Source organism: Mustelus asterias, chromosome 8, assembly GCF_964213995.1.
Source record: "Mustelus asterias chromosome 8, sMusAst1.hap1.1, whole genome shotgun sequence".
NCBI classification, from domain to species: domain Eukaryota; kingdom Metazoa; phylum Chordata; class Chondrichthyes; order Carcharhiniformes; family Triakidae; genus Mustelus; species Mustelus asterias.
The window spans coordinates 88,540,636-88,684,814 of NC_135808.1; the positions used below are offsets into that span (position 1 = coordinate 88,540,636).

Sequence of the window (144,179 nt, forward strand, 5' to 3'; positions counted from 1 at the left end):
CTCAAAACACCCGTAGAAACTCTGGGGGTAAATGTATGTTTGATGAACAGAGGTGCCTCCTATTACCCGCTATCTTCAAATCTGGGCCATTATGACTTGATTCATTAAGCTTCTTTTCTTTTGTCTAATTTTGGTGTTTATTGTCTGTTTTAAAAGTTGAGACTTTTGTGAGTTTTTTTTCGTACTGATGACTGCGTGTTGTTCCATTTGGCCAATAAGAAAGGTGGAAAATTTGCGGTAGTTCGCGGCATTGAAAAGGTTAAGAGCGGCTGTATATTAACTGAGTCTGCTGGGGGTGGGGGAAAGAAGACTCTTGTTCAGCGTCTTTTGAGCGCGGTGTGGTGGGAATTGGTTGCATGTTTATTTCCAGTCAAGCTTATTGTACCTGAAAAAAAGCAGCAATGCCTGTTGGAGACAAGCTATCAAGCGGATTTCAGCCTCCTTTTGAGCATTTTTCCACCCAGGCACTTCATGCGGGACAGGATCCCGAACAGTGGAAGTCTATGGCAGTAGTGCCACCAATATCTCTGTCTACCACGTTTAAACAAAGTGCTCCGGGACAACATGCCGTAAGTATTTAGTGACCCGAAAGCTTTAGGTTTCTGGTATTACTCGACTAGTGCAAAGAAGCAAAAGGCTGGTCCGCGCCTTTGATGACAGCAAAACGGCTTGGTGGGGCGAGGGATGGAAGGGGGCATTATTAATACACTAATCATTTGTCTTGTGTATCGTTTACATTTACCGGCAAAAGAAATTGAACGTGCTTTTAAAATCTAATATTTAGTATTTCGGATAGGGTTGCCAACCCTCCAGGATTGGCCTGGAGTTTCCAGGAATTAAAGGTCAGTCTCCAGGACAGTACTGTGGGCAATCCTGGAGAAAAATCATCTGGGTGTTTTAAAAATAGAACTTTAAAATATTTCTTTGAACATCTTTATTTTCCAGATATTAAAAAATATAAGATAGAGGTGGAAAAAGGCTGTTTGACAGACAGTCAAGCATCATTGAGTCGTTTTGCTTTCCAATTGAAGGAATTGAACAATCCAGTTGAAGTAGCCACAGGATGGATGTGCTGTCTCACGAAGGCTGGGGCATGTGACGAAATAGCTAGGAATACATTTAATCACAATTGGCAACCCTAATTTTGGTGTGGATTGCTTGTTATATTTTGAGCACAAACTTGCTTTATTCTTTCATATCAAATCCAACGGCCACAATATTTTGTTATGTGAAATAAATCACAAGAGTTACAGGAAATGCTTAGTAGGTCTGGCAGCATCTATGAAAAGGGAAACAAGTTTTTGAGTCAGAAATGAAGGCAATTGGAAGGGGTGGCACAGTGGTTAGCACTGCTGCCTCACAGTGCCAGGAACTTGGGTTTGATTCCTGGCTTGGGTCACAGTGTGGAGTTTGTGCTTCCTCCAGTTTCCCCTCTCAGTCCAAAGATGTGCGGGTTAGGTGGTTTGGCCATGCTAAATTTCCCCTCTGTGTCAGGGGGACTAGCTAGGGTTATGGGGATAGGGCCTGGGTGGGATTGTGATTGGTGCAGACTTGTTGGGCCAAACGGCCTCCTGCACTGTAAGATTGTATGATTCTAATAGAGAAGGTCTTGGATAGATTGGGGGCAGAGGAGGGATTAAGTAGAATCATAGAGGTTGACAGCATGGAAACAGGCCATTCGGTCCAACTTGTCCATACTGCCCTTTTTTATGAAACCCCTAAGCTAATCCCAATTGCCTGCATTTAGCCCATATCCCTCTATACCCATCTTACCCATGTAACTGTCCAAATGCTTTTTAAAAGACAAAATTGTACCCGCCTCTACTCCTACCTCTGGCAGCTTGTCCCAGACCCTCTGTGAAAAAATTGCCCCTCTGGACACTCTTGTATTTCTCACCTCTCATTTAAACCTATGCCCTCTAGTTTTAGACTCCCTTACCTTTGGGAATAGATATTGACTATCGAGCTGAACTATGCCCCTCATTATTTTATGGACCTCTATAAGATCATCCCTCAGCCTTCTACGCTCCAGAGAAAAAAGTCCCAGTCTATCCAGCCTCCCCTTATAACTCAATCCATCAAGTCCCGGTAGCATCCTAGTAAATCTTTTCTGCACTCTTTCTAGTTTAATAATATCCTTTCTATAATAGGGTGACCAGAACTGTATACAATATTCCAAGTGTGGCCTTACCAATGTCTTGTACAGCTTCAACAAGACATCCCAACTCCTGTATACAATGTTCTGACCGATGAAACCAAGCATGCCGAATGCCTTCTTCACCACTCTGTCCACCTATGACTTCACTTTCAAGGAGCTATGAACATGTACCCCTCGATCCCTTTGTTCTGTAACTCTCCCCAATGCCCTACCATTAACTGAGTAAGTCCTGTCCTGATTCAATCTACCAAAATGCATCACCTCGCATTTGTCTAAATTAAACTCCATCTGTCATTCGTCAGCCCACTGGTCCAATTGATCAAGATCCCGTTGCAATTGGAGATAACTTTCTTCACTGTCCACTATGCCACCAATCTTGGTGTCATCTGCAAACTTACTAACCAAGCCTCCTATATTCTCATCCAAATCATTAATATAAATGACAAATAACAGCGGACCCAGCACTGATCTCTGAGGCACACCCCGCTGGTCACAGGCCTCCAGTTTGAAAAACAACCCTCTACAACCGCTCCCTGGCTTCTGTCAAGAAGCAAATTTTGTATCCATTTAGATACCTCACCCTGGATCCCGTGAGATTTAACCCTATGCAACAACCTACCATGCGGTACCATGTCAAAGGCCTTGCTGAAGTCCATGTAGACAACATCAACTGCACTGCTCTCATCTACCTTCTTGGTTACCCATTCAAAATACTCAATCAAATTTGTGAGACATGATTTTCTACTCACAAAGCTATGCTGTCTGTCCCTAATCAGTCCTTGCATCTCTAAATGCCTGTAGATCCTGTCTCTCAAAATACCTTCCAACAACTTACCCACCACAGATGTGAGGCTCACTGGTCTGTAGTTCCCAGGCTTTTCTCTGCAGTCTTTTTTAAACAAAGGCACAACATTTGCCTCTCTCCAATCTTCAGGGACCTCACCCTTGACTATCGATGATTCAAATATCACTGCTGGGGGACCTGCAATTTCCTCCCTAGCCTCCCACAATGTCCTGAGATATACTTCATCAGGTCCCGGGGATTTATCTACCTTGATGCACTTTAAGACTTCCAGCAAATGACAAAGGCCTTGAATCTAAAGGCATAGGAAGTGCTAATGGTAGTAAGGAAACAGCATATGTCTAGTTTGAGTGCAAATGGTGGAATAATGATAGCTCCATCCAAGATTCACACTGGCAAAATAAAAAAAACTCCAAATGGGCAACAGAGTTCAATGTTTGAAATTGTTGAACTCTAATATTAAAGTCCAGAAGGCTGTGAAAGTGCCTTAAAATTAGCTTTTTAACATCATTAGATGATTTGCTGAACAAGTATGCTTGCATACATCAATAATTGGACATTTTATTTACAGTTATTTTCTAACTATGCAGCATTTTGTTTTTGGGAGGGGGGGAAGAGTTATTTTGGCTGTGATAGCAATGTTCCCTCTGGAGGTTGCCCTCCAAGTCACTCACCATCCAAGTCACTCATCATCCTGACTTGGCAATGTATTGTCATTCCTTCACTGTCGCTGGGTCAAAATCTTTGCATTCCCTACCGAACAGCACTGTGGATGTACCTACACCTGATGGACTGCAGTGGTTCAAGATGGCAGCTCATCACCATCGTCTGAAGGGCAACTAATGATGGACAATAAATGCGGCCAGCCAGTGATGCCAATGTCCCACGAATGAATAAAAGGCTTGGAATGAGGATGGGAGTGGGTTGTCCAGACCCCTCCAGTTTTTCACTTGTAACATTAAAGATGGTTGGAAAGCCACTAGGGAATTTTATACGCACCTGCCTACCAACCTGTTGCCAAGGGCCTGTAAAATTCTGCCTTACTGGAAGCCCACCTGCACTGCTGTCAATGATTTGGTAGCTTGGGCAGTGTATAACTACCAAACCATTGACAGCAGTGCAGTTGGACTTCCTCTGAGTGTAATGGACTGGATTTCAAAGGATAATTTTTAAAAATTCTACCTGTTTATTGCATTAGACCCTATACAATTCATGTTTCTTTAGTGTCAAATTTGTTAATATTTACTTATACAGTGAGCCTGATCTGTGAAAACAAGTGTAGCACTTGGAGATCTTTGTACTTTAGATGATAATTAAAATCATTGGTGCTTTAAAGCACTAGCCAGATGTTGTAGTCACAAAACCGGTGTAACATTTATGGATGTGGGGTTGAAAATGATGACTTTAGTTTTCCTATTCAGTTGGAGGAATGAGTCAAAGACTGCCTCTCTGTGTTTGAGGGAGTTGGTAGAAGGATGGAGCTTGAGAACTTTCCTGGGGAAGCTAACTTGATGCCTGCCTGATGCTTGCTGGCTGTGTCACTGGGAATAGCATGTAGATGGATAGAACCATGAGTCCCTGGAGATGCGCAAAGATATGAGACGAGAGAAGCTATTTCTGGAGATGTGGTTGTTGCATTGGGAAAAATGGAAAGCAACGATGTGAAGGCAGTCCCTTGGAGCCTGATTGGAAGAGACAATGGACCATACCAAATGCTGCAAAAGTTGAGGAAGGTAAGAAGCTCACAAGGTTTTCATGTATGATTTTGGCGAGGGCAGTTTTGGGTTTGAGTATGTATGCTAAAGGGATTCTAACATGAATTTTGAGATTTATACAGGCATGGAGACAGCAACACATTCAAACCTTTGCAAGTTAGTTACTTGAGGGCAGTAGCTGGAGATGGCTCCGAAGTAACTTTCTTTTTGAGATGGGAATGATGATTGCAGCTGAGAGCAGTCTCTGAGTTATCTGGAACTGTGTGATCAATTAAGCTTGGAAGAAGGGCAGTGTAAGATGGAAGGGAAAACTGCAGATTGGCATGAGTGAGGGTTGTATGAAAAATGGAGTGGGATTTGGTGGGTATTTTCAGCTGCACAAATAGCTTCTAATTTGGAGTTTTGGAGGGTATTTTGCACGTGGTGAATCCTACCATTCAAAGTGGATGACACCTGATAGGGGGAAGAGAGAGAAGGCTTGATGAGGAATTGTAGGTTATTGTTCCCTTCTAAGACCATCCTAATAATGGAATGTGTAGTCAGATGGTTTTGGTGAGGAGAGAAGGTGCTCAATTTTTCATCTATCTCATGACCACAGGAGCTTTGTTAGAGCAAATATCCCAGAGAGTAAGGTGGTGATTATTGACTTTTTTGTAGGGAGGACGAATTGAGATGAAGAGGAGAAATTAACACTGCAAAGCAAATTTGGTCAGATAGTTTTGAGGATGACACAGTTGGGATTGCTGCTCTGTGATAGTGCATGGCTGAATGATCATATTGAGGGGAATTGTGATTTTGTGTTTTAAGACCTGTCAATCTGTAAAACAATTTTGATTGATACTGTTATGTTGATACATCTTTTGACGGTAATTGACAGCAACCATTTTGACAGATAACATCTTTATATATACGAGTGTCAAATGTTGAGCTCCGTGGATGTGCCCGAACTATCATTGCATACACAGTAGAGTGTCACAGGCAAAATGCTAATATGCAGCAAACTAGAAATTACAACTCCAGAAGCAAAACATTTTCTTCTGGGGGAATTGGGAAGTAGGTTCTGCAGGTGTTAATATTTCTACCCCCTCCTAAGGTGGCATGGACAGCTTATGGTAAGTCACCTTTCACATCCAGAGTTGGTTGATGCAAGTGGAAGTGAGAAAGAAATTGCTTCGCCGGGGGGGCGGGGGGGGGGGGGGGGGGGGGGGGGGGGGGGCGAAGGGGGAAGGGGTCTCCAGCTGTCTAGGGATAGTAGTTAACAGTGCTGGTGTATGCTGCATGAGACTGAAATTGTAACCGATTGAGAAACTTGTAATGTTTTTGTTCCTTTTTAACTGCACATGCCAGATGATTATGTTATTTCATCTGCAAAGGCTTTTTTGTGTATCTATTGTACTGCTAAAGTGTCTGTTTCTGGGTTTTTCTACAGGGCTTTGAATACAGCCGCAGTGGAAATCCTACACGGAATTGTTTGGAGAAAGCTGTTGCAGCAGTTGATGGAGCAAAATACAGTATGTTACAGTACCTGGCGTTTTTAGACATGTGTTTTGTCAGGGTGGTGGGGAGGTTTATTGATAAGAGGGGACTATTTTGTCTCAAAACAGTTACATATACCAGTTTTTGAAGTAGAAATTTGAGGTGTGGGTGAAATTGGGCAAGGTAGTACCCATTTTTATTTTTGAATGGTGAAATCCCTCTTTCCGAGTTTTAAAATTGCATTGATAATGAGCATGCAGAATTCCGACATGCAGGGCACCAGATGTTATCTTGGGAATTGGGATATGCACTTAATGTCAACTGGAAGGACGCAGACCAGGAAGATCATGACATTACCACTAGTGCTGCCAGTTTGGTGTTCCACACTCCATCTTTTAACCTCATAGAGTTGAACACCCGTTTAACCACATGAAGGCCACTACCCTATCAGTGCTCTTTAAAGGATCATTTTACAGGTTATTCAGTGGTTTAATTCTTTTTTTATTCATTGGTGGGACATGGGCATCGTTGGCTTGCCAGCATTTATTGCCCATCCCTAGTTGCCTGAGGATAGTTGAGAGTCAACCACATTGCTATGGGTTTGAAGTTACATGTAGACCAGACCAGGTGAGGCTGGCAGATTTCCTTCCCTAGAGGGCACTAGTGGGTTTTTCCGACAATGGTTTCATGGTCATCACTAGATTCTTAATTCCAGATTTTCTTTTGAGTTCAAATTCCACCATCTGCTCTGGCAGGGCATAAGCTGAGTTTCTGGATTAATAGTCAAATGATAATACCAGTAGGCCATCACCTCTTCTGGCTGGTAAAGATAGATACTGAGAGGTGGTTTCACCTGATTACCAGATATCAATATCTCCAGATAAGGGATTGGTCATTTATGACTGCGAAACTTCTTCATTCAAAGTTGGAAATTTTTTGAAATCTGTATCCAGAAGGACTGTGAATGCTCAGCCTTTGAGAATCTAGAAGACTGTGATCGATGGTTGTTTTGTTTGGATACTTGGGGAATCAGTAGGCAGGAAAGCGGAATAGAGTTAAAATTCGGGCATTATCTTATTGAACCATGGAGCAGGCTCAAGGGGCTGTGTGGTCGATCTGTGCTCTTATTTCATAAATTCAGTATCTGAGGTGAACTTAACTGATTTGATAAGAGTGGAGTTTGAATGAGTAATTGCATAGAATGTCCAAATATCTTCATAATGCGACACTTGATTGCATACCATTTGATTCTTTTTGTAGCTTTTTGCTGCTGTAACTCAATACTTTGGTTGCTAAATAATGCTGATGGATCATGTATGGTCCTGAAACTATTGTACTAGATTATCAATGTGGGAGACCATTTAAGGTTTTCAGTAGACTTTAATCAAATGTCAGATTTGTATTCATGCTCTCTAACTAATTTAGAGTGGGCAAAATAATCACCTTTCTAAAGAGCTGTAGGGGTTCTCTCCCTTTAGCTAACTAAGATTTGCAAAACATGAATATTTCATAGCCTCCTTCACTGCAGGGATTCTATTTGGCCCATCAAGTCTGCACCAACTCTCTAAAGAACATCTTACCCAGGCCTACCTATGCATTTAGCATAGCTAATCCACCTAACCTACATATCTTTTGATTTGATTTATTGTCACATGTATTGGTGTACAGTGAAAAATATTGTTTATGCACTACGCAGACAAAGCATACCATTGATAGAGTACATAGGGGAGAAGGAAAGGAGAGGGTGCAGAATATAGTGTTATAGCTGGGGTGTAGAGAAAGATCAGTTTTAATATAAGGTGGGTCAATTCAAAGATCTGATGGCAGCAGGGAAGAAGCTGTTCTTGAGTCGGTTGGTACATGATCTCTGACTTCTGTATCTTTCTCGATGGAAGAAGGTGGAAGAGTGTGTGTGTGTGTGCGGGGTGCATCTTTGGACTGTCAGGGGGAACCAGAGCACTCAAACGAAAGCCATGTAGACACGGGGATAATGTGCAAACTGCACACAAAGTCACCCAAGCTGGAGTCAAACTCTGGTCGCTGCTGCTGTGAAACAGCAGTGCTAATCGCTGTGCTACCGTGCCACCCTTCAAAAGTAAATTCTGTATCTTTGAGAGATTCATTTAAAGTAACAATTCACTTTTTTCCCCAAATTGAAGGAACAGCCATGGCTGCAAAGTATTATTTTACCTGTAGATTACTACTGGATTGATACTGCAGAAGGTGGAGAAAAAGGTGTCCCAGAGGGTCAGTGCTGGCACCACTGTTGCTCATAATTTATGATTGCGATTTTTTGTGTGCCACCAGATTTGGCATGAAGTGGTTGGGGTGGGTGGCATGAAGTGGTGGGAGAGACAGTCAATACTGAGAAGGACTGCCACAAATTACATTAATAGACTTGCAGAAGGGGTAAATGATGTATATTCCAGACTGATCTGAGAGCATTTTGGTTGTAAGAATAAGGAGGTCACTTATTATTTGGAAAGTGCAAATCTCGTTAGGAGAGAGAAACCCAGGGATTTTGGAGTACAAATGCACTTGAGCACTAAAGTTGTGCCACGGATTAGCAATAACCACAAAAAAAGATACTTCATCTCTAGAAGATAGAATTGCAAAGTAGGGAAGTTACGCGAAACCTATAATGAACCCTGGTTAGACCATACTTAGAATAATGTGAGGAGTTCTGATATTAGAAAAAAAGGATATAGAGGCACTAGACAATGTGCAGAGAAAATTTACAAAAATGAAATCAGAAATGCATAGTTTTGTGTAACAGGAAAGGATCGACCCGCTGGTCTCTTCTCTTGAAAAAAACAAGGTTTGAGTGGTGACCTGTCGTGGTCTTTAAAATTATGCAAGGTTTTGATAGTGGACGGAGCGAGAATATTTTCTGATGTGGAAGAGCATTACGAGAGGCCATCGAAATATTAAAGTATATTGGGTGGCACAGTGGTTAGCACTGCTGCCTCAGCACCAGGGACCCAAGTTCAATTCTGGCTTTGGGTGATTTTGTGTGTGGAGTTTGCACGTTCTCCCCGTGTCTGCGTGGGTTTCCTCCGGGTGCACCGGTTTCCTCTCACAGTCCGGAGATGTGCAGGTTAGGTGGATTGGCCAAAGCTCGATCAGTGTATAAAGGAGAAAGGAATAGATAGTTACGCTGATAGATTTAGATGAAGAAAGATCACAGGAACTTTGACATGAGCATATATGCATGTGTGGACTGGTTGGGTCAAATGGTCTATTTAGAGTCAAAGAGGTTTACAGCATGGAAACGGTCCCTTTGGCCCAACTTGTCCATGCCGCCCTTGTTTTTAAAAAAACCCCTAAACTAATCCCAATTGCCCACATTTGGCCCATATCCCTCTATACCCATCGTACCCATGTAACTATCTAAATGCTTTATAAAAGACAAAATTGTACCCACCTGTACTACTACCTCTGGCAGCTTGTTCCAGACACTCACCACTCTCTGTGTAAAAAACAAATTGCCCCTCTGGACACTTTTGTGTATCTCCCCTCTCGCCTTAAACCTATGCCCTCTAGTTTTAGACTCCCCCTACCTTTGGGAATAGATATTGACTATCCAGCTGATCTGTGCCCCTCATTATTTTATAGACCTCTATAAGATCATCCCTCAGCCTCCTACACTCCAGAGAAAAAAGTTCCAGTCTATCCAGACTCTCCTTGTAACTCAATCCATCAGGTCCTGGTAGCATCCCGGTAAATCTTTTCTGCACTCTTTCTAGTTTAATAATATCCTTTCTATAATAGGGTGACCAGAATTGCACACAATATTCCAAGTGTGGCCTTACCAATGTCTTGTACAACTTCAACAAGACATTCCAACTTCTGTATTCAATGTTCTGACCGATGAAACCAAGCATGCCGAATGCCATCTTCACCACTCTGTCTACCTGTGACTCCACTTTCAAGGAGCTATGAACATATATACCCCTAGATGTCTTTGTTCTGTAACTCTCCCCAACGCCCTACCATTTAACTGAGTAAGTCCTGCCCTGGTTCAATCTACCAAAATGCATCACCTCACATTTATCTAAATTAAACTCCATTTACCATTCGTCAGCCCAGTGGCCCAATTGATCAAGATTCTGTTGCTATATTTCTGTGCTATATCCAATGTATAAATATTAAAATGTCCTTCTCTTGCATTACATTTCATTTGATAATTTTTTCTTTTTTTTTCTTTGCAGGTTTAGCATTTGCATCTGGTTTGGCAACTACGATGACAATTGCACACCTATTGAAGGCTGGTGATAGCATCATTTGCATGAATGATGTATTTGGAGGTATGGGATTGAATCTTTTAAGGAATGGCTATCATTTTTTTTCCTAGCAAAGTGGAGCACTGCATTTCTAGCTCTGACTTTTTCAGAAATGCTGAGCATGCCTGGAGAATGTATTCTTAGTGCAGGATAGTTGGGGAAGCCAAACCACACCTTTCCTTCACAGCACGAGCAGCCATATTTTGGTAAATCTCCATTCGCTAACACACTGAAAAGCTTCAGGATATTGAAATAACTTTGCAGTGTGTTGGTGAATGAAGTAAATGGGTAGGGTGTTGAGAGTGAGTTGGTAGGGTGTGAGGTTTATATAGTTACCCAGGAGTTGGATGTGGTTTTTCTCTAACATTTCCTTGGTGATTGTCCAGGTTAGTAAGTAAGAACCCTCTATGACAATACTTTGCCTTTAAGAAATGTATTTGTCATGTTTATTTTAGCAGTCACTTTGATGTATCGATGCTGCTTTGTCTATAACCGGTAGCCTGCATGTTGATGCTGTGGAAGCATAATTGATCTTAATTGCTGGAAAATTTGTTTTAATCTAAGCTGGGTTTTTTCAGAGTGGGTTTTTTCAGAGTGGGGCTTGATTGGGTTGATTGACAGAAAAGACATATGACTGGGCAGGGCTAGGCTCACAGAGAGAAAACAAACTCAGTTGCTGCCTGGAAGCTGTAGAGAAAAGAAACAGCTCTCTTTCTCTCTTGGGATTTGCTAGCTGTTTGAAGTTGGCTCTTTCTCTGGAGACTGCTGTGTGGGAGTTAGAAGACGGGTGTCTTTCTGGATCTCTGACCAGAAGTGTTAAAAAGGCTGGAAACCTAGCTTCCACATGAGCTAAATGTTTTTATACTAACTGGTTCTGAAGAAGGATGTATGTCAGTGGAGATATTGCTTAAATTCAAACTATAAAGAATTATAGCTTGTCATGTGTAAGCGGTACTCAGGCAGGAGTATTGTGGGGAAGGCAGATGAGCTGAAGGCATGGATAGACACATGGAAATATGACATTATAGCTATGAGTGAAACTTGGCTACAGGTGGGGCAGGACTGGCAGCTCAATGTTCCAGGGTTCCAATGTTTCAGGCGGGATAGAAGCAGAGGGATAAATGGTGGGGGGTGGCATTGTTGGTCAGGGAAAATGTTACAGCGGTACTCAGGCAGGATAGATTAGGGAGCTTGTCTACAGAGACCCTATGGGTGGAGCTGAGAAACAGGAAAGGTATGACCACATGAATGGGGTTGTATTATAGACCACCCAATAGTCAGCGAGAATTGGAGGAGTAAATCAGCAGAGAGATAGCCGACAACTGCAAGAAACACAAAGTTGTGATAGTAGGGGATTTTAATTTTCCACATATAGATTGGGACTCGCATCCTGTTAAAGGTTTAGACGGGGTAGAGTTTGTAAAATGTGTTCAGGAGAATTTTCTACATCAGTATATAGAGGTGCCAACTAGAGAGGATGCAATATTGGATCTCCTATTGGGAAATGAGTTAGGGCAGGTGATGGATGTGGGTGTGAGGGAACACTTTGGATCCAGTGATCATAATGCCATTAGTTTCAACCTGATCATGGATAAGGATAGATCTGGTCCTCGGGTTGAAGTTCTGAACTGGAAAAAGGCCAAATTTGATGAAATGAGAAGGGATCTGGGAAGTGTGGATTGGCACAGGCTGTTCTCTGGTAAGGATGTAAATGGAAAGTGGGAGGCCTTCAAAGGAGAAATTTTGAGAGTGCAGAGTTTGTATGTTCCTGTCTGGATTAAAGGCAAAGTAAATAGGAATAAGGAACCTTGGTTCTCGAGGGAGATTGTAACACTGATTAAGAGGAAGAGAGAGTTGTATGAAATGTACAGGCAGCAAGGAACAGATCAGATGCTCAAGGAGTATAAAAAGCGCATGAAGCTACTTAAGAGGGAAATCAGGAGGGCTAAGAGAAGACATGAGGTTGCTTTGGCAGACAGAGTGAAGGAAAATCCAAAGAGCTTCTATAGGTATGTTAGGAGCAAAAGGATAGTGAGGGATAAAATTGGTCCTCTTGAAGACCAGAGTGGTAGACTGTGTATGGAACCAAAAGAGATGGGGGTGATACGAAATGGTTTTTTTGCATCTGTATTTACTGAGGAAACGGGCATGGAGTCTACGGAAATAGGGCAAACAGGTAGGGAGGTCATGGAACCTTTACAGATTAAAGGGGAGGAGGTGTTTGCTGTCTTGAGGCAAATCAGAGTGGATAAATCCCCGGGACCGGACAGGATATTCCCACGGACCTTGAGGGAAGCTAGTGTTGAGCTTGCAGGGGCCCTGGCGGACATATTTAAAATGTCAGTATTCACGGGGGAGGTGCCGGATGATTGGAGGGTGGCTCACGTTGTTCCGTTGTTTAAAAAAGGTTCCAAAAGAAATCCTGGAAATTATAGGCCAGTACGTTTGACGTCAGTGGTGGGCAAGTTATTGGAAGGTGTGATAAGGGATAGGATCTACAAATATTTGGATAGACAGGGACTTATTAGGGAGAGTCAGCATGGCTTTGTGCGTGGTAGGTCATGTTTGACCAATCTATTAGAGTTTTTCGAGGAGGTTACCAGGAAAGTGGATGAAGGGAAGGCGGTGGATGTTGTCTACCTGGATTTCAGCAAGGCCTTTGACAAGGTCCCTCATGGGAGGTTAGTTAGGAAGGTTCAGTCGCTGGGTATACATGGGGAGGTAGTAAATTGGATTAGACACTGGCTCAATGGAAGAAGCCAGAGAGTGGTTGTGGAGGATTGCTTCTCTGAGTGGAGGCCTGTGACTAGTGGTGTGCCGCAGGGATCGGTGTTGGGTCCATTGTTGTTTGTCATCTATATCAATCATCTGGATGATAATGTGGTAAATTGGATCAGCAAATTTGCTGATGATACAAAGATTGGAGGTGTAGTGGACAGTGAGGAAGGCTTTCAAAGCTTGCAGAGGGATTTGGACCAACTAGAAAAATGGGCTGAAAAATGGCAAATGGAATTTAACGCAGACAAGTGTGAGATATTGCACATTGGAAGGACAAACCAAAGTAGAACGTACAGGGTAAATGGTAGGACTCCGAAGAGTGCAGTTGAACAGAGAGATCTGGGAATACAGGTACAGAATTCCCTAAAAGTGACATCACAGGTGGATAGGGTTGTAAAGAGTGCCTTTGGTACATTGGCCTTTATAAATCGGAGAATCGAGTATAAAAGTTGGAGTGTTATGGTAAGGTTATATAACGCATTGGTGAGGCCGAATTTAAAGTATTGTGTACAGTTTTGGTCACCTAGTTACAGGAAGGATGTAAATAAGGTTGAAAGAGTGCAGAGAAGGTTCACAAGGATGTTGCCGGGACTTGAGAAGCTGAGTTACAGAGAGAGATTGAATAGGGGTTGGGACTTTATTCCATGGAGCGTAGAAGAACGAGGGGAGATTTGATAGAGGTATATAAGATTTTGATGGGTAAAGATAGAGTGAATGCAAGCAGGCTTTTCCCACTAAGGCTAGGGGAGAAAAAAACCAGAGAGATGGGTTAAGGGTGAAAGGAGAAAAGTTTAAAGGGAATATTAGGGGGGGCTTCTTCACGCAGAGAGTGGTGGGAGTGTGGAATGAGCTGCCGGATAAAGTGGTAAATGCGGGGTCACTTTTAACATTTAAGAAAAACTTGGACGGGTTCATGGATGAGAGGGGTGTGGAGGGATATGGTCCAAGTGCAGGTCAGTGGGACTAGGCAAAAAATGGTTCGGCACAGACAAGAAGGGCCTAAAGGCCTGTTTCTGAGCTATAATTTTCGATGGTTTCTATGGATTGATAAGTTATGCTAATTTTTGTTATTTTAACTGTGTTGTGAAATAAAGTTTGTTTTAATAAAAGCTTCCAAGTGGTCAACAGAATCATACCTGGAGTGAAACATCTTATGCTCGCACTAATGTCGAAATCAAAAAGGTGGGGTCAAGGCTAACTTAATATACTTTCTGATCTAATCCTTAACACCTCTTAACTCTCTGACTTTGACTAGGAGTTGGAGACCTTTGCAGAGGGTCCTGGGAACCTGGGTTATTGCCCACCGTAAAGTTTATTTATTAGTGTCACAAGTAGGCTTGCGTTAACACTGCAGTGAAGTTACTGTGAAAATCCCTTTGTCACCACACTCTGGCACCTGTTCGGGTACGCCGGGGGAGAATTTAGCATGGCCACTGCACGTAACCAGCATGTCTTTCGGACTGTGGGAGGAAATCCGAGCACCTGGAAGAAACCCATACAGACATGGGGAGAGCGTGCAGACTCTGCCCAGACAGTGACCCAAGCCGGGAATTGAACCGGGTACCTGGCACTGAGACAGCAGTGCTACCCACTGTGCCAAAGTTGAAAATTCTGTGGACTCCTTGCATTGGGACTTCCAAGGGATCCTGTAAGTATGTGCTGTCTCCGACTATCCCGAGACCAGAGGATTTGGGCTTTGGTTTGCATTGCCTTGGTTATAATTTATGCCAAATATTCATCTGTTAGAGACTTGGTTTGCAGACAGTTAAACTGTCTTTGGTCTCCCTTTACTAATCTTTGTAACCAAGGCAACAAAGACACTAGCTGGAAACTGGTTTGGTTGTTTCTGAAAGGTACAAATTGTATCCTGATGACACTCTGGTCTGAATTGCCATTTTAATTTTTACCCGAGTGGGAGAGCAGCTGGCAGTTTTCTGCCAGTCTGAAGCAGCCCCTCAGTATGGATTTCTTTTGGGGTGGGGATTTCTGGAGGAACAGGTGATGAGTTACACTCCACAAGGGAAATGTAGACCTTGTGCTTTGCTGCACTCCCTCCACTGCTTTCTTCCCCAAACTTGCCTTAGAACCCCAGTGACTGATAGAAACTAGAAGCAGGAGTAAATCCTTCGAGCCTGCCCCGTCATTCATTTTGATCATGGCTGATCATCGAATTCAATATCCTGATTTACCCCTTATCCTTAAACTATGACCCCTAGTTCTGGATTCCCCCCTGCCTTCGGGAACATTCTTTCTGAATCTACCCTGTCTAACTCTGTTAGAATATTATAAGTTTCTATGAGATTCCCCCCTCACTCTTCTAAACTCCAGTGACTATAATCCTAAGTGACATAGGTTTGTCATATGAGGAGAGACTGTCTTCTCAGGAATGAGTCTGGTAAACCCTCGCTGTGCTCCCTCTATAGCAAGGACATCCTTCTTCAGATAAGGACACCAAAGCTGCACACAATATTCCAGGTGTGGCCTCACCACTGCCCCATACAACTGCAGTAAAACACCCCTATCCCTCTATTCAAATCCTTTCGCTATGAAGGCCAACATAGACTGCAAAGAGACATAGATAGGATGCAAAGCTGGGCTGAAAAATGGCAAATGGAGTTTAATCCTGATAAATGTGAGGTGATTCATTTTGGTAGGACAAATTTAAATGTGGATTACAGGGTCAAAGGTAGGGTTCTGAAGACTGTGGAGGAACAGAGAGATCTTGGGGTCCATATCCACAGATCTCTAAAGGTTGCCAGTCAAGTGGATAGAGCTGTGAAGAAGGCCTATAGTGTGTTAGCTTTTATTAACAGGGGGTTGGAGTTTAAGAGCCGTGGGGTTATGCTGCAACTGTACAGGACCTTGGTGAGACCACATTTGGAATATTGTGTGCAGTTCTGGTCACCTCACTATAAGAAGGATGTGGAAGCGCTGGAAAGAGAGCAGAGGAGATTTACCAGGATGCTGCCTGGTTTGGAGGGTAGGTCTTACGAGGAAAGGTTGAGGGAGCTAGGGCTGTTCTCTCTGGAGCGGAGGAGGCTGAGGGGAGACTTAATAGAGGTTTATAAAATGATGAAGGGGATAGATAGAGTGAACGTTCAAAGACTATTTCCTCGGGTGGATGGAGCTATTACAAGGGGGCATAACTATAGGGTTCGTGGTGGGAGATACAGGAAGGATATCAGAGGTAGGTTCTTTACGCAGAGAGTGGTTGGGGTGTGGAATGGACTACCTGCAGTGATAGTGGAGTCAGACACTTTAGGAACATTTAAGCGGTTATTGGATAGGCACATGGAGCACACCAGGATGATAGGGAGTGTGATAGCTTGATCTTGGTTTCAGATAAAGCTCGGCACAACATCGTGGGCCGAAGGGCCTGTTCTGTGCTGTACTGTTCTATGTTCTATACCATTTGCCTTCTTTACTGCCTGCTGTACCTGCACACTTACTTTCAGCGACTGATGCACGAGGACACCAAGATCTTGCTGAGTATCCACCTCTCCCAATTTATACCCATTCAAGTAATAATCAGTCTTCCTATTATTGTTCCCAAAGTGGAAAACCTCACATTTATCCACATTATACTGCATCTGCCATGCAGATGCCCACACACTCAGCCTACCAAATCACGCTGAAGCATCTCTGCATCCTCCTCACAGCTCACACTCCCACTCAACTTTGTACCATCTGCAAATTGAGATAATACATTCAGTTCCCTCTTCCAAATCATTAATATATAATGTCAACAGTTGGGGAACTCCACTTATTACTGACAGCCAATCAGAAAAACACCCATTTATGCCAACTCTTTGCTTCCTATCTGCCAAGCAGCTTTCCATCCATCTCAAAACATTACCTGCAATCCCATAGTAGTCTGTTATGTGAGAACTTGTCGAAACCCTTCTGAAAGTCGAAATAAACCATATCCACTGGTTTTCCTTGGTCAACTAGTTACATCCTCAAAGAATTCCAGTAGATTCATCAGGCATGATTTCCCTTTTTGTAAGTGATGCACCATTGATTACGCAAAGACTTGTTGTTGCGAAATAATAGGTTTTTATTAACAAAGAACTGGAGCACTCCCGAACCGATAGCTAATCCGAACTGAGGCAAAAGGGGGGGAGAGCAGCCACCTTTATACCCCGAGAAGGGCGGAACCCCGGATTGAGGCAGCAGGGGCGTGTCCAGGCAGTGGTCAGTTCGGCGTTGGGGCGTGGGGTAGGTTTGTGGCCCTCCCGGGTACAGAGATGGCTGCGGTCGCGGTGTCCATGGTGCACCACCGTGGTCGGGGGTGTAGGCCTCGAGGTTCCGGAACGATACCTCCAGTGAGTCGGCAAACTCCACAGTTTTCTTCAGGTCCAGCCCACCTTGTTCCAGCAGGTGCTGCCAGATATAGGTCGACCTGATGCCCGCGACAGAGGCATCACTGATCAGGTCGTCGGCGTTTTGGGCGGCAGAAACGGCCTTGCAGTTGCAGGCTCTGCCGAGTGCACGCAGTTCGCACAGGAATTGTTCAGTCGATTCCCCGGGCTGCTGTCTGCGAGTGGCCAGCAGGTGTCTGGCGTCGACTTCGTTCGGCTGCAGGTTGTACTGGCTCTTGAGGAGATCGATTGCCTCCTGGTAAGTTTCCGCGTCTCGGATCATCGCGAAGACGTGAGCGCTGATGCGGGCGTGGAGCACGTGTAGTTTGTCGATGTCGGTTATTGACGGCGGAGGAGGAGGCGATGAAGGTCTCAAAACAGCGCAGCCAGTGATCAAAAGAGTTTGAGCCACAACAGCCTGCGGATCCAAGTCCAATCTGTCAGGTTTCAGGAGTTGCTCCATCCCAAAATCTTTGTTAATAAAATTGATGCACCATTGATTACGCAAAGACTCGTTGTTGCGAAATAACAGGCTTTTATTAACAAAGAACTGGAACATTCCCGAACTGATGGCTAATCCGAACTGAGGCAAAAGGGGCGGAGAACAGCCACCTTTATACCCCGAGAAGGGCGGAGCCCCGGATTGAGGCAGCAGGGGCGTGTCGAGGCATATCACACAAACTATCACATAAACAGACAACTACAGTGGTTCACCACTGTAAGTCCATGCTGACTTTGTCTGATTATACCACTCAGCATATTTCAACTGCTGAGTTATGAAATTCTTGATAATAGACTCTAACAACTTCCCAAGTCCGACGTTAGGCTCACTGGTCTATAGTTCCCGGTTTTCTCTGTACCCCTCTTTTTGAATAGCAGGTTTATTAGCTACCCTCCAATCTGTAGGAACTATTGCAGAGTCCACAGAATTTTTGAAAATAACCACCAATCAACCTACTGTTTCCAGAGCCACCTCCTGAGGTACTCTGGCATGAAGATTATCAGGACCTGGAGACTTATCCACTTTCAATCCTATCAATTTCCCCAAAACCATTTCTCTACTAATACTGATTTCCTTCAAGTCCTCACTAAAACTTGTTTGTCTCAGCACTCCTGGTACATTATTCATGTCTTCCTTTGTGAAGACTGAAGCAAAGTACAAATTTAATTCCTCGGCCGTTTCTTCATAAGAACTAGGAGCAGGAGGAGGCCATCTGGCCCCTCGAGCCTGCTCTGCCATTCAATAAGATCATGGCTAATCTTTTTGTGGACTCAGCTCCACTTACCCGCCCGCTCACCATAACCCTTAATTCCTTTACTGTTCAAAAATTTATCTATCTTTGCCTTAAAAACATTCAATGAGGTAGCCTCAACTGTTTCACTGGGCAGGGAATTCCACAGGTTCACAACCCTTTGTGTGAAGAAGTTCCTCCTCAACTCAGTCCTAAATCTGCTTCCCCTTATTTTGAGGCTATGCCCCCTAGTTCTAGTTTCACCCGCCAGTGGAAATGACTTCCCTGCTTCTATCTTATCTATTCCCTTCATAATCTTATGTTTCTATAAGATCTCCTCTCATTCTTCTGAATTCCAAAGAGTATGGCCCCAGTCTCCTCATTAGTCATCCCTCTCAACTCTGGAATCAGCCTAGTGAGCCTCCTCTGCACCCCCTCCAGTGCCAGTTTTCCTGTTATCAATTCTCCCATTTCTGACTGTAAGGGACCTACATTCGTTTTTGTCAATCTTTTTCTCTTTGCGTACCTATAGAAACTTTTACAGTCAGTTTTTATGTTCTGTGTTAGCTTGCTTTCACACTCAATTTTTCCCTTCTTAATCAATCCCTTTGTCCTACTTTACTGAATTTTAAACTGCTCCCAATCCTCCGGCCGATTGATTTTTCTTGCCAATTTGTACGCTTCTTCCTTGAATCTGATGTTGTCTCTAATTTCCCTTGTAAGCCATGGTTTGACCACAATTCCCTTACCACTCTTGTGCCAAACAGGAATAAATAACTTCTGGAATTCACCTATTCGTTCTTTAAATACCTGTCCACTGCCTTTCCTTTCAGTAATGTTTCCCAGTCCATCATGGCCAATTTGTCTCATATCATCATAGTTACCTTTACTGAGATTCAGAATCAACTATATCACTTTCCACCTTGACAAAGAATTCCACCATATTATGATCACTCATCCCCAAGGGTTCTCTCACAACTAATCCTTTCTCATTGCACAACACCCTGTCCAAGATGGCCTGTTCCCTTGTTGGTTCCTCAATGTATTGCTCCAGAAAACCATCCCATATGCACCCCAGAAATTCTTCCTCTATTTTACTGTGACTAATCTGACTCTCCCAATCGATATGCAGATTAAATTCACCCATAATCACAGATGTTCCTTTAACACATGCATCTCTGATTTCCTGTCTAATGCTTTCCCCAACATTACCACTACAGTTTGGCCTGGATACCACCACCCCCACCAATGTTTTTTGCCCCTTGCTGTTTCTTAACTTGACCTGTACAGATTCCACATCATCTATGCTAATATCTTTCCTCAATATTGTATTAGTATCCCCTTTAATCAACAATGCAACTCCCCCACCTTTTCCTTTCTTCCTGTCCTTCCTTGTTGACTTTGGTCTGTTGCAAACTTTCCATTCTTCTGATTGATTTCATCTCCTTTGCTGACTACTTGTGAGCTGAACCATATAATTCATTATCTCTCAGCCCTATATGATCTTGACTTGAATATCCAATACAATTTCTGCTTCATCACAAAGACTTTATTTCCACCTCCTTCCCTGCTTTTGTCACCATTAGATGTGACCATTCCTGTCTTTCATTCTCTAATCTTCAGTTCATCTAAAACATTCCTACTCCTATATTTTCCAAATCCTGCTCATCTCTGCCCTTGCTGACGTACTTGGCTTCTGGTCCGTGGTGCTTCAGTTTTAAAATTCTCATAATTATCTTTAAATCCATGCTTGTATCACCTTCAGTCCCCAACTCTGTTTTCTCTTCGGCATACAGATCTTTTTGTTCTTCTGGCACTGTTCTCTTGTGCTTTCTCCCCTGTGTTTGTCAATCATTGGCAGTTGTGCCTTCAGCTGCCTCTGATGCACGCCATGGAATTCTCCCTAAACTCTGCCTCATTTTTAAAACTCCCCTTTAATACATACTTTCAGTGAAATGTTTGATTGCTTTTCTAATAACCTGTTCTTTGATTGGTGTGTCTTTTTGATTACAATTTCTTCCCATACGGCTCACTGGTCATCCTATTTTCTCTGCACAAGAAATGTTCCCCTTTGTTTCACGACCCCTCCTCCACAAAAAAGCTCCCCCTTGACCCTAGTCTTTTCAGTTAGTGCTTTATATCTAACCCAACTTTACCTCTTCATAAGTACCTTTCGTTGTTAACCTGGCTGTTTAACATTGTTGTGGATGAATCAGTATTTTGGCCTGTTAAGGTGGCTTTGGGTTTTTCCAATATTTATTTAGTTCCCACAGTAACTCCAAATATTTCCCTGACAGTTCATTGGGTTGAACTCCAGATGATGTGCAATCTCAGTATGCTGTTTTATCCTGCGTCATATTTGAGCCATATTCTGTCTGGCACCAGCACTGCTTGCTTTTATCTCTACAGTGTTGTCCTTATCTCAAAAGTATTAGGTTGAGTTGTATTCATAACTTGCCTGCAGCTGTATTGAGTAAATGAGTGTTGGTTTTAACAAGCATTTGAGTTTGTACTTGATAGTACAGATTACCTATTAATTCAGGTGTCATGATTTGTCTCTAACTGGTGACATTGAATAAGGGATGGACAAAATTCTCCCATCTCCTTCATTCCTAATAGCTGTGTAGAAAAGTGCTGCTTCGTTTATTTTTTTAAAATCCGCCAAGTTGCAAAGAGGAAGGGAAATCTAAGATAGCATTGATCTAGGTTGTTTTCAGTTGCCTAGCTGACTTGAATATCCTAAGTAACCACTTGAAACTTGAGCAGAGGATACCCAAGGAAAGGGAAAATGTAGCTGTGCGTTTTTTCTTTCTTGAGGTAGTTTGGAAACTGCAGCTTGCTTTCCTTATTGCCACAATGAAAAGAAGGCTCAGATGTTTTAGTATGTACAAAGCACTGTATTATTGAAAACATTCTGTATTTCAGGCACAAACCGATACTTCTGTAAAATTGCATCTGAAATGGGTTTGGAAATCTCTTTTATTGACTGCTCATCAATGAAATGTCTAGATGCAGCTATTAAATCAAACACAAAGGTAAGAATGTGTTAGTTAAGCTCAGCTCCCTTCCACCAGTCTTGCAGCAAAAATCATCATCTCATTTGATACAACTTAAGAAAATGCACAAAAGTTTAAATAAGAGTGTATGCAATTCTTAAAACAATTAATTGTGGCACAGGAGGGATTTTGGGTTAATTTAATTACAGCTACCACACTGGCATCTACTCAACAATATAGAAGCCCACTATATTTAAAGGTTGGTACTGATCTGTTAGTGGTTGGTTAATTACGTTAAAGATGTATAGGTGCTGGCCATTAAGAACTGAGAGCATGAATAAAGAGAAATCCTGGTGCAGAGGAGGACCTCGTAAGCCAGCTGCTGGGCCTGGCCAAGGTGGCCATTTCTGGGTCAAGCAGTCAAGGTTGTTGTCCAACCCGACTGTCTGTGCCCCTCCACTGCGGCAACGTTCACAGCTGCACAGCCTTGGAAAGAGGAGCGCATGGTGTCCACCAGCATGCTTCACACCTTGTGTGACCGGTGGGCATCGTAGGGTGATTCATCACCCCCCCCCCCCCACAATTACTTTTTAATTTATTAAGTTTCCTTTTGATCTGTTACAGTTCATCACCAGGGCCTGTCAACCCCTCTCGTTTGTGTTTAATTTATTAACTTTCATTTTGTTCAAAAGTATAATTTCATTTGATCTTTTAATTTGTTCCCCTCTTTGTTAATTTGATGTACTCGGTATAAACATGGGGCGAGGCTTGCAATTAGTTGCTCATTTTTATCAGTGCACAAGAGGGTATAAAGAAACATTCCAGTGCAGTGGGAGATGAGGAGAGAGGAATATCTCTTCGTAAGCCTGCTGCTGGGCCTGGCCAAGGTGGCCATTAGCGGCCCAAGCAGCGGGCAGTCAAGGTGGTCATCTGACTTGACTGTCAGCCACTAATGCAGCTACAGTCACAGCTTGGTGGCCTTCATGTGAGAGCGTGTGGTGTCCACCAGCACACTTCGGGCCTTTTGCAACAGTGTGGGTGGGGGTGCCTCATCTCCCCGGAATGATATTTTTATTTAATTAGTCAAGTTTCCTTTTGACATTTTGGCTGCAGTTCTTCACCCGGGGCTGTCGCTTCTGTCATTTTTGTTTAACTTATTGATTTTTGTTTTTCATAAACAGGGGTTACTGGAGTGCATCATCACCCCAGTTTTAATTTAAGTGGTTATGTTTTCTTTGACATTTTGCTTTAGTTACCGTGCCCCATCAGGGATGGTCATTTTGGTCATTTTTTTCAATTTTAAAAAGTATAAAGAGACTCCCAGTGAGGGATGACCTCCTCGTGAACCTGCTCCTGGGCCAGACCACGTCATCCATCATCAAGTTGAGGCAGTGGGGGGTCAAGGGGGCTGTCTGACCCGACTGCTGCTGTTCTCAGCTGGGTGTCCTTGGAGAGGGAGCATGCAATATCTGTCGATACGATTGAGGCCTTCCACTCCGTGGGGACTGGGGTGTTTTTATGGACCCCCTTTTTGTCACATGTTGATTTGATATTTTAAGTTTTCTTTGTAGATTGTTTTTGTTTGTCACAGTGCGTCTTTTAAAGGGCTGCTCTTTTGATTTGTCCCTCGGTTTGTCAATTTGGTTTAATTGTTTTACTCGCTATATAGAGATGTAGCTGGGAGGCAGAGATCTGTAAGGCAGACTGAGCTGGATGTGGTAGATAATCACGGTGCCTAATCAATTAGGCAACATCTCTCTCCTCTTCCTGGACGTTCAAGGCTCGAGACTGATGGGAAGATCCACTAAATGGTGTCAGGTTTATTTATGATTTAGTTCATGACCTTTGAGAAGTCAACGGCCTGCTCCACTTTATTATCACTTCCATCATTATTCTCCTTTGCAAAACCCCTATGTCTAATCTGTTTGTTTCCTTTCACAGCTTGTCTGGATTGAGACTCCTACCAACCCTATGATGAATGTGACAGACATCAAAGTTTGTGCAGAAACCGTACACAAGCATGGAGACATCATTCTGGTCGTGGACAATACTTTCATGTCGGCCTATTTCCAGGTAATGGTGGAGGTCCACAAATATCCCGAGTGCTAAAAGGAATAAAAATATCTGATGTATTTCAAATATCTGACATGAGTAAATTTCTTTTAATTGGAATATTGTTTTCTTTGCTCATGCTGCTTTTTGTATTTAATTGTACTTGGCTCAGTAAAATTTCCATTGCTGTGTCTTGTATTTGGATTGAAGGGTGTGTAATTTGTGCAATCTGACACACAACAGTAACATTGCATCGTTCTCCCACTGGTGCAGAAATTGTTGCACCATTATGCTAATTGTACACCTCACAAAACATTGTGTAGTGTAAGGTTTTACATATTTCAAACCTTACCGCTTCTATTCATTTAAAATGTAATGAGTTCTATAAATAATTCCAGATCCAGCCCTGCTTGAGAAGCTTTTTGTGGACCACCAGCAGGAGAAGACCATCTTGTTCTTCAACCCTGCCCAGCCATTCAATATAATCGTAGCTGATCTCATGCTTCAACCTCACTCCTCTGCTTGCTCTGGATAGTCCTTGATATTTTTAAAGAAATATTTTGGCAATAAACTCGATGTAATTTTCTAAATGTAATAAAATGAGTGAGTATCAGCCATCTTGGAGAGAAGAGAGGAGTATGACGAGGCTATATACTGTCACCAAAATTATTCACTGCAAAAATATTCTGGGGATTAGATGTATTTCCAGGGGTAAAAGTTGGAGACAAGAACATATCAATCTTGTAGTTCTCTGTGAACACAGCGCTACTTTCAGTATCAGTAAAGATCCTACAAAGTACCGTAGATCAAAGTAAAATTTTGAAGTTTAGAAACTGATTTAGTATGATCGGCAAAAAGGCACCGTGGTAATTGGAAGGATTACATTAGAAGAAACCAGTGAAGATTGAAGTGGATGGGGCAGTCACACTGGAACAAGTTTTTGTCTATTTGGGACAAATGATAATAGAAGATAGTAGATGTGATGCCAAAATCAGAAGGTTATAGATGGCCAGAAATAACTTGAAGATGAAAGTGTTAACAAGAAAACTCAAGCTTGTAATGAGGGAAGACAAACTCCTGTTGTTGCAATCTATCCACTTTCCTGTGTGCCTCTGAAACCTGGACAATAAGTAAAGATCTGTGGAAGAAATAGACCCCTTTGAAACGTAGGTGCCAATATATACACTTAAAATTCCATACTTGGACCATAAGACAGATGAAGAGATGCTTGAAATTACAAGACCAAAAATAACTCTTTTTAAAAAGTATTATTCAGAACACAAAATCTTAAAGCATGTGATCAGAACTGAAAAGCTACAGAGATCTCTTGGACAAAGTGAGGGCAACAGAAAGAAGGCTTGACCTAGAAGTAGTTACATGATGGACATCTGAGAGCAGTTGCAGACCAGCTACAATGGACATGTGAGAATGGGCAAGACAGACGAGTATGATGTAACACAACAGATCTGGTAGGGGTAGCAGTAAAGTTTGTTTATCATTTTGGTCTTTGGATGAGTTTTGACATTACGTCCATTTCTGAAAGAGTTAAGGGCAGGAAAAAGACTCATTTTGGCACATCTACCTCGACTGTTGGGGGGGAAACAGAAGACATAGTTCACTACCTGAGTCTTTCAACTTTCTCATCAAATGTCTGATCATCTTTTTACAATTATCAACTGAGTTACATCCCTGGAAGCCCAATTCCAGATATCCATTATCCTGTAATGAAAGAGTTATTTTTATCTGTATGTTCATCTTCACTCCTTTTGAATATCATCTTATGTCCTACCCACTGTATTTTGTTGAAGGCCTTATTTTAAAATGTAATGTTTAAGACTCTTCCAGTAACTTGAGAACCCCCAACACCAATTTTTTTTTACCGTAATCTAGCCATTTCTGTAGTATCCTTATAGTTAATCTGTCCCCAAATCCTTTTCCTGTGGTATATTGTGTAGATAACATTTTATCCATTTGTTGACTTTCCCTCATCTAATCACTTGATAACAATGCACTCTTTTACCATAAGAAGTAAACCTATGTGGGCTGGTGTCATGGTTTGTTTTATAATGCCTCTGAAGTGCTTTGGGACATGAGGCGAAATTTGATTTATCTTTTTTGGTGCCACGCTTCTATTTCGTGCGACTCCAACACATCACCATGTATGGCCAGCCACTGTCTCCACTTTACTATGATGAACGATCTCTTCTCTCTCTTGCCAAGCTTTTAGTAGAACTCTTGACTGTAACAACTCCCAAAACAATTTGTCCATTATTTTCTAAAGAATCATTGTATTTAGACCAAATTTATTTTTAGCGAATCGTCACACTGACACTGTTTTTCCCTTGCGGAATAGTGAGGGAAGTGGTGGAGCGATTTCTGAACTAATTATCAGCCTGTTGAACCGCATTATGGACAGAGCCAACGAGTCCTGGCATAGGACTTGAACCCAGAGTTTCTGGTCCAGAGGTAGATGTCCTACCACTGTGCCATAAGACCTCCTTCAGGCCAACGGACTTTGGAACATTACCATTTTATAGTGTGTCCAATGGATGTCACTTTGTAAATTTCTATTGCTACTTGTATTTACTCTTAAGCTCTGGAAAAAAAAAATCAATCCTCATTTGCAAGTGAGTTGGGGTAATGAGATACTTGCAAGGGCCAGAAATTCCATTCCCCGAAATTAAAACTTTAGATGGGCAATTACCCTGCACCTGGAACCATCTAATATTCCAATTTAAATCAAACACTTTGGATGGTTCTGATTCTCTTAGTAGAGTAGTTACTCAGGAAAGGTTAGAATTAAAGGGTTGGAGCAGCAATCCAGCGGTGATTGCCATTCCATGGAAATTCTTGGGATGCTTTCAAAGCAGTGCATCGTCCGAATGATCAACATAGTTGAGTAACAGCTGTTTTTAGTTTGCAGTGTTATTGCAAGCCTACTTGTGACATAACCCATGAAGTTGCTGTGAAATTCCCTTGTTGCCACAATCCGGCACCTGTTTGGATACATTGGCCGTGCTGAATTCTCCCTCCATCTACCTAACCAGCACATCTTTGGACTGTGGGAGGAAACCGGAGCACCCGGAGGAAACCCACGCAGACACGGGTAGAATGTGCAGACTCCGCACTGGCAGCGACCTAAGACCGGAATTGAACCTGGGTCCCTGGTGACGTGAGGCAGCAGTGTTAACCACTGTGTCACCATGCTGCCCTTGTGCCACCCTAAGTAAACTGGGCTTATTTGCTGATTTTATTTGTCCTATGTAATTTACCAATTTCAGATGAAATGTTAACATTTCTTATTAACGTGCAACTCTGGTGACTTTGATTCTAAGATGTTTTTCCTGATTCAAGCCCAGAATGAGTGATTGATCTTCATGTTTTGAAGTCGCTTGCAAAGTAGATTCCACTTTAACAGTTTACTATTTAATAAGTTTTAACCCAATCTTTGGAATTGACCCTTTCATTACAGCTAAGGTCCCACTCTCATTTAATCCTCTGCAGTCAGCTATATTTCAATAGATTCTCTTGTCAATGAGGTCAATTGCCCCTTGAGTAAAGACTCTGATCTGAAAGATTGAACCAACACTGGTCATTTGTTTTGGGAGGTTGGAGATGGGGTGGGGGATGCAGCAAGGAAGATAGTAGTGCACCTGATGATTATATTGATGGTGTAGTGGGGTGATAAAGATCGATGATTCTTGCTCTTTGCTGAGTTAGCAGCTGGTAATAGATGTGCAATAATAGATTTGGTGCTTTTTGATGCTGGAAGTGCATGTGTGGATTCGCCTGAAGGTAGAATGCAGCTCCTCTTTGCTGCTGCTGGAGTCCAGTAGCCTGTCAGCTGTTTCAATTACAGATATGGAGTACCCATCATGTGAAGTATTTTTACTCAAGAAAGCAGGCAAATTATTCATAATTTAGAGTGAGCAATTTGGGTAGTGGAAGAGAAAGGAAAGCAATTTTAATGTTTTTATTTCAGAGTTTTTTTTGGTCAGCTGCTCTCATTAGACTGGAGTTGACTATAAATGTTGTGAAGAATCACTAACTTGGTGAAATTTGCAAGGTTGGAAGTTTAATGTGTTTTCAGTTGTGCTTTGTGCAACCTTAACACTTCAGCATAAATACGGTTTCACCTTCCTTCTAATAATTTGGAGTATCATGCTTTGAATAGGGTATGAGTGAATAATCTCATTTAGAATTATATTGAAGTTGATGATTCATAGTATAGACTGCCGGATGTTGTATTTGTGTTGCCATGGGAATAATTATTCTCTCTTTTTAGCGACCTTTGGCCCTTGGTGCTGACATCTGTATGTATTCTGCGACAAAATACATGAATGGTGAGAGCATTTGGGATTTAAATTAACACTCACAGCATAGTTCATGTATGATGTCTGAAAAATCAAGGAGTGAAATTCTAATGTAATGTGTTTATAATGATTTGAATTGCTGTGATATCCATGAAAATTGCTTCATCTCTCTCCCAAGTTCCAGTTGTGAATGGATACATGAATAAGTATCATTTCACAAAATGTCACCTTCACACCAGAGCATCTTTTGCAACTATTTCATTTAAAATAAAAATGCTACACTTGCGCCAAAAGTTTTTGAATTCCTTTCTTTTAACGTTCATGATCCAGTGCCATATCTTAAACTTTATGGCTGTCAGTTCTGCTTTGTGACTCTGTAAATGTCTGCTGGAATCTATAATAGATAGAACATAGAACATAGAACAGTACAGCACAGAACAGGCCCTTCGGCCCACGATGTTGTGCCGAGCTTTATCTGAAACCAGGATCAAGCTATCCCACTCCCTATCATACTGGTGTGCTCCATGTGCCTATCCAATAACCGCTTGAATGTTCCTAAAGTGTCTGACTCCAGTATCACTGCAGGCAGTCCATTCCACACCCCAACCACTCTCTGCGTAAAGAACCTACCTCTGGTATCCTTCCTGTATCTCCCACCACGAACCCTATAGTTATGCCCCCTTGTAATAGTTCCATCCACCCGAGGAAATAGTCTTTGAACGTTCACTCTATCTATCCCCTTCATCATTTTATAAACCTCTATTAAGTCTCCCCTCAGCCTCCTCCGCTCCAGAGAGAACAGCCCTAGCTCCCTCAACCTTTCCTCATAAGACCTACCCTCCAAACCAGGCAGCATCCTGGTAAATCTCCTCTGCACTCTTTCCAGCGCTTCCACATCCTTCTTATAGTGAGGTGACCAGAACTGCACACAATATTCCAAATGTGATCTCACCAAGGTCGGTCCTGTACAGTTGCAGCATAACCCCATGGCTCTTAAACTCCAACCCCCTGTTAATAAAAGCAAACACACTATAGGCCTTCTTCACAGCTCTATCCACTTGAGTGGCAACCTTTAGAGATCTGTGGATATGGACCCCAAGATCTCTCTGTTCCTCCACAGTCTTCAGAACCCTACCTTTGACCCTGTAATCCACATTTAAATTAGTTCTACCAAAATGAATCACCTCACATTTATCAGGGTTAAACTCCATTTGCCATTTTTCAGCCCAGCTTTGCATCCTATCTATGTCTCTTTGCAGCCTACAACAGCCCTCCACCTCATCCACTACTCCACCAATCTTGGTGTCATCAGCAAATTTACTGATCCACCCTTCAGCCCCCTCCTCTAAGTCATTAATAAAAATCACAAAGAGCAGAGGACCTAGCACTGATCCCTGTGGCACTCCGCTAGCAACCTGCCTCCAGTCCGAAAATCTTCCATCCTCCACCACCTTCTGTCTTCGATCAGATAGCCAGTTACCTATCCAATCGGCCAAGTTTCCCTCTATCCCACACCTCCTTACTTTCATCATAAGCAGACCATGGGGGACCTTATCAAACGCCTTACTAAAATCCATGTATATGACATCAACTGCCCTACCTTCATCAACACACTTAGTTACCTCCTCAAAAAATTCAATCAAATTTGTGAGGCATGACTTGCCCTTCACGAATCCGTGCTGACTATCCCGGATTAATCCGCATCTTTCTAAATGGTCGTAAATCCCATCTCTAAGGACCTTTTCCATCAATTTACCAACCACCGAAGTAAGACTAACCGGTCTATAATACCAGGGTCATTTCTCTTCCCTTTCTTAAACAGAGGAACAACATTCGCCACTCTCCAGTCCTCTGGCACCATCCCCGTGGACAGTGAGGACCCAAAGATCAAAGCCAAGTCCTCAACCATTCCTCATACAAGAAGCTCTTCATTCCAGGGATCATTTTTGTGAACCTCCTCTGGACCTTTTCCATGGCCAGCACATCCATCTTTCGATACGGGGCCCAAAACTGCTCACAATACTCCAAATGGGGTCTGACCAGACCTCCCCTTGATGAAGCCATGCTGACTCAGTCCTATTTTATCATGCACTTCCGAGTAATCCGCGACCACATCCTTAATAATGGATTCTAAAATCTTGCCAATGACCAAAGTCAGGCTAACCGGCCTATAATTTCCTATCTGCTGCCTCCCTCCCTTCTTAAACAATGGTATTACATTAGCTACTTCCCAGTCCTCTGGTACCCTCCCTGCCATGATGTGGAGATGCCGGCGTTGGACTGGGGTAAACACAGTAAGAGTTTTAACAACACCAGGTTAAAGTCCAACAGGTTTATTTGGTAGCAAATGCCATTAGCTTTCGGAGCGCTGCTCCTTTGTCAGATGGAGTGGAAATCTGCTCTCAAACAGGGCACAGAGACACAAAATCAAGTTACAGAATACTGATTAGAATGCGAATCTCTACAACCAACCAGGTCTTAAAGATACAGACAATGTGAGTGGAGGGAGCATTAAGCACAGGTTAAAGAGATGTGTATTGTCTCCAGACAGGACAGCCAGTGACAGCTGTCTCACTGACTGTCCTGTCTGGAGACAATACACATCTCTTTAACCTGTGCTTAATGCTCCCTCCACTCACATTGTCTGTATCTTTAAGACCTGGTTGGTTGTAGAGATTGGCATTCTAAATCAGTATTCTGTAACTTGACTTTGTGTCTCTGTGCCCTGTTTGAGAGCAGATTTCCACTCCATCTGACGAAGGAGCAGCGCTCCGAAAGCTAATGGCATTTGCTACCAAATAAACCTGTTGGACTTTAACCTGGTGTTGTTAAAACTCTTACTGTGTTGACCCTCCCTGCCTCCAGTGATTCCTGAAAGATCACCACCAATGCCTCCACAATTTCCTCAGCTATCTCTTTTAGAACCCTGGGGTGTAGTCCATCCGGTCCAGGTGATTTATCCACCTTCAGACCTTTCAGTTTCCCCAGAACCTTCTCCTTAGTGATGGCCACTATACTCACCAGTGCCCCTGATTCTCCTGGAACTCTGGCATCCCACTGGTGTCTTCCACCATGAAGACTGATGCAAAATAACAATTCAGTTCCTCTTGCCATTTCTTTGTTTCCTATTATTACTTAACCAGCCTCATTTTCCAGTGGTCCAATGACTATTTTTGCCTCTTACCTTTTTATATATTGAAAAAAAACTCTTTCTATCTTCTTTTATATTACTAGCTAGTTTACACTCATTTCATCTTCTCTTTCTAACCCCCCCCGCCCCCCGAGCCCGCATTGCTTTTTTGTTGTCCTCTGCTCGCATTTAAAGACTTCCCACTAATCCTCGCCACTTTGTATGCTTTTTCTTTTGCTTTTGTGCTGTCCTTGACTTCCCTCATCAGCCATGGAGATGCCTCGTCCTCCCCTTGACATGTTTCCACCTCCTTGGGGCAAATTTCTGTTGTGCCTCCTGAATAACCCACAAAAACTCCTGTTCCACTGTCTTCCCTGCTCGGCTCCCTTTCCAATCAATTCTGGTCAGCTCCTCCCTCACGTCTTTGTAGTTACCTTTACTTAATTGTAATACCATTACATCTGATTCCAGCTTCTCCCCCTCAAATTGCAGGGTAAATTCTGTCATATTGTGGTCACTGCTCCCTCAGGATTCCTTCACCTTAAGTTCCCTAATCAAGTCTGCCTCATTACACATCACCAAATCCAGAACTCCCTGTTCCCTAGTAGGTTTGCTCCAAAAAACATCTTAGACATTCCATAAATTCCTTTTCTTGGGATCCACTATCTATCTGATTTTTCCCAGTCCACCTGCATATTGAAGTCCCCCATGATTCTTGTAATTTTGCCTTTTTTATATACCTTTTCTATCTCCTGATTTATTTTCTGCCCCACATCCTGACTACTGCTCGGGGGCCTGTACATAACTCCCATCAGGGTCTTTACCTTTGCGATTCCTCAACTCTACCCACAGACATTCTAAGCCTTCTGATCCTATATCGCTTCTTGCTATCGATTTAACTTCATTCTTTAGTAACAATGCAACCCTGCCCCCTTTTCCCAATCTGCCTGTCCTTTCGATAGGACACGTATCCTTGGATATTTAGATCCCAACCCTGATCCCTTTGCAGCCATGTCTTTGTGATGCCCACAAGATCGTACCGGCCAATTTCAACGTGCACAACGAGCTCATTTACCTTTTCCGTATACTGTATGCATTTAGATGCAACACCGTCAGTCCTGCATTGATCACCTCCCTTCTCATACTTATCACCTTTTTTGCTCTGCCTGAGGTTAGATTCCTGCCACCTTCTATGCTCTCCGTTCTATTACGTGGTCTTGAAACTTTACTAACCTCTCCTGAGCCCTTGGCTTCTTTAACACTTCTACCCTCTCCTTTAAACTAAATAGTGGGGGGTTAAAGACCTATCTACAACCCTAGTTATACGATTCACCAGGATTCTGGTCCCAGCATGATTCAAATGAAGACCGTCCCATCAGAACAGGTCCCCTCTTCCCCAATACTGGTGCCAGTGTCCCACAAATTCAAATCTATTCCTCCCACACCAATCTTTGAGCCACGCATTTACCTCCTTAATCTTATTGACCTTGTGTTAATGAGCTCGTGGCTCGGGTAGTAATCCAGAGATTATAACCTTTTTGGTTCTGCTTTTTAATTTAGCTCCTAGCTGTTCATACTCCCTTAGCAGAACCTTTGTTCCTGTTCTACTTGTGCATCAGGCAGGCTAGGTAAAGCCAGCAGTTTCCTTCCCTAAAGAACATTTAGTGAACCATTCAACGCTCTTGTAGCAGTCCCAACAGCTTTTTGTTTCCAATCTTTTAAAGTTTTGAAACTGAATTCAAATTGCCATGGTGAGATTTAAGAATTATCTGGATTAATTCTCCAGTCCACCTGAATTAATCAGAATATCTCTTCTCAGATTCTTTTGGCATTAAAATTTTGCAGTTGACCTTTTATTCACAAGATGTGGGCAGCATTTGTTATCCATCCCTAATTGCCCTTGGGAAGGTGTTGGAGCTGTCTTCTTGAGCTGCTGCTGCCCATGTGATATAAGCACACCATAGTGCTTTTAGAGAGGGAATTTCAGGATTTTGACCGAGTGATATAGTTCCAAATCAGGATGGGTTGTGGCCTGGAGGAAAACTTGCAGGTGGTAATGTTCCCATATCTTCTAATAAGTGGCTTTAACCTTGCTAAATCTTTAGATCAAAGCAGATTGTACTAAGTTTTTGAAAAATCTTTCAGTGAAATCTCTAATGAAATCATTCAGTTGAATAGCTTCATAACCAGAAACTAAAATCAGCCCCCTTTCTTTATATTTCCAGGTCACAGTGATGTAGTCATGGGCTTGGCTTCTATGAATCGAGATGATCTCTATGAAAAATTGAAATTCTTGCAAAATGGTAATCATTTACAACTCTGAACATTATGTTGTATGATAAGCATGTCCACAGTTCTGTGGCACTGCTTATGGTAACTGCTGTTCTTATCATGGGGTAGAATTGTTCTGTTGTGAAATACACAAATGTCTCATTCTGGCAAGGCGGAGTTAAAACCACAAGTCATTCAGAGATTGACTTGGTGGTTTGGTATCTTGCTTTCAACGTCATAGTTCTTAACATTTTAAGATTACTTGGCATCTGTACAAGAATATATCTCCATATGTGTAGGTATATAATTTTGCAATTTTACTGTGCAAACATCTACCATTTAACAGACATCCTTTGGATTTATCCAGCTAATGTTATGGTGCGAAATCCTGCCATAAATCTTAAATTAATGGCATGGGATAAAAGGTGCAAGGACTAAGATTATATATAGTCTGCCAACTGAGTCTTAAGGAAATATGTTCTTTATGCCTGATCTCTATTTTTGATTGTGAGCTTTGATCCTTTTTGTGTTGGACTGTTGCCTAGAATTCAGATGAGTACATAAAATGTAAACACTGGGATTATTATAGTTGTAAGTGTCAGGCAGTGACCATCTCAACAAGAGAATCTAATCATCTTCCCTTGACATTCAATGGTAATAGTCACTATCAACTCCTTGCGGGTTAGTGTTGACCAGAAACTGAACTGGACCAGCCAGCCATATAAATATAGTGGCTACAAAAGCAGGTCAGAGGCTAGCAATATTGTGGCAAGTAACTCGCCTCCTGACTCTCCAAAGCCTGTCCACCATCTACAAGGCAGGTATGGAATATATATTTAAAATTCAATGATTAAAGACAAAACTAGCCAAGAAAGAGATGCAGTAACAAATTGACAAAATAAAGTCTGCAGAAAAAGGCACATGCCAAGTATAAAAACAGCGCAGGAGAGGATGGCAAATGGAACATGATATTAAGAAGAAAAAACAATTAGGACAGATGATCTGAAATGAAAATATCAGACCATGAAGATTCATTCTATGAGTACGTATGTACCTAAATTAGAATTAGAATGAGCAAAGATGGGCCTCAGGAAGTTGAACAAAATAAACTTGCAGCAATTATATGGAAATGCTGGCGATATTGGGTGGATATTTTGCCTGTTTTCATTTAAAAGACAGGGTGAGGAAATGTTAAAAGTCATGGCTTGGACTTTGTTCACCATGTCCCAAATTCATACATTGATGCATTTTTCGAACTATAATAAAATTTGATCATGATATTAAATGGAGGGTGAGGTAGAGCGGACAGGGAGAATGACTGACCAGCAAAATACAGGAAGACACACAAAAATGATTGCAGAGTGGGCAGATAAGTGGCAAATGAAATTCTGTGCAGCAAAGTGTTCATTTTGGTATAGGGAATTGGGTAACTATTCCTTCTTTGGAATTAAATATCTTGTGGGAGGAAACCGGAGCACTCGGAGGAAGCCCTGACACGGGGAGAACGTGCAGACTCTGCACAGACCGTGACCCAAGCTGGGAATCAAATCCAGGTCCCTGGCGCTGTGAGGCAGCATAGCTAACCACACTGCTGCCATGCCGCCCAGAAAGTAGGGAGTCACTTACTACTTAGAAGGAGTGAATCCAGGTGGAGTAATGGAACAAATTGATCTTGGAACGTACCAGTCACTCAAAGCTGCACCACAGGTGAGCAGGGCCTTCCAAAAAAAAATAAACTAAGCACTTGGCTTTACTTCCAGAGGGATCGAATAAATAAGTAGGGAAGTTATGCTTAATCTGTATTCAACCTGAGACAACTTGTTCAAGGCAGCGAAGCCCTGCTTGAGAGGACAAGTTCACATGTGAGTGAGGCCCGAGGCTTAGTAATGAACTTGTTGCAGCAGATTACTGGGGTTCATTTTGGAGAGAAATGGAAAACGAAATCATAGAGATTATGTTTATATAGAGTCTCAGTACTTCAAGTGAGTTTGAACAATGTGCAGTTCTGATCTCTCTGGGACAGGGGGGATTGGAAAATATAGTGTATTTGGCATGCTTTTTTTATACTTCACGTCAGGGCCATACCTAATGTTCAAATAAACAACTTGATCCAAAATATGACTTATAGACCTACATTTAATGGAAATGTTACTGTGTTGTAGCTATTGGTGCAGTTCCATCACCATTTGACTGCTATATGTGTAATCGTGGCTTGAAGACATTAGCTCTTCGAATGGAACAACACTTCAAGAATGCGCTGGTTGTAGCCCAGTTTTTGGAGGCAGATCCCCGGGTAGAGAAGGTCATTTTTCCAGGTCAGTGGTTTAGATGTAATTTGTTACTAATGTGGAGTTTTATTTGATAGTGGAACCCATCGTGAATGTGGCACAAGTTCCATACAATTGATAAGGAGGTATGTCTTGACTTGTGTAAAACTTACTTTGTAGCACCATTATTAATTAAGTTTTAAAGTATGTTTTCATGTAAACCTTTTGTCCTTGACCACGTTTGTCAGGCAGATAAGTAACTTGCTCCCTCTGTCTTTTTCGTCTCTGACATTTTACATGCCCCGACAGCACCTATCCTTTAATAACGCTTAACCATTGCATGTTCGTCTGCTAGTTTTCAGTATGAGAACTATGGAAACAGCTCAAGCCAATCTTCAGTGACATTTACTTGCATGTCAGTCTCAGCAGAAATTGCAAGGTAGCCATAGGTGCAGCTGAGACATTTTTGCTGACATAGTAAACTGTACATAGATCAGAGGTTGAAGCTGAGGTTGCTCACCTGTACAGCTTTGTTCTCTGCTTTATTAGAATCCCTGCAATGAAGAAGGTGGCCATTCAGTCCATCGAGTCTGCACTGACTCTCCGAAAGAGCATTTTACCCAGACGGTGCACTTGTCAACTGGACCTTTTTGCAAGCTATTATTGTTTGAAGCAATATCCAATTAGATCTATTTTCCCATTTGGCTGTGTTAATGAAGCCTGGCTCCATCCTACTCCAACTCGGGTTCAAGACCAACTGTAGCATTATTAGTAATGCATCAGCTAAAACTGACTAACTTCAAAAATTGTGATTCACATCTCAAGCCTTCCGAGTCAGTTGGGTTCAGTACCAAATTGGACAATGTATTTGCCCATTAAGATGATAGGAAACACGCAAATTTTTGTCTTGCCTTTGTCGGAAGCTGAATCACATTTGTTTGGTTTAGTTTAGTTTAAGTTTATTTAAACTTAAACTAAATCAAACTTATGAAAATCAAACATTTTAAAACTTAAACTAAACTAAATCAAACACGAACAAATGTGATTCAGCTTCCTACAAAGGCAAGACAAAAAAATAGCATCTACTTTGTTTGCCACATTTACACAGTTTGACATGGTTAAACAAGTTTATAAACTGCGAATCAAGTTCACCTAATCAAATATATTTGCCAAGTCGTATTGTATCTGGGATTAAATTTGCGATTCCAGTATTTTGATAACCTGCCCATTGCTATAGTTTCTTTTGTAACAAAAGATTACAATGTGGTTCTGCTTTCAAATGTGTTGTTGGGCCTACTCTACATACTAATGATATCAGAGTATATTTATACAAAAATATCATTGCTTGTTCCCTTCTCCCTTCTTAAAGAGTTGACTTTGTCTTCTAACTGTTGAAATTATAGCGCTGCAAAATAGGGGATCATTTAACATTTCATCTATCGAGAAAGAAAATTGAACTGATTTTGGACAATTTCCTGTCCATTCATTGGTTTAAAAATATTAGATTGACAAATTCTAATTAGTTAGCTATTGAATTTGCCACTTGACGTTGAAAATAATCCCAGTTTGAAAGAGATGGGTGGATGCGGATGGAGTTGAAACTTAGAGAATTAATCGTTTGGCTGTTTCGTGCACTGGTATATGGCGAGGGTACAGAATACTTTTTCTGATCTGCATGAAGAGCTCGTTACATTGACAGTTCATCAAGTTGTAGAAGTAAATATTCAAACTTCACGAGTTATGGTGATACTTGAGTTATAAAACAGCAGTGGCAAGAATTGTCTGTCCGAGGGTTTACTCATTTGTTCTTGATGAATTTAAAGCATTCCTGAATCATTACATTTTGGAAAGTTTACCAACACTTGCTACTTCTAATTTGAGATTAGATTGATATTTCATTTTAAAGCTCATCTGAGGTCTGGGAGAAGGTTTGTTTACCAGCCCCGTTATCACTTCAACACACATCTGCATGTGCGTGCTGAAGTATTCAAAATCAATTTGCCTATTCCTCTCCAGCCTCCTAAACTCTCAAGGTTTTAGTCGTGCTGGCATTGGTATGGTTTAACACAAGGGAGGCAGAGAATCCGGGGGGGGGGGGGGGGGGGGGGTGGCGGGGGGTTCAAAACAGCGGAAGGCATGGCTACTAATGGGGGAAGAGTTTAATTTGAAGGAGTGTTTTCTCATCCAGGACTGAATGTTGGATAAGTGATGTGATTCCATGGCAGTAGGGGAGTCATGAGAGATGGTGTTTTAGATAGACCTGGATGTCATAAGAGATAGGAACTAGAGTAGACTATATGGCCTGTTAAGCCTGCTCCTCCATTAAATATGATCATGGTTGATATTCTGTCTCACTGCCACTTTCCTGCTTGCTCCCCATTTGTTGTGCTTTCTTAAGCTCTGATAGTTAGTTCTATGCACAAAGCACTGACCACTCAATGGAATCAGTAACTCAATAACATGGATTCTTTATTCCAGGATGGTTCTGCCTGTTCACTTGGGTCTTCACTGGACAGGTATCTTCAGTTTGCTAACGTTCAGAAGTCGTGTGATGTGTTCCATTGCATCCCTTATGCCACTTGCTTCAGAAACATAACCAGCTTTTAAAAGGTGTACCACAACACTAATATCCCTTGATTCTTGAGACCAAAAATCTTTCTCTGATTTAATATATTCCATGATAGAGCATCCATTAGCCCTGTGGGGTGGAGAATTCCAATTGCACATTACCTTTGAATGACGAAATCTCTCCATATCAGCCCTAAATAGCTGAACGCTTATCAAAAGACAGTCCCAAGTTGTAAATTCACCAGTGAGGGGAAACAACCTGTCTATCTACAGTATCCTGCCAGGCCTCCTCCGAATCCTTATCTTTCAATGAGATCACCTCTCATTCTTCCAAACTCCAGAGAATTATAAACCCAATTTACTTGGCCTCTCATTATGAACCCTCACTGTGCCGCCTCCAATGCAAGTGCATCCTTCCTTAACTATGGAGACCAAAACTGCACATGGGTGTGATCTTACCAAAGACCTGTCATTAGCATATGTGTAAATCAGCATGTAGATGAGAAATGGGAGGTGGCCAAGGATAGATCCATAGAATCCCTACAGTGCAAAGGCCATCAGGTCTGTACCGACTGTCCAAAAGAGAGCACCCCACCCAGGCCCTACTCTCCACTCTATCCCTGTAACCCTGCGCCATGTCTAATCCACCTAACCTACACATCTTTTGGATGCTGGCAGTAAAAGACGCATTGAAAGTGACATTCTGGTTACAGTTGGATGAGAAATGAACCAGGCAAGCGTACTCCACTTAGCTGGACAATGGTGGAGTCAACCATATAAAGGGCTGCAGACAGGTCAGGAAGGACAAAGAGGGATAGTTTACATTTGTCACCACCTTGTAGAATGTCTTTTGTAATCTCAATGAGAACTGTTTCGGTGTTGTGACAGGCAGATTGGAAATGTGGAGATTTGGGGAAGTTAACCATGGATTGTGAAGTGACAAATTCAGGGAGGAGTGGTTGCTGCAGGAAGGGTGTGTCAAGGTTGTTTTTTGGGATGAGATGTGACGATAGATTTAAAAAGCAAAGGTATGGCGCTTGAGGACAGAACCGTTAACAGCCAATGTGGGAACGAGAAGGGGAAGTTGTGCAATCAGCAGTTTCGTGTGACTCGGGCCAAATGATCAGTAAGAGGGTTTCAAGGTCAAGATGAGATTGCAGAGGGGAGGTAGGAGAGTTTAACTTTTTTTATTAATGTCACAAGTCGGTATACATTAACACTACTATGAAGATACTGTGAAAACCTCCCAGTCGCTATACTCCTGCATCTGTTTGATTTGATTTATTATTGTCACATGTATCAACATACAGTGAAAAGTATTGTTTCTTGCACGCTATACAGACAAAATATACTGTTCAAAACATGGGTACACCGAGGGAGAATTTAGCATGGCCAATGCACCTAACCAGCATGTATTTTGGACTGTGGGAGGAAACACTCCGCACAAATAGTGACCCAAGCTATGTCCCTGGCGCTGTGAAGCAGCAGTGCTAACTACTGTGCCACTATGCTGCGGAGTCGCTGATAGCCAAGTTCCGCACACATGAGGATGGCCTCAACCGGGATATTGGGTCCATGTCACACTATCAGTAATCCCCACAGCTTGCCTGGACCTGCAGAGTCCCACTGGCTGTCCTGTCTGGAGACAATACACATCTCTTTAGCCTGTCTTGATGCTCTCTCCACTCACATTGTTTGTATCTAAAGACTTGATTAGCTGTAAGTATTTGCATTCCAACCATTATTCTGTAAATTGAGTTTGTGTCTTTATATGCCCTGTTTGTGAACAGAATTCCCACTCACCTGAAGAAGGGGCTTAAGGCTCCGAAAGCTTGTGTGGCTTTTGCTACCAAATAAACCTGTTGGACTCTAACGTGGTGTTGTTAAACTTCCCACTATGCTGCTGCAGAGAGTTCAGGGCTCAGGCAAGAGATACCTTTGCCTAATGGGCTAGTGGAGGGTGGATATATCCACGGGCAGTTGAATGGGTGGGCTTTAGAGTAGTGACCAATCAGTCCATGAGCTCCTTGCACTTATTGTTGGAAGTGAAGGTCAAACACTGGGGAGGGCTGTCATTTGACATTGCAGTTGAAAAAAGATGCAAGGAGTTATCTTTTCAAGATGGTCCTGGAACAGTGATACAAGAGCAGTACCCAATCAATAGTGTTATATGTGGACCAGCCAAATCTGTCAGTAAATGACTAAACCACATGTTCACCATATCATTTCAAATCCATGAACTTAAGGAAGTGGAGATGAAAGCCGTAACGGGGGAACCACCTGGCTTGATGCAACCTTTTATGTGCATTGTGCTTGATGTAGATCTGAAACTGAGCTAAATACTCTTGAATGTGGAACTATACATAGTTGATTGTTCTCAATATTGCAATGCAGCTGTTGTTTCAAAGTAAATTGGAGAGGGAAAGAGTCCCTACTCGATAGTGCTTGCATTCCTTTACACAAGTGTTTTTTAAAAATCTCCTTTTTTCACCAAATAATTTCTTTTCAGGTCTCCCTTCTCATCCGCAATATGATCTGGTGAAGCAGCAGTGCACTGGGAGTTCAGGCATGATGGCTTTCTTAATTAAAGGAGGGTTGGAAAATGCGAAGACATTCTTTAAAAACTTAAAAGTGAGTACTTGTGGACTTCTTTCCACACTTCTTCCTCACCAAATTGACTGTGTTAAAATATTTGGTGAGACCACTTCTAAAATGAGTGGAACTTTCATTTTTCCTTCTGTTTCTTTGCACAATTTCGCTGAGCCTGATTTCAGCACTGAAATTAAATGGGAAACTCTTGCGGTGTATTTTTAAGAAATAGAACGTTTTCTTCTGGGGAGGAGAAATAAGTGAAATTTGCTATTGTATTTCAGTTTCTTATCCAATGTGACTATGTTTTAACGGGTTTCTGGATTATGTGGTCTTCCTGGGTGGCTTCAAAATTACCCTCGTCTAACATCCTCAGATGTGTGTTCTTCAATAAAAACAGAAAATTCTGGAAATGCTCAAGGTTCAAGCAGCATCTGTGGAGAGAGAAACAGTGTTAATAATTGTGGTTGATGACTTTTTGTCAAAACTGGAACATTTTAGAGTTGTGACAGGTTATTAGGAAGTACAGAGGTAGGGAAAAGGGGGTGGATGGAAAGAAAGAACAAAAGGGAAGGCCAATGATGAATGTGGAAAGCAAGAGATTAAATGACTAAAGAGATGATGATAAATGGCATAGATGATGGGCTAGAACAGGCAAATGGGAATAGCAGAATCATGACTAATGGCTGCTGCCAAAAAAAAGGGGGCAGTGAATTTAAAATTGTTGAACTTAAAGGTTGAGTGTGAGAAGACTGTAAAAGTGAATAATTGAAGATGTGCTGTTCCTCCAGTTTACTTGTGTTTCAAAGGAGCGGTGTAGGAGACGGAAGATAGTGGTCAGCTTGCGTGGAAGGCACGTGGCAAAGGGAACAGGGTGTTGGGTATGATTGTAAAAGAGCCAAGGTTGAGGAGATGGGTAAGAACGCTCAAAGAGAAGGGGAAGATGTGTTTGGTGATGGCAGTACAAAAGGTGCTGGAAATGTCAGTGAGGCTGTTGGAGTGGAAGAGAGGATGGGGGAATGATAACCCATCATAGTTCTGTGAGGAAGTGGTGAGTCTAGAAGTGTGTAAGATGGAATAAACATTGTCATGGGACCTGCCAACCACAGAAGCAAGGAACCCTCAGTTGCTGTTATACCTTTCAGCAGTTGGAATTTGTTCCACGCTAAAGTCAGTGTTTGAACTTGTTGCCATTGACTTGGCTGAGATTAGCAAATGTGGTTCAGACTGTGCCTCAGACCGTGAATTTTTATGTCATTTGTGGTTCAGTGCAACACTTGGTCAGAGCTGCTTGACTCTGAATGATATGGTGATAATTTAGGATTTTAATAAAAATAACATGTTCTATGGTAGAGAAAAATCTCATCTCACTTCTTTGCTTATCAGTTCATTCCATTTATGTAAATAGTGATCTCCTGTTTCCCAATCGGAGAGATTGTGCATGACTTGAGTGAGGATTGAGTAGAATAAACATTTTTTCTTCTTGTTTTACCTTTTTTCTTTCAGCTGTTTGCCCTTGCTGAGAGTTTGGGAGGATATGAAAGTCTAGCGGCGCATCCGTAAGGAATTTTTACAGAATCTATATCAATCACACTATTTTAGTTTTAGACATTGGCTAAACTTGGATCAGGAGATTGAAGAATGGGTTATTTGAAAGTAGTTCAGAGTAATGCAAGAAAACAAAACATTTTTTCAATGTATGTAATGAAATATGCTTCCTGAGAAAATATCAAATGTCGATTACAAAAAAGTTGCAGAAATGTTCTTTGTCCATGTTCTTTTAAAAGCTTTTAGGTTGATGGTGAGATTAAAGCCCTCCTGAAGTGTTGCAAGGTATAAGGTTCCATCTGATTGGAGGAAAATGTATTCTGTGCATACACATTTATATTACAAAATGCATTCTAGTTTTTGCCCATTTAGCACTAACTGATCCATGAGAAGCATGTGACTACCAACCAAAAAGATCCAATAACAGATATTTAGTAATCATGTGATTTTCCTTCCACTCAATTATCCGAGTGAGAAGCACATGACTATAAACCATTCACTTAATCATTCTTTTTGACCAACAGGGAGCAGTTTTGAAAACTCTTACCTTTTTCCTCAGTTACAGATTTTAAAAATATGATTTTCATTTTGCAGTGAAACTTCCATTGTTTTCTTTTGATAAATCCTTTATTCAAACAGATTTATGCTCTTTTTGCACTAATGGTGCATTGATGCCGAAAAAAGAGTCAGTTGGTGATTTTAAGTTGGAAATTTTCCAGGATTTTTTTATTATTTCAATTCTTCCCAAATATTTAAAAATTCTAAAACTATCGTACTGAATCATAATTAAAAGTCACTGTTTCTAATTAGTGCCTGCTTAAATATTGCTCATTCTGAAATTCCCTCAGCAAACAGAATAATCAAAAACATTCAATTTGATTCCTTGCTTGTGTGGATTTTCATGTGTAGCAATTACTTTTCAATATTGCGAAATAATTTCATTAAAGCTCATGATTGTCCATGACCTACGAGTCGTAAGATTTTTTTTGTTCAATCGTGGAACGTGGGTGTTGCTGGCTGGCCAGCATGAGTGGTGGTGAGCTGCTTTCTTGAAACGCTGCAGTCCACATGCTGTGGGTTGACTCACAATGCTGTGAGGGTGGGAATTCCAGGATTTTGACCCAGCTATTGGGAAGGAATGGTGAAGGAAAGTCATGATGGTGATTGGCTTGGAGGGGAACTTGTAGGTGGTGGTGTTCCCATGTATCTGCTGCTCTTGTCCTTCTAGATGGAAGTGGTTATGGGTTGGAAAGGTGCTATCTAAGGATCTTTGAATTTCTGCAGTGCATCTTGTAGATAGTACACACTGTTACTACTGAGCGCGGTGGTGAAGGGAGTGGATGTGGTGCCAATCAAGTGGGCTGCTTTGTCTGGATGATTTAAAGTTTATAAGTTTATTTATTAGTGTCTCACGTAGGCTTATATTAACATTGCATTGAAGTTATTGTGAAAATCCCCTAGTCCCCACACTCCAGCGCCTGTTCGGGTACACTGAGGGAGAATTTAGCATGGCCAACGCACCTAACCAGCACATCTTTTAGACTGTGGGAAGAAACCCAGGAGGAACCCCACAGACAGTGACCCAAGCCAGGAATTGAACCTGGGTCCCTAGCGCTGTGAGGCAGCAGTGTCCATCTTCTTGAGTTTTGTTGGAGCAGTACCCATCCAAGCAAGTGGGGAGTATTCTATCACACTCCTGATTTGTGCCAACAGACTTTGAGAAGTCAGGAAGAGAGTTACTTGCCACGGTATTCCTAATATTTGACCTGTTTATGTGGCGAGTCCAGTTGAGTTTCTGGTCAGTGGTAACCCCAAGCATGTTTCCCTTAATACTTTTCCTGCACTTTTGATTAAATTTTTTTACACATTTCCACGAATTCATTCTTTGAATTCCAGACCAAATTTCAACAAATCACCATAAATGTTTAATTTTTATTTTTTTTGCTACTGCCTTGGTGATTTTACATTGTCTACTTTTTTGCAGGGATTGAAATAGTTAATACTTTCAGTTTGACAGTTCAACCTTGTGATTTTCTTTTTAAACCTGCCAAACTTTTAACCACGTATCTTGGAACCTTTCCATTTCCAATTCCATTAAAGGATAAAACCATTTTTCAATCTTTTGTCACAACAAGCAATATTACTTTTGATCCATAAAAAGTACTACACTAGTACTGATGAATGTAAGCTACAATTGGGCAACATGGTGGTACAGTGGTTAGTACTGCTGCCTCACAGCATCAGAGACCCGGTTTCGATTTCCAGCTTGGGTCACTGTCTGTGTGGAGTCTGCATGTTCTCCCCATGGCTGTGGTGGTTTCCTCCGGGTGCTCGGGGTTCCTCCTACAGTCCGAAAGACGTGCTGGATTGGTGCATTGGTCATGCTAAATTCTCCCTTGGTGTACCTGAACAGGCGCCAGAGTGTGGTGACTGGGGGATTTTCACAGTAACTTCATTGCACTGTTAATGTAAGCCTACTTGTGACTAATAAATAAACCATACTTTAATCTAGGTTATTGCCGAAAGCGTGACATGTTGCTGAAATTTTTCACCTTCACACATCAGGCCAAACACAGCCAAATTTCAAATGATCACAATTTATACTAATTGAGAAAAGGGTTGGTAAGTCAACTCTGGCTGAGGCCTTGCCAAGGGGAAAGCTAAGTCAATGTATCCTCCTCCACCTGTTCACTGTTAACACCGCAGCCCCACCTTTCACCAGCCCATCACACAAGCAAATACAGATGTAAATAACGTAAGGTGGGGGAGAATGATGGTGAAAATGCTTGATTCTGTATATAATAGAAAATCATGAATAAAACACTTCAACACCAATAAATTCTATTCCCATTTGTAGGGTGGTTATGTCACATGCTTCTGTCCTAAAAGAAGATCGAGATGCAATGGGGATAAATGACACCCTAATACGATTATCTGTTGGCTTGGAGGATGTAGCAGACATTATTGAGGACCTACATCAAGCACTAAAAGCTGCAGTAAGAAATCTAATTGAAAGAGAAAACAAAGTTAATTTTTGAATATTACATATGATCTCTATAACAGAACTCCTTAAGTAAAAGTGTGAAATGCAAGTTTATTTTCCCTTTTAGTGTAACTTGGGATGTTTCTATTCTTCCAAACCTTCCCCAAAGCGTCTGTCCTTGACTGTTCAGTTCTGCTGTCCAGCTTTGATCCCTGGTTCTTAGCTGAGATAGAGATAGGGACCTTATTTGTGGTCTTGGCTTTTCTGATTTAAATTAGGAAGGAAATGGTTAAAAGCTTCTGTTTCTAGTTTGAATTGGATAATGGCTCCCACAGGATGCAAATCTGTGGCTGTTCCTGTTCATGATGTATCTCAATTATTTCAATTGAAATAATCGGGGGGGTTTAAACTAGTATGGCAGGGGGGTGGGGATCAAAATATTAGGTCTACAAGTGTGGAGGCTGGGGACGAGCTTGGGGCTGGGACAAGGCTGGCAAAGAAGAAGAGCACTCTGGGGGAGGACGACCTCACTGGGCCTGGAGGTCTGGAGTGCTTATACTTCAATGCAAGGAGCGTAGCAGGTAAAACAGACGAACTTGGGGCCTTAATGCGCACGAGGAATTTGGATGTGGTTGCGGTGACAGAGACTTGGTTGAAAGAGGGACAGGACTGGCAGCTGAATATTCCAGGGTACAAGTGTTTTAGGCGAGACAGAGGAGGGGCCAAAAGAGGTGGGGGAGTAGCGGTATTAGTTGGAGAGCATATTACAGCGGTGCAGAGGGAGGACAATTCAGAGGGATCGTGTAACGAGTCACTCTGGGTGGAGCTTAGAAACAGGAAAGGCGCAGTCACTATGTTGGGGGTGTACTACAGGCCCCCCAACAGCCCAAGGGAAGTGGAAGAATGGATATGTCAGGAGATACTGGATAGGTGCAGGAAAAATAGGGTTGTTGTAGTGGGAGACTTCAATTTCCCTGGTATAGACTGGAAATCACTGAGGGCAGGGACTCTGGATGGGGAGGAATTTGTAAAATGTGTACAGGAGGGTTCGTTGGAACAATATGTAGACAGCCCGACTAGAGAGGGGGCTATACTGGACCTGGTACTGGGGAATGAGCCCGGTCAGGTCTTCAAAGTTTTGGTAGGGGAACATGTGGCAAATAGTGACCACAATTCTGTTAGCTTTAGGATAGTGATGGAAAAGGATGAGTGGTGTCCCAAGGGTAAGGTGTTGGATTGGGGGAAGGCTAACTTTAGTGGGATCAGGCAGAAATTGGCAGCTCTTGATTGGGAGAGGCTGTTTGAGGGTAAATCCACATCTGGTATGTGGCAGTCTTTTAAGGAACAGTTGTTAGGGCTACAGGACAAGCATGTGCCTGTAAAAAAGAAGGATAGGAAGGGTAGGATTAGAGAACCGTGGATAACCAGGGAAATTGAGGGACTGGTCAAAAAGAAAAGAGAGGCGTATGTTAGGTCCAAGCAGCTAAAAACGGAGGGAGCTCTGGAGGAGTACAAAGAAAGTAGGAAAGTACTCAAACGGGGAATTAGAAGAGCAAAAAGGGGTCACGAAATGTTCTTGGCAGACAGGATTAAGGAGAATCCCAAGGCATTTTATTCATACGTTAGGAACAAAAGGGTTGTTAGGGAAAAAATCAGACCTCTCAGGGACAAAAGTGGGGACTTATGCTTGGAGCCCAAAGAAGTAGGGGAGATCCTAAATGAATACTTTGCGTCGGTATTCACAAAGGAGAGGGATGTGTTGACTGGGAGTGTCTCGGAGGGGAGTGTTGAACCGTTGGAGAAAATCTCCATTACAAAGGAGGAAGTGTTAGGTTTGTTAGAGAATATAAAGACTGACAAATCCCCAGGGCCTGATGGAATCTATCCAAGGCTGCTCAGGGAGACGAGAGGTGAAATCGTTGGGCCTCTGACGCAAATCTTTGTCTCGTCACTGGACGCAGGTGAGGTCCCAGAGGATTGGAGGATAGCTAATGTGGTCCCGTTATTTAAGAAGGGTAGGAAGGATAACCCGGGTAATTATAGGCCGGTGAGCTTGACGTCCGTGGTGGGGAAGTTGTTGGAGAAGATTCTTAGAGATAGGATGTATGCGCATTTAGAAAGGAATAAACTCATTAACGATAGTCAGCATGGTTTTGTGAGAGGGAGGTCATGCCTCACTAACCTGGTGGTGTTTTATGAAGAAGTGACCAGAATGGTTGACGAAGGAAGGGCCGTGGATGTTGTCTATATGGACTTTAGTAAAGCGTTTGACAAAGTCCCTCATGGTAGGCTAGTGAAAAAGGTTGGATTTCATGGGATAAAGGGGGAGGTGGCTAGATGGGTGGAGAACTGGCTTGGTCATAGAAGACAGAGGGTGGTAGTGGAAGGGTCTTTTTCCGGCTGGAGGCCTGTGACTAGTGGTGTTCCGCAGGGCTCTGTATTGGGACCTCTGCTGTTTGTGATTTATATAAATGATCTGGAAGAAGGAGTAACTGGGGTGATCAGTAAGTTTGCGGACGACACAAAACTGGCAGGACTTGCAGATAGTGAGGAACATTGTCAGAGGCTACAGAAGGATATAGATAGGCTGGAAATTTGGGCAAAGAAATGGCAGATGGAGTTCAATCCTGATAAATGCGAAGTGATGCATTTTGGTGTGAATAATGTAGGGAGGAGCTACACGATAAATGGAAGAACCATAAAGGGTGTAGAGACGCAGAGGGACCTGGGTGTGCAAGTCCACAGATCTTTGAAGGTGACGTCACAGGTGGAGAAGGTGGTGAAGAAGGCATATGACATGCTTGCCTTTATAGGACGGGACATAGAGTATAAAAGTTGGGGTCTGATGTTGCAGATGTATAGAACGTTGGTTCGGCCGCATTTGGAATACTGCATCCAGTTCTGGTCGCCACACTACCAGAAGGACGTGGAGGCTTTGGAGAGAGTACAGAGGAGGTTTACCAGGATGTTGCCTGGTATGGAGGGGCTTGGTTATGAGGAGAGATTGGGGAAACTGGGGTTGTTCTCCTTGGAAAGACGGAGGATGAGGGGAGACTTAATAGAGGTGTATAAAATTATGAAAGGCATAGATAGGGTGAACGGTGGGAAGCTTTTCCCCGGGTCGGTGGTGACGTTCACGAGGGGTCATAGGTTCAAGGTGAAGGGGGGGAGGTTTAACACAGATATCAGAAGGACATATTTTACACAGAGGGTCGTGGGGGCCTGGAATGTGTTGCCGGGCAAGGTGGTGGAGGCGGACACACTGGGAACGTTTAAGACTTATCTAGACAGCTATATGAACGGAGTGGGAATGGAGGGATACAAAAGAGTGGTCTAGTTTGGACCAGGGAGCGGCGCGGGCTAATTGTTCTTTGTTTCTCGTTTCAAGGCTTCATTCTATGATCATGTTGCTGGTGCCAGTACAGAGCGAGACTGCGGATAGTTGGGAACCTGTCTCGGGGGCAGGGAATTCAGATGGTGTTCGTAAAGCAGAAGTGGAAATGAATAGGGTTGGGAAGCATTTTCTGATCAGGGCCAATGTGATCTCCTGGACTCGTTTCGATCGCCACAGGGGGTCGGAGAGGAATTTCCCAGATTTTTTTTTCCCCATATTGGCCCTGGGGTTTTCACTCTGGGTTTTCGCCTCTCCCTGGAGATCACATGGTCTGGAATGGGGGGTGGGGGTGAGTTAATAGGTTGTGATGAACAAAGCATCGTAGCTGTGAGGGACAGCTCGGTGGATAGGATATTAGGATGTAGATAGGCTGGAAAATTGGGCGGGGATCCTGGATTCAGGATTCAATCCTGGACCGGGGAGCGGCGCGGGCTTGGAGGGCCGAAGGGCCTGTTCCTGTGCTGTATTGTTCTTTGTTCTTTGTTGTTCTTTGAAATAGTGGTGTCAGAATTTGCAGATGATGCCAACATAGGAGTTTTGGTTAATCTCTTTGAGAAGTGCAAGGTGTAAAGAGATATTTGTAAAGTAGTGGCATAAACTCAAAGATGGCTGCTAGAATTCTGTTAGTATGAGGTAAATAACGTACTCTGAATGGAAGCATGCTAGATGTGGAAGAGCAGAGGCATTTGGGGTGTAAGACATTCAAGTGTCGAGTTGATGAGACTACTAAGTCAGGACAGTTTTTAAACACACAGCAGAGGAAATGTAGAGCCTATATAAAACCCAGGAGTATGTTTTGGAAATAGATGGAGGTTTTACAAAGGATGTCACACTGATTCTCTTAGATGTTGTATGAAAGGCTCAAAAAATAGATTTTAAAAATTGGAACAATGCAGATTATGATAGAAGCTTCAATTAATGAAAAGGCATGGTAAATAAATAGAAGCATATGGTTGAGCGAAGATTGAAGGAACAGCAATGCAAAATGGAATGGAGAAGGGAGGGAAAATGCCTTTGAGGAGCTGTTGAATTTAATTAATGCTGTTGAATCTGCTTTCAATTGGTGGTTGAGGCAGAAATTACCAACATTCAGGAATACATTGGTTAGATGGATGAGCGGAGTTGAAGGGGGCTGAATGGCCTATTTCCATGTTGTAACTTCTATGTATTTCCATGATTGTAATCTAGTGACGGGAAAGAATGTGGATGTCAGATGAGGGCAGGTTTTGAATCTTTGGAAGGAAGATCCCGCAGACTTTATAAAGAACGGGCACTTGGAATACAAGGAATACAAGGAATACAAGGAGGAAAACCTGTTTTCCAAAGAAATGTGTGATATTTCACGCAAGGTGTTACTTTTAATGATCTGCACTTTGCTCCGTCAGCTTTTCGGTGTTTTCTGACAAATAAATCACTAGAATACCCTCTGTTGCTGGTCCAATATCAGATCCCAGTTCTGTGCCTCAACTTATTCCCCATTTAGGTGAAGGATTAGGAGAAAAGGATTTTAAGTAATGGGACTGAGTTGTGAAAAAGTCACTTACTTTTGTTTTTGTTAACTTCTTTCTCCAGCATCCTGATCTTACACCTGCTGAGCAAGACAACAAATTACTTCACAATTAACTGGAGTGTTTGTTTGGAAGAAATGCAGCTTTTGATGGGGCAAAGCCTTGAAAGAAGAATGTCTAAACCTGTTGTATCAATTATGAAATTTGATGAAGCTTTGTTTAACTGTGGCCTCTTGGGATGCTTTGATTTGGAATGCATGACACTGAAAAAGTTGCAGATTTCTGGCTTTATTTTTAGTCTAGCTTTGTAAAGGGTGACTTGAATTCATTTCTTAAATGTAGTTTTTAAAACTTTTAAACTTCTCTGGAATGATAAGAGTAATATGGAGAAAAATATAGTGGAGATGAGAATTAATTATGAAATTAAAACAATTCCTATAAATACTTTGCAGTTCAGAAACAAGATATTTCAGGACCATAGCCTTTCATCAGAAGTGGAAAAGATTAGAAATGAGGCAGGGAAAGATGGGGTAGGGAAGAACAAGGAGAAGGGAAGCGACAAAAAGGATGGTGCACAAGAAATGAAATGGTAATGTTGCAAGAAAAAAAAGGCTGATCTAGAAGAGGTATAAATGGGAATCGCAGAATCCATACCAGTAGCTTCTGTTTGTATGTATTTTTAAAAGGGACAATGAATTCAACAATATTATGTTATAATCAATGTGATTGTACAAGTTCCTAATTGGAAAATTAAATACTATTCTTTGAGCTTGATTTTAGTTTGTTTGGGACAATATTGGAGGCGAAAGTCTGAGTTGAGTGTGCAATAAAGAATTTAAATGATCAACGCTCAATCACGTTGAACAAAGATAGTTTGGTCAACCAGTCTGTCTTCGTCTCCCAACCATAGAGGAGACTGCATTGTGAGCAGTGAATATCACTAAATTGAAAGAATTACATGTACATCTGTTTACCTGGAAGGGAAGAAGTAAACAAGTTACATCTCCAATGCATCTTTTGTATTACACATTTCTTTGCTTTGTATCCACTTCTTTGGCTAGAAGTCTTTTTCTTTCACAGCAGAATCTTTCACTCGTATCCAGAATTATTCTTCAACCTGAACCATGCTCTGTAATCTGTTACTCCCGCTGATTCTTTTAATTGGGAACTGTTGGTGTGACCTCAGTCATCTCGATTTCTCTGCTCCTGTCCATTGCTCTGACCTTTATAACCCCCCAGCCCCTCTTACAGTTCTGTCAGGCCCACTATGGTCAGTAAACCTGCTGACAAGTGATGTTTGGTGAACGGACCTCTGTTTGCTGAGGCTAAATGCTAATTACCCCTGGACCATGAACCTCCCACTGAACATCAAGCTATAACTTTCCAAACTGACACTGTCCTCTCTCTTCTGCTGATTTATTTTTTTCCCTCCATTTCCTCAAGTATCATCCCTGCACAGCCAGCTTCTATCTCCTTCCCAAAATCTACCAATGGTCCTTGTAAACCCATAATTTCAGCCTTCTCTTGCCCCATAGAACTGTTTTCTTCCCATCTTGACTTTTTCCCCCCTCTCACCTGCATCACTTCTTCACTTTTAAAAAAAAGTTTCTCCTCACTGATGGACCTCCAAAACCCCACCCACAAGTCTAACCTCCACCAGAGTGGCCTGAGGGCTGTCAGAGGTCCAATCAATACCCATCCAAAAGCACTCCTTCCACCAAGCGGAACATGTTCCCATATTGAATAACTTTGGCTTTTATCCCAGTATTTTATCACTGGCATTTCTTGCTTTTGCCATGAACTGGAAAATGTTATTCATTTTCACTTGTCTTCACATGGTCCATCTCTGAATACTGCCTTCTTGGACTTCTGTCTTCATTTCTCAGAATAAACTATTGACCAGTATCTGCTGTAGGCCACAGCTACCTTGGCTATGCTTCCTTTCATATTCCTTCCCGTAAGGACTATATTTGCTGCTTTAAGTTTTTGTTTTCATCGCATTTGTCCTGAAGAAGCCACATTTTTCAGTGTTTCTGTCCTTTTCACAGCTAAGGATTCCCATCCAGTGTCATTCAGAGCCCTGACTGTACACTGTTTCCCACATTTCTGCTCTCACCCCTTCCAGAACCCAGGGTTCCCTTTCCCTCGTCTTCCATTCCACCAACCTCCCACATTCAACAGATTGTCTTCTGCCAGCACCACCAGCAATTCTACCCCCTCTCCATGCAGCATTCCAAAGGGACTCCATGACATCATTGTTCATACCTCAATCACCCTCCTGATGTCTTTTCCACAGTATCTTTCCAGAAAAACACAAGATACAACACATGCCCTTTCACCTCTTCCCTTACGCTCCTCCCAGCTGAAACAGTAGTTTACTTGTCTTTCCAAGTTAGCACATTATAGTTATTCATGTTTGACATTCATTGCCTCCTTCCTTCCATGCTAAAATAAACGTATTTTTTGTTCTTCTTTTGATGTTTCGGTACTCGTTTAACCAATTACTTCTCCTCGAACACTTTCCAATTTTAATGAAACGTCATCAACCTGAAACATTAACTCTGGTTCTCTCTCGCATTTTGTTTCCAGTGCTATTTTTTTTCTTTCAAATTTCTGGTATCCACCATATTTTGCTTTAATCATGATTTCTAGGTTGCTGTCTAAACATTAAATTTTAACTGTGGTGCGTGACCTTGCATTTCTTGTTCTTTGATCATGCAAAAAGATAAAATACACGTTAGAAATTGTTGTTTATCATGTGCCTAAACTGGACATTTGCTGTGCAGTACATCCTTCAATATTATCCTATTTAATATATTGAGCCAAAACAATTGGAGTTTCTATTCTGGCTTTGAATATATGAATGCAGTAATTAAGAGTACCATTGTTCACAATCATTGTAGAAATGCCCATCACTTACATTAAATACATGAAAAAAATACACTTATGAAAAGCATTTGTAATTATTCTGGATGGCATAGTTGAGCATGGTCAGTGTAATAAATCTAGTTGTATCCATTTGTCTGAACATAGAATGCACAACTGATACTGTGGAAAGACTGATACATAGAGGGTCTGAGAAAGTCCAGGTATTGAACAACACAAACAGCATTGGTCCTTAATAATGCTGAAGGCCCCTTATATCCCTTGGCACCTAAAGTTTATCAACATTGATTAGGGCATCAGGTCTGAGACAAATTGTAATCACTCAGGTGATAATTATTGGTTTACAAATTATATTTGAGCTAGTATTGCTGGCACGACTGTCAGTGGTGCAGTTCTCTAAGATTATATTTCTTGGCCATCTGAAGCCAGGTATATACGTCTGCTTGAGTTGCACAGGTAAGAGGCCAAGTAGAATATTGCCACATCCTTCTGGACTATAATCACAACTTATCCATTTCTAACCCTAAGTATTGAGAGTACGCAGGGAATCAGTGGGCGGAATTTTACGAGAATGATTCTAAGTATCCAGCTAGCATGAAAATGGGAGAGTTCCTACGCCCAATCTTACGGACATAGACATTGAAAATATGAGCTAGACTGTTTGTAACTGCTGCAGGCAGTGGGCTACAGAGAGAGATATTGTGCAGGTGCGGACTTCTGATATTGCACATGCTCGAGTCTAACAGCCAGGGAGAGAGCTGTTGCAAGCAGCCTGAACACAGCCAAACCCGCCCCCCCCGCCACAACCCCAACAATCATGGGGGGGGCGGGTGCTGCAGATGATCCACATGGACATCTAGTCCCCACTGCCCAAAACAATGGCTGCCCCCCCCACCCCCCACCCACCCCTCCCCACAAACCAATTGAGCAGAGCTATAAGCAGAGCAGCAGTGGGCACTCAAACCTGTTACACTTTTCCCTTTTTTGAGCCATGTAAGAGGCTCAGTCCTTCCCATTGTTCGACAGGTTTGATGTTCTTACAACTTGTATGGATGAGAGAGTGGACTGCACGGTGGATGAGCAAACTGACCCGAATATTGTGGTGCAGGGACCCATTTAAGTGGGAAAAGTAAATATGACTGTAATAGTAGGGGGCAATATAATCAGGGGAACAGCTGTATTTCTCAACAGTTGGAAGAGTGCGCCCAAAATTCTCAACCTGTCACTGTCCAGCTGCACTCTTTTGAGCCGCTATCTTTCTGCTTGCTTATCTGGTAACTTTACTTTAAAACCTGTTCGTAAGCAACAAATAGGAGGTAATAAAAAGATCAAAGTCAATGCTGGAAATCCTGTGATGGATAATGGTGATATAATTAGTGTGGAGCATCACCAAACTGTTCATGGAATCCCTTCAGTGTAGGAGGCCATTTGGCCCATCAAGTCTGTACCAACAGAGCATTCCATCCAGGCCCAATCCCTGTAATCTCTCATATTTATCCTCCTAACCTACACATCATTTGTTTTTTTTGGGCGGGGAGGGAGCTGTTGTGGGTGGAATCCACCTGACCTGCACATCTTTGACTGGGAGGAAACTGGAGCACCCAGAAGGAACCTGCATAGACAGTCACTGAAGGTGGAGATTGTACTTGGGTCCCTGGCACTGTGAGGCAGCAATGCTAGCCACTGTGCCACCATGCTGTGGCAGTTAAAATTCTTGGATTAAAAAAATCATGCCTTTTCTGTAACAGCTTGTGAGAACGTTATCAATTGCAGACCTTCAAGGGCACCTGTCTGCTTTCAGGATAATCTTCACTCGCATAGGCCTTAACATTCTGCTTTGTGATCATAACCGGAGGGTGAGGCAGACCGGATTTTTACATAACAAATACCAAAGGCGAGATATCGGGATATGTTATACAAATGAAGGATTAGCAGAAGTCAATTTTTCATTGAATGAGAAGGGGCGAAAAGCCAGGATTTAATTTGCAAGTATGTATGTCAATGGAGGATGTGAACAAAATGCTTGTTCCTGATTTGCTGTAATTGACTATAATTGCTAAGTTGTTTTTCTGTAACGTCAGAACCACTCCAGCCATTTCATTTGGAGGAGGGGAGTTCTTCTTGTGCACAAGTAATTAAAGACCTTGCATTGGATGCGTGGTGTCTAGCACTCTTTGTATTAAGAGTCGACTAAGTGTGCCTAAGGTTGCTGGTACCCAGGATCTCTTACAGTTGTCTGAGTTCAGAGAGGGAGTTCCACATGAAAGGCAGTTCATCAAATTCAAAGCTGTAGAACCTCAAGGTGAACCCTGGGAGGTAATTGACATTTTTCGGTCACTAGTGATATATTTTCTGAATTTATCTGAACCACATGGAATAGTAATTTCAAAACTTTGCTATGATGACACCTTTGACAATGCTTTCCCATGCCTCGTGAGCACAATAGACTCGAGACTAATATAGATAAATGTTGCTATTTGGGTTGCATCAGGCATTAAATGTAAACCAAAATCTCTTTTCAGCTACTGGATTTAAAATCCAATTATTTAAGAAACTGGTAAGTAAAATGTCTCTTGGAAGTACATTAGCTTTCCCATTATTAACCTTTTTTAGTGTTCGTCAGCAAAGTAAAAATCCAACAGCAGGCAGCAGCACTGTGCTTTGAAATCGACTGTATATTTATAACTTTTACCGCTGTGCAATTGACTGTCTATCCTCGCACATGAACAATAATTACTCAGGATTGCAACTACTGTCTAAAATGACATCAGTGTGAATCAACAACTTGGGATCAATCTGAATTTATTATTATGCTCCATTAAATGCATGGTCTATACTTTCTATGCAATTGAAGATCACTCAGAAAAGGACAAAGACATGTTCTGTGTGCTTTGCATACTGTCTCTAAGAATGTAGTAACTCACCATTTAGTTATCTGCTGTATCTTCTTTTGCCATAGTCCAAACGACACTATTAAACTAGCTTTCCAATAAAGGCAGCCAAGCTGATTGCGGGGGAGGCTCTAACATTATGAGATCTGCCCTCCCACCTCAGAAGAACTCTTGTGACATCCATCAATGTGTTGTAATGTTTTGCACAATAGGCATAATTTTGTAACTTGTTGATCCCCATAGAGACCAGTAACCTTCTTTAAAATGGGAGAACCACAAAATCCCAGTTATTTACTAAAGGAATTAGGCCACAAGATTCCACATTTTAAAAAGAAGAATTTTTACTATGCAAGAGTGAACAAAGCAAACACTATCTGTTCTATACTCTAACACCCAGAATTAACAAGCTAAACAAGAATTATCAGGCAAATTGTGGTTGAATGCAAACTATAAACTACACAGTAAGCGGCAGATACAACTAAGTCATTTTATAAATTGGCTCAGCAGTGATCACAGTGAATGACAAAGTCCTTCAAACTCTTGTTTGTCTTAGCTCCTCTTTTTCAGACTAATCTGATCATAGCCAACAGCTGTGTATAATCAACCTTGAGTTCCACGTTCACCACAAATGGCACACATCTACACAACCTGCTCAACTCTGGATGGTGTAGATTGACCTATTTTATCTTCAAAATGGAAACAACTGCAATAATATTATTCTCTTTAATTATTCCCAATTTCTAGCATCTTCTTGAATCTTCTTCCGCATGCCTGTTCTGCCCCATTGGAGTCAACAACCTCTACTTCTCAGCTTTGACTAATCCTTGTCCCTTTATATCTCTCACCAAGGTTTAGTTTCACTCTCCCCACCTCCATTTGCTCCTAATTTTCCTTAGAGACTGCAAAGTTCACTTTGATTTGTTTACCTTTTCTGCCTTCCTTTCACTTTACGTGTTTAGTTCAGTTTTTATCTTCGGTTAGATCTGCCTCAAGACACAGAAACATGAAAACACAGATTCCCTCACAAACCAGTCACTTCTTGACAATGCAGCATGATTTCCCATTGACGGCACGGTGGCAAAGTGGTTAGCACTGTTGCCTCACAGCGCCAGGGACTCGGGTTTGATTCCTGGTTTGGGTCACTGTGTGGAGTTTGCATGTTCTCCCCGTGTCGATGTGGGTTTCCTCTGGGTGCTTCTGTTGCCTCCCACAGTCCAAAGATGTGCAGGTTAGTTGCATTGGCTATGCTAAATTGCCCCTTACTGTCCCCGGATGCGTAGGTTAGAGGGATTAGTGAGGTAAATATGTGGGGTTACGTGGATTGGGCCTGGGCAGGAATGTTGTCAGTGCAGACTCGATGGGCTGAATGGCTCTTTCTGCACTGTCGGGATTCTATGAAGTACAGTCGTCAGTGGAAGTTCTTAACCAACAACATTACCTTAAAAGTGGTCTTGGTTTCAAGATCAAAGTAACTCAAATGCCTGTCTTACCTGTTATAATTAATAAGTCAACATCATTATTTGTTACTTATTATTACTATTATCACAGAACTAGTTTTCCTTCTCCCAGCATCCTCACCATGTTGAACGAAAGATTGATTATACCATCTTGTATTCAAAACCATTCTCTTCCAAGATCTTAAAATTGCAATGGACATTCCTTCCTCCCAACCCCATTTCTTGATTTATCTTGTTGTCTATTCTAGGCAGTTCAAAGTTCAACTTTCAAATATCAAGCCCGAGCATCCAAATCGACACAGTTAATGACTTCTAACCAAAGATTTGCAACTCTTGATCAATAGGATAAGTGCTCCCAGCTTCCCCTGATTGAACAAGCTGGAAACAGCAGGAAAGCAAGTCCTCAAAGGTCTAGGCCAGGGCAGGAGCAAGGAAGAGAGCAGACATTGGAGAGAAGTCGGCCATGGGGCTTGATAGGAAGCAACTATAGAGTGAGGCAGGCAGCAGGCAATGGGGTAGGAGTGTTCTTTCTTCAAACCACATCTTAAAGAGTTCTTAACAGACCCCAAAATTTGTGAACTATCCCAATATTATGCAAATGAACACTTTTCAGCACCAAGCATTCATGTACTGTACAATTTGACAAATTAAGCCTTATTAATTACACATGTGCCAATGAGGTGAAATCTAATACGTGCTTCAGCCACCTCACCAGTTTGTCCTACTCTGGCTTGGATCTAACCCTCAACATTGAACTTCCTTGTAACATAAGTTTAAAAAGGGGGTGTTTTGATATTTTAGACTGTTCCAGTTCAGCCTAATACTGGAACCCAAATTGCCCTTTTTAACTGTTTTAATTTGACAGAGATAGAACCATGCGGCAAAGACTCAGACACCACATCAGTAAATTGCATCAAAGTTTATTGATTATAAACAAGTTTTAGAAACTTTACCAACTAACTAACAGAGGCAGAATATGGGTTAAAGTATACTAATCAATTAAACTTCACCAATTACATGCTTCAAATGGATGATTGATCCAAAGAAATGGGTAACAACCTGAATTCCTCGTCCCAACAGAGAAATAAGCACTGCCTCCAAGAAGCACTACACCTTCCTGGGATTTTGACTGGCAGGGAATCTGTCAGCAAATCAATCCCAATACAGTAGCACTCGATACTCATCCACCATGAAGTTTATTGGAAACAATTTTCATCCTGATAGAAGGATCTTCAACTACCCTCAAGATCTAAACTGGTTCTTCCACACAACCTCTTTTTTATGCCCAAAAAATGCAAGTCCACCTCATTCAATTGTTAGAAATGGCTAATTGTCTATAATTTGTCAATAATGTGATGAGTTATCTCCATTGGTTCTAGCTAATTGCACACATTGGATGTGTGATGATAGTGTGCCATTGACATATTTTATTTTTCTGTAGAACATTTTAAGATTGTGTTTTTTTTTACAGGGAGTCAGTATGTCTGGAAAACATGCATTTCAGATGTTGCACAGCAGGATAATTACTCATTTTAGCCATGTAGTGTTTATTTAGCAGTTGGCTGATGGACTGTTGTTCATAAATGGATATTTCTCCTGAGATTTTTTTTAATTAAAGGAATGGAAGGTTTTGTTTAGACATACCAGGTCATGTGATGTGATTAATGGGAGGAGTTAGGGTTGTAGCGGAAAAACAGCTTTCTGATTCAATTTACTTCAGTTATTGGAGAGGGCTCTTAGAAACCTACAAGCTGCTCTCCCTCTGCCTGAAAGGTCTCTCTGGAACTTTCATGGATGTTACCATAATTTAACGCAAGTATGTGTGGGTTTGCTAACTATATTTAAAGTGAAGTTAAGTCCATGGGAAGACTGTTGCTTACTTGGAACTGGAATAGTGATAAGTTAGAAATTAGAACTTTTCTTCCATGTTTAAAGATTGTTCAATTGTTAAGAGTTACGCTGTTTCATTTTGTTTGAGCTAAATGGAACCTGTGTTATGAATGAAGCTTGTTTTGATAAAAGAACCTGAATTTGTCAGTACAATCACACCTGGAGAGAAGCATCTTATCCTCACATTTATGCCAAAAATAAAAAAATTGTTGGGATCTAACCTGACCTCATAATATACCTTGGGTTTTGGGTCCACCGGTCCAGGAGCCTAACAGGTGAAATTCTTCGATCTCGCCCATGGCCACCCTGCGGAAAGTGAGAACGGAGAATTTGGCATTCCAGTCAAAACTCCATTCATTTTCAGCGGTAGTGGAGAACCTCAGCTGTGAACAAGGACAGAGGTTTTCTGTGTTTAGCTTAAACTTTAGAACAATGTTCTACTCCAAGCTATGTTTCTTATGATATCTTTACAGGTGTCCCATTCATTTAGACAGATTCAAAAATCAACCTGAGAAAACCTGGATCCACTGTCAAAATTGTTCAATAAGCTTCCAGGTTATGAAAAGTGTGTGGAAATCTTGGGACAGGCCTCTTGGTTTTAACCCTATAACAGATACACCAGCTGAGGAACCTCAGCACATGCTGCTCCTGTGTCCAGGGCACTTACTCCCCCCTCATAATGGCTTGGAGCTGAGAACCTGTGAGCCCTGCTAAATTTGGCTTGTAGTGAATAAGAGCAGCTGGTATTGGCCATACAGGATAGCAGTCCCATATCAGGCTCTCCTTTGCCCTTGTAGGAGAAGCAGACTCATGATGGAACTGAGAAGGGGAAATGAGGCCCCTATGTTAACAACATCACAATGATGGAGAAGGGAGTCGGCCATGGGTGAGATGGACACTCATGGTGGAGATGATGATTGTAGAAGCCAATGTACACATTAAGGGAATGCATTGTATTGCACCCTATCTGACAGCATGCCAAACATTGAGTTCAGTTGGGAAACATCAGCACAACACTACAGTGTCTTCTGCTCGCCAAGGTTTCTTCTCATGTCTTTCACAGATGTAGATGTTGACTTAAGGAGACCTTCACCCTCACCATCATTCGGCCAAGGCAGCAGCATCGCTGTGAAAAAGCATTATTACATTTTATAAGTGAGCCATCCACCAGCTGGTCACCTTTGAAGGCAACTCTGCAGGTTTAAATAAGGTGATAGGTAGTGAGTGAGCAGCATAGCACTATAATGCAGGAGGACGTGCCAGAGGCGAAGGCAGCTGGAGACAGTCTTCTTTGAAGAAGGACAGATAGACAAAGCCCTGATCAGCTGAGCACAGATGTGCCCGCCCGCATTTGGCCCATATCCCTCTATATCCATCGTACCCATGTAACTGTCTAAATGCTTTTTAAAAGACAAAATTGTACCTGCCTCTACTACTACCTCTGGCAGCTTGTTCCAGACACTAGCGTACCCCCCTCCCGAATGCTTGCCACATCTCCAGCATCACGTCACACTGGTGCAAATCACTACTGCTCTGTACAAGTGTGGTGCAGCAGTCGTGAAGGGGATCGAGGTGGTGAGTACCAACTTGCGGGATGCAGCGGAGAGGGCGTGGGGGGCGTCTCAGTCCACTGCCATTGTGAAGGGTGGGGTGGGGGGGCTCGTATGGGTGCAGGGGTTTGGGGGTCTGTGCCGGTACCTTGGTCCTCATGTCCGGGGGTCACTGCTGCCTTGGGGCTCATGTGGCGCGCATTCCCCCAGCCACTGAACAATCCCCGAGGGGTAGCATATGGGGTGAAGTCCCAATCCCACCAATGTCACCATGGTTCCCCTGCCATCTGTCTGCTGGACAGACTGTGGCTGACATTCCAGTCCAGGCTCCACAAACAGTAATAAGCACCAGGCCCAGCAGCTGCCAGCCCAATTAGGGGAGCTCTGCTGGTGTTAACACAGCTTCTCACACTGCATGGATTCTGCGGTGCTGCATTCAATAGGAATCCATCACTTCATAATCAGGGGGGTGCTTCTCCACCGTCCGTCTGAACTGCAAGCCATTCCTGGAAGCACCAGACATCCAGGTGGGTGCACGCATGTCTATGCTTCAGGAGTTACCAATGGGGACCTCCTCACAGCCACCCGTATGATTTCCGTGCCCCCCATGGCGATGATGTGGCAGCGGTCGGCACCATGGCACCAGGGATGGTGTCGGGTTGCCAGCATCCAGACTAGTGAGGACATGGGTGGTTGGGAGGAAGTGATGGGTCCAGGCTGGATAACCTTACTGACTTTCTCGCTCTCATGGATTTTGCTTTGGAGTCAAAAGACCAGGCAGTGATGCTCTTGTCTGCTGAGGAGGAGGAGGGAGACGTCTGCCTGTTGTGAGGCCAGCCCAGGCCAGAGGCTGCAGTAGGAGGGCAGGGGGCAGAACACGGCCACCCATTCAACCCCAGGGAAAGGCCAGAGGACATCAGAGAAGGAGACTCTGCCTCTACAGGATCTGCATGTCCTTTGATGGACTGCAGATTGCCATGTGCCGCTCACCGCAGGCTTCGACTCAGTAAGGAGACAGTGGGTCACCTGTACAAGGTCCTCATGGCCTGACACCTCGTGGGACTGGTGGACACCTGCTCCCAGTGGCAGTGAAGGTCATGGCCGCCCTCAACTTCTATGCCACTGGGTCCTGCCAGGCCTCCAGCAGAGTCCGCTGTGGCATCTCCCACTCCTCTGGGCACAAGTGCATCCATGAGGTGACGGATGCCCTGATCGCCCGGGCAGGCAATTACACCCACTTTGATATGGGCCAGGCCCAACAGGAAGCCCAGGTTGCAGGCCTCACCGCCATCGCCAGAATGCCCCATGTGCACATCACCCTGCATACAATCAAGGGGTGCCATTCATCAAGGGGTTCCACTCCCTTAACGTGCAGATTGTCTGTGACCACCGGATGAATATCATGCACGTGAGAGCATGGTGCCCAGGGAGCGTGCACGACAGCTACATTGTGTGCTGCTCTGACATTCCCAGGCTCTTTGAGGACCATCCCAGGCTGCTGGGAAGCTACCTGCTAAGGTTATAGCTGATGACACCAATGCGGAGGCCCCAGACCGAGGCAGAGACTATGAGGCCCACACTGCCACCTGGTCTATCATCAAGAGGTGCACTGGGCTACTGAAGATGCGGTTCTGCTGCCTAGATCACTCTTGCCCTGTGCCCTCAAGTACAGCCCCTTAGGGTCTCCCACATCATCGTGGCCTGCTGTGCACTCCACAAGCTGGCACAGCAGCGGGGAGACATCACAGAGGAGGACCACCGAGTGGACACTGCTGAGGTGGAAGAGGAGGACCTGGAGGAAGATGCTGAGGAGAAACCAGAGGATGGAGGACAGGTGACAGCAAGGGTCTGGCAGAGTGGCAAGGAAAGCCTTCATCATAGCAAGGTGCTCCCAACAGAGGGCATTGGGCCCACCAGCGTGACTTCTTTAACTTAGTTTTTATCCAGATTGTTGCATAAATTGCTCGTACTTTGATTTCCTTCTTGTATTGCTTAATTATTTTCCACTATGTATATAAATTTAGATTCTGCACTTGTATTTCTAATGCTCTCTTCTTGACATTGTCCTCACAGGAATCAGTCTTGGTGCTCATTGCTTAGAATGATTCCACAGCGAGTGGTTCTGCCCCTCCTAACACCACCAAGTGGTTAGTTCAGACTGAACCGGCCTTCTCTGACATATGAGACTAAGCTGCACATTCACCATTCAGAGAAGTTGGTCCAATTTCTTGTGATCGACATGCATCATGCATAAATAACACTGTTATTATAACTCATTTTAAAATTAGGACAAAAAAGTGGTATTCCTACAAAATGTTTCCCCCTTTTCTAATGATCATTAATTTTATGTAAAATTCTGTATCTATGCAGAATAAAAACTGCCCATCATAAGCAAAAAAGGACTAGTAATATACAGGTGAAAAACAAATAATGAAAACCAAAACAGGGGCAGACTAAGTTCCGATTGATTTTATTTTGTGCAGTAAATTTCTCATTGAACATATAAAACAGACAGACATTGTCTGAACTGCCAAATCCTATCATCATAGAACATAGAAAAGCTACAGCACAAACAGGCCCTTCGGCCCACAAGTTGCACCGAACATGTCCCTACCTACTAGGCTTACCTATAACCCTCTACCTTACTAACTTCCATGAACTTAGAACTTAATCTTACCTGCCAAGGCCTTCTCGTGACCCCCTTTTGGCTCTCCTAATTTCTTTCTTAAGTCCCTTCCTATAAGCCATATACTCATCTAGATCCCTATCATCGCCTAGCTCTCTGAACCTTTTGTACGCTTTCCTTTTCTTTTTGACTAGGGTCAGCGCAGCTTTCGTGCACCACGGTTCCCGTATCCTACCAAAACCTCCCTGTCTCATCGGAACGTTGTCATGCAGAACTCCAGACAAACATTCCTTGAAAATCTGCCACCTTACTTCAGTACTTTTCCTCGAGAATACCTCCTTCCAATTTACACCTCTAATCTCCTGCCTGATGGCTTCATATTTCCCCTTACTCCAGATAAACACTTTCCTAGCTTGCCTGATCCTATCTCTTTCCAATGCTAGCGTAAAGGAGATAGAGTTATGATCACTATCCCCAAGATAGTGATCATAACTCTCTCCCCAGAATGATAAATGAATACATTAAAATAAATGCTAAAAGCTGATTATCACATCATAGTCGAGGATTTTTATTCCCAGTGCCATTTCCTGTGTGGTTTTGAGGATGGTGTGAAAATGCTTTCAACATATGACAAGTTTAAGGTACAATAAGAGCTCCATGTTACAATTAGGACTGACTTGATTTTAATAAATTAAGTTGATCTGTTTTCATTTTAAACGTAGGGGTAAATGTAGAATGCTTTGTTGACAGAAATTACTGTCAAGTGACAATTTAGAGGAAAATAAATTGCTGTGGAGTTTTAAATTCACACCTTTAAAGGGTAAAAATGTAACATTCATAACAAAAAACATGAACAAGTGGGTTAGAATCATAGAATCGCTACAGTGCAGAAGGAGGCCATTTGGCCCAATGAGCCTGCATCAATAACCATCCCACCCATCCTATCCCCGTAACCCCATATATTTACCCTGCTAATTCCCCCCCGATTCTAAGGGTCAATTTAACACGGCCAATCAACCCTGCAGACATGGGGAGAATGTGTAAACTCCACACAGTCACTCGAGGCCAGAATTGAACCCAGGTCTCTGGTGCTGAGGCAGCAGTGCTAACCACTATGCCACCAGTTGTGCTATATTACAGCATTGGCAATGCTGACATGCATTTTTAAAAATTACTTTCAAGGCAATCTTGTGTCATGAAGAAAAGTAATGCATGAATTTGGATATAAATCAGGTGTGTGATGCAAAACAGTTGTTGCTTCGTTATCAGCTCACTTTATGCCACTGACATATCCATTTTGCCCCGTACCTAATTAAACATGAGCAGTACTCTGTAGCTTAACTGTACCCAAACTATTTTCCACTCTTCTGATAGTATTGTTTTTGCAAAAAGTAGTAATATAGTGAGAATTTTAAAAGAGGAGGTAATTGTGAGGCAATTTTTGCTCCTGAATATTTTATATTCCCGCTGATTCTTCCTGGGACAAATAAATAATAGATGCGGTATGAGAGCAATAACCATTACAGTCTGCAAGTGTAGGAAGCCATAAATATCATTGAGCCTGCAGGTGGGCCAACTAATCAATATGAGCAGGGGGGAACTGAGTCTACTCAGTGACTAAGACATTTGGGCTACTAAATTACAGTAATTTTAAGAACTATGGCACTATTAATCTGTGAAATGGATTTTTATATCATGATCTCAGTGATTTAGTTCTGCAACTTGCTGAATATTTCTATTGGAGACAGAGTGACTGAGCACTCAATCAGATATAAACTATTGAGAGAGAGAGAGTAAAGAGAACATCGTATTTAACAAACCTATTCAATTCTTTTTGGAATTCATTAAAATGATAGGTAAGAAATGTATCTGGATGTTATTCATTTGCACTTTGCACAGCATCTATATTGTTAACACAAATGAAAGAACATAGAATTGGAGGCAACTTATTGGGCATGGGTAGGGAATTAGTTAGGAGGTAGAAGACAAGGAGCAGGGATAAATGAAATGTATTCAAATTGATAGGAGGTGACTAGTGGCGTCCTCCAGGGACCTGTACAAGGACCTCAGCTTTTTATTATATCTATACATGAAGAATACACAGGCATACATCCAAGCTTACTGCTGACATCAAGTTGAGTGTTACAGTACATCACGAAAATGGAGCAAAAGATTCTAAATATTAACTGATCCATTAAATATCTGGACAGAACTGTGACTGGTGGAGTTCAGTGTGAGGTTGTCTACCTTAGAGCTAAAAAAATACAAATCAGAGTATTTTCTAAATGATGAGAATCTTGGAACTGCGAAGGACATCAGATGTCCAGATCAATTTCAATATACAGAAATCATTAATTACCAGTAGACAGGCATAAAGTATAATAAAATGGCTAATGGAATTTTAATTATCTTAAGGACGTTGGCATACAGATGGGTGGAAATTATTCTACTAAACTAAAAGCTTCTGGTTAGAGCTTGCTTAAATTACTACATTCAGTTCTGGGCACTGCACCTTGGGAAGGGTATATTGGTCTTCAACAGATTGTAGGTTCATTAGAATCATATTGTGGCTAAAAAGGTGAAATTGAAGATAAGTAGTCAATACTAGGTTTGTATTCCCTTGAGAATAGAATATTAAGGGCTGATCTACTTGAGAAGTTTAAGACACTGGGCAGGATTTTCCATGCTCTCCGCAACATGTTTCGCAATGGTGGAGTTGACCTGCCATTGGCCAGCAGCAGGATCTCCTAGTCCCGCCATTGTAAACGGAGCTTTGCATTATATGGTCCCCTCACCACCAGGAATTCCGCAATGGGGATTCGCTGTCAGCGAACCAGAAGATCCCACTACCGGGAGCAGGCAGATAATTCCAGCCAATTAAAGTATTTGACAAGTTAGATAAAAGATTAGGGTGTGAAAAATTGGCTTGCATAGCACAATGTGGGCCTGAGCAGTTAGTAACCTGCAGCGCTGCCTACCCTGGCGGAATGAAGGTAAGTCTATGCACCACTATGCAAATAAATTGCTTCCCCAAACTATTTTCTCTGGCGAGGGGGTACAGGAGGGGGCAATCTAGCCTTAAAATTAGAACTTGACTATTCAGGGAGCACTTCTTCACAGAAAGGGAATGGGAATTGTGAACTCCTCTCTAAAAGCACAGCCAATTGCAAATTCTGAGGTTGATTAATTTTTCTTCCGCAATTGTTTTAATGATTATAGAACCAAGGGCAGATAGATGGAATTGAGGTACAGGCCAGCTATGATCTAAATGAATAGTAGATCAAGTTTGAAGGGCTGAATGGCTGATTTCTCTGCTACTGTTCCTATGACCTTAAAGGACCTTCATGAAATATTGATGGGCATTTTTGAGTGCACACAATATTGTGATGGAAAATATGTTGAAACATACTGCAATTAATTTCATGATTTAGTGCTCCTGTTGTACAGCATTATTATCTGTGAAAGGGTGCATTGCTTTCAGAAGCTTCTTAACAGAGCAAATTTAGTAAAATTCCCATGCTTTTAAGAGTTGTGTTTTAATGTGTGCCTTCAACTCCCACCGCTGCTGCCAATTTCCAGGCCAGTCATGCTAGGCTGTAACTTCAACTGTATCATTGTGACTGGACGTTTTGACAGGTTTAACAGCAAACTGAGTGCCACATCGAGAATTTTGGTGGAAATGGTAAAAATCGCCAAGCTACACAATGTTGTCAGCAATCATGCGAATGAAATGGTGTGCAGGTACACCTGGTTCAGGCCAGACAAGTCCGTCAGTTTCAGGATAAATTTCCTGTTTGTGCCCTGAGTGCTCCCAGTCTGATCCACTGATGTCAAATCAGTGTTATTGTACCCAACTGCAAAAACAATATGGCAGTAATAATTGGGGAATTCATCCACCCTAATATCAGTGTAAAGGACACAGGGGGCACACAATTCCTGAACTGCTTTCAAGAAAACTTTAACCAGCATAGAACAAGGCCAACGAGAGGAGGCACAAGTCCACATTTACTCATAGGACAGTGATGCGCGACAATCAAGCACGTGGAACAAGGCTTCAGCTATTGAAGGCTTTTATTAGCAAACAATGGAACTAACTAACACGAGTACACCAGTTCAGACTGGAGGGGTCCTGCCGGAGCAGAGGGTCTTATACCTCTCCCCCGGAGGCGGGGCCCCACCGGGATGTGCCATAATAACATTTACCACAGGTAAACACCCTAACCCAACAACATTATACAACCCCCACAGTGACAACACCCTAACCCAACAGTAACATAAGAACAACCCCCAGTGGTAACCAACGATGGTTCACCACATTCACCCCTCCTTTAAAAACAAAGGCCGGCGGGGTGCAAAAAACAGGTCATATATGTACAAAATTCACAAGTCCAGACGGTCTGGAGGACCGCACCGTCGCTGTGATCTCCTCAACACCGGTTGCGACACCGGAGCAGGTGCTTGCGGTGGCGTTCTCTCCAAAACAGCGTCCGGCTGTCCCCTCAAGGACTCCCGGGCCGGTTGACCCTGGTGAGGCGATGGTGCAGGGGATCCTGGAACCTTCTGTGGTGGCGCCGATCTCCGAGTCTCAGGCAAGCTGTACATGGGAGTATAACTGTTATGCACTGGTCCCGGTGCTGACCGCGCCACGTCTGGGGAAGAAATAAGTAATAGGGGATTCGTGACAGGGGGTATGGGAGCGACAGGAGTTGCTACGTCCCCTGCGGGCGCCAGGTCTCGAATGGAGACTGTGTCCTCTCGCCCGTCAGGATATGCCACATAGGCATACTGAGGGTTGGCGTGGAGGAGTTGGACCGGTTCGACCAAGGGGTCGGACCTGCGGGCCCTCACATGTCGCCGCAGAAGGACGGGTCCTGGGTACGTCAACCAGGCTGGTAATGAGATCCCCGAGGACGACTTCCGAGGGAATGAGAACATCCTCTCGTGGGGAGTAGCATTGGTTGCCGTACACAGGAGGGAGCGGATAGAATGGAGCGCATTTGGAAGGACCTCCTGCCAACGGGAGACTGGAAGGCCCCTGGATTTCAGCGCCAGTAGGACAGCCTTCCAGACTGTAGCATTCTCCCTTTCCACCTGTCCGTTACCCCTAGGGTTGTAGCTCGTGGTTCTACTAGAGGCAATCCCGTATGAGAGCAGGAATTGCCTCAGGTCGTTGCTCATGAACGACGAGCCCCTGTCGCTATGTATGTAGCAGGGGTACCCGAACAGGGTAAAAAGCTCACTGAATGCCTTAATCACGGTGGCAGTCGACGTGTCCGCACAGGGGACAACAAACGGGAACCGGGAGTACTCATCTATTATATTGAGGAAATAGACGTTCCGGTCCGTTGAGGGAAGGGGGCCCTTAAAATCCACACTCAGCCTCTCGAAAGGGCGAGTGGCCTTGACCAATTGTGCCCGGTCCGGTCGATAAAAGTGCGGTTTGCATTCCGCGCAAATCCGACAGCTTCTCGTCACTGACCTGACATCCTCCACCGAGTAGGGCAGGTTGCGGGCTTTTACGAAGTGGTAGAGTCGGGTGACTCCAGGATGACACAGGTCATTGTGGAGGGCCTTCAAGCGGTCCTCCTGCATGATGGCGCATGTTCCGTGCGAGAGGGCATCCGAGGGCTCATTGAGCTTCCCTGGACGATACATAATATCATAATTATAGGTGGAGAGCTCAATTCTCCACCGCAAGATCTTATCGTTCTTGATCTTGCCCCTCTGCGTGTTACTGAACATAAACGCCACGGATCGTTGATCCGTGATCAGAGTGAACCGCTTCCTCGCCAGGTAATGGCGCCAGTGTCTGACTGCCTCCACAATGGCCTGAGCCTCCTTCTCCACCGCTGAGTGCCGAATTTCGGGGCCTTGAAGGGTGCGGGAAAAGAATGCGACGGGCCTGCCTGCCTGGTTTAGTGTGGCGGCTAGGGCGAAATCAGATGCATCACTCTCCACCTGGAAAGGGATGGATTCATCCACCGCGTGCATCGTGGCTTTCGCAATGTCGCTTTTCAAAGCCTTGAAGGCCAATTGGGCCTCCGGCGTGAGTGGGAAGGTCATGGACTTGATGAGCGGACGGGCTTTGTCCGCGTAGTTGGGGACTCACTGCGCATAATACGAAAAGAACCCGAGGCATCTCCTCAGTGCTTTCGTGCTAGCGGGCAAGGGAAGTTCAGTAAGGGGGCGCATACGGTCTGGATCAGGGCCAATGACCCCGTTTTCCACCACGTATCCAAGGATAGCTAACCTGCGCGTACGGAATACGCACTTCTCCCTGTTATAGGTCAGATTCAGGCGAGATGCAGTGCGCAGAAAGTGTTGGAGATTCGTGTCATGGTCCTGCTGGTCATGGCCGCAGATGGTGACGTTATCCAGGTACGGGAAGGTAGCCCGCAACCCGTTCTGGTCCACCATTCGGTCCATAGCACGCTGGAAGACCGAGACCCCATTGGTGACACCAAATGGAACCCTGAGAAAATGGTATAGACGACCATCCGCCTCAAAAGCCGTGTATTGTCGGTCCTCTGGGCGGATGGGGAGTTGATGGTAGGCGGACTTCAGGTCTATGGTAGAGAACACTCGGTACTGCGCAATCTGATTGACCATATCAGAAATGCGCGGGAGAGGATACGCATCCAGCTGCGTATAGCGGTTAATGGTCTGACTGTAGTCGATGACCATCCGAGGTTTGTTCCCGTTTTTAACTACCACGACCTGCGCTCTCCACGGACTAGCACTGGCCTGTATGATCCCTTCCTTGAGGAGCCGCTGAACCTCAGATCTAATAAAGATCCGGTCTTCAGCGCTGTAACGCCTACTCTTAGTAGCGATGGGCTTGCAGCCTGGTACCAGATTCTTAAATAAAGAAGGTGTGGTGATTTTTAGAGTGGAAAGATTGCATGCGGGGCGCTTTGGGCAATTTGGAGGCTGCGGCTGATTTCCTACTGCCAGTGAAGGGAGTGGCCCACCGTACTGCAGGATCACACTCTTCATGTGGACCATAAAATTTAGTCCGAGGAGAATTGGCGCACAAAGGTGAGGTAACACAAGGAGCCTGTATTGCTCGTAAATTGTGCCCTGTACCTCTAGGGTTACCATACACCGTCCTTGGATCGGTACAGACCGGGACCGTGATGCCATGGAAATTGTCTGCTTGGCAGGTAGAACCCGGAGTCCACACCCTTTTGCAGTGTCAGGGTGTATGAAACTCTCGGTGCTCCCACTGTCAAACAGACAATACACAGTACGACCATTTACCTTGATGTTCATCATGGAATTATCAAGCCTGAGGTGCTTTGTCTGGTCCAGGGAGATCGACGCCACCGTTGGCCCCTGGGCATCACTGCATGCAGCCGATGTTGATGCTGAGGACCCCTGCTGGTCGCTCCTAGTCGTCGTGGACCATGATGGCCGCCCCCATGAATCGCACGTGGGTGAGGGCGCCAAATGTAGCGACTCCTGGTGGTCTTCCTCCTCCTCCGTCAGCCACGATGGCGCCGTCCTGGATTCGCACGTGGTCGGACCTCGTGGGTACTGCGACGCCGAAGGAGATTGTCTCCGCTCTGGAGGGTTACAAGCTGCACTGCCGTTTTTGGACTTCGACCTGCAAACTTTAGCATAGTGGCCCTTTTTACCACACTGGCTGCAGATTGCCGTTTTTGCAGGACACTGTTGCCGTGGATGCTTGGCCCCACCGCAAAAATAGCATCGCTGGCCGCCTGGAGCTGCCGCCATCGTCGGATCGATATGGGAGCGCGAGCCCGCGGGGCGAGGAGGGATTTGAGCTTGCTCTTGCCACGTTGTCTCCACGTGGTCCTCGGGGTACAGAGCCAAGCTTTTCGACGCTGCTTCCAGCATCTCAGCCATCTCCATCGCTTGGGTCAAGTTGAGGTTCCCTTTCTCCAGTAACTTAAGCCGGATGTACGAGGACCCTACCCCTGCTACGAACGCGTCTCGGGCGAGGTCGTACATATATTGTTCAGCTGATACGTCTTTACAATCGCAACCCCTGGCAAGCTGCAGGAGCTCATTGGCGTAGTCCTCCATGGTTTCGCCCGACTGCCGACGTCGTGTAGCGAGGAGGTAACGAGCGTGTATCTCGTTGGGTGGTCTCGTGTATCGTTTCTTCAAGAGCTCGATGGCCCTCGGGTAAGTGGTGGCCGCACGAATCGCAAGATAAATCGTGTCGCTTACCCTTGCGTGGAGGACCTGGAGTTTGTCGTTGTCTGTAGTAACAGCTACAGAGGCTGCCAGGTAGTCTTCGAAACACTTCCACCAGTGGTCGAAGGTGTTAGCGGCACCGACCGCACGTGGGTCCAACGCCAGACGTTCTGGTTTTAATATTTGTTCCATACTCCCTTTTTACTGTTGAGAGTTTTATGTTTGCTAATAAAATTGATGCGCGACAATCAAGCACGTGGAACAAGGCTTCAGCTATTGAAGGCTTTTATTAGCAAACAATGGAACTAACTAACACGAGTACACCAGTTCAGACTGGAGGGGTCCTGCCGGAGCAGAGGGTCTTATACCTCTCCCCCGGAGGCGGGGCCCCACCGGGATGTGCCATAATAACATTTACCACAGGTAAACACCCTAACCCAACAACATTATACAACCCCCACAGTGACAACACCCTAACCCAACAGTAACATAAGAACAACCCCCAGTGGTAACCAACGATGGTTCACCACAGACAGGAAGCTAGGCAAGTGGATGAAGTAGCAGCGAAGGACCATCTTGGGGATAGTGACCAAAATACAGTTAGATTTAGAATTTATAGAAAAGGACAAAGTTAAAAAAGGAGTAAAAGTTCTAAATTAGGGGAAGACAAATTTTAAAAAGCTGAGAGGCACATAGATGAAAGTTGACTGGATGTAACATCTAGAAGGAAAAAGTGTCAAATCAGTGGGAGGCATTCACAATTGAGATTTGATGGTCAGTGTAGACTATCTACACTGTGACCATCTTTTTGGCAGTACCACCATCTAAAGGGCGGTACTGCCAAATCTAAAGCCCACTCCCCCCCCCCCCCCCCGCCACTCCCCCATCCGCATCCCTCCCATGTATCCAGAAACACACATGGTAAGATAAAGCAGAAAACATCTAGAGGAGTATAGAAAGTACAGCGGTGAAGAAAGAAAGGAAAATAGGTGCAAACATACAAATTCAAGAGGAGGAGTGTAAATATTAGATATAATTGCTCACTCGGCGGTAGGAGTACTTGAGTTGCAAACAATAAAAGAACTAACTTCAGAAAGCAAATCAAAGAAAAAAGGTTTAATAAAGAGATTTCATTACTCCAATACTTTAGCCACACCCCGGGCCATGCAAGCTCCCCACAATTCCCATCTGATTCTTATTTATACTGGGTCAGCTGACCACCACATCATTTTGTCATTAGTTTTATTGTCTACCAGGTCAGCTGATCCTCACAGCACGTTACCATTGGTAACATTATAACAGATCCAATGTTATCATTGATTACATTATAACAGATTCCCCTATTTTCTTTTTCCAAATTAATTTAAGATAACCATCCTCCAGTATTCTTAACTTTCCAGAACCTGCACCCCTTTTAGTAAAACAGTCTGATAACTAGATTTGCACCAACCCAGTTGAGCTTTGAAACCTCATTTTCCAGCATTTGTTTAATGCTGGCCAAATCAATTCTCAGTCACTTTTCTGTTACACTTTTTGTCGAGTGAACATTGTCCACATCAAATGATGTCGTGGTCAATTCTTTCGATGTTGCCATGATAAATAACTCTTGTTAATGTGTCAGATAAATATATCCCCATATCTACTGCCTCCACTAATGCTACGGTTTCAGCCGCCAATGTACTTTTGACTACCTTTTTTACTTTCTTTGCTTTCCAGGCTGATGCGCGATTAAATCACTCGGGAGGCTAGATCGTACCCAGGAAATAAAGGCTTTTATTAGTAACAAGAATGGAGCATACTATATAACAATACAATCCCAGACTAAAGGGTCACCAGGCAGTGCAGTGACCTTTATACTCCTCCAGGTAGGCGGAGCCAACTGGAGTGTACCAGAGAACAATATCAACAGGTAGAACACCCCAACCCTAACCCCAACAGTGACAACAGTAACATATGTACAAGTACCCATAGTGCTGACCATCTATGGTTCAGTACCCATAGTGGTAACCATATATGGTTCACCACACAGGCCATGGGACAACATTATACTTCCTTACCTACCAAGAATATAATGAATCAGCACCACTCGAAAGTCCATCTGGTAGATTGGCATGTGAAACATCACTAAACACAACTAACTTCATATCTTCCAGTTCTTCCATTGTTGGAAATTTAATTACACATTCCTCTGATTTTAGTTTTTTTGAAGTTTTATTTGCCTGTAAGATCTCTCGGTCTGAAGCCTCAACATATTACTTAGCTCCAGGACATTATAGCTCCCATCCAGTCTTGTCTGTGTGCATAGCCAATTTAACTGTCCTATCATACTCCTCAACAATTATGTTTCTTTTTTATTGTCCAGTTCCTCTTTGACATTTCTCTGGTTATGGGAATAGGATCAATGCTGTTTAGATATCCCGGTTGATTCACCGTTACCCTGGATTTGCTTTGTCGGATTTCGAAAAGCACCAGCTGCTTGACTCCCTACTTTAAATTCCGTCGTTAACCTATTAATTACTCTCTTTTCAAACTCTTCTGTGCTACCCCGTAGGAAGTTAACATACATCACAAAAATTCCAACCAATTTTTGTTCAGACTTCCAATAGAACATTGCAGGATCTGCTTTTAACTGGACACAGCCGGTTTTCAACAATACAGATCATACAGAAAAATACCAAACCCTAGATGCAATGCTTAATCCTATATGCATTTGTTCAGTTTCCACAACTGTCCCTGTGTATTAGTTGCTTCTTTGGGTGGCTTCAAAAAGACTTTTCTTTGGAATGTTTCATCCTGCAAAAAATGCTGCTTTGATATCTGTTGATTTACATTCCCAATTATTAGATGCCAGGACAGTGAAAAAAATCCAGTGTCACTTTCCCTGCTGTCTCTCCCCTCCAAGTGTTCCTCATACCCCATGGGCTACTAACCTGTCTTTACTTTATAAGTCCCATCTTGCAAAACTCTGTGCAAACCTACTGATGGGACAGAGCAGGTTGCCTTTCATCTGGTACCTCAGTGTACACTCCAAACTCTTTCCAACTGTACAGTTCTTTGTTTCTTATTTCCATGAGCTCCATTTTATTGGCAGCCACCAACACTTCCCTATCATGGGGACATCTAATCCTATTACTATCATTGGTTTGATTCCGAATCTTCGTTAAACTCCGGCCACTACTGCTGTATTTGTTGCTGTCAGGGCTGCTATTCTCAGACTGCTGTTCTTTGTTAACACAACTTCGGCCACAGATTTGTGACTTTTTCCTGGGTTCACGAGTGCTCAGTCTCATCCTCAGAACTTAAAACTCGCTTTTTTGACTTCAATTTTTCCAATATATAGCTTTTGCTTTTTGCCCTTACTCTTGGACGTTAAGTCAGTGTTTATACTTTCCTGAGTCTTTTCTTGCTCTTGCAATTATAGTGGCATCCCTCCCACTCACTTGACCCACTGTCCCCACTTTGGGTAACTGAACCTTTGAAGTAACAGCTTCATCCCCTACCTCACTTACTTAGCTGATCATCAGATTCCCTCTCAGCTATAGCTGTCTGGTCATCATAGTTGCTTAAGGTATGTCCATGTGAGGTACAAGGTGCTTCTTGTATTTCTGCATCTTGTCCAGATGCTCTCAATTCATAATCAATTCTCATTACTCCCAAAGAGTGGGCTTGCACTGTTTAATTACCATGTTGTAATATAACTACCTTGCTATCCATCCCCATCACTTTACCTGGCCCTTTCCACACTTTTATAGTAGACCATAATCACCTTTTTCGAAATGTACCCCCGATGGTCTTATGCAAAGCCTTAGGGCTCATCTTATCCATTCTGAAATTTTGACCTTAATGAAAGCCTTTCTCCCAGTATGCATGGCATTCAGATGTGCAGAAAAAATGGAGTTAATGCTTGTCCCTTCTAATGCCGGAGGAGCGTTTGTTAATACTGATGATAATTTTGGGTTCCTCCTGTCTACCAATTGGTATGGATCATAACCCCCCAATATTTGTCATGAATTTTTGCATACATCACCCACGCCAATGCAATCTGCAATTTACAGCCTGGTTAATCCGCCAAAACTTTATGCAGCATATCATCTATTATTGCATGATTCCATTCACAGAGACCCTTGATGAATGGGCTTTTTGCTGCGGTGTGCATCACCACAATATTTAAATCTTTGCACATATTTTGGAACTCATCATTGCAAATTCGCCCCCATTGTCCGTCAAGAATTTAGACGGTGCCCCAACCCTGTTCCAATCTAATAAGTCATAATTTAATCTTTTTATCTTTGTAAATCACTGTAGATATGCTAAACTGGGTGGTCATCTCCACGAAATGTAGTAAATAGATGCTTTTGTCTTTATCACAAATCTATTGCCACTACGTTGTTGAAATCCTGGGCTAATGGTAGACTCACGACTGGACGCAGAGGTGTCTTTCTATATTTTGTACAAATCTCACACTGGGCTGATATTTACTCTGAGATTATAACCCTTATCCAGCACATCTGTATCCTGCAGCAGTGTTCTCAGTCTCTGTGGTCCTGAATGAGCAAACTGCTTTTGAAGTTTCAAAATAATCTTTTTTGTCCATCAAGCTGTTGTCTGTAAGCAACATTAATGCATCATGAACCTTTTGGTTTGACATTTTCGGTCCACTTAAGGGAAGGCAATAATGGCCTGACCTCAAAATGTAGATCCACATATCTTCCAAATACCACAGCTTTGTTATGCTTCAAATCGATAGTCATCTGGGCTTTCTTCATTGCAGACCTGCTTAATAACAAAGTCACTTGAACCAATGGGCTCTATTTTACCATTTTGATTCTAAGTGCTGGGCGGACTTGAAACTAGGAACGTTTCAGATCCAACCTTTAGACCCGTTCTGAGGCGCCCCCAAGTGCATTCTGCCTGCAAAAATATCAGCGATTCTGAATTTCGCTGCAGAAGCCTGTGGGCGGGACGTAATGTGCCCGAAACCCTGCAGCTCCGATTGGCGCCTCCAACTATGCATGCGCAGAAAAAAAAAAGATAGAATGCTGCTGCCTGCCACATCCCTCCTGGGCTGGATAATGCCTCCCCCTAGCCCCCACAGGCATTACCCCACCCCCACAACATTACTGACCACCTTATCCCCCCACTCCTCCGCCACTCAGACCGATCGCAGACCCCTCCCCTCCACTGATCTCAGGCAGAGTGGCATTGAACCCACCTTCTCCCCCGGCCCTGATCTCAAGCTGAGAGCCTTTGGACACTCGGCACTTCCTTCCTCGCTAACTGGAAAGACTGAATCGGACTTCTATGGAGCATGTCTGTTTCACGCCGATTCTGGATGGACGAACGCAGTGGTAAAGGGGGAAGTGGCAGTAAAGTTGAGTGTACAGCCCATTAAATCAATTTAAATGCATGCCATTTTCAGGCTTTGGTAAAGGGGGAACTGGCGCAGAGGCAGGAGCAGATCGTGCTACTCCCCTCACGCCCGACTTTACCAAGTTTTCATGTCCGAAAATGGGGGCAGCGCAATGGTAAAATTGGGCCCTACATCTGTACTTATGAACAAGTTGATTACTGCGATTCTACAGGGAAGTATCACCCTTTTGGAAAACATTAAAGTATTATCATCTCCAAATCGAAAACAGGGGGAACTGTCACATTCTTTAACTTTCTTTTGCTCTTTATGATCAAGAGACCCTCAATTGCAATTTAGCCAATCTTTGTCACATACAGTTGAAAGAGTCTATCATCAGCGCACTTATTATTGGGCTTAATTTTTCTGTGACCAAAACAATGCCTTCATGGTCCTTATCTTCATCACTGTCGGTTTCTATCTATTCTGTTTTGTGTGTGGCTTCAAAGATGCAATTTCCTTTTTGGACAATTCACTATATAGGGATATGGGAAATTGCATTGAAAATAGCAATTTACAATTCCTTTTCCATTTCTTCGACTTAAACAACTTTTATCACCCTCCCATGTGTGTCTTCTATCTCCATTATCAAATCGGTTATATCCGGTTTCAACATCAGGTCAGTTATTAGTGTAACTGTCTCTTTGTTACTTCTGCCTAGAAGGAGACAAAGGGTTTCCTGATTGGAAACCCTTTGCTCAAAAATAAGGAAGGGTTAGAGTGCTCTTGTTGCAATATCTAGATAAGCTTTACCAAAGAGACAAGTTTATTTAGGGCATCTGCATCAAGTCAGAAAACACATTGCTCCTTATCTCACTTTGAGCCAGAAGTGACAAAGAAACAGTTTCACTAATAACAGATCTAATGTTGAAACCAGATATAACCGATTCGATAATGGAGATAGACACACATGGGAGGGCGATAAAAGACATTTAAGTCAAAGAAATGGAAAAGGGATATGAATTGCTGTTTTCATTGTGATTTCCCCACATCGTGAATTGCCCAACAAGAAGAAATTATCATAGAAACCCTACAGTGCAGAAGGAGGCCATTCGGCCCATCGAGTCTGCACCGACCACAATCCCACCCAGGCCCTACCCCCACATATTTTACCCGCTAATCCCTCTAACCTACGCATCCCAGGACTCGAAGGGGCAATTTTTAACCTGGCCAATCAACCTAACCCGCACATCTTTGGACTGTGGGAGGAAACCGGAGCACCCGGAGGAAACCCACGCAGACACGAGGAGGATGTGCAAACTCCACACAGACAGTGACCCGAGCCGGGAATCGAACCCGGGACCCTGGAGCTGTGAGGCAGCAGTGCTAACCACTGTGCTACCGTGCCGCCCAACCACTGTGCTACCGATATTGCAACAGGAGCTGTAACTCTTCTTTATTTAAGACATCTGCAGTCCAGTCAGCAAATACTTTGTTCTTTATCTTAATTCTAGCCAGAAGTGACAAAGCTAAGGTCATACCTAGCTTTTTCCTTGGTACTGTAGTAACAAGGTTCCACATTTCTACTTCTGCTATCCATTGCTGGTACGGTTTGGCATCTGGAAAGACAGGGGGAAAATCAAATGACGTAAGTTTGCTTCTATCTTCTGCCATGGCCATATCCTGAGTCTGTAGCACCACTTCAGGCCTTACAAAACAAACAAGCCATGATGGGTTTTCCTCTGCTATCAATGTTCATCCGGCAGTAAGGGTACTTGAGTTGCAAGCAATAAAATAACTAACCTTAGAAAGTAAATCAAAGAAAAAAATTCAATAAAAAGACTTCATTACTCCAACACTTGGGTCACACCCTGGACCATACAAGCTCCCCACAATTCCCACCTGCTTCTTATTTATACTGGGTCAGCTGGTCAGCTGGCCATCACATCATTTTGTTATTGGTTACATTGTCTACTGGGTCAGCTGACCCTCACAGCAAGTTACCATTGGTTACATTATAATGTAACCATCCTGACTTGGAAATCTATCACCATTCCTTCACCGTTGCTGGGTCTTATTCCAGGAATTTCCCCCCTAACAGCATAATGGGTGTACCTACATCCCATGGACTGCAGTGATTCAAGAAAGCAGCACAGCACCACCTTCTAAAGAACAAGTAGCGATGGGCAATAAATACTGGCCTAGCCAGCGACACCCATATCCCATGAATGAATTAATAAAAGCGGGTTGACTCTGAGGATGAGAGGATTGTCCTATGATGTGAGGCTGAGTAAACTGGGCTATAGTATATGACATATGTAGAAGTTCAAATTTCCACGTCTTGACAGAATTGTTGCGAAGCACCAGCAATAAGTTTCACATTAAGTAGGTAAAGCAAAAATAATGATAAATAGTTATGTAACTACTTTTTAGTCAGAAAAAATGCTTGTGTTGCGTTTCAGAGGAACAGTGGGATTTTGATAATGTAAGAGGGAGGCCTCTGAAATGAAAGGTTTGAGAACCCTGAATATAAAGAGTTCTTTCAGTATGTCACAAATAGCACTGGGCAAAGAATATCTATGAATGGGAAAGCTATTTCCAACTCCTGTGATTAAATTGGATTAAGTTAGTTGTTAAACTAAATGACAGCATTCAGATGTTACCGATTGGAAAAAGGGCAGACATATGTTTTGCTGGATCTGCCCATTGCATTTTGCGCAATCCTTCAATTAATTTTTAAACTGTGCAAGAAGCGACTGCCATTTTGCGAACAGATGTATGTAAAATAGCAGTATTTTGTTATTCAAATCAATCTCCTGGAGTTAAACCTTGTTCTTTCACGTTTGCGGCCACCCCCCACAAGATTCAAATCTGATTTTTATTGGTTGACATAATAGAGACATAATTCACAGGGCTAAAAATCAACTGCCTCTCACATACATTGTTTACTTTAACTTTTCAAAGAGTTAACTGTACAGCAGCTGGCCCCATTTATCTGCTATGGTCTTGTTCTGTTTGGTGAGCTGCCTATGGTTGTTAGGAACTGTGTTGCTTATAGGAGAGCACTTTAGTAATAATAGAAGGAGCATTTGAGAACACTCAGTTAGTTTTATTTTTCATTTGTGTTTCTGCTTCGGTGGCCAGGAGCTTTGTGTCTACTATTTAGATTTGCCATATTTTTCTAATGAGCTCAATATAGGCACAGTATATCAGGACAGTTTTACTTCATTTCTAATTTTTGGAGGTTGGACAGGCGTTGGGCAGTTCAATTGTGTGAGTTTGTTTGCCTGCCGGCCCTCTCATCATTCCTGCATAGGCTATGCTATGATCCACAAGAGATGTGTGACAAGTTATCATTTATTCTCTAATGTATATAGGCCTGGCTCCGCTCCTGACACTACAGCCCTATTATTTTTATGCCATGGCCCTGCTGTCAATAGTAAGGATAGGATAGCATGGAGTGTCAAATAGGACAACTCCCCTCACACTTACCACAGGCATCTTTTCATCCACTTCACCAGCCATAAAGCAGGAGGTCATGTGCTGGGCCGCTCCATCATTTACCTGCCAACTCTGGCTCTTTCACATTGGGTTTTCTTTCACTTCAGTTTGCTTTGGACTTATTTTCATCTCTTCAAAGGCCTTGACAAAGGCTGACATTGGGTTAGTGTTTTTTGTACCTTTCCAAAGGCTGTAGGGAATGTTGGTTCCTGATGAAACCGCTTACCTTTGGATTTAATTATATGTAGAATGCATTCAGATACCTCCCTGCAAAAGGCCAAAGCTACACATGATTTATTAAGCAAATGAACTGACTACAGATAATTGTGTGCCATTACTTCACCGGATTTCTGTGTTGCTTTGAACTAGTTCTTTCACGTTTGCGGCCAACCCTCACAACATTCAAATCTAAGTTTCATTGGTTGACATAATAGAGACATAATTCACAGGGCTAAAAATCAACTGCCTCTGACATATATTGTTTACTTTAACTTTTCAAAGAGTTAACTGTACAGCAGCTGGCCCCATTTATCTGCTGTGAAGAATCATTTCCAGTTTTGTGCTTTCATCTTGAACAAATACATTTTAACTAATTGTTCCATCAGGCACTAAAATGTTTGTGTGACACAGTTTATGACTCGTTCTTCTTATTTGATTTGTTGGAGGATCTGTAAGCTATCAAGATAGTTTTGGATTACATCTTCTCGATATTAAAGGACCAAGTTTGCAAGGTTTCTAGTGTTTATATTTCATTGAATGAACGTTTAATTAAGTTTGCCATTATTGTTTATTGAGACAGTTGTATTTTGAACTAAATTTTAATGTCACCTAGCAACAGATAGCCAACAAAAGAACTCAATGCTGTATCAGTATTGTATTCTTTATCACCTCCAATTATGGCTAGCTCAATACTTTGTCAGGAATGGGATTGGTAGGAGTGCAGCCAGTAATGCTCCGAAACGGGACACTGGAAAGTGTGACCTTGATTACCTGCAAGTTGCTCTGCTGCTTTGTGTGATAGCAAGGCGAGTTTCTTTCACAGAATTACAATGAATGTAGTCAAATAAACCATTGTCATATAATAAGTTTGTCTTTGTTTCTACTCTTGCACGCCATGGCCCTTCTTACTTTCATTTCACCATGGCAAGCTGCAACTGTTTTCCCGCCACTTTTCCTTCTGTTTCTCTCCCACACTAAAACCTAACCTTGCTCTTCTTTTTCATGTCTCATACTGAAAGGGTGCCTCCAGCACTCCAGGACGAGGAGCTCAGCATTCCTGAGATGTGCCGTTAAGTTTCTGCAGAGACTACTGAAGAAGGCAGATGGGTAAGTGTTAGATATACCGTGTGTGCCTGTGTGTGCACGATGGTTCTAAGAACTCCGTTTGAACCGTGCTGGGACCAGAGTCCTAGCGAATCGTATCACTAGGGCTGTAGATAGGGCTTTAAACTAATTTATGGGGGGGAGGGTGCAGAGGTAAGAGGAATTACGAAATCAATGGTAGAGGAGAGGGAGCGAGTGCAAGTGAATGAGGGCATTCAAGTAGTTAAAGGAGTAGAGGGCGAGGGAGAGGTTGATAGCATTTCATCAAATCGGGTCCAGATAAAAGCTGGAATAAAGACACTTTGCCTGAATGCAAGAAGCATTCGGAACAAAGTTAATGAGTTGATGGTGCAAATCATCACTAATGGGTATGATCTAGTGGCCATTACAGAAACGTGGCTGCACGGAGACCAGGATTGGGAGATGAATATCCAGGGGTGTCAGGCATTTAGGAAGAATAGACAGGAAGGAAAAGGTGGTGGGGTAGCTCTGTTAATAAAAGATAATATCAGGGTAGTAGTGAGGGATGACATAGGCTCTAAGGAACAAAACGTGGAATCATTATGGGTAGAGATAAGGAATAGTAGGGGGAGAAAGACACTAGTAGGCATGGTCTATAGGCCCCCAAATAATAATGTTGAGGTGGGGAGGGCTATAAACAAGCAAATAATGGATGCGTGCAAAAACGGAACGGCAATAATCATGGGGGACTTCAATCTGCATATTGATTGGCTGACTCAAGTTGGAAGGGGTGGGATGGAGGAAGAGTTCTTAGAATGCTGTCGGGATAGTTACTTTGAACAGTATGTTACAGAACCGACGAGGGAACGAGTTATCTTAGATCTGGTAATGTGTAACGAGGTCGGTAGAATTAAGGATGTTCTTGTGAAAGACCCTCTTGGGTCAAGTGATCACAATATGGTCGAATTTCTGATACAAATGGAAGAGGAGAAAGTAGGGTCCCATACCACTGTCCTCTGTTTGAACAGAGGGAAGTACGATAGGATGAGGACTGAATTGGCTAAGGTGGACTGGGAGAGCAGACTGGTAGGTAGGACAGCTAAGGAACAGTGGAGGATTTTTAAGGAGATCCTTTTCAGTACTCAGCAACGATCTATTCCGGTGATAAAGAAGGGTTGTAAGAAAAGGGATAACCAGGCGTGGATAACAAAGGAAATTAAGGAGAGTATTAAATTAAAGACCGATGCGTACAGAGTGGCCAAAAATAGTGGAGAATCGGAAGATTGGGAAAACTTTGAGAAACAACAAAGAACGACTAAGAAAGCGATAAAGAAAGGAAAGATAGGTTATGAAGCTAGGCTAGCTCTAAATATAAATATAAAAAATGATAGTAAAAGCTTTTACAAATATATAAAAAGGAATAGAGTGGCAAGAGTGAATGTTGGACCCTTGGAGGACGAGAGGGGGGATTTAATAGTGGGAAATGAGGAAATGGCTGAAACTTTAAATAAGTTTTTTGTATCGGTCTTCACGGTGGAAGACACAAATAGTTTACCGAATATTAACGATAGAGGATTGGTAGGAGGAGAGGTACTCAATACAATTAACGTCACCAGGGAGGCAGTGCTTGGTAGACTAACGGGACTGAAGGTGGACAAGTCCCCGGGCCCGGATGGAATGCATCCCAGGGTACTGAAAGAAATGTCAGAGGTAATAGCGGATGCGTTAGTGGTTATTTATCAAAATTCGTTGGATTCTGGGGTAGTGCCGGCGGATTGGAAAACGGCTAATGTTACGCCGCTGTTTAAAAAAGGAAATAGACAAAAGGCGGGTAACTACAGGCCGGTTAGCTTAACGTCTGTAGTTGGGAAAATGCTGGAATCCATCATTAAAGAAGAAATAGCAGGCCATCTGGATAAGAATGGTTCGATTAAGCAGATGCAGCATGGATTCATGAGGGGAAAGTCGTGCTTGACGAACTTGTTGGATTTTTATGAAGATGTGACTAGTGTGGTTGATGGAGGGGAACCGGTGGATGCGGTGTTTTTGGATTTCCAAAAGGCGTTTGATAAGGTGCCTCACAAAAGGTTGCTGAAGAAGATTGGGTCACACGGAGTTGGGGGTAGGGTGTTAGTGTGGATTGGGGATTGGCTATCCGACCGGAATGTACATTTTTAGTTTGAGCTTTTAAAAAGGGTGATTGTTCTTCCTTACTTTAAGGATTGCTACAAATCTTGCTCTCTCTTAAAGAGCACAATCAATCAATTAAGTTAAAAATGCTAAATGGGGTATGCCCCCTTTACCCTCAATGAACCACTGTAAACCCTAACCTTCGAACTTCTGCCACAACGATTTCAGATGTTTGGCGCTATAAGCTAGTTTTTAATAAGTGTTCTTCCAGTAGAAAGACTAATTTACCAGTAACACATATTGGGAAATTGTGGATGAAACCCTGATAATTATCCATTTAATAGTTATACTGAAAAGAAAATCATGGAAATGTGGCTATGATTTCCCAATAAGCGCCTTTGGCTACTATCAAGAAAATACGTTTGCAAAGTTGATATTTATCTCGAATACATTGCCCTTGTATAATGTCAGATATTAGCATGACTTCAGATCATCCAAATAGAGGTGAAAAACTGCATTTAGCTGAGTGCCAGATTTATAAGACACAGAGGGTGCAGAATTCTTAAAGTGCATGCAACAAAACTTTATAACCAACAATAGCAAGCCCGATAAGAAAGAAGCTGCTCTGCACTTAGTTTCGGGGAATGAAACTAGGCACATGGAAGGGATATCAATTGGGAAGCATTTTGATCATAATTTAGTTTTAAAGGGGATTATGGAGTAGGGTCTGTTAGAGATGATTACTATAGAGGCAAAGGATAATGGTATGATTCTTTATTAAGTAAAAACAGAAAGTGCTGGAAATACACAGCAGGTTAGACAGCATTTTTGGAGAGAACATTCCAGGTTGTGATGACCCTTCTTCTATTTTTATTTCAGATTTTCACCATCCACAGTGTTTTGCTTTTCCTCATGTTCAAAAATCTCATCAATGGAACTCCCATTTTTGGCCTCTTGCAAGATGTCGCAGCCATGACAGGATTTGCGCTTGTGGCTGCTAAATCACAGCCTTCATGTTTAATTAGCAATCCTATGACTCCGTTCCTCCACACTTTCTTAAGAAAAGTGAAACGTTACTGTACCTGTGTTCCATTCTGGGACCTCCCTGTCCAATAGTAACACCAACTGTGATCTTAACGCAGCTCCCTGGTGGATGAAGTTGCAGATGAGTTTTGCTGCAGAGGATTCAAATGTGAACTAACATTGTAGTAGAAGAGTGCCTTAGTTAATCGTCTGAAGGGAAAAAATTGGAATGGTGCATTTTGCACTCACATTTAAGTCATTACTAAGAAAAGCGTCACCTAAGATCTCCAATCCGAAAAACAACCATTCCTCCTACTCTCTGTTTCCTCTCTTCAGCCAGTTTTGTATCCATGCTGCTTCTGTCCCTTTCATTCCAGGAGTTCTAACTTTGCTGACAAGTTTGTTCTGTGGTGCTTCATCAAATATCTTTTGAAAGCCCACCAACCACATCACATCAATCGCACTTTCCCCATAAACATTCTCTAATCTCAAGAGAACTGAAATAGAAAGAGATACAAATTGTGTTATAACTGCATCAGAAGTTGGTTCAAACCCATTTAACAAACTGCATTTGGCTCTGGACACTATACTTCAGAAAGGAGATATTGATCTTGGAGAGAGTACAACACATCATAATGATGTTGGGCTGGAGGAATTAAATTATGAGAAGGATTTGCAAAGATTAGGTTTGTAATGTCTCGCAAGTAATTGATAAATGGATAACGTAATTAAGGTGTTGAGGAACAGTCTAGCCTTACTGTGATCAGTTAATAAAGAATAATTGTTAACTTAATAGAAAAAACATGACAGGAAAGTCTATAGCAGTATACTTACCTACACTGATGGTTATGCATATACAGCATCACAGAGGATTAAGACATTGATAGGGTAGGTAAAGGCTTGGCACCAGATGCCTGGTGGCAGACGGGCAAGGCTGCTTGGGTGAGTTTCCTACAAGGAAAAGAACATGAAATTAATACATGGCTAGGTCAAAGGTCTGGGACACACACAGCTCATGTGGGTAGCTGGATAAAAGTGCAGAGGCTCCTCACTTTACTCTCTCAGGCCACCTTGCTCTCTGCATAGGATAAAAACAAATTACTACGAATGCTGGAATCTGAAACCAAAAGAGAAAATGCTGGAAAATCTCAGCAGGTCTGGCAGCATCTGTAAGGAGAGAAAAGAGCTGATGTTTTGAGTCCAGATGATCCTTTGTCAAAGCTAAAAGGCATAGAAAGTGGAAGATATTTATACTGCAGGGAGAGGGAACGAAAGGTGAGTCATAGCCACAGAAACCAGGGGAAAAGTCTGCGAATGGCTGTCCACAGAGAGAATAAAGGGTGTGAATGGCCAAACAGCAGAGAAGCTGTCAGCTGTGACAAATGAAGATGTTGGTGGTGGTGGTGGTGCGGGGGGAGGGGGGTGGGTGGGAATGGGACAGAGGTAAAATGTAAAAAGGGAAAGGGGGGGGAAGTGGAGTTCTGCAGAGGAACACTGCAAGAGGCCTCCACAGCATTTTATGGGTGGGCTTAAGTCCAACTTCACCTCCTTGATCTCTCCCTTCTCCTTGTCTTCCTCAGAATCATTACGGTTCCCAAGGAAATAGCTGTGTCTTTGTTCTTTGATCATTAACATTGTCCACTTCGTCCACTGTTAGGCCTTGTCCTTGACCCATTCTGTGCTCAATAAGCTTCATAAACAGAAAATGGGTAATGGTTTCAAATGAAGGAGACAGAGAAGGGAGTGGAAGCTAATAATTGAGGACTATTTTTGCAGGGATGCTACGCTGACAATATATATGCTCAGTTGGTAACTTGGGGGCAGCACTATGCCCTGACCTTGCTAGCACCTACAGTAAGAGCAGAGTGTCTCCTCATAAACTTCTTCAAACTGGCCCATGAGATTCAACTATTCGCAGTTCTCCAGACCACCAGCCTTGCAATTAGTTTTTTTCTTGGTGTAAAAACCTTCTGTCCACCTCTGTTTCCTTGGTGATTGTCTTTAGACATGCTTTTCTGTTCCCATTGGCTTAAATAAAGGACCTGCACCTGGTTCTCTTCTTCCTGGCACAGAGGCAACGACTTCAAGCTTATTTCCCGCATAGCGAACACTTTCCGTTCAACAAACAAAAAGTAATTAAACATAGCTAATAGAAATTCAGATTTATTGGAGCTAGGAGATTATGGTTCTATGAGGCAGTTACATTAAAAAAAAACGTAGGGGTCTAGCCAAGATTGCAAGGTATGTGCTTGCATAAAGAGTTTCATTTTGTCTGAGATGGGTCATGCATCATTTTAATTCCAATGACATTTCATGCAAGAAATATCATAATTCACCTCCGTACAATTGATGGCAATGTGCTGTGTTAACAACGAGGTTTGTCAAACATTTTCATACCCCTTTAAATTTAAACTGCTGTGGTCCTGCAGTTAATGTTTCTGAAACAGGGATTACAAATCATCAGTGACTCATATCTGTGAAAGTGTTGCAGAAACTCAAAGGTCCATAGCTTCTTGTGGAGGGTGAAAATTAAGGCGCTCTTGACAACTTGCTTCAGTCGAAGAGAAACTCATTATCTCTGTCTAGTCAAAAAATTGATCAAAGTACTTCTTAGAATATGATTATAAACTTAACTACAGTTCAAAGGAGGCCATCCAGTTAATTGTATCCAGCTTTCTGCCAACTGCTTACAACAGCCCATCTGCCCTTATCCAAGGTTCCTGCTTATTCTTTGCATCTTTTAATATTTTTCTTCAAGTGTTATTTGGTTTATTCTTAACCACTGTGATAGGCTTTGCTCCCATAGCCTAACTCTGAAGTCTTGGTGATGAAAAAAAGCAGGTTCACTCAGATAATGTCATTTACTGGGCTGAATATCCAAGTGGTAGGAAAATCAGCTTCTGGAAGGGCGTATCCTGCAGCTATACTGGGTAGGGTTACAGCGTTGGGGGGCTGTCACCGATCATTTTAAATGCAATGTGCTATTCTGTATTAAAGTGGGTGAGGATGGGGTCCATTCTGGTTGGAATCCCTCTGCTGGTCAGTTGGGTGATGTGGAGATGCCAGCGTTGGACTGGGGTAAACACAGTAAGAAGTTTAACAACACCAGGTTAAAGTCCAACAGGTTTATTTGGTAGCAAAAGCCACACAAGCTTTCGGAGCTCTAAGCCCCTTCTTCAGGTGAGTGGGAATTCTGTTCACAAACAGAGCATATAAAGACACCGACTCAATTTACATGAATAATGGTTGGAATGCGAATACTTACAACTAATCAAGTCTTTAAGAAACAAAACAATGTGAGTGGAGAGAGCATCAAGACTGGCTAAAAAGATGTGTATTGTCTCCAGACAAGACAGCCAGTGAAACTCTGCAGGTCCACGCAACTGTGGGGGTTACAAATAGTGTGACATGAACCCAATATCCCGGTTGAGGCCGTCCTCGTGTGTGCGGAACTTGGCTATCAGTTTCTGCTCAGCGACTCTGCGCTGTCGCTGCGACAGCGCAGAGTCGCTGAGCAGAAACTGATAGCCAAGTTCCGCACACACGAGGACGGCCTCAACCGGGATATTGGGTTCATGTCACACTATTTGTAACCCCCACAGTTGCGTGGACCTGCAGAGTTTCACTGGCTGTCTTGTCTGGAGACAATACACATCTTTTTAGCCAGTCTTGATGCTCTCTCCACTCACATTGTTTTGTTTCTTAAAGACTTGATTAGTTGTAAGTATTCGCATTCCAACCATTATTCATGTAAATTGAGTCGGTGTCTTTATATGCTCTGTTTGTGAACAGAATTCCCACTCACCTGAAGAAGGGGCTTAGAGCTCCGAAAGCTTGTGTGGCTTTTGCTACCAAATAAACCTGTTGGACTTTAACCTGGTGTTGTTAAACTTCTTACTGGGTCAGTTGGGTAGCAGGCTCCATGTTTTTTTGGAACACTGCCGCCCTCCAGTGGATGGTCAGCTCTTACTGTACTCCAGGTGGTTTTTCAATAAAGTGAGGCATCACCCTTAAGCCTTCTGTGCCAATTTGGGAACTTCCCACTTCCTCATTTAAATTAATCATAAAGCTGCCGGCCAGGCCATTCAATGGCTTTTCAGTTGGTGCCTTTTGTTTGGGAGAGGGAACTCTTCATGTCCCCGAATCATCACTGCCCTCAAGTGGAGACAGTAAGAGTTTTAACAACACCAGGTTAAAGTCCAACAGGTTTCCTATCTGACGAAGGAGCAGCGCTCCGAAAGCTAATGGTATTTGCTACCAAATAAACCTGTTGGACTTTAACCTGGTGTTGTTAAAACTCTTACTGTGTTCACCCCAGTCCAACGCCGGCATCTCCACCTCAAATGGAGGTGCAGCCCCAGCTATGCTCCTTTTGGCTTCTCAACTGGGGGAGGCATCTGATTCCCTATCTGCTCATTGATTTGGGAACTCCCTTTCTTTCTACTTAATATTAGAATATTGTTTCTGTCAGCTATACTTCCGGCAATTTCTTCGCCTTTGTTTTTCATGGTTTAATAGGTTGCTTCTCCTACCCCCTTCGAACTGCTTGATCCAGTTCCAATTTTTAGAGCTGGAATCCTCTTTTCCTCCCCTGTGCTTCCCTCTCTCTCTCTTTCCCTCCCCTATGCTTCCCCTTTTCTCTCCATTTCCCTTTCCTACTTATCTCTCTCTCTCTCTCTTCCCTCTCCTATTCTTCTCTTTCTCTCTCTCTCTCCCTTTTCTCTCCAATGCTTCTCTCTCTCTTTTCCTTCTCTTATGCTTCTCTCCCTCTCACTTTCCCTCTATTGATATTCTAGCTGCCATCTGAGCTTTTGCATCTTGAATTTGGTTGGTGGTGGGGGTGAGTGTTGCTGGAGGTGAGATTCAGATCCATGGCTGACTGCTGCATCTGACTCCTCCATCAGTAATGTGAGATCCTGATCTACCAACAATTGGATTAGTTTACTTCTCTTCACTTCACTGGACAACTTTAACTGTACCTCTCGAGCTACAGCTTTCAGATGTTTGGTGCTGTGGCCTGCTAATGTTTCACCATTCAAACTTCCTTACTTGACCCACATCTGGGCATCAAAGGTTGTCATTTACAAAGCGTTTGGGAAAAGAAATTAGCTGCGCTAAGTTACTGTGTTCTTAAATTTCTTCCAGCCACTGGGTTTTCCTCTTAGCTTCCAATTGACTGTTTGGTCCGGTTGTTCCCTCTCATCACCCATCTGTGAACAGAAAGGTGCTTCTGACTTGCTTCCCTCTTTATAATCCCTTAAAATTTGGTGCAATCCAATTTTCTATTAATAACCTCACAGCAAACACGTGATAGGATGAACTCAAAGGGTTGATTTATTTGCACACACTCAAAGTGCAGGCGGAAGGTCAAAGCATTGTCTCCTTTGCACTCATACAGTACAAGAAGGATAGAGTAAAGAAAGATTTAGAGTGCAGAGACCACTGAGAAAATAAGGGGCCTTTAATACCTCTTCAGGAATAATAAGCATCAGACATTTTGGAAGGATAGACAGGAAGGAAAAGGAGGTGGGGTAGCTCTGTTAATTAAAGATAACGATGATGTGGAGATGCCGTTTGTAGAAACTTGATGTCTGTGTCGGTATTTGTAGAAACTTGATGTCTGTGTCGATATGTGTCGTAATTAGCTTTGGAAGAACTACGTTCCAAAACGCTGTGTCGTAATTAAAGATAACATCAGGGCGGTAGTGAGAGACGATATAGGCTCTAAGGAGCAGAATGTGGAATCGTTGTGGGTGGAGATGAGGAATAGTAAGGGGAAAAAGTCACTGGTGGGCGTGGTCTATAGGCCCCCAAATAATAACTTTGAGGTGGGTCAGGCTATGAAACAAGCAAATAATGGATGCGTGCAAAATCGGAACAGCAATAATCATGGGGGGTTTTAACTGCATATTGATTGGTTGACTCAAGTCGGACGTGGTGGACTTGAGGAAGAGTTCTTAGAATGTGTAAGGGAAATTGTATTAGATATTGTATGAGCTAGGTATGAAATTCAGATTCACAGGTTTTAGTAAAATGATATAGCAGATTTAGGTGAGTAGTGAGATGGGTATATAACCTAAAGTAACCTCGTGTGACCCGACCTAATATAATCAAGTGTAGTCGATATGATCAAAGCGGAGGAACTAGAGGAACTAGAGAAGTAATATAGCAATCACTAATTAAGGAAAGCAAACAATAGCCACCTGGGAAAACAATGAAGACTGCTCGGTGGTTCAACTTAATATTGGACCATAAATCAGCAGAGAGGATGTCTTTTCTTCTAAACACATTATTGGACCATAAATCAGCAGAGAGGATGTCTTTTCTTCTAAACACATTCGGCCTTAGCCTGCAAAACCACGATTATTGTACAAACAGAAAAGTTCAGATAAAAGCAAGAGTCATAACCACCATGGTTTAAGAAACAAAGAGATATAACAGGGAGCGACCAATTGCAAATAAAACAGATAAAGGGTCAACTAAAAACAATGGTGGCCAAAGAAAGGTCGGGCTGTAAAGTAAGATAACAACCAAGGACAGGCTGTAAAAGTGAGATAAGGATCTTGAGATATGAGGCTGAAATGTACATAAAAGACTGTAAGCCCAAGGGCTCTTTGGATTGTTCCGGACATCCCGACTTTATCGCTTGTGCTGAGAAATAAAGTCTATTGCTTGGAAGATCGCTGCTCAGACTCTCTGTTTTAAACCGATTTGAACGAATTGTCGTCCTGGGGAACCACGACAAATGCTGTTGGGATAGTTTCCTCAAACAGTATGTTACAGAACCTACGAGGGAGTGAGTTATCTTGGATCTGGTCCTGTGTAATGAGACAGGTAAAATTAATGATCTTCTTATGAGGGATCCTCTTGGAATGAGTGATCACAATATGGTTGAATTTCTAATACAAATGGAGGGTGAGAAAGTAGGGTCTCAAACCAGTGTCCTCTGCTTGAACAGAGGGGAGTACAATAGGATGAGGGCAGAATTGGCTAATGTAGACTGGGAGCGCAGACTAGTTGGTAGGACAGCTGAGCAACAGTGGCGGATTTTTAAGGAGATTTTTCTCAGTACTCAGCAAAAATATATTCCTGTGATAAAGAAGGAATGTAAGTAAAGGGATAACCAGCCATGGATGACTAAGGAAATAAAGGAGAGTATTAAAGTTAAAACCGATGCGTACAGAGTGGCCAAAACTAGTGGGGAATTAGAAGATTGGGAAAGCTTTAAAAAACAACAAAGAACTACTAAGAAAGCGACAAAGAAAGGAAAGATAGATTATGAAACTAAACTAGCACAAAATATAAAAACTGATAGTAAAAGATTTTACAAAGAACAAAGAGAACAAAGAACAGTACAGCACAGGAAACAGGCCCTTCGGCCCTCCAAGCCTGTGCCGCTCCTTGGTCCAACTAGACCAATCGTTTGTATCCCTCCATTCCCAGGCTGCTCATGTGACTATCCAGGTAAGTCTTAAACGATGTCAGCGTGCCTGCCTCCACCACCCTACTTGGCAGCGCATTCCAGGCCCCCACCACCCTCTGTGTAAAAAACATCCCTCTAATATCTGAGTTATACTTCGCCCCTCTCACCTTGAGCCCGCGACCCCTTGTGATCGTCACTTCTGATCTGGGAAAAAGCTTCCCACCGTTCACCCTATAGATCCCCTTCATAATCTTGTACACCTCTATTAGATCTCCCCTCATTCTCCGTCTTTCCAGGGAGAACAACCCCAGTTTACCCAATCTCTCCTCGTAGCTAAGACCCTCCATACCAGGCAACATCCTGGTAAACCTTCTCTGCACTCTCTCTAACGCCTCCACGTCCTTCTGGTAGTGCGGCGACCAGAACTGGATGCAGTACTCCAAATGTGGCCTAACCAGCGTTCTATACAGCTGCATCATCAGACTCCAGCTTTTATACTCTATACCCCGTCCTATAAAGGCAAGCATACCATATGCCGCCTTCACCACCTTCTCCACCTGTGTTGCCACCTTCAAGGATTTGTGGACTTGCACACCTAGGTCCCTCTGTGATTCTGTCATTTATTGTGTAACTCCTCCCTACATTATTTCTTCCAAAATGCATCACTTCACATTTATCCGGATTAAATTCCATCTGCCACCTCTCCGCCCAATTTTCCAGCCTATCTATATCCTGCTGTATTGCCCGACAATGCTCATCGCTATCCGCAAGTCCAGCCATCTTCGTGTCATCCGCAAACTTGCTGATAACACCAGTTACGCCTTCTTCCAAATCATTTATATATATCACAAATAGCAGAGGTCCCAGTACAGAGCCCTGCGGAACACCACTGGTCACATACCTCCAGCCGGAAAAAGACCCTTCGACCGCTACCCTCTGTCTCCTATGGCCAAGCCAGTTCTCCACCCATCTCGCCACTTCTCCTTTTATCCCATGAGCCCTAACCTTCTTAACCAACCTGCCATGTGGGACGTTGTCAAATGCCTTACTGAAATCCATATAGACGACATCCACGGCCCTTCTTTCGTCAACCGTTTTTGTCACTTCCTCAAAAAGCTCCACCAAATTTGTAAGGCACGACCTCCCTCTTACAAATATATAAAAAGGAAAAGAGTAGCTAAAGTAAATGTTGGACACTTAGAAGACGAGAAGGGGGATTTAATAATGGGAAACGAGGAAATGGACGAGGCCTTAAACAAGTTTTTTGTGTCAGTCTTCACGGTAGAGGACACAAATAGCTTACCGAAAATTGATGGTCGTGGGACTGTAGGGGGTGAGGTCCTTAAAACGATTACTATTACTAAAGAGGTAGTGCTTGGTAGGCTAATGGGACTAAAGGTAGACAAGTCCCTTGGCCCGGATGGAATGCATCCCAGGTTACTGAAAGAAATGGCAGAAGTAATAGCAGATGCGTTGATTGTAATTTATCAAAATTCGCTGGACTCTGGGGAAGTACCAGCTGATTGGAAAACAGCTAATGTGATGCCACTGTTTAAAAAAGGAGGTAGACAAAAGGCGGGTAACTACAGGCCGGTTAGCTTAACGTCCATAGTTGGGAAATTGCTGGAATCCATCATTAAAGAAGAAATAGCAGGACACCTGGAAAAAAATGGTTTGATCAAGCAGACGCAGCATGGATTCATGAAGGGAAAGTCGTGTTTGACGAATTTACTGGATTTTTATGAAGATGTAACGAATGCAGTTGACAGAGGGGAACCGGTGGATGTGGTGTTTTTAGATTTCCAGAAGGCGTTCGATAAGGTGCCTCACAAAAGGTTGCTGCAGAAGATTAAGGTACACGGAGTTGGGGGTAAAGTGTTAGCGTGGATTGAGGATTGGCTATCTAACGGGAAGCAGAGAGTTGGAATAAATGGGTGCTTTTCTGGTTGGCAGTTGGTGACTAGTGGCGTGCCGCAGGGATCGGTGCTGGGGCCTCAACTGTTTACCATATACATAGATGATCTGGAGGAGGGGACCGAGTGTAGGGTAACAAAGTTTGCGGATGTCACAAAGATCAGTGGGAAAGCGAATTGCGTGGAGGATGCGGAATGTCTGCAGAGAGATTTGGATAGGCTAAGTGAGTGGCGAGGATCTGGTAGATGGAGTATAATGTTGACAAGTGTGAGGTTACCCACTTTGGAGGGAATAATAGTAAAATGGACTATTATTTAAATGGTGAAAAATTACAACATGCTACTGTGCAGAGGGACCTGAGGGTCCTTGTGCATGAATCGCAAAAACTCAGTTTGCAGGTGCAGCAGGTGATCAAGAAGGCAAATGGAATGTTGGCCTTTATCGTGAAGGGGATGGAGTATAAAAGCAGGGAGGTCTTGCTGCAATTGTACAAGGTACTGGTGAGGCCGCAACTAGAGTACTGTGTGCAATTTTGGTCCTCTTATTTGCGAAAGGATATATTGGCCTTGGAGGGAGTACAGAGAAGGTTCACCAGGTTGATACCGGAGATGAGGGGGTTAGCTTATGAGGAGAGATTGAGTAGATTGGGCCTGTACTCGTTGGAGTTTAGTAGGCTGAGGGGAGATCTTATAGAGACATATAAGATAATGAAGGGGCTAGACAGGGTAGAGGCAGAGAGATTCTTTCCACTTAGAAAGGAAACAAGAACTAGAGGACACAACCTCAAAATAAGGGGGAGTCAGTTTAGAACAGAGTTGAGGAGGAACTTCTTCTCTCAGAGGGTAGTGAATCTCTGGAATTCTCTGCCCATTGAAGCAGTGGAGGCTACCTCGTTAAATATGTTTAAGTCACAGGTAGATAGATTTCTGATCAATAAGGGAATTAAGGGTTATGGTGAGCAGTGGGTAAGTGGAACTAAACCATTATCAGATCAGCCATGATCTTATTGAATGGCGGGGCAGGCTCGAGGGGCTAGATGGCCTACTCCTGCTCCTATTTCACGGTACGGTAGCACAGTGGTTAGCATTGCTGCTTCACAGCTCCAGGGTCCTGGGTTCGATTCCCGGCTCGGGTCACTGTCTGTGTGGAGTTTGCACATTCTCCTCGTGTCTGCGTGGGTTTCCTCCGGGTGCTCCGGTTTCCTCCCACAGTCCAAAGATGTGCGGGTTAGGTTGATTGGCCAGGTTAAAAATTGTCCCTGAGATGCATAGTTAGAGGGATTAGCGGGTAAATACGTGGGGGTAGGGCCTGGGTGGGAATGTGGTCGGTGCAGACTCGATGGGCCGAATGGCCTCCTTCTGCACTGTAGGGTTTCTATGTTCTTATGTTCTTATAATATGCGAGTGTCCCTGATGCTGCCAGATTGCCTTTCTTTTTTGAAGTCACTGACAGACATGGATTTCAAGAGTTTTTCCAGTATTAAATTTTTAATGATAGCAATGAGCACATCTCTATATATTTAAAAAATATATGTAACATGATGTCTTAGTCTTTCACAAGTTACACTCAAAATACTAACAGATATTGATAGGGCGGCACGGTAGCACAGTGGTTAGCACTGCTGCTTCTCAGCTCCAGGGACCTGGGTTTGATTCCCGGCTTGGGTCACTGTCTGTGTGGAGTTTGCACATTCTCCTCGTGTGCGTGGGTTTCCTCCGGGTGCTCCGGTTTCCTCCCACAGTCCAAAGATGTGCGGGTTAGGCTGATTGGCTATGCTAAAAATTGCCCCTTAGTGTCCTGGGATGCGTAGATTAGAGGGATTAGCGGGGCCTGGGTGGGATTGTGGTCGGTGCAGACTCGATGGGCCGAATGGCCTCTTTCTGTACTGTAGGGTTTCTATGATTTCTATGATGATATTGAATCTTGTAAGGAATATTTCAAGAAAACAGGTTTCTGACTTCCTTTTAACCAAAGCCAAATTTAGATTTAATGTAAGAAAGACATAGTCTGCTCCAGTGAATTTTATGTGCTGAACATTAGAACTTTGAAACATCTAGTCATTCACACATTGTTTATGTCATACCCCCCATTCAATTGGACATTACGTCAATGCTTTGAATGGGAATGGAAATCTAAATTTATGTTCTTTGTCACTGCCATAAAGAACATATCTTGCGACTCAAGGACAAAGCAAGAGTACAAATTGTTCTGCTCTTTCAGACGTGGAGTAATCTATTCTGATCTATTCCCACAGCTCTGCTGTGGCTCAGAAAATGCTAAAACACCAACCATCTAATTACATAATTCCGAAATAACTCCATCTTTACAACAGGAGCTGTGAGATTGTGGGGCTTCCAATTTTTCAGTAGCCATCAATCACCTGATGCAATCTAAAGGAGCAGGCTTGCAACATTTTAAAATTACACTTTTGTTTAGCATTTCTGAGTGGCAGTTTTTTTTCGGGGATTTTACAATACAACTCATATTGTACTTGTAGATCTGTGCAACAAGGGCTAACAACACCAGGTTAAAGTCCAGCAGGTTTATTTGGTAGCAGAAGCCACTAGCTTTCGGAACAGGCTGTTCCTTCGTCAGGTGGGTGGGAGTTCTGCAGAACTTAGTGTGAAGCTCGAAGTAAGAGAAGGAAAGTTCAAAGGACTTATTGGTCAATGGATCTCAACAGCATCTTGTTTTTCCAGAAACACAGCTTTGACCACATGGTGATCAAGCGGTGGTCAGCGCGTAATGTCCTTGAGGCCCTGAGGGAAAAGGAGATGGTGGATCCTGTCGGTTAGTTCCCTGAGTAGACTGTGAGTGTCACCTGGCAGAATGCCTCATCACTAGAACTTTCAAACAAGCGCCAAGACCTGGCTTGGCTGGTGGTGAGAGGGCACTTCCCGTCAGATCCTTCATGCACGCCCGAGGTCTCAACACCACCGCACGCTGCCCTCGAAGCAGCTGCGACGAGACGGTCACACACCTCCTTGTGGAATGTGCCTTTGCAAAGGTGGTCTGGAGTGAGATGCAGTGGTATTTGTCAATGTTCATCCCGAGCAGCTCCATGATGCAGGACTCTGTGCTCTTCGGGCTGGTTCCAGGGACGCACTTCGAGACAAATATCAACTGCTGCTGGAGGGTCATCAACTCAGTGAAGGATGCTCTTTGGTCCACCCGAAACTTGCTGATCTTCCAGTGCAAAGATTTGTCCTCGACCGAGTGTTGCAGAGTGGTACATTCCAAGGTCCAGGACTACGTGCTGAGGCAGCTACCGCAAAGGCACAATGGGGAAAGACCACCGTTTAAAGCCTTTCAACCAAGGCAGACTGAGGGGTCAGTAACTGTAAAAAACCCTTGGATTGCGTAACTGTATGCTAATCTGTAAAAACAGCACACAGTGAAATGTGATGAATGTATATAGTTTGTTGAAGAACTCAATGTAATGTATGTAATGTCTTGGAACTGAGCACTGTAAAATACTGAAGTTAAGGAAATTGTAAATATGACTGTTTTTTGCACTGCTTGTAATGATTGGAAATGTTGGGCGTGATTCTCCCAAAAGTGCTGAAATGGTGAGAAAACTGGTCTAGATCATGACTGTTTTATCAGTGCAGTTTCAGACCTGAATCTCCCCACTCTGTGCAATGCAGACGTCACAATTGTGAATATTATTAAAAACCCGGGGGGCGGGGCCTATTCGTGCCAAAGAGCCTGAAATCGGCAGGATGAGCCGATACCCGTGCATGTGCACCTTGCTGGGAGATTTCTGAAAAGACCTCCCAGCATCCAGATCATTGCCATCCAATCCCCACACACATCACTGGCCTCATCGCTGGCCCCCACAACCCCCCCCACACACATCACTGGCCTCATCGCTGGCCCCCACAACCCCCCCACACACATCACTGGCCTCATCGCTGAGACCCACAACCCCCCCACACACATCACTGGCCTGATCACTGAGACCCACAACCCCCCACACACATCACTGGCCTGATCACTGAGACCCACAACCCCCCACACACATCACTGACCTCATCGCTGGCCCCCACAACCCCCCCCACACACATCACTGGCCTCATCGCTGGCCCCCACAACCCCCCCCACACACATCACTGGCCTGATCACTGAGACCCACAACCCCCCACACACATCACTGGCCTGATCACTGAGACCCACAACCCCCCACACACATCACTGGCCTGATCACTGAGACCCACAACCCCCCACACACATCACTGGCCTGATCACTGAGACCCACAACCCCCCACACACATCACTGGCCTCATCGCTGGCCCCCACAACCCCCCCCACACACATCACTGGCCTCATCGCTGGCCCCCACAACCCCCCCCACACACATCACTGGCCTGATCACTGAGACCCACAACCCCCCCCACACACATCACTGGCCTCATCGCTGGCCCCCACAACCCCCCCACACACATCACTGGTCTGATCACTGAGACCCACAACCCCCCACACACATCACTGGCCTCATCGCTGGCCCCCACAACCCCCCCACACACATCACTGGTCTGATCACTGAGACCCACAACCCCCCACACACATCGCTGGCCTCATCACTGGTCCCCTCAACCCCCCTGCAGACATCGCTGGCCTTATCGCTGGTCCCCTCAACCCCCACAGACATCGCTGTGATATGCACAATCCCAGCTTGTGATCATTCCCTCTCTTGAATGGGAGCCTTGAGTATTGCACCCCCCCTGGACACAGCAGCCTATTGAATGGCAGCCAATCAGCACCCTGACGGATGCATGACACTCAACTGAATGCAGCCTTCAAAATCTCTCACAAATATTTGTTGCCAACGGGCCCTTGACTGGCCGCACTCACTGCGCCTGCACTCCCCTAATAATGATGAGCCAGAGCTGTATATAAGCTGCAGGAATGGACACACAGCCAGTTACACCACAAAGATGTCTGCGCGCAAACCAGCACTCAGATTTTCAGAGGACAACCAGGAGCACCTGCTAGATGCCATGGAGGAGAGGCGTGAGCAGATCTTCCGCGGCCAGGGCCCTAACCCAAGGGGTGCATCTGCCACGGCATTGTGGGAGGAGGTGGCAGAAATGGTGAATGCCAGGAGCCTGAAACCGCGCTCTGGCCGGCAGTGCCGCAAAGAAATGTACGACCTTCTTCGAGCAGAAAGGGTGGGTGAGCTTGGAACCCCGCACATGCTTGGCACGGATCTCCAACCCTGCTTAGATACCTGAAGGGCATGCAACAAGTGACCCTTCTCCCAGGAACAGAATCTAACCCTTTCCCCTCACCCCTCAACGAGCACCCTTCAGTGGTGACCGCTTTCCCCAAAACTGTCAGCACAACGCCCGAGACACAGGCACGCATTGCGCACCATGCACTGCAATATCATAATGCTTGCTGTCCACCTTACGTTCCCACAGGAAAAGAAAATCCACAACGCACGGGAGACGACACAGACTGGGGGTGGTGTGCCTGACCTGCGGCTGTTGACCAGCATTGAGGAGCGTGCCATGGAGCTGGCAGGGGGTGATGGGCCTTCCCGATTGGTCACCGACAGCCAGGTCGGCGTCCAGCATGCAAGTGAGCAGAAGTGCACCCTCAACCTAGATCCTCCTCAAAGTAAGTGCGATGCTGCATGGAATGTTTTGCCTCCCTCCCCCTAATGTGTGTTCTTTTTTACGGCTCTGGACTCAGAGGAACCCGGCCCTTTGGGTGTTGCCACCGCCCCCACTGCTCTGGAGCAAACTGCCCATGACCCTCTGGATGACTGCTCGGAGGGAGGCACTGAGGAATCCTCCGAGGGCAGCACCAATAAAGTGGCACCGGCATGTACCACACAACCCACCAACACAGAGACGATCACCATGGTGGGTACCTTTATTGTTGAGGCTTCTGGGTCACGAACTGGTGAGCACATCACAGACACTGAAGCACATCAGGTGGAGGCGGGCACATCTAAGGGCTCAGGCACACCGAGGTCTGCCAGAGGCCAGGATTCAATTGTCCCCAAGCCAGCTACTGGGCCTCGGGGTTTGTTCCTCCCAAGGCTGGTGGAGATGCAGCAGGAAACCCGGGAGTTGTTGGAAGGCTGTCAGCAGCCATGCTGCGACTGCAAGGCTGTTTAGGGGAGTCAAACAGAGCGCTGTTGCAGGAGGTGGTGCCGACACCGTGAGACCCAGGCCAACACAGCAAGGGTGGCAACCGCAGTGGAAAGTCTGGCTCAGGGGTCTGTCCTCATGGGTGACAGGGTCCAGGCCATCCTGGAGACACAATGGCCCACAGGTGAGTGTGTTTCCAGCATCCAGGAGGCACACTGTACGATGGCCATGGGTATCGGGGGCATGTGAGAGACACTGCTGGCCATGGCTGGGTCTCTCGCTGGCATTCTGGAGACACAGGCCGTGGCCGTGATCCTCGACAACTTAGCCCAGGCTCAGAGGGCTACTGCTAAGAGGCTCCAGAGCCTGGCTCGCTCACAGAATGCTGTAGAGGAGGGGCTCCAGAGCTTGGCCCAGTTTCAGAGGGCCAGGGCTGAGGGATCATACATCATGGGGCTGACGCATCTAGGCCTCCAGGACTGGCAGAGCCAGGTGGCGCCGGAGCTTCTGGAGATCAGTCAAGCTACGCTGGCATTCCATGGAGTGTCCTTGGGGCCTCTGGGCACCCCCAGGGAGGAGGAAGGGCTTGAGTCCATGCCGGGGTCTTCCACCCAGGAGATCCCGGATGTCTCGAGACCTTCCGATTCCTCCCTTCCTCACACCGGGGCATCTCAGAACCAGTGAGATGAACAGGGTGGTACCGAAACAGTGCCATCCGCAAGTCAGCTGGGGCCCTCCAGCTCCCAGCTACCCAGGGGACGTCCACCAAGGGCATCACAGGCAACGGGGCTTGCATCACAGCTGGACAGCTGCATACAGTGCAGAAGGAGGCCATTCGGCCCATCAGGTCTGCACCGACCACAGTCCCACCCAGGCTCTATTCCTGTAACCCCACATATTTACCCTGCTAATCCCCTGACACTAGGGTCAATTTAGCATGGCTAATCAACCTAACCTGCACATCTTTGGACTGTGGGAGGAAACCGGAGCACACGGAGGAAACCCACGCAGACACAGGGAGGACGTGCAAACTCCACACAGACAGTGAGGCCGGAATTGAACCTGGGTCCCTGGTGCCGTGAGGCAGCAGTGCTAACCACTGTGCTACCTTGTTCATTAACAACTTGGCACAGGGTTTTGCACAGAGCTTGAAGCCCATCCTTTCCAGCATGGAAGCTGTGGCCAACTCCATGAGAATATTGTTGACCCAACCATGAAGCAAAATCTGAAATATTCAGCATCCACAGTATTTTGCTTTTACTTGTGATGATAAATCTGAAGGCTGATGTCTCATCAACTCCTGAGTGCTGCAGTGGAAGCTTAGTCAGAAGACATGTAATCTCAGCTCATGCCAATGCAGGCTCGATGTGCTGTTACGTAGATACCAGTGCTCAAAGAGGCTCGCAGTGCAGCCCAGCAATTCATCCTCCATCAGAAGACTTGGATTGCTTAGGCGCTGCTCCAGGCAGCATGAACCTGCTCTTCCCTTTCAGGATGACAGCACCTGTCCTCCTCCTCAATCTTGCTGTTGTTTTGCCAGCCAGGCAGTCCCAACTTCAGCTGCGGATGTTGAGTCTCGGCAATCTTGGGCCAGAACTGTTCGGGGGCACCCTGCAAAATCATCTGTAGTCTCACCCAGTGAAATTCAGCATCTTCCACTACCCATGCTGCAGCTACTGGGGTATCACTGTGGAAGGAGCAAAGGCTCGGGTACGTGGAAGACAGGCACTCAGAGAGTACACAAGGGTGATTAGTTGACTTTTATGTAGAATATTGGATGGTTTGTGTATTAAAGTTGGTTTGTGGCGTTCTGTGGTTACTGTAAGATTGTGGCCAAGAGAACATAATGATGATCAATGACAGAGGGAGGGTGTGTGACTGTTGTGCAATAGGGAATTGGTGTTGTGTTTGTTAGTGTTGAGACAGTTTCAGGTAGCCTGCACCCTGCTCTGTTTCTCTTGCTCATCAGTTGCTTGTATCCTTGGTGGCAAGGACTTTGCCCTAATGATTTGAGGTTGTACCACACACCTTCCAATGAATATTAAGGGTACCTTCAGAGGGTTCCAGGCAGCGGAACCATTGCTCGGATGTTTAGCGTCACAGCATGGCTCTCATTATGCTTGCCCAGGTTTGGAGCCATCAGCCAGGTGGTCAGTTGATAACCCTGGACGCCCAGAACTACGTATAGTTCAATGTTGTGGTTCAAATACCGAGGAAACAGTGGACTGGTGCAGGGTAAAGGCATTATGACTGTTACCAGGATAGCAGACTTTCGCCTGCGCTGAGCATGTTCATACACCAACTGCACATTGAGGTAGAGGAACTCGCTCAGTTCACAAGATCTTTTTGGATTGCGATGCAGTGTCCACAAAATCATGTGTGTGCAGCTGCTAGCACTCTGCAACATGGGGAAACCCACTAACGCAGTAAGCCACGTGCACACTCTACCTGCTGCTCTCAGTTCAGAGAATGTTCAATGAAATCTCTTCTTCTGCCGTATGGAGCCTCTGTCACCTCCCTGATTCAGTAGTGGACAGTGATTTAGAAAGTGTCAGATCTAAAACTTTTGCAGCCTGGAAGGGTTCAGACAGAAGGAAATGTGTGATCCTGGTCACCTTCATAGATGGCCGATAGCACGCCCTTGCTGCAGGTCTGCCTGTAACAAGTCTCAGTCAGCACCTCCTTTGTAAAATAGAGACATTCTGCATGCTGATCCTAGCTTAGGTTCAGGTAAGAGATATCTCCCCAAAAACTCCCTGTTCAATCTCCCTTTCACATTATATACTGAGGCTGGTAACTACAGCATCAATACTGGGAGCGAGTGTATTGACCAGGACTATTGATGGCAGAATCAAGGCCTTCACCACGGACAACACTACTCCCTAGCAACGTCATTAACGTGAGATAGCAATTAAACAAACTCAGTGTTATCACAAACTCAGACAAAGCTGATAATTTATCAGCTACTAACCTGCAGGTTGAAAATGCTTCCTTTAAAAAGCATTGATTGGTGGTCATTGCTGCTGATATATATGTTCAGTTACGTGTGTTTAAGACAGGGCTTTAGCTGGAGTGGAGAAGTCACAAATTGCAAAGCTGGTGACAAATCAGTGTTAAATATTAACTTACATTATGCCCTGTCTATCTGCAGACTTCCAGTGCACACTGTAATGTCTATACTAATATTCTCACCAAACTGGCACATAGTGTGGGATGTGCGGACATCATTTTGATAGCAAAATGAGTGCTACAGAACTGAATTATGTAGCCTGGATGCCAAAGACTGCAGCACAGCTGCCGTGGAGTGAGGAAGTGTTTGGATTAAAATTTAATTGGAAAGAAAGCAGAGCAGGGCAGGACATTCTCATATAGAGTCATAGAGTCATAGAGGTTTACAGCATGGAAACAGGCCCTTCGGCCCAACTTGTCCATGCCGCCCTTTGTTTTTAAAACCCCTAAGCTAATCCCAATTGTCCGCATTTGGCCCATATCCCTCCATACCCATCGTACCCATGTAACTATCTAAATGCTTTTTAAAAGATAAAATTGTACCCGCCTCTACTACTACCTCTGGCAGCTTGTTCCAGACACTCACTGTCCTCTGTGTGAAAAAATTGCCCCTCTGGACACTTTTGTATCTTGCCCCTCTCACCTTAAACCTATGTCCTCTAGTTTTAGACTCCCCTACCTTTGGGAAAATATATTGACTATCTCGCTGATCTGTGCCCCTCATTATTTTATAGACCTCGATAAGGTCACCCCTCAGCCTCCTACGCTCCAGAGAAAAAAGTCCCAGTCTATTCAGCCTCTCCTTATAACTCAATCCATCAAGTCCCGGTAGCATCCTAGTAAATCTTTTCTGCACTCTTTCCAGTTTAATAATAACGTTTCTATAATAGGGTGACCAGAATTGCACACAGTATTCCAAGTGTGGCCTTACCAATGTCTTGTACAACTTCAACAAGACGTCCCAACTCTTGATGCTGTAGTTACCAGGGAGATTGAACAGGGAGTTTTTGGGGAGATATCTCTTACCTGAACCTAAGCAAGGATCAGCATGCAGAATGTCTCTATTTTACAAAGGACGTGCTTACTGAGACTTGTTACAGGCAGACCTGCAGCAAGGGCATGTTACCTGTCAGTATCTATGAAGGTGACCAGGATCACACATTTCCTTCTGCCTGAACCCTTCCAGGCTGTAAAAGTTTTAGATCTGACACTTTCTAAATCACTGTCCACTACTGAATCAGAGAGGTGACAGAGACTCCATACGGCAGAAGAAGAGATTTCATTGAACATTCTCTGAACTGAAGAAGACATTTGGCATGCTTGGTTTCGTCGGTCAATGTTCTGACCGATGAAACCAAGCATGCCAAATGCCTTCTTCACCACCCTGTTCACCTGTGACTCCACTTTCAAGGAGCTATGAACATGTACCCCTAGATCTCTTTGTTCTGTAACTCTCCCCAATGCCCTACCATTAACTGAGTAAGTCCTGCCCTGGTTCAATCTACCAAAATGCATCACCTCGCATTTGTCTAAATTAAACTCCATCTGCCATTCGTCAGCCCACTGGCCCAATTCATAGAATCATAGAATCCTACAGTGCAGAAAGAGGCCATTCGGCCCATCGAGTCTGCACCAACCACAATCCCACCCAGGCCCTATCCACATATCCCTACATTTTTACCCACTAACCCCTCTAACCTATGCATCCTGGGACACTAAGGGGCAATTTAGAATGGCCAATCAACCTAGCCTGCACATCTTTGGACTGTGGGAGGAAGCGGGTGCATCTGGAGGAAACCCACGCAGACACGGGGAGAATGTGCAAACTCCACACAGACAGCGACCCGAGCTGGGATTCGAACCCAAGTCCCTGGAGCTGTGAAGCAGCAGTGCTAACCACTGTGCTACCGTGCCGCCCCAAATTGATCAAGATCCCATTGCAATTGGAGATAACTTTCTTCACTGTCCACTATGCCACCAATCTTGGTGTCATCTGCAAACATACTAGCCATGCCCCCTATATTCTCATCCAAATCATTAATATAGATGACAAATAACAGTGGGCCCTGCACTGATCCCTGAGGCACACTGCTGGTCACAGGCCTCCAGTTGGGCACTCAGTAGATTCTGCCTGATATTTGAGCAGTTTATTCATTACCAATGCAAACTGTGCAAACTGTTACAGAGGGTAGCCAAGGAAAGGGTTGGTCCACTCAAGGATAGTGAAGGGAATCTATGCATGGAACCAGAGGAAATGGGTGAGATACTAAATGAATACTTTGCCTCAGTATTCACCAAAGAGAGGAACATGATGGATGAGGGGCATCGGGTAGGGTTTGTAGATATTCTGGATCATGGTGATATCAAAAAGGAGGAGATATTGGGTGTCTTAAAAAACATTAAAGTAGAAAAGTCCCCAGGGCCTGATGGGATCTACCCCAGAATACTGAGGGAGGCGAGGGCGGAAATTGCTGGGGCCCTGACAGAAATCTTTGTATCCTCATTGGCGCAGGTGAAGTTCCATTGGACTGGAGAATAGCCAATGTTGTTCCTTTGTTTAAGAAGGGCCGCAGGCATAATCCAGGAGATTATAGGCCAGTGAGCTTTACGTCAATGGTAGGGAAATTATTGGAAAAGATTCTTAGGGACAGGATTTACTCACATTTGGAAACAAATGGACTTATTAGTGATAGCTAGCATGGTTTTGTGAAGGGGAAATCGTGCCTCACTAACTTGATCGGGTTTTTCGAGGAAGTGACGAAGATGATAGATGAGGGAAAGGCAGTGGATATTGTATACATGCACTTCAGTAAAGCCTTGACCTCATGGTAGACTGGTACAAAAGGTGAAGTCACACTGGATCAGTAGAGAGCTGGAAAGATGGATACAGAACTGGCTTGGCCATTGAAGACAGAGGGTAGCAGTAAAGGGGTGCTTTTCTGAATGGAAGGCTGTGACTAGCAGTGTTGTGAGAAGTCTCACAACCCCAGGTTAAAGTCCAACAGGTTCATTTGGTAGCAAATTTTGCTACCAAATAAACCTGTTGGACTTTAACCTGGCGCTGTGAGACATCTTACTGTGCTTACCCCAGTCCAACGTCGGCATCTCCACATCATGACTAGCAGTGTTCCACAGGGATCAGTTCTGGGACCTTTGTTGTTCGTAGTATATATAAATGATTTGGAAGAAAATGTAGCTGGTCTGATTAGTAAGTTCGCAGATGACACAAAAATTGGTAGAGTTGCGGATAGTGAAGATTGTCAGAGAATACAGCAAGATATAGGCCAGTTGGAGACTTGGGCGGAGAAATGGCAAATGGAGGTTAATCCGGACAAGTGTGAGGTAATGCATTTTGGAAGATCCAATGCACATAGGAATTATACAGTAAATGGTAGAACCCTTAGGAGTATTGATAGGCAGAGAGATCTGGGCGTACGTGTCCACCAATCACTGAAAATGGCAACACAGGTGGATAAGGTAGTCAAGAAGGCATACAGCATGCTTGCCTTCATCGGTCGGGGCATTGAGTATCAAAATTGGCAGGTCATGCTGCAGCTGTACAGAACCTTAGTTAGGCCTCATTTAGAATATTGTGTACAATTCTGGTCGCCACACTACCAGAAGGATGTGGATGCTTTGTAGAGGTACAGAAGAGGTTTACTAGGATGTTGCCTGGCCTGGAGGGTATTAGCTATGAGGAGAGGTTGGATAAACTCAGTTTGTTCTCACTGGAACGACGGAAGTTGAGAGGTGACCTGATAGACCTACAAGAGTATGAATGGCATGGACAGAATGGATAGTCAGATGCTCTTTCCTAGGGTAGAAAAGTCAAGTACTAGGGGACATAGGTTTAAGGTGCATGGGGAAAAGTTTAGAGGGGGGTGGTAAATGTCTGGAACGTGCTACCTGGGGAGGTGGTGGGAGCAGATACAATAGCGGCATTTAAGGGGCAACTAGACGAATACATTAATAGGATGGGAATGGAAGGATACGGATTCTGTAAGTTCATACGGTTTTAGTTTAGGCAGGCATCATGATTGGCACAGGCTTGGAGGGCCAAAGAGCCTGTTCCTGTGCTGTACTTTTCTTTGTTCTTTGTGCCGAGCTCTGTATCAGTGCAAATTTTAGCCAATATGAAGCAATTGTATCTCATGTGTTATGCATGTTGGGGCATAGCCCCTTTAAGGGAATGGGTCATGTGACCCGGTGTGGTGTGATCTGCCCGGGAACCACCCTAAGACGGCAGTTGGTGTTTGGAGTGTGGAGCGAGTCAGACTGCAATAAAGATCTGTTACCCCTGACACCTGGCTGTGGAGTAGTTCTTGAGGGGATCCCTTGGTATGAAGAAATTTCACATCATGGGATCTATAAAATTAAAAATACATATTTTCAGTAATAATATAGATCAATAACATTAAAATTTAGGCAAGATAAGTGCATCCGTGTGCAGAACTGCATTTTCCTGAGCAATGTGGAGCCATCAGCACTTTGTTGCAATCAGCAGGTAATGTCTCAAACACCTGGGTTAACGATGCATGAAGGGACTTCATTCCCGGCATTGTTTTCTGCTGTCAGGATGAAGTGTCTTACAATCTGTTTTTCATCCACATTTAAGTAAAACAGAAATATGTTCTTCTCTTCCTTTAACTCTGTATGGACATGCACCCAGACAATCATCATCACTTGCAACAAAGGTATTTGCCTACATTGCCAGCATCAAATCGAGATACATGCAAGCTTAGCTTAATGATTATGGTTGGGTTTATTCATTTTATGCATTTCTACTTGATAAATAATTTTTTTGTTGATTAATTAGAAATATCAAAGTCAGTACATATTATGTGACAATTCTTTTGCCTTGGCTACCAGAGTGTGACTGGAATGGGAACATTATCTTGGCACAAGAAGGATCATTTGTCTGAGACAGAGCAATGCAATGGGGGAGCTTTTTCGCATCTAACCATTCGATAACTGACCTGGGTGCCGCCTGATTTCTAACAGTGGGTTCCCACAATAGCTCATCAACATTTTCGTCACCTTCGTAGAAAACAAATTTGAGTGCCTTATGAAACATAGAAACATAGAAGATAGGAGCAGGAGGAGGTCATTTGGCCCTTTGAGCTGCTCCGCCATTCATTACGATCATGGCTGATCATCCAACTCAATAGCCTAATCCTGCTTTTTCCCCATAACCTTTGATCCCATTCGCCCAAGTGTTATATCCAGCTGCCTCTTGAATACATTCAATGTTTTGACATCAACTACTTCCTGTGGTAATGAATTCCACAGGCTCACCACTCTTTGGGTGAAGAAATGTCTCCTCACCTCCATCCTAAATGGTCTACCTTGAATCTTCAGATTGTGACCCCTGGTTCTGGATTGAAGAAAAGTTGGAGATGTTAGGTTTGTATCCGCTAGAGTTTAGAAGAGTTGGAGGTGACTTCATTGAAAACATTAATATCCTGAGGGATATTGACTGGGTGAATGTGGAAAGGATGCTCCCTTTTGTCAGAGAATCTAGAACCAGGGGTCACTGTTTAAAAATAAGGGGTTGTTCATTTAAGGTGGAGGTGAAGAGAAATTCTTTCTCTCAGACGGTCATGACTCTCTAGAATTCTCTTCCTCAAAAGGCAGTGGATTATTTGAATATCTTTAAGGCAGAGCTAGCTAGCTTCTTGATTAACAATGCGGTGAAAGGTTATTGGGGGTAGGCAGGAATGTGGGGATGAGGTTACAGTCAGATCCGCCATGATCTTAATGAATGGTGGAGCAAGCTTGAGGGGCTGAGTGGCCTACTCTTAATTTGTACATTCATATGCAGCTTTTTAGTTATTTCAACAATAACTGCATGTGAAAGGGGCTTGTTGCACAGGATTATGCAGGATTGTTACACAGTTTAGCCATTTGGGCTTTTATACCATGGGCGGTATTTTCCTGTCCTGGTCGTCACGGGAATTGTAGCGGCGGGGGCGTGGGGGGGAGGGACCATGCAAAGGTCCGTTGACCTTGGGTGGGATTTGCACGGCTGGAAAATTCCACCCCATGTGTTTAATTAACAAAATAAGCAAATAATTATAATGCGGGCTATTCAAATATGTGTTTTTATTTAACCTCAGAACTTCAAATTTATTGGATTATGCCGTGATTTTATTTTTGCTTTCTGTAAAATATTGACACTCCATGTTAATATTCTTAATTTCACTGCTCGTGTGGAGGCTGAACGTGGTTAGATCTGTTGTGCTGATTAGCAGGATAAATGTGAGCTTAATTATTAGAAAAATCAGAAGTCTTCCTTAATGCATTTGCCTTTGTCTCCTTCATTTTAGTCAACAGATGACACAGTGTAGATCAAATGAATAATGGAAGTTATATCACGCACCTTACAATGTGGTCTTCGTGAGCTGATGCAGGTAATAATCCCTTTACCTTGCAGATTTGCTTCTAATGGTGCCATTTCACATCTAAAGGACAGCGGGTTCAAAGGATTTCTGTCACGATATTTCTCCCCTTAACAACGTTAGCTTTCCAATAAATGCGTCTCAACTTAGAAACCTCGGTTCCTTTTTATGTTTTTCAGTGATACAAAGCAAAACCCCTACAAAGAATGTAAATAGAGAATGCAGCCTTTCATCTGAATGCAGTTTAAAATTATATTATATAATAAACACCAGTGAAGCAGTATGGAAAATTCATAACTTTATGAATGGTGCACATTTGACAGTGTTTGAAAATTAATTTATCATTGAAAATTATAACTTTTTTCAGGTGCAGGTTTTGCTTTGGTTTTTGGCCATTCCTCGACAGGATGGATTGCATCCGCAATCAAAGTTGTGCGATTTCAACATAGGGAATGCAGTATAAGAAGCAATAGAGGCGGCTGGATCTCAATGCTGTCAACAAATAAGATTTAAAACAAAATTTAGTTTGAATGACTACATTTGTTTTAATGAACAGGGATTTGTGAACTTTGATAATCCTGAAACATACCTCCTTCACCCAACCCATCCCTCCCACCCCCAACAACCCCAGCCAGACTCTCCAATGATTTCTTTCTCTGTTTTCCATTCCATCCTGAGCATATTGACTGATGTTTGGGTATGGGGTTCTTTGACTGTTGTGGACCGTCTTTGAAATAACTCCTCTGAGGCTGATGTTCCTTCACCAAGTTTAGATTTATTTACATAGTAAGCAACACTCGGGTAGAGTATAAACCCAGAGTGCAGTAACCCTGACGCTCCATATGATGTATACATGCAGGATTCTCTGAATGGACAAGCCATTACTACCTTAATCTGGTATCTTGTATTCTAAGAGGTGGACCTCATTAAAGGCATTACAGTTTTGGCCTGCACCTTTTAAAATTTGCCATACTTCACTTGTGAGCCTAAATAGGGAGTATAAATTATATTCGGACATGCCTGACAATAGGCTTTAATCATGGACTTTAAAGTTTGATGCCATCTTTCTAAAGCTCCTTGCGATTGTGGATGATAAACTGAAAACTTAAATTGTTTTATTCTCAAACTATTCATTATTTCTTTGAATAACTGTGACATACAATTTGAGCCTTGATCTGATTGTAGATCCTTAGGTAATCCATGTCTTATGAAAAATTGAACTAATGGGGGCGATTCTCCCAAAAGTGCTGAATTGGCGGGAAAACTGTTCTAAATCCCGACTGTTCTGTCAGTTCAGCTTCTCACCTGAATCTCCGCACTCTGTGCACTACAGAGATCCCAGTCGTGAATATAATTAAAAACCCAGGGGGGTGGGGCCTATTCACACCCGAGTTTGACAGTTCTGGAACTCTGCGCATGTGCACAGTGGTTCCGATCTGTCAGACTTCCCGTTTGCTGGCCAGCTCGATCGCTGGCTAGCCCGGGACTCCATGCAGTACTGCCCCTCCAGCTCCCCCCACCACACACGGCCTGATCGCAGCCCCCACAGCAATTCCCGGGCCAGCCCTGACCCGCCATCCCCCCGGCCCCCCTCCAGAGTGCCCTGATGCACATCCCATCCCTCCCCCAGCAGTGCCGATTCCCCCACCCCCCTCAGCCTGGCAGACCGTTCCCCCGCTGACCTCCCCCCCAGGGTCAGACCCCCCCGGGAGGCAGCCCCCCCCCCCCCCCCCCCCTCAGCCCACCCCAATTGCTGCCCTCCCTCCAGCCCAGACGGATCCTGTCTGCAGAGTGGCAGCGGGACCCCCCCACCCCCACCGATTACCCCTAGGCCCCACCCACTATAGGCCCGCCATCTTGGCACTGCCCGATACATGGTGGGCAGTGCCGAGGTGCCCTTATGGGCATGAGTACTTTGCCCCTTGGGCAGTGCCAGGGGACAAAGGCTGCCAGGGTGCCCATGCCTAGGGGGCAACACCCCCCTGCCACCTGCCCCAATTGCCCCCCCAATCATTCCTGCGGGGTCTCCCACTAATTCCCTGAATGTGGAGAGCTAGTCTGAACTACAGATTAGTACTCCTGGTGGGGTGGGAGATTCAATTGGGATTGGTAAGTTCCCGATAATGACCTGCTGATCATATTTAAAATACATTTTAGAAAGATTCAAATTATTTACCTGCCTTCCCGCCGGTTTCCAGCGTGGTCTGACTGGCTCTGGGAGATGCGCACGCGTTCCCTGCGCCTGTGCAAAAATCCCGGTACAAGGCCAGCGACGCGCAATTCCCATCCCGACCCGCCAAAAAAGTTGCGGGTCACGATGGAAGAATCGCGGCCAACTTTTCCACCCACAATCGTTTTTGCCATAATTTTCCCCCAAGGCACTGCCTCAGGAAATCTCGGTGAAACAGTCATTATTGCTAAAAGATATTGATGCCCACTTCTGGTTTTAGGTACAGGTCCTAAAAAATCTATTAAGACCCTGCTAAACAGTTCTTCAAAAGCAGGTATTGGAACTAAAGGTGCAGGTTTAATTGATAATTGGGGGTTTCCCCATATCTGACATGTCTGACAGAACTTAACCATGTCTTTATGCAATCCTGGCCAATAAAAATGTTCCATTATTTTAGGTGGCATTTTCTAATACTAAGTGATCTGCCATTGGAATTCCATGAGCCACTCATAAAATGTCATTACGATACCCAGATGGAACTACCAATGAACTGCTGTCCACTCCTCATCTGCTGCTATGTGAAGTGATCTTCATTTCCTCATTCGCACTTTGTCTTTTAAATAATAATACTTAGATGCTGGTTCTGACTCAGTCTCTGAGTAGGCTGAGTAGACTCTCTCAACTCGGGATTGGCCTCATCCATTTTTACTAAAGAATATGGACTAGAAATGTCAGCCTCGTTCTCTTTCGCTTCTTCATTTTCACTCAGCTTTTCGAGAATAGTGTCAGCTAATCAAATTTCTGCTCCATCTCCCTTTTTCATAGATTCTTCTTCTTCCTGTTTAATTTTATGTGCTGAGCTCTAGTCACTACATAGTCAGGAAACAATCCAGGATGTTCCTCCTGTATTATCTCAGTTCCTTTCGCTTCCACAGGTTGTTCCAACACCCTCTGTGAGGCTAATATTTTTGAGACAGCCAGGTCATTTCCCAAGATAAAATCTGAATTTTATGCATCATTCCAACTGTAACCTCTCAATTTACTAAATCATTCTTTAATCCAACTCTATATAATGGAACCAGTTTATAACATCTGTGGATACTTTAAATTAATATATTTTTTCTTCATTAACCTCTCTATGAGACAAATTGTATCATCAACCAGCATCAGTGATTGACTTGCTCCAGTGTCTCTCAATATCTTTATTGGTTTACTTCCTTAATGAAAAGAATAAGGGAATACCCCTCCTCCATAAACAAACTCTTCCGTAATTTGTTTTTGTGAATTTACTTGACTCGTTTGAGGAATTATCTTTACTGCTTTGGTAAATTCTGAGCCTTCACTTTGCACTTGCTACTCTGGCTACCATTTTGTCATTTGTCTCCTTGCATATGTCGGTTTCTCCTAAATATTTTTTAGAAAGATTCAAATTACTTACCTGCCTTCCCGCCGGTTTCCAGCGTGGTCTGACCGGCTCTGGGAGATGCGCATGCGTTCCCTGCGCATGTGCAAATCCCGGTACAAGGCCAGCAATATTTCACAATAGCTCTCCCAATTAATTTCCAGTCATTAACAGTATGTCTAATTTTAACATCCTTCTATGTGTTCCCTAGAGCCAGTACCTTTTCCATCAGCAGATTCATTATTCTTCCAATTTCCTTGTTGATTCTCAAAGTTGCGGCTTCTTGGATCTTTGATATTTGATGCTCATCTAAGTAAGTCATAATGGTTACTGGATGCCGTTGTGAAATTTTTTCATCATCATAAGAACATAAGAAGTTGGAGCAGGAGTAGGCCATCTAGCCCCTCGAGCCTGCCCCGCCATTCAATAAGATCATGGCTGATCTGAAGCGGATCATAATTTCCCTCATGTTAATACAATTCAATTTCAACTTAATTGAGTGAAACCATTGACCCCAAGCCATTTCTTTCTCTTCTGCAAATTCAACAAATTATGCTTTTTCCTTATGGTCATAAACTTTAATCAATAAGCTTCAGGGACAAGCACTTAAGCATTTGGCATTCCTCTTTTAACTGCTTCATAGTCTTCAGATTGCTCTGCTGACAGACTTGTATACACAGTCATAGTTGTACCTGTCAAGACACTGTAACTATGAGTCCAAGCATCCTTTGGCCACTTCAACTTCACAGCTGTCTTTTCAAATACCTTTTAATCCATCCTCTGTAAACTTCGGCACTAATCAAAGATGTTTAGTTGAATCAAAAGCCTCAGTGGAATCATACTCATCCACTGAACCACTATCTCTCCTTTAATCTAAGCTTTTCTCCAGCCAAGTCATGCGATCTGATTTCTTTCTTTCTTTGAAACTCAAGCTCAAGCTTTCGCATTTCCATTTCTTTTAATTTTTCTTCTATTTAATTTTCTAATTTGAACTTTTTAATTTCCATTTCTTTTGTTCGTTCTTTTGTCTCTTTTTCTAATTCAAGTTCTTTTTAATTTAATTTTTTCTTTTCCTATTTCATTTGTTTCATTTCCTTTTCTTTTAAAAGTTCAAGCTTTTTCATTTGCTGCTGAATTCTAGCTACTTTTAGCTGTGATACTCCCGAAACTGAAATCATTTAACCTTTCTTAACACACAACTATTTATATACATATATAAATTCAACTTAAAATTATACATTGTTCATAACACAAATATATCCTTCTTTAGGTGAGTAGACCAAAACTGTATTCAATGCTGCAGGCGCAGTCTCACCAAGGCTCTATACGATTGCAGGAAATTCTTACTCCTATACTCAAATCCTCTTGCAATAAAGGCCAAATCCTTCTTAATTGCTTCCCGAAACTGTATGTTGGCTTTCAGTGATTCATGAACAAGGGTGACACGGTGGCACTGTGGCGAGCACTGCTGCCTCACAGCGCCAGGGACCTGGGTTCAATTCTGGCCTCAGGTGACTGTCTCTGTGGAGTTTGCACGTTCTTCCCATGTTTGCATGATTTCCTCCCACACTCCAAAGGTGTTAGGTTGATTGGCCATGCTAAATTGTCCTTTAGTGTCAAGGGGATTTGCAGGGTAAATACATGGGGTTACAGGGATAGGGCCTGGGTGGGATTGTTGCTGTTGCAGACTCAATGGGCCGAATGGCCTCCTTCAGCACAGTAGCAAGTCTATGATCTAAGGACACTGTGGTGGTGTATGGTAGCGCATCAGACACCCGGGTTTTTAATTTAATTTTAAAAAAAATTTTAAATGGCAAAATCATTGCTCAGAATGGACCGGGCAAATCCGAATCCATTCCTTACTTGCTCCAAAAACCAAATTCAAATCCAATTGAATCCAATTCAAGGGACAAGTTAAGGTATTGTACGCTATCTTGGGCTTGATCTGACGCTTGATTTAACCAAAAGGCCAAGAAGCAAAAATGTTCTGACTTCCAAGGAGGACCCTGCAGAACTCTCTCATCAACACTTCCTAATCTCTCACCATTTAAAAATTACTCTGCGTTTCTGTTTTGCAGCTCCATGTCCTCTACGTTCTTGATTAAATCAATAATCATGTGAATGTAAAATTGTAATGCTTATATTTAAACTGTGAATATGTGTTGTTGATCATGTAGGAGTATGCAAGTTTCATATAATATGTATTTAACGATGTTGTGATTGTGATGCTGTGTACATGTATCCATTTCAACTTATCAGTGAATGTGAGAGTAATTAATAAATGCTTTGTGCATGATTTATTAATGCTTTTAAATGTATCAATCTGTTGCTCGATTAATGTCTCTCTTATGCTTAGATTAATTAGACTGTAACAATTAACTTTAGTGCCCTTGTGCATAACTCCCATTATTATTAATTTCCCAGCTTATGCATTAGTTATCAACTTAGTTATATCTGTACGCTGCTGATAAAAGTACTTGCATATCTCTATCTATTGGTTTATAATTATTTGATTTTATCTGTGTGTACTGTTTATAAATGGTTTTATTTGTGTGTTATTGATCAGATATAAGTGTCATTGTGTGCAACTCTGTGTATTATCAATGTACTTTTCTGCATCCGTGTGTTAGTTTTGAACTTATTTGTGTGTATCTCTGTCGTGTTTGTGAATGTATTTGCTTGTTTCTCTGTTATTTCAAATTCCTATCTGCTCCCACCAGCTCTGAGAGGGCAATAACAACACACTTTGTACTTAGATCAACATCAGCTATCAGGAATAGAGTTTACCAGCCGTATTGTGCTTAATTTCATCACTAGCTCGCTGCAGACTACAGCTCCTGATCCAGGAGGTGCTGGAGGTTGCCCAGATGGATCTGGAATGGGGAACACCAGCATTGTGCTCAAGCCGAGGTCACTGTCCAGATACCTGGCAAGGGGCTCCCAGTGCCAACGCCGACAAAGAGCTGCCGAATGCCCCTGGGAAGCTGCCATGGCGTGGTGGTGAATGTCGGGCACAGCTTGGCTCCAAGATCCAGGCAGCAAGACAGCTCCAGACCACCACCTCGGCAAAGCTGCTTGCTTCGACAGGCCCCACTCCTTGTCCCTCTGTAGGCATCCACCAGGGCACTTCATTTGCTGTGAAGTGCTTTAGGAAAGCCTGAACTCATGGGAGGCACTGTATAAGGACAAATCTTTCTTTAAATGGTAGCAAGAGTAAACAGCAGTAGGAGTGACAATGCAATATATTCCACTGAGAAGGAAAGATGAACAATCCATGGCTAACTAAGAAAGTATAGGATGTTGTCAAATTGAAAAAAAAGTATACAAAGCTGCTAAGATTCGGGAAAATTTTAGAAACCTGCAAAGGATGAGTAAGAATATGAGAGTAAATTAGCAAGAAATATACAAACAGATGGCAAGAGCTTCTACAAGTACAATGAAAATGAAGAGAGAGCTAAAGTAAATATTGGTCCCTAAGTGGATGAAATTGGGGAATTAATAATAATGGGAGTCAAGGAAATGGCCGAGACTTTGAACAAATGTTTTTATCTGCCTTCATAGCAGAAGACATTAAAAGCATCCCAATAAAAGTAGAACATCGAAGGGCAAAAGAGAGGGAGGAAATTTAAAATATCAAGTACCAGAAAAACTTATGGGAATAAAGGTTAACAAATTCTGCCTCTCTCAATTCTGACGTATGTTTTCTTTAATTCAATTTTTTCTTGCTTCTTCTGAAGGCACTGAGATTAGAGTCTTAAATGCTGCCAAACTCTCCCTTGCACCACCCTCTTTTGTCTTTGCCACCTCCTGCTCAATGATAATGGAATAAAAAGGTAATGCCCATTGGGAAAGCCATACACCTCCCCAGACTAGCCTTCACTGTGACTGGGATGATGACAATCTCCCGTTGATTTCACGTTGTGAGGAACAAGTCGAGGATGGTGTAGACATTTAAAAATAAAGAAAACCTTCGTGCAAAACTAATGGCCGCAGTTAATAATTAAGGAGTTTCCTATGAAGTTGAGGAGGAATTTCTTCTCTCTGAGGGCCTTTAATCTTTGGAATTCTGTTACCCAGAGAGCAATGGAGGCTGGCAATTGAATATATTCAAGGGCGATTTAGGCTGATTTACAAGTGAGATTAATGGTTAAGTGGGAGTTCAGGACATGACCAGATCAGCTCTGACCTTACTGAATTCAGAGCTATAGCACTACTGGCCAATCCATCATTATAATATACATAAATTAGCTCATACATGATATGCTGGGTGCATTGAAGAAGCACCATAAAATTGTAAATGATTTTGGGCAGTGGCAGAGATTGGTTTTGTGTTAGAAAACAAAGTTATTTTCCCAAATTATACACTGAAATTGTGCTGAAAGTGGTGGAGAGTTTCCAGCAGCTGGTCCAGACACAAAAGAGGAATTTCAATAGAGCTGCTGGAATCTGTTGAATTGTTTTATAAAGATCACTTCAATGAAGCAATGACAGGACATCAGAAGAAGAAAAAAACATGCAAGTTGTTAAAATTGTGAAAGACACCCTTAAAGAAAGAGGCCTGAAAGGAGAAGAAGAAAAAGGTGGCACAGTGGTTAGCACTGCTGCCTCACAGCGCCAGGGCCCTGGGTTCAATTCTGATCTCGGGTGATTGTCTGTGTGGAGTTTGCATGTTCTTCCCGTGCCTACATGGGTTTCCTCCGGGTGCTCCCGGTTTCTTCCCGTATTACAAAGATGTGCAGGTTCACATGGTTGGCCTTGCTAAATTGTCTGGCAGGGTAAATATGTGGGGTTACGGGGATAGGGCCTGGGTGGGATTGTAGTCGGCGCAGGCTCAATGGGCCGAATGGCCTCCTTCAGTGCTGTAGTGATTCTAATGATTCTGTGAAATGTTGGACACTTACAATCAGTCTGCCACCATATGTGCAGAACCCATGCAGTTTGATTATCGAATACAGTTTCTGAGCAAGTTACTGAGTAAATATAAATGTTAAATTTCAAATTATGAAATTATGATAAGAAATCAATTCAGAAACAATAAACTGTTAGAAAGAAACAGACTTGGCAATGGACTGGGGTGATGCAGTGAAAGTTTTCTATCGCTGACTAAAAGTATCATTAATGAAATGAGTTTGGGTAGTCTTAGCTCATCTACTTAGTGGCCACAACACAAGACTTTCAAAAAATTAGCGTTTGTTCGCAGTCTAATGCACAACATTTTTTTATTAACTCATTATCCTGTGTGTGGATGATATGTAATTACAACAGCACACTTTGCACAGTATTTTAAGCCACTTGAGAAATTGTGGACACAAATATACTTCCGACCATCCCAGGGAACAGGATATTTGTATTTGCTTCAGGAAGCTGCAGCTTTAGTCTGGCTTGGATACTTGAACACCACTCGACAATCACCAGGCAGGAGTGTTCTCTTCCAGTCGGGGGACACTTTAGCGGTCACGGGCATTCGGCCTCTGATCTTCGGGTAAACGTTCTCCAAGGCGGCCTTCACACACCTATTAAGGATGCTATACCTTCCCACTTCAATGGCCTTACTATCTCTGATCTTTTTTAAATACATTTTTGTTCTTCTACATGATTTCAATTTTTAAACCGTCTTCCATTGAGGCTTGCCAGCTTACAGGAGTCCATTCATTCATATTATTCTCCCAGTTGTCCTGACAGACATTTAATATGTAAGAGTGTCTTTATAATTATCTGAATTGCATCAGAATTTATCAGCATTGTCATCTTCAATAGCAATTCAAAATTTAGAAAAAAACATTACATTGCAGACATATTTTGATATTTATTATGTTGTAAGCTAGACATCTCTCAGATGTTAAAGAACAATATAAAATGCCCAGTTCAGAAATGTTTGCTTAATCCTCCATATAGCCGGATTTACTATTGATTGAAAAATCAGACAACTTGGCTCAGTGGAAGCTCTTTTCTTTGTAATCAATAGATTGTGGCTGCAAACTCTTCCCCAAGCATTTATAATGTAGGCTGACGCTTCAATGTAACACTCAGGAAGTCTGTTTCCTGCTTGATACTGGAACTCAGTTTGACCGTAGATGCAATTATCTATCTTTCTATCCCACGGACTATCAGAAGGTTATCATAGAATCCCCACAGTGCAGAAGGAGGCTATTCAGCCCATTGCATCTGCACCGACTCTCCGAAGGGGCATTTTATCCACGCCAACCCTACTCCATTCCCTTAACCCCATGTATTTATCCTGCTAATCCCCCTAACGTCCACATCTTGGGACACTAAGGGACAGTTAGCATGGCCAACCTACACATCTTTGAACTGTGGGAGGAAACCAGAGCACCTGGAGGAAACCCACGCAGACACGACAAGAATGTACTGTGGTGAACCATCGTTGGTTCCCACTGGATAGTACTGGGCCAGGGCTGGCCAGCACTATGGGAATGTATATAGGTTACTGTGGGATTGTACTAATGTTGTTGTTGGGCTAGGGTGGGATTGATACACCTGTGATTGTTACTGTTGTGGCACATCCCAGTCGGGCTCCGCCTCCTGGGAGTGGTATAAGACCCCCTGCTCGGACGGGACCCCTTCAGTCTGGGATAGTGTGTTAAAGTTCTGATTGTTTCATTGTTAGTTAATAAAAGCCTTCTTTTACCGAAGCTTTGAGCCTCGTGTCCAATTGATGCGCATCATGTACAAACTCCACACAGTCACCCAAGACTGAAATCCAACTCGGATCCATGGCACTGTGATGTTTTACATCTTTTGACTGCTTTCTATGGAATATTGAAAAAGAGGAAGGCTAACTAAAGAAGACTAACAATTGAATTTTATAATTAAAGAATCTTTCATAACTTGTTTTCTTTTCTCACTGGAAGAGATCAGACCAGAACCAGCAGTGGCAAACGTTTTCAGAAAGCTTGATGCCAGCAATAGCTACTGGGGTGAGGAGTCTTCACTGTTTACAATATTTAACTCAACCTTTGGATGTACAAATTCCTGTGTCTATGTATTCAGGGTGTTGTTTAGGTGGTAAGATGTTGTGCTTCCATCTTGTGGATTTTGTATTCATTGTTTTCATTGATGAATTGACACACTACGACATGTGTGTTGCTCCGGTGTTGTAGGAGTTGTGTTCGATGTTACTAATGTTGTGCCACTTGTTATTGATGTTGTTGATGTTTTATCACTTGTTGGTGATGAAGTTGATATTGTCGGACTTGTTGATGTTGCTAGTGTTGTTGATGACCTTTCCTGTTTCTCCAGCTCAGGTACACATTGAATATGGGCCTGTTTCTTCTCATTTGCTTACCAGTTTCACTCTCAGTGATGTGAGACTTAAGTCTCTGCTTTACCAACAGCTTTTGCATTCTGTCATCTTCACAATGAATTTGTCTGAGTTTCTGCAGTTCATCTTGTAGATGGTACAAATTGCTGGTACTATGGGTCGATGGTGGAGGGGGTGAATGTTTATAGAAGGCATGGCAATCAAGCATGCTGTTTTATTCTGGATAGTGTTGAGCTCCTTGAGTGTTGTTGGAGATGCATTCATCTTGGCAAATGGAGATTATTCCATCACATGTCAAGGGATGATGGTAGCTATACTGGAACATCTTGAACATCTTGGCTAGGGGTGTGGCAAGTTCTGGAGCACAATACGAGCACCAGGATATTGTTGGGTGCCATAGTCTTTGCAGCATCATGTGGAGTGAATCGAATTGGTTCAAGACAGCCATTTGTGATGATGGGGACCTCTGGAGGAGCTGAGTTGGATCATCCGATCGGTACTTTGATTGTTTGAATTCTTCAGCTCATCTTTTGCACTGATTTCTGGACTCCTACATCATTGAGGATGGGGATATTTGGGGAGCCTCCTTCTCCAGTGAGTTGTTTAATTATCCACCACCATTTATACTGGTTGCGTCAGGACTGCAGAGCTTAGAACTGATCCGTTGGTTGTGGAAGCTTTTAGCTCTATCACTTGCTTCTTATGCTGTTTAGTATAAAGTAGCCTTGTGTTGTATCTTCACCAGGTTGATACCTCATTTTTAGGTGTGTCTGGTGTTGCTCCTGGCATGCCCTCCTACACTCTTCATTGAACCAAGGTTGATCCCCTGGCTTGGTGATAGTGGTGGAGTGGGGGATAAGCTGGGCAATGAGATTGCAGATTGTAGTTGAGTACAATTTTGCTGCTGTTGATGGCCCACAGTGCCTCATGATGCTCAGTCTTGAGTTGCTACGTCTGTTCAAAATCTATCCCATTTAGCATGGTGGTAGTGCAACACAACACAATGGAAGATTCCGTCATTGTGAAGACAGGACTTTGTGCAATGTGCAATGGTCACTCCTACCAATTCTGTCATGGATAGATGCATCTGCAGCAGGCAGGTCGGTGAGGATGAGGTCAAGTATGTTTTTCTCCCCCTCTTGTTGGCTCTCTTACCACCTGTCACAGTCCCAGTCTGGCAACTATGCCCTTTAGGACCCAGTGAACTTGGTCTGTGGTGGTACTACCAAGCAACTCTTGATGATGGACATTGATGTCCACCACCCAGAATACATTCTGCACTCTTGCCACCCTCATTGCTTCCTCCAACTGGTGTTCAATGGAGGAGTGCTGATTCATTAGCTCAAGGGGGGACACTACGTAGTAATCAACAAGAGGTTTTCTTGCCTAGGTTTGTCCTGACCTGATGTCATGTGCATCTGCACAGTGTTCTTCAATGATATCAATGAAGAATGCCATGTGTAGCTAGTGGCCCACTGCACTGCATTCCCCGGGGAATCACTATATAGAATCATAGCATCATGAAATACCTAAAGTGCAGAAGGAGGCCATTGGGCCTATACGTGAAAGAAATTTCCCCCATGTCTTATCTTTTTAAGGTGATAAATTGCAGGAGTACTCATATATGATGTAGGGTGAAAGACAAGAAAACAACATCTCCGTTTTAGATGATCAATTGCCTGTTAATCCAGTGGATTATCATTTCACATTTTTACAGTTTTAGTGTCAGACATCTTTTCAATCAATTCCAGTACCTTGGTATCTTAGCAGCATAGTTGTTGCCATGCTACTTATGTGTTATCACTTTTTGATTCATCATACAAATCCAATCTTCTGAGTACTTGGTACAATCTTGCTGTGAGTAAGCAACAGAAAGCTTAATTTTAAATTCCAGTACACGCAGTCGATGATATGGCAATCTGTGTAAAATTGGTTAAACAGAATTAATTAAAATATCTTATCTCTTAATAATTGATCCGAATCTTAATTTTCTCAGATAGCGATTGAGTTTCTTCCCCTGTGAGTATTTGAATTATCCTTCTCAGAGGGAATTAATATGAACGATTAACTCTTATTACTGCCTCGGAGTCACTTAATTGAGGTTACATTTCAGGGGTAGGATCTAATGCAGTGGGAATCATGGAGTCCAGCATCACCATCAGTCTCAGACAGTGGCACAACCTTCAATGATTAGCTCAAAGCACTTTCCTACATCCTGTCAGCAGCCTCCTGAACAGTTCCCTTGTCACCATCTTATCTGCCCAACCCTTTTAGCGCCACCTCCCCTACATATGGGAGAATCTAAGTTCACACATTGACCTATCAACCATCTCAGATTGAAGCAGAGTGGAGGTAAGTCATTCTCGATCCTGAGCGACTGCCTAAGAAGAAAATTTGAATCTTCCAAGGAAAGCTTCTCCAAAGGTTCATCCTGACGCCACCAAAGCTACATTAAACAAAACTCAAATTGTTATCTTGCCTATTACCCTACATCTTACATCAAACCTTTCTCTGGCACAACATTTGCTCAATGTCAACAGCATAATCACCACTAGGTTACAGCTAAAATTCAACAGAAACTTGTCTTTGTAGCTCTTGATTCTGTTCCTAGTTAGATATTTATTCAACTGATTTTAAAGGTGTTATAGTCATAAGAAATATTAGAATGATTATCAATCCTTCTGTATTCTACAAGGGTCTTTGTAATGAGAGTTCCTCTGGTCACATAGCTCAATATGCCTCTTAATTGGGATCAGGATAGGAAGGAGCGAGGATCTTAAAAAACTCATCGCATTCCCTCTGTTGGAAGTTGTCAGTATAGCGAAGAGAGGATAGAAACTCAGAATTATAAAGGTACATGTGGGCGATCTTTCCAAAAACATTCTAAGGACTGAACGATTATAAAAACGGGAGAGAATCACGCCCATTTTTTGGGTGGGCTCCCAGTCGCAATCGTACAGCACTTAATTGAAAGAATTCTTGTGATTCTTGCCAGCAGGGGGAGGGGCTGGAGCCTATTCTCACTGGGAAGCCAGCTGCTGAGTTCTATGGGCGCCATTGCACAGGTGCCCTGATCTCTCAGTGAGCACTGGGAGATCTCCTGTCAATCCCCCACGCTGATCAACTGGTGTGACAAGTCGGTGAGAAGTTTTCAGCTTCAATTTCGAATACTTGTAAAGAGTCTTTTCTTAACATTCCATGACAATTTTAGTGGGCTCCCACTGTAGGAATTTTCTTTTGCTAGGTTTTGGCTGTTTCCACCCTAGTATTAAAGTCTGTGAGAGGGACTTTCTTTTGTTTCTCAGATCTATCATAACTACACTTTTGAAGGTGAGACTGAAATTTTCTCCTCAAGGTATTCTTCAAGGTTCATCAGGTGATGTACCTGACCGAAGCAAGCATTAAGGTTTTACAAAGGCAGTATGTGGGCCCGACAAACAATAATTGGCATTAGAAAGTTGAACACTATTTGGGTTATGCAGCTAAAGGATCAGTGAAAGTTCCTAGCTTGTTGTAAGTAGTCCAGATTGACCTGCCCCTCCCTCACTCTTCCTCTCCCATGATGGAAAGATTAAACTCACATGGTATGCCAGTAGCACTATTGCTGGCACAGGAACCTAGCCCATTATCAGAATTGCCCCATCCTTGAAGTACTTGACAAGACGCATTTGGTCTTGTGGAATTTTAACTCTCAGATATCTAGTCGCAGGGATCTAGTAGTTACAAACCTGAATAAGAGACAATCAACGGAGTGAAATTATTTATTATGAAAAGGTTTTTACTTTCTTTCATTTGCTTGTTTTCAGACTTGCAAAAATTGATTTTCTGATTTAATTTTTGTCTTTGTTTAATTGAAGTAGTTTCATTTTCTCACATTTGGGATGAAACAAATTAAAAACACCCACATGGAGCCAACTCCAATTCAACTTTAATAAATATGAAATCCTGCAGGTTATAAACTAAACAATCAAGTTATTGATGAAATAGAGGAACAGAAAGGTCTGTGAGTGTAATCACACAGATGTTTACAATTAAGATGCTGTGGGGTCACATGATGCGAATGTGGACATAGTTGTGTTTGCACGAGTTCTGACACTACTCAGCCTTTCATTTATCGCTTTTACACAGCTCATAGTTACCTCATCCTGGAGTGAGAACTTCATATTATGTCCCTGGAAGATTCTGCTTAAACATTGGTGACAAAGTGCCAAAAAAATTAAGAAAATAATTGATAAAAGAGAGCAGTCAGGAGTAACTGGGGTGGAGCTAACTCCTCAATGTGGTGGCTAGTGGCCGAATAGACTCTCGATCCGATACTCACGGCAGCATTACAACTGATGACTGCTAATATTATTAAGATCATTGATGAGAAACTCAGTCTATTAGTGCAAAGTATCAGTGCTCAGACAATAGAACTGCAGAATACTGGCAAAAGACTTGATGAAGCGGGAGAGAGAATTGTTACCATTGAAAATGCAACTTTGGATTTCCAGTTGAGCAATGCAGGAAAAACACATATGGTGTCTCTCCCAACAGGTGTTTTCCTAACTTCTTTTCACCATGCCAATATATTGCTATTTGCTAACACATAAAACCAACTTTAGCCCTCAGGTAACAAGTTTATTCTAATATGCCCAAGAATTACACAATACTTAGTAGCACATTTTTTCAACCCCCTGTGGTGTTGATAAACATCTATGCCTCTAACTGGGATGATATAAAATTTATTACGTTGCTTCTATCCTCTTATTCCAACCTTAACACACACCATCTTACTTTCAGAGGGGATCTAATTTGTGCCTTGCATCCAAGGCTGGATCATTCAAGTCCAAAGACTTCCAGCTCTCTCTACCTTTATGACTAAAAATGAGTTGTGTTCACCCTTGGTGTTTTCTCCACCCAGTCACAAGGGACTTCATCTATTTGTCTCATGTGCAACACTGTTACATGCAGATGTCAAGCTGTTGGCTAAAGGCCTATTGGAGCCTTATCTTCGTAGTATAATATCAGAGGACCTAATTGGTTTTGTGAAGGGATGCCAACTGTTTTCAAATCTACGTCGTCTTCTCATCAATATACTTTCCCCAACTGCTTCGGCAGATCTTGAAGTTGCTGTCTCCTTAGATGCAGAGAAGGTCTTTGACCAGGTGGAGTGGGAATATCTGTTTAGAATTTTGGGTAAGTTTGGGTTTAGTTCAAAATTTACTTCATGGATTTGCCTTCTCTATGCCTCACCTACTGTAACTTGCAAACACACTCTCTACACTTGAAGTATTTCCTTCTATTCAGAAGAACCAGCCAAGGCTGTCTGCTGTCTCCACTTCTCTTTGCCCTGGTGATAGAACCATTGTCCATAATCTTAAAGTTGTCAATGCTGCTAAAAGGTATCCATCGAGCCTATGTGGAGCACTGTGTGTCCTTATATGCTGACAACCACCCATTAGATCTTATTAACCTTATTGCCAGTGTTGAGGACATAATGAATATTCTTAACACCTTTAGCTCATTCTCTGGCTATAAATTGAATATCAGCAAAAGTGAATGTTTTCCAGTCAACCTTATTGCCACACAAATTCCCTACAAGTTTTGCCGTTTCATATATCTTGTGCCGCGTTTCATTACTCAGGTGTGAACATCACACGTTCTTTTACGACTTTCTATCGAACACGATCGGCACGGTAGCACAGTGGTTAGCACGGCTGCTTCACAGCTCCAGGGACCTGGGTTCAATTCCTGGCTTGGGTCACTGTCTGTGTGGAGTCTGCACATTCTCCTCGTGTCTGCATAGGTTTCCTCCGGGTGCTCTGGTTTCCTCCCACAGTCTAAAGGTGTGCGGGATAGGTTGATTGGCCATGCTGAAAAATTGCCCTTAGTGTCCTGGGATGCGGAGGTTAGAGGGATTAGTGGGTAAATATCTAGGGATATGGGAGTAGGGCCTGGGTGGGATTGTGATTGGTGCAGACTCGATGGGCCGAATGGCCTCTTTCTGTGCTGTAGGATTTCTAAGATTCTAAACTTTATGAACCTGGTCACCAAAGTGAAGGTGGATTTACAGCGCTGGGATAGTTTGCCTCTTTCCTTAACTGGCAGAGTTCAACGCATAAAAATGAACATCCTGACCATTCTTGATTCTTTTTCAATGTCCACTTTTTTTTAACCAAAATCATTTTTTGTCACACTAAACAAGCTGATATCAACATTTATCTGGGCAGGCAGGACCCCTAGAGGCCGTAGAGTGATACCTCAGAGGGGGAGATGGGTCGGTAAACTAGTTCTGTTATTGGGCAGCCAATATTCAGAAGATTTGAATATGGTGTTGTAATCCAATTATAAATTGGTTGCTTATTGAAAGACACTCCTGCTGCCCATCCTCTCTTCCAGCATTAGTTTGTGCCCCATTGTATTTCTTTCCCTCAAAATGCATATCAAACCCTATTGTGATTTCTACTTTAAAAATATGGAAACCATTTCATCAACATTTTAAACTTTCTGCTCTTTCATTGCTGGATCCTATTTGCAATAACCATTTATTTTTGCCTCCAAGCTTGACTCGATGTTTGCCTTGTGGAGGGAAAGGGAACTTGAACAATTTATGGATCTGTTTGTAGATGGGGTTTTTGCCAGTTTTAGTGAGCTTGCGGCCAAATTTAATTTGCCTCAATTTATTCTTTAACGCTATATTCAGGTTCGTATTTTTGTTCGTTTTCACTGTTCACCCATTCCTCTACTATTTCCAACACATTATTGAAAGGGATTTTATCATTGCCTCAAACTCACGGAGGTTCTATTTTAAGATTGTCTGGTCTCATGCTGTCCTCTGGCCCCTCTCCTCTCCATAAGATAAGAAATGATTGGAAAGCAGAGCTTGGGCTTGACGTCATGGACAATGGTTGGAGGAGGCCCTTCTTAGGCTCAACTCCACATCCTCCTGCGTTCAGTTAAGCTTAATTGAGTTTAAAGTTTTGCACAGAAATTCACTTCACCAAAGCCAGAATTAGTGATTTTTTTTCCCAACACAAGCAGCAAACATGACAGCTGTTCACCTGCCCTGCAGACTAGACCCACATGTCTGGTCGTGCCCAAGGCTGGCTGGCTTCTGGTTGTACTTCTTTGATACTCTCTCCAAAGCTCTAAATATTAACTTGCAAACTTGTTCTTTGATAGCTATATTTGCAGTCTCATCTGAACTGGCTACTTTCACTAAGCTTAAGATGGATGTCATTCATTCCCTTCATTGATAGCCTGCAGGCAGATTTTATTAAACTGGAGGTGCACTAAGCCACCCACTACTCTATCCTGGTTAGAAGTCTTTTTTTATATTTGGAGAAGATTATGAATACCATAAGAGGATTGGCTGCGAAATATTTTTGTAGATGGCAGCTATTGGTTTCTTTCTTTAAATAATTAATTACTGTAGACTCGCCATTTTTGAACTTCTTAGTTTTTCTCTTTTGCATAGTTTTTGGTTTGTTTACTGAGGGAGAAGGGGGCTGTTCCATTGTATTGTATTGTACTTGGTTTATTTGTTCCTATCTCATTTTGAAAATCAATAAAACGTATTCAAATAAAAGAAAATGCAACTTCCTCAGGGTGAGGCTCATTTACCATCCTCGGAAAAACAAAATTCCGTGACGATCTGGAGTATCAAGGCTGGAGGGAAAATGTCCGATTGTCAGTTTGATGGTTTTGGGAGTGCATTTTATAAGGAATTTAAAGACTTTCAAATAGATCCTCAGATCACTATGTATAAACATTCATTTGAAGCAGGCCTGCTGCCTTAATAGTTTTGAGAAGAGAATATCTCCTTTTGAAGGCAGACACGAATCCTGAGGAATATTCATGCTATAGGCCAATTTCACTCTTGCATGTAGATTTGAAATTGTCAAGTGGATGGATACACGTGCTTTATAAAATTCCACTGGTGGCAGTTCTTACTAATGGTTACAGATCTGCTATTTTTAGTCTTCACAAGGGTTATCCATTCTTCCTTTTACTATCTGCAATAGTTATTGAGCCCTTAATGGAGGCAATTAGACATAATGCTTCAGTATTTGGGTTGTCTAGTGGTGGAAAGCAACATAAGGCCATGTTACACACTGACGATGTGTTGCTATTCTTGTCTAAGCTTGATGTCTATGTTCCCAGTGTTATTGATATTGTGGGCAGGTTTGGCTCCATTTTGGGCTATCAAACTAATTTTTCAAAGTCCAGCACCATGCCTTTGGGAAGGCATAGAGGGAGACGACACCCTCTTGCTTCCATCCACTTCAGCTGGTCCCCCTCCAGGTTTACTTACTTGGGTATTTCTATTACCCCTTCATTCTGACTGTTTTATAGGGCAAACTTCCTCCCATTACTTGCGTCTATTAAGTGGGACCTACATTGTTGGTATTCCTTACCAATATTGTGGTTAGGCAGGATAGCACTGATTAAGATGAATGTCTTAATCGGTGCTATCCTAATGCTACTTTTTTCTTTCTGCTATGATCCGAAAGGAAACTAATGGGGTATTTAGCTCCTTTATATGGAACAAAAAGAGATCTCACTTAAAATTGGCCAAATTAGGGTGCCGAGTATTAAGTTATATCAATTAGCCTCTCATCTTAGATTTATGTGAGAGTGGGTAAGAGCAGACCTCACCTCCATTTGACTTGATACTGAAGCTGGCCAGTCTGAGTATTGCTTACAAACTCTGTAATGGCTTCTCACAAATGTGAGAATCTAATAATCATTAATACTCTGAGAGCGTGGAGGATGGTCCATGAGTTGGAGGGAAGATTTAATTTGACTTCTGCTCTCTCTTCCATTCAGGGTAATCCAAATTTCCCACCAGGTCTTATGGGCCATTGTTTTGATATTTGGAAGGTTAGGGGACTCATTAGGTTGGGTGATATGTTTAGTGGTGCCTCCTTGTTATCTTTTGGTCAACAGTGTCAACAACACAGGGTAAGAGCAGCATGGTGGCACAATGGTTAGCACTGCTGCCTCACAGTGCCAGGGACACATGTTCAATTCCGGCCTCTGTGTGGAGTTTGCACTTTCTCCCTGTGTCTCCGTGGGTTTCCTCCAGGTGCTCCGGTTTCCTCCCACAGTCCAAAGATGTGTGCATTAGGTTGATTGGCTAAGCTAAATTGCCTGGGGGATTAGCTGGGTAAATGTGTGGGGTTATGGAAATAGGGCCTGGGTGGGATTGTGGTCGGTACAGACTCGATGGGCCAAGTGGCCTCCTTCTGTACTGTAGGGATTCTATAACACGATATCACAAGATACTCCTTTTTTGATATTTACAACTCAGAGATATATTCTTAATAAGACATCTCTGCATCTTGATGCAAATGACTTCCAGGTGGAAAAAAATCCTGATATATTTGGAACTGAAGCAATTGATCAGCAAGTTTTATGACACACTGGGGGGAGCTTTCCTATCCTGCCTGCCACAGGAATTGTAGTGGGCGGGAGGGGGGGGGGGGGGGTGGGACCACGCCAAGGCCCGTTGACCTCGATCGGGATTTTCTGGTTTTGAGACGAGCGTGGTCAGAAAATCCCACTCATTATGTTCTAGGTCCTGTGTGAATAAGCTGGAGGCTCTGCAATATTGGGAAAGAGATCTTTCAGTGAATAATAATGAGGAGACCTGGGGCAGTATCTGGGAAAATACCAATAGAATCTCGATCTGCAATAGAACGAAGGTGACCTAACTAAAAATATTCCATCATCTGCAGATTACACCAAGCTTAAGACACTGGATAGACCCCACTAAATCTTCACTGTGCCAGAAGTGGGAGGTAACTACACATAGTATGTCTGGTCCTGTGTCAAAATTAAATCCTACTTGTTGGACATACGTAAAGAGCATGAGAAGATATTTGATACAGCCTTAGAATTTGATCCTTGGTTTTGGGGATCCCAGACAAAAAGATAATTGACTCTAATGAGAAAAGACTGTACAATATCCTAACATTTGTAGCATGGAATAATATCCTTTGCTCCTAGAATAGCAATACGTCTCCTTCTGTTAGGAATTGGCATAAAATTATTATGGAATGGATCCCAGTGGAATTTCTAATCTGTATACTCCAAGCAAATAGGATGCATTCTGGAAAGTATGGGGCCCCTATCTCAAATATACAGGTTCCACCGCAAGTGACTTACTCCTACAAGGCCTTCTATAGGCTATGTAGCAATGTCTCTAATATACCATATGTGAGGTTGCGCACCACTTTGTCATGCTTTCATGGCTTTATCCTCTATGCCCCCATACTGTTACCCGCCTTCTCTATTTTTTTGTATATGTGGAAGCGTCGGGTATACAGAACATACTGAATTAACTGTGTTGGTTTCCTCCTGTTTTTTTCCATATTTATACATGGAGAAATGACCAAGATTTTACAGATGCACCATAGAAAGCATTCTTTCTGGTTGTATCACAGCTTGGTATGGCTCCTGCTCTGCCCAAGACCGCAAGGAACTACAAAAGGTCGTGGATGTTGCCCAATCCATCACACAAACCAGCCTCCCATCCATTGACTCTGGCTACACTTCCCGCTGCCTTGGCAAAACAGCCAGCATAATTAAGGACTCCACGCACCCTGGACATTCTCTCTTCCACCTTCTTCCTTTGGGAAAAAGATACAAAAGTCTGAGGTCACGTACCAACCGACTCAAGAACAGCTTCGTCCCTGCTGCTGTCAGGATTTTGGATGGACTTACCTTGCATTAAGTTGATCTTTCTCTACACCCTAGCTATGACTGTAACACTACATTCTGCACTCTCTCGTTTCCTTCTCTATGAACGGTTTGTTTTGTCTGTATAGCGCGCAAGAAACAATACTTTTCATTGTATGATAATACATGTGACAATAATAAATCAAATCAAATCAAAAGCTGTACTGTACCAGTTTTGAGGGTGCGTTGCGTTATCTGTAAAAATGGAAAAACTCAAATAAAAATATATATTTTTTAAAATTCGGGGGGTCATGTGATGTGAGTGCGGGAACAACTGTGTTTACATAATCTCTGGCCCTTCTCATCCTTTAATCCTTTCATTTATCCTGATGCACAGCCCATAAGTACCTAACCTCAGAGTGAAAACTCTGTACTAAGTCCTTAGACGATTTTTAGTTAAGTTTTGGGACAAAATGCCGAGTAAAGTCATGAAAACCCCTGATGGAAAGAGGAACAAAGCTGGGGTCCCTGAATATGGCAATTTGGTCAGTGAACAGGCTCTCAACCCGGCGATGTCGAAGGTGTTGTAGATGATGACCGTCAATATGGCTAAGGTTATAGATGACAAACTTGGCTTTTTGGCACAGAATTTCAGTGCTCACATTGCTGAATTGCAGAGTACAGATAAGAAGCTTAATGAAGTGGAGGAAAGAATCCCTTTTCAGAAGGGTCTGAGGGCAAGCTCTCAGCTAAATTATTTGCGATTGGCTACCATGTTTTCTTAGTCTTGTCATGAAAGCTGGGTGCGTTAATCTTGAATCATGGAATCTACAGTACAGAAGGCCCATTGAGCCTGCACCGACAACAATCCCACCCAGGTCTATCCCCGTAACCCCACATATTCGCCCTCCTAGTCCCCTGACACTAAGAGGCAATTTAGCCTGGTCAATCCACATAACCTGCAAATATTTGGAGTTTGGGAGGAAACCGGAGCACCCGGAGGAAACCCACACAGACAGGGGGAGAATGTGCAGAGTCCGCACTGATAGTGACCCGAGGCCGGAATCAAACCCGGGTCCCTGGCACTGTGAGACTGCAGTGCTAACCACTGGGCCTCCCATTGTGCCACCATGTCACCTAGGGGAACATCATATCCTGTTTTCGAGGCCTGACCCCCGGTCGGTAATCATGTGTTTTCATAACTTCAGAGAGGTTTCGATGAGACTGGAAAGTGCCTGAAGACTGTCTGACTGCAGTTTGCCCTACTTTATCCTGCTACCCTGAGGGTGACATCTGATGGATCCTGAAGGCTGCTCGACAATCCTATGAAGGCTTTGGCCTCTCTAAACTCCTTGGATAGCAATAATTTGGAATTATAATTTGCAGTTCATCGCTAATCCTGGACTCCTTGGCATTACGCTCCTTTTTTGATTTTGTGATGTTAGTTATCATGTTGTCAGGGGTAATCTAGTATATGAGCACTAAGGCGAGTTTTGCTTGTTATCCTTTGAAAACCAGGGATGTCATTTGTTTATAATGGAATCAATCTCCCAACATTTTCCTTGAATTACTCTAAGTTTAGGACACAGATTTGATCTTATTATATGCTTGTTGTGTCAGGGGTGCAAGGTCGCACCTGCATTGCCTCTGGTCCTTGTCAAAATTAAACCCCACGGGTTTAATGTCCTTAAAGAGTTAGAGATTGTTGTGGAGTGCATTGGGTAGGTTGTATGATAATAGAGCTCTGCAATATTTATCTGCTTCTCTTCTTATAATCCTTGCATTTATAATGGTGGTATATACTATGCGGTATATACTCTTTGGTGTAGAGGTTGTGGGTATGGCCCAATGAGTCCTTATAGCTGGTAAGGAAAGCCCCTTAGAACTATTGGTGTTGCGTAGTTTATTCTGCATTGTTATTTTGCGATCATAGAACCTCTGATGGACTCCAGGCAGCAGTGCAGACAGCACATATCTTGGAAAAGACATTGCTTTGTATCATGGAGTCATAGAGTCATAGAGGTTTACAGCATAGAAACAGGCTCTTCAGCCCAACTTGTCCATGCTGCCCTTCTTTTTAACCAAAAAGCTAGTCCCAATTGCCCGCTTTTGGCCCATATCTCTCTATACCCATCTTACCCATGTAACTGCCTAAATGCTTTTTAAAAGACAAAATTGTACCCGCCTCTACTACTACCTCTGGCAGCTCGTTCCAGGCACTCACCACCATCTGTGTGAAAAAATTGCCCCCCTGGACCTTTTTGTATCTCTCCCCTCTCACCTTAAACCTATGCCCTCTAGTTTTAGACTCCCCTGCCTTTGGGAAAAGATATTGACTATCTGGCTGATCTATGCCCCTCATTATTTTATAGACCTCTATAAGATCACCCCTCAGCCTCCTGTGCTGCAGAGAAAAAAGTCCCAGTCTATCCAGCCTCTCTTTATAACTCAAACCATCAAGTCCCGGTAGCATCCCTAGTAAATCTCTTCTGCACTCTTTCTAGTTTAATAATATCCTTCCTATAATTAATGGCACCCTTGGTGTAGCTGGAGATGGGGGAGGTATGGTATGTGCATGCTAAGCATAGTGCAAGAATCTTTGGCTAATCAGCTTTTTCTATACTTGCATCAATACCCTATATTCCCCATGGCTGAATATAAAATGGCAGTAGCTACTTTGAAAATCCTGCAATCTAAGTAAGGTGGCTCTGTCTCTAGTATCTTGAAAGTGAGGATGTGCGCCGTTATGTCATCTACTCATGGCTTTATCTTGTTATCCTATTTTCCAATCTCTGGTTAGGTGCTGGTTAGGTGCATTGGTCATGCTAAATTCTCCCTCAGTGTACCCGAACAGGCGCCAGAGTGTGGTGACTAGGGCATTTTCACAGTAACTTCATTGCAGTGTTAATGTAGGCCTACTTGTGACAATAATAAATAAACTTTACACTTTAACAACTTCAATGAATAATTCAAACCACCTGTTCGACACCCTATCCAATTATTCTTTCATTATTGATAACGGAAATCGAGCAAGTGGAAAATGGATGGTCAAACTAGCTGGTGGTGAGAAATAATGCGCCTGATTCTCCCATCCCGGCACGTTTTTTGGCGCGTTGTGTTGGGAGATACGCATGTCAGCCATTTCACGGGATTCGTGAATGCGTTCCCGACACATGCGCATCTCCCGCAGTTGGAGAGCAGGCGCAGTCGGGACCGCGCTCGAAACCGGCCGGGAAGACAGGTAAGTGATTTAAATCTGTTTTTAATCAGGCCCGGCACGGAATTCTCTGGGCCTGATAGCATCTCTCACCCTGCCAAGAGTAATTCACTCCAGCAGGGTTTACAGTAGCTCCCCACTTGCGGGGAACTAGCGGGAGACCCCGCCGGAGTGAAGGGGGGCAATCAGGGACTCCCAGAGGGTCAGGCGGTGGGGGGATGGTGCCCCCTGGGCATGGGCATCCTGGCAGTGGAATCCTGGCACTGCCCACTGGGTATCGGGCAGTGCCAAGGGGATGGAGCCAAAGGGGCATGGCCTAGGGGTGATCGGTGGGGTGGGGTATCCCGCTGCCACTCTGCAGATAGGATCGATGGGGACTTGCCTGCTGAGGGGGTCAGTGGGGGAATCATCTCTCCTGGGGGGTGGGGCTGGAGATTGCGGTGCTCCGGGACAGGGTGGGGGGGTGGGAAACGGGGCTGGCCCAGAAATGCTTGTGCGGGACGCGATCGAGCTGTGAGGGTGTTGCAAGGACCAGCACTGTGGGGGTCCTGGGCTGGTCAGCAAACTGCAGTTTGACAGATCGAGGCCACTATGCAAGCACAGAGGCCCTGAACTGTCAGACTCTGGCGTGAATAGGCTCCCCCCCCCCCGCCACCCTCCTCCTCCCCCCCCCCCCCCCCCCCGAGCTTTTCATGATATTCGCGATTATGACCTCTACATTGCACAGAGTGTGAGAGATTCGAGGCTGAGCTCCCACTGAAAAAACAATAGTGAATTACACCATTTTCCTCGCCAATGAAGCACTTAGAATATTTTCGGGAGAATTGGGCCCAACGATCCAGTCATAGGTTTTATGTCTATATAGGGGGCATTGAATACAAAAGCCAGCACAGAATAGCATAACATTTACAGGAAAAACAGGCCATTGGGCCCAACAGGTTTATGTTGGAATTAATGTTCCTCAGATGAAGCTTCCTTTCACTTTACTATATCAGGATATCATTCTACCATTTCCCCACTTAAGTACTTGTCTAACTTTTCTTAATCTGCAGGAAAAACTGCTTTGCCATAAATGGCGCACTGGAGGGAACACTGTAGCCATTGAGAAGGTGCACGTAGATTTATTTACTGAGATGCTGCCAGGAAGAGAAGGAGAAAGCTGTCATCGTGGCCTTCAAAAACAAGAGTTGCATTCAGTGGAGGACAAAAAGGAAAATCAATCGCAGCGTGCAAAGCTGTGTAAGGTTGTGGGAGGAAAAACAATGGAAAATGATTTCCATTCAGAAGTGGGAGTTTATAAATGCAGCAGGGAGTCGCTCTTATGTTACCTGAATGTAACATGTACAGTCTTGCTTAACTGGGTTGTAAGTCAAAGAAAGGTTCATTGAAAAAAATTGTATTAAGGGGGAAGTGACAGAAAACGTTGATAAGAGTATGGAATGTATTATCAGAATTAGCAATTAAAGCAGAGAGACCATTACTTCCAAGGGGGAGCTCGAAAAAACAATTGAAAGGAAAAGCAGATAATGGGGAAAAGGATCTTCTGCTGGACAGCAAGCGCTGGTTAAATGTGACAAGCCAAATTGCTTCCTTCTGAGGTGAAAGGTCTATGATTATTTTGCGCAATATGTGATAACTGAAAACCCAAGCTGCTCAAAGCAGCTGTGGTCTGCTTAAATTACACAAAACTTCACCAGTTTATATGTCAGCTCAGTGTCATTTGGATTTCAAGATGGCTCCAGATATTGGTTGTGCTACTGTTAATACTGGTTTCCAAAGCTGTTTATAGGTTATGAAGCTCTATTGTATTTTTTTAAATCTCAGTGAGATGAGAGTGGCAAGGGGGAGGCGAGCCTGGGCACAGCATCAACATCAAAATCGATTGCTCCCAGGCTGGGTATTACACAGTTAGGATTCATCTGTCTGAGCTCAGTAGTTGCAGTTTGGGTTCTGGCCAGGCAGATTCGTGTTTACTTTATTCAACTTCTCCTGGGCTAAAAGATTAACAAAAGCAAATACGGCAGATGCTGGAAATCGGAATTAAAAATAGAAAAAGGTGGAAAAACTCAACAGGTCTTGCAGCATCTGTGGAGAGAAAAACAGCTAATATGAAGGAGGGTCAAACCCTAATTCTATTTCTCTCTCCACAAATGCTATCAAACCAGTTGAGATTTTCCAACATTTTCTGTTTTTATTTATGAATCATTAACAATGTTGTTTAGCAGAAAGGAAAAGAACATTCTTTGTTCTTTAAACATAGGGCCCGATTTTACCAACAATTTGAGCCCGTTTTCGGGCATGAAATCGCGGTAAAATCAGGTGTGAGGCCTTTATCGCAATCTGCACCCACGTCCCAGCAAATTGCTCGGATCGGTTCCGCGCCCGAATCGGGCGGCCCATCGATTTAAATGCATTAGCATGCATTTAAATTGATTTAATGAATCGCCCGCCCAACTCTATCATCAATTCCCATTTTACCTTCTTCTGTTCCGTTCTGGATCCGAGCTTTTAGCGACTTGCAAAATAAAAATCCGAAGCCGATTTTTATTTTGCAGGGGAACCTCCGAAGCGGGTTCAGAGCTTGCAATGGCTCTCTGACCCAGATCATCCTCTGGGAGCGGGGAGGGGGAGGAGGGAGGCGGGTCAGAGCATCCTCTGGGAGGGGGGGGGGAGGAGGGAGGTGGGTCAGATCGATCTCTGGGAGGGGGAGGGAGCAAGGAGGTGGGTCAGAGCATCCTCTGGGGAGGGAGGAGGGAGGCGGCTCAGAGCATCCTCTGGGAGTGGGGGGAGGAGGGAGGTGGCTCAGATCATCCTCGGGGGGTGGGGGGGAGGACGGAGGCAGGTCAGATCATCCTCTGGGGGGAGGAGGGAGGCGGGTCAGAGCATCCTCTGGGAGGGGGGAGGGAGGCGGGTCAGAGCATCGTCTGGGAGGGGGGGATGGGGGAGGGAGGCAGGTCAGATCATCCTCTATGGGGGGAGGAGGGAGGTGGGTCAGAGCATCCTCTGGGGGGGGGAAGGAGGTGGGTCAGATGTATCTCTTGGGGGGGCGAGAGGGCTGATCGTTGTCTCGTGGTGGGGGGAGGCCCGATCGCTCACTGGTGGGGGGGGGGGTGCATGGATCTCTGGTGGGGGGGTGCAGAGGATCCGCTGCCACTCTGTGGGCGATCGGTGGGGAGGGAGGGGGGCAGGGGTGTCTGCTGCCACTCTGCGGGCAATCCCTCCTCCCCACCAGAGGAACGAATCCCTCCTCCCGGAGTGGACGTGCGGCCACTCCAGGAGGAGGGATTCGTTCCTCAGGTGGGGAGGAGGGATCGCCCGCAGAGTGGCAGCAGGCACCCCTGCCCCACCACCAGAGATCCATCCGCCCCGCCCCCCCCCACCAGTGAGTGATCGGGCCTCCCCCCACCACCAGACAACGATCAGCCCTCTCATCCCCCCCTCCCCCGAGATACATCTGACCCGCCTCCTCCTCCCCCCCCTCCCAGAGGATAATCTGACCCGCCTCCCTCCTCCCACCCCTCCAGAGGATGCACTGACCCACCTCCCTCCTCCCCCCACCCCCCCAGAGATACATTTGACTGCAAGACCCCAGACTGATTAGAGCTCCGGGTTCAATGAATTGCACTCGACAGGACAGTAATCAGATTATTAACTCTGCTTGAAAATACTCTCCACTGCCCAGGATTAGCATGAATTTTTTGATATAGATCGATAAGCAACCTCCTCTCTATGAGAATGCCTGCAAGATTCATTTGTCTGATCAAAAGTATATATCAGTGACCTGAGACAGCTAGCTATTGTTTTCTGCCTTCTTTACAGCAGAACCTCTCTAAAACTCCCAGGCTCTCTTTCACCTAATCGTGGAAGTCATCACAGGGTTACAAGATTCCATCTTCCTGTGACTACCAGAATAAAATTAGCACAGGAGCGACTTCCAGTGCAAGGCACATCAATGATCCGCATCACTGACCCGCCTCCTCCTCCCCCCGCCCCCCCCCAGAGATACATCTGACCTGCCTCCCTCCTCCCTCTCTCCACCCCGCCCCCCCCCCCCCCCCCCCCCTGCTCCCCAGAGGATGATCTGTGTCAGAGAGACGCTCTTTCCGCTTTCTGCTTTTTTTTCCGACCCGGGCACGCTTTTTCAAATTTTTTTTGAACTGCGCATGCGCAGTTCAGAGCTCCGATCTGATCCACAGCGCGGATCGGACTGGAGCCGGCTGAAAGCATATGGGCGCGTCTGAAAACGGATTTCAAGGTCGGATCTGTACTACGCCCAGATTCGACACTTAGAATCAAAATGGTAAAATCGGGCCCATAAGGTGAGATAGGTTTATAAAGAATTAGGAACTCTGACAAGATCCTCCTCCCCTCCTTCCCTGCCAGTCCCTGCGAACCCCAACCCTGGTCATTTGTGAACCAGATTAACATGGTGTGATAGGTTTACACTTGGGGTAAAAGAGTTAAATCAAACTGAGGGGAGGTTGCAATTTTCAAAGGACTATGTCCATCGGACAGGAGGAAGATAAACACATCTTCTGCCTGTCACTGGAAGTAATTAAAGATGTGAATTTGGATTCTGTTAGGAAGGCAACTCATGCTTGGGAACAGCCTGTAGAGCAGAGGACACTCAATATACTCCAGCTCAATATAGCTGTCAAGAAAATTCAACTCCTCCAGAAACAAGTCAATGCGTTATACAGATCAAACTTCTTTTATATTTTATTTACTGAGTTACTTCATGCACTAAAAGCAAATGTTTCAAAAATACTTGTGGTTGGTTTTCGGAATCTCCAAACCGCTGGCTACTTCTTAAATGAGATGTTTAGCGATGAAAGCGATGAAAACTGGACAAAATATCATATGATCTTAATAGGATCAAATTGCACAGAAAATACTCAGATCATGGTTAACAGTGTGACTTTAAAAATAATGCTCCAACAATGCATACCCAGTTAATAATGTTTCCACGCATTATACATGGAATCCAAAACTGGACTATACAAGGGTTGTATAGCCCCATAAATATGTCTGTGTAATGCTCATTTAAACTGAAGGGAAAAAAGGTTGTTGACAACAAGTCAGACATCAATTGCATCATAAACAGTATTGAAGTCAAATATACCTTTCCAACATTGCCCCTTGAAATAACCGATGAGCTGAAATTAACAGTTCAATGAAGAGGTCACAACATACTAGTTCCAAGGTGAATAAATTTAGTTATATCTTCTGGACTAAGTGAAATAGGTTATGATAGTTGACATTATCTGGTCCTTTTAGAATCCTAAAAATTGCCTCTCAACCTTCGCCTATCCAGTAAAAATACCCAATTTACATAATTGATTGTCAAAATCCAAACCTCCTCAATCAATTTGGTTTTCCTCTTCTTCAGCCTCTCCCTAGCTCCAATATCCTCTCTGCACTGAATCAACCAGAACTGTACACTGCATTTAAGTACAGCCACACAATTTATTTATAGAATCCCTACAGTGCAGAAGGAGGCCATTCAGCCCATCAAGTCTGCACCAATCACAGTCCCATCCAGGCCCTATTCCTGTAACCCCACATATTTACCCTGCTAATCTCCCTGACAGTAGCGTCAATTTATCATGGTCAATCAACCTAACCCGCACATCTTTAGACTCTGGGAGGAAACTGGAGCAGCCTTAGGAAACCTATGCAGAGACGGGGAGAATGTGCAAACACCACACAGACAGTGACCCGAAGCCAGAATTGAACCTGGGTTCCTGGCACTGTGAGGCAGCAGTGCTAACCACTGTACCACCGTGCCGCCCTTTAAAGTACAGAATAATTAATTTATACAGTGCCTTATATGTAGTTTATACAGGGTTACCTTATATTTCAGTTCAATGTTGACTGTTAATGCATCCCAACATCTGATTCGCTTCACTCACTGCCACTGAACATTGTTGCAATAATTTCAATTAATCATCAATCAGGACTCCCAAATTGCTTTTGTTTCCCACGCACATTATCTACTTTACATTTATGGCAGCCTCAGCTCAGTTAGTAACACTCTTATCTGCAAGAGATAAAAGATTCCAGGTTCAAGTCCCACTCCAGAGCTTGAGTACACAAATCAAGGCTGACATCCCAGTGCAGCACTGAGAGAGAGCTGCGCTGTCAGATTTGCTGTATTTCAGGTGAGATGTTAAACAAAGGCCCCATTTACCTGCTTGAGTGGATGTAAACAAGGGAAGGGGAGCTATCTTTGGTTCTCTGACAAATCTTTATCACTAAACATCACAAAAACAGATTATCTGGTCCTTATCACATTGCTGTTTGTGGGAGTTTGCTGTGTACAAATTGGCTGCCATGTTTCCTATGTGACAACAGTGTCTTATTTCAAAAGTACATCCAGTAATTGTGAAAAGCACTATATATATATACAAATCTTTTTTTTTCTTTTTAATCCAACAATAGTCATTTTCTGGATTTAGTTTTAGTCTTGAAATGAAAATGATCTCAAATACAGAATGAACGTTTTGGCACCTCTCTCATACTCTTGGACAGCAGTCAAGAGGAATAACCCCTTGGGAAACAAGTCAGTGTGCTCTCTCTTTCCAAGCTGCTGGCATTGGACCTAAGTGGAGTTGAGGGATCTGTGCTTCTTTCTTTACTGTTTCTATTGCAATATTGTTAAGCATTAGGTTCCCTCGCTCAAACAAATGGAACAAAATATCATCTGATCTTAATCTGACCAAACTGCGCAAAAATACACATGCCAGAGTTAATAGTGTGACTTATAAAGAATAATGCTCCAACAATCTCCATATGCTCATTTCCCAAGTAGATTAAAATCTTCATGTAATTGGTCCTGATCAGATTGGTTTTGATTCAGGTCACATCAAACTGGCACTTTAACTGTACAAGATGGATTAAACTGCTCAGTTTCCTCAAAAACAAAACTCCAAACCAAGCATGAAAGCAGCTAATAAAAATAGGCAATGCTGGAAACACTGAGCAGGTGCTGAAGGCAGCACTTGTGGGGGGAGAGAAACAGAATGAGTCACCTGGAATTTTTAAAATATGATTTGATTTATTATTGTCACATAGAACATAGAACATAGAAAGCCACAGCACAAACAGGCCCTTCGGCCCACAAGTTGCGCCGATCACATCCCCACCTCTAGGCCTATCTATAGCCCTCAATCCCATTAAATCCCATGTACTCATCCAGAAGTCTCTTAAAAGACTCCAACGAGTTTGCCTCCACCACCACCGACGTCAGCCGATTCCACTCACCCACCACCCTCTGAGTGAAAAACTTACCCCTGACATCTCCTCTGTACCTACCCCCCAGCACCTTAAACCTGTGTCCTCTCGTAGCAACCATTTCAGCCCTTGGAAATAGCCTCTGAGAGTCTACCCTATCCAGACCTCATGTATTAGTATACAGTGGAAAGTATTGTTTCTTGAGCGCTATACAGACAAAGCATACCATTCTTAGAGAAGGAAAGGAGAGGGTGTAGAATGTGGTATTACAGTCATAGCTAGTGTGTAGAGAAAGTTCAACTTAATGCGAGTTAGATCCATTCAAAAGTCTGATGGCAGCAGGAAAGAAGCTGTTCCTGAGTCGGTTGGTACATGACCTCAGACTTTTGCATCTTTTTCCCAATGAAAGATGGTGGAAAAGAGAATGTCCAGGGTGCGTGGGGTCCTTAATTATGCTGGCTGCTTTTCCGAGGCAGCGGCTAGTGTAGACAGAGTCAATGGATGGGAGGCTGGTTGTGTGTGATGGATTGGGCTTCGTTCATGACCCTTTGTAGCTCCTTGCAGTCTGGAGCAGAGCAGGAGCCATACTAAGCTGTGATACAACCAGAAAGAATGCTTTCTATGGTGCATCTGTAAAAGTTGGTGAGAGTTGTAGCAGACATGCCAAACTTCCTTAGCCTCCTGAGAAAGTAGAAGCATGGTGGGCTTTCTTAACTATGGTGTTGGCATGGAGGTGCCAGGACAGATCGTTGGTGATCTGGACACCTAGAAACTTGAAGCTTTTGACCATTTTTACTTCATCCCTGTTGACGTTGACCAGGGCATGTCCTCCACTAGCTTCCTGAAGTCAATGGCTATCCCCTTCATTTTGCTGACATTGAGGGAGAGATTATTGTCATTGTACCAGTTCACTAGAATCTCTACCTGTTTCCTGTACTCCATCTCATCATTGTTTGAGATCCGATCCAACATGGTGGTATCATCGGCAAACTTGAAAATCGAGTTGGAGGGGAATTTGGCGACACAGACAGAGGTATATAAGGAATATAGTAATGGATGAGGACACAGCCTTGAGCGGCACCAGTGTTGAGGATGATCGTGGAGGAGATGTTGTTGCCTATCCTTATTAAGAACATAAGAACATAAGAAATAGGAGCAGGAGTAGGCCATCTAGCCCCTCGAGCCTGCCCCGTCATTCAATAAGGTCATGGCTGATCTGAAGTGGATCAGTTCCACTTACCCGCCTGATCCCCATAACCCCTAATTCCCTTACCAATCAGGAATCCATCTATCCGTGATTTAAGCATATTCAACGAGGTCGCCTCCACCATTTCAGTGGGCAGAGAATTCCAGAGATTCACCACCCTCTGAGAGAAGTTCCTCCTCAAATCTGTCCTAAACTGACCCCCCTTTATTTTGAGGCTGTGCCCTCTAGTTCTAGCTTCCTTTCTAAGTGGAAAGAATCTCTCCACCTCTACCCTATCCAGCCCCTTCATTATCTTATAGGTCTCTATAAGATCCCCCCTCAGCCTTCTAAATTCCAATGAGTACAAACCCAATCTGCTCAGTCTCTCCTCATAATCAACACCCCTCATCTCTGGTATCAACCTGGTGAACCTTCTCTGCACTGCCTCCAAGGCCAATATATCCTTCCGCAAATAAGGGTTATTGATTGTGGTATGTGGGTTAGGAAGTCTAGAATCCAGTTGCAGTTGGAGGAGTCGAGCCCCAGATCATGGAGTTTGGAGATGAGTTTTGTAGGAATAATGGTGTTGAAGTCTGAGCTGTAGTCAATAAATAGGAGTCTGACATAGGTGTTTTTGTTATCCAGATGTTTCGCTCCCATGGCAAGCGTGCAGAATTGGGAACTTTGTTAGCTGACCAAACTCACCTTGGGATAAACTGTCCTAGATGGCCAAATTTTCACTGCGGGAATGCAGATGTGTGAAGGAGTTGGGCTCACTGACCCCTGATTACGGAGTTGGGCCCTGCATGGGGAACACATCTCTGGTGGACTGTGAAAGAAGAACCTGTTCGGAGTTCCTGCTGTGAGGCAGGAACCATTGCTGCTGCTAGCAGAAGATGTCTATCAGGAGTCAGGTGAGCATTAATTAGTCCATTGGCTATAGTTAACCAGGCTATTGTCCAACTGATTGCTGACACAGGAACAGAAGGCCTATCCTGAGCCTTCCA

The 144,179-nt window shown here is 43.5% G+C and overlaps 1 protein-coding gene across 2 annotated transcripts; it reads left to right on the plus strand.

Annotated features, from left to right (window-relative positions):
- Positions 1-397: 397 nt before the first annotated feature.
- LOC144497335 (cystathionine gamma-lyase-like) lies at positions 398-51,275 on the plus strand. Of its 2 annotated transcripts, XM_078218450.1 has the most exons (12): positions 398-569; positions 6,105-6,186; positions 10,363-10,458; positions 21,731-21,840; positions 23,743-23,874; positions 28,139-28,196; positions 33,522-33,599; positions 35,730-35,882; positions 40,912-41,033; positions 42,498-42,550; positions 45,397-45,535; positions 50,489-51,275. In XM_078218450.1, the coding sequence occupies exons 1-12, from the start codon at positions 402-404 to the stop codon at positions 50,537-50,539; spliced, it is 1,242 nt and encodes a 413-aa protein (XP_078074576.1). In that variant the 5' UTR covers positions 398-401; the 3' UTR covers positions 50,540-51,275. The 2 variants fall into 2 exon arrangements, with proteins under 2 accessions (XP_078074576.1, XP_078074577.1); XM_078218451.1 differs by lacking the exon at positions 35,730-35,882.
- The last annotated feature ends 92,904 nt before the right edge of the window (positions 51,276-144,179 follow it).

Coding starts and splice junctions, on each gene's coding strand:
- LOC144497335 (XM_078218450.1), top strand. CDS start 402: ATGCCTGTTGGAGACAAGCTATCAAGCGGATTTCAGCCTCCTTTTGAG. Junction 570..6,104: donor GTGCTCCGGGACAACATGCC/GTAAGTATTTAG, acceptor GTTTTTCTACAG/GGCTTTGAATACAGCCGCAG. Junction 33,600..35,729: donor ATTGAAATTCTTGCAAAATG/GTAATCATTTAC, acceptor ACTGTGTTGTAG/CTATTGGTGCAGTTCCATCA.